Source organism: Pecten maximus, chromosome 3 (assembly GCF_902652985.1).
Source record: "Pecten maximus chromosome 3, xPecMax1.1, whole genome shotgun sequence".
NCBI classification, from domain to species: Eukaryota; Metazoa; Mollusca; class Bivalvia; order Pectinida; family Pectinidae; genus Pecten; species Pecten maximus.
The window spans coordinates 7,616,475-7,759,196 of NC_047017.1; the positions used below are offsets into that span (position 1 = coordinate 7,616,475).

General features: G+C 35.5%; 2 protein-coding genes and 2 long non-coding RNA genes across 6 annotated transcripts; 2 read left to right on the forward strand and 2 right to left on the reverse strand.

Annotated features, from left to right (window-relative positions):
* Window positions 1-2,085: 2,085 nt before the first annotated feature.
* LOC117323061 (hornerin-like) lies at window positions 2,086-36,662 on the reverse strand. Of its 2 annotated transcripts, none has more exons than XM_033878061.1 (20): window positions 36,186-36,662; window positions 34,315-34,594; window positions 29,726-29,827; window positions 26,778-29,205; window positions 26,130-26,166; window positions 24,171-25,196; window positions 23,098-23,339; window positions 22,557-22,744; window positions 21,646-21,726; window positions 20,685-20,706; window positions 20,151-20,358; window positions 18,377-18,496; window positions 17,646-17,822; window positions 16,910-16,993; window positions 15,886-15,969; window positions 15,194-15,289; window positions 8,854-8,902; window positions 8,026-8,147; window positions 7,576-7,746; window positions 2,086-2,703 (listed from the first exon to the last, which is right to left on the reverse strand). In XM_033878061.1, exons 1-19 carry the CDS (start codon window positions 36,552-36,554, stop codon window positions 7,600-7,602), a joined length of 5,862 nt encoding a protein of 1,953 aa, XP_033733952.1. In that variant the 5' UTR covers window positions 36,555-36,662; the 3' UTR covers window positions 2,086-2,703; window positions 7,576-7,599. The 2 variants fall into 2 exon arrangements, with proteins under 2 accessions (XP_033733952.1, XP_033733951.1); XM_033878060.1 differs by having other exon boundaries at window positions 23,098-23,342.
* A 2,802-nt stretch (window positions 36,663-39,464) lies between these two features.
* LOC117323063 lies at window positions 39,465-44,295 on the reverse strand. The gene is made up of 2 exons (XR_004531642.1): window positions 44,023-44,295; window positions 39,465-40,673 (listed from the first exon to the last, which is right to left on the reverse strand). It is a non-coding gene; the product is annotated as an uncharacterized LOC117323063 (long non-coding RNA).
* Window positions 41,899-85,788, forward strand: LOC117323062 (hypoxia-inducible factor 1-alpha-like). Of its 2 annotated transcripts, none has more exons than XM_033878062.1 (15): window positions 41,899-42,033; window positions 57,147-57,343; window positions 58,672-58,811; window positions 59,475-59,666; window positions 63,969-64,228; window positions 65,663-65,769; window positions 74,546-74,693; window positions 75,766-75,944; window positions 76,417-76,500; window positions 77,177-77,322; window positions 77,668-77,802; window positions 78,041-78,156; window positions 78,515-78,759; window positions 79,371-79,504; window positions 82,847-85,788. In XM_033878062.1, the coding sequence occupies exons 1-15, from the start codon at window positions 42,011-42,013 to the stop codon at window positions 83,015-83,017; spliced, it is 2,277 nt and encodes a 758-aa protein (XP_033733953.1). In that variant the 5' UTR covers window positions 41,899-42,010; the 3' UTR covers window positions 83,018-85,788. The 2 variants fall into 2 exon arrangements, with proteins under 2 accessions (XP_033733953.1, XP_033733955.1); XM_033878064.1 differs by lacking the exon at window positions 41,899-42,033 and adding an exon at window positions 54,805-54,926.
* A 24,324-nt stretch (window positions 85,789-110,112) lies between these two features.
* On the forward strand, window positions 110,113-119,668 carry LOC117323064. The gene is made up of 3 exons (XR_004531643.1): window positions 110,113-110,422; window positions 117,497-117,736; window positions 118,310-119,668. It is a non-coding gene; the product is annotated as an uncharacterized LOC117323064 (long non-coding RNA).
* Window positions 119,669-142,722: the final 23,054 nt, after the last annotated feature.

Genomic DNA, 142,722 nt, shown 5'->3' on the forward strand with positions numbered 1-142,722 from the left:
TTTTTACAGAAATATATCACATTTCTTCTCGTTTATTCTCGTGTATGTAAGAGCGTGCTGTAGTTTGACTAAATATCAGTTTATATAAAACAGGAGTCATGGCAGAACTTTAACAACTTTTACTGGATTTCTATGCGATATTCAACAGTTTTATAGTAAATGGTTAAATTGCATGGAAACTCCTTTTGGAAGACGTCTTCGGACTTTGCCTCTCCCCAGTTTGCATATACTTCTAATCGCAATCTTCCTTATTTCTGTAGGTTTTCTCAGGTTTTTCTCATTCCCTAAGGTTTTTCCATTGCTGTATCAAATTTTTTTTTTCCGCTAGATTTTCTGTTCTTCACCAAACCACATTTTTGCCATGGCGATCACCTCTATATTTTCATCATCTGTGTAACACTAGTTCTTCGGGCTTTCCGCCTCCATATCAAATCATCATTTAAAGAGATTTTCAGTCTTTTCATCAAATCTTCTCTGCGTTGGCAATTTGCATCAAATCATTCTGCGTTTACAACCTACATCAAATCATCTGATTTTCCATCTTTACATCAAATTGTCTCGATTTTCTATTATATCCTTATGTTCCATCTCCGCATCAAATCATCATTTCCTTATCTTCAAACTCTTCAGCAAATCATCGTTTCCAGATTTTCCATCTCTACATCAAATCATAATTTCCAGATTTTTTTCATCTCTACATCAAATCTTCATGTCCTGATTTTCCGTCTCAGCGTTAAATTATGTCCTGAATTTCCGTCTTAGCGTTATATCCTGTCCTGATTTTCCGTGTCTGCATCAAATCATCATTCCCCGATTGTTATTCTGCATCAAATCATCATTTCCTGATTGCAATTCTGCATCAAATCATCATTTTCTGATTTTCCATCTGTTTTCAAATCGTTATTTTTCGGAGTTGGCAATCTCGCATAAAACCACTTTTCCACATCTGTTGGTATCTCTGTATCAATAACAAGACTAATGATCACCTCAAATCATGTGGAACATAGCAATGAAATAGTTACCCATCTACAAATCAATATATACTCGAAGAAGTTTAGCATAATTCTATCTTGTCACTTTTAGGCGTTTAAAAACAGTAATCTAATGCTTATTTCCTGCTGTATGATGATGGTCCAACCTGTTTCGTCACTTGAATATATTTATGTGACTGGAGTCATTTACATGTAGTTCTATTGTATAAGTTACCTTAAAAGGAATGAGATGCATGACAAACGCAACAATAATTAATCTTGAACGCTTTTGTACCACTAAACTTAGTACTTCTGAAGCTTGTTTTGAGAGAAAATTAAATATTTCTTAATCTTATTTTGACAGAAAATTTAGTATTTTTGAACAATCTTGCCATGCCTTTTGCCATGCATCTATGTTATTATCAGCAAACCATATCTTTACATGTTGCTGCTTGGTATTTGATTTTATTTCGACGGGAATCACATTGTACGTCAAAATTTGACCTTTAAAGCCATTGCTATGACGAAAGCATCATCCAGGTTTCTTCAACTACTTACTTGCTTCTGTAATCCCCAGAAAGAAAACCGAACGATGCGATGTCGTTAGTTTCAAAAGAACTTGGATTGTCTATGTTTGCATTAACGAACTGAGAAGTGTACGCATGCTCACAGTAGAGTCGCTGATGTAATTTGATGTAAGAACTACATACTTACCATGCGAATATGACCGTCACAAACGATCTACAGCATAACAGACAATGATATATGATCAGGTATGAGGTAAATCACACGACCTCTTTTGTTTGTTCATTTTGAGGCGGGTCTCTTAGTAGTAGCTGGTCAATGTTACATGCAATTTAGAACATGTGGCCAAGGACACAACCACGACAGCACAAGGCCTTCCGTGATCTCCGCTTTCAATGAAACACAACCGCCAAGGGTTGGGGTTGAACCTCACAGCTCGGATCTTCACCCGAGGTCACATTAGTCAGCTATCGTTGTCTATATATGCATAGAAGTATAATGAGTGTTTCGTGTAAATTTCGCTTACAAAGACTACCATTAATACATGGCGTCGAAATAGTAATCGTGAGTAATTTAACAAACCAACGCATTTTTGTGACATGTTTTAATAAACATCAAATTAAACATATAAAATGAAAGGCTTTTTTGAAAAGGCCATGCATCACAAAAAGCACGAGACAAAACCACTACTGCAACAGAAAGTCTGTACTGGCTACGCAATAATACACAAACTAAAAACAATAGGGGAGGGTCGACGAAAACTGGACGATACAGCTCGACTTTATTTCATAACACTTACACAATGAATTTACAATATGAATATAACTACACATTTTAAAATGATAAAATTGATAATTACATGATCATTTATATTCGACATTTGTTGTCCTTCTTCCAACACTATGTATAATAAAACATGACGCCACTTACAATGAGAACACGATCAGAAGCATAATGATATAATTAAATGTCTTATGATAAAAAATGAAATCTACAACTGCATTGCAATTCTTTGAAATGTCTATTCCGTTAAGCACTGATCAGATTGTCTTATCCATCCACAATTTGATTAGTCCTTCAAGGTTGTTATAAATAAATATCCCAAACAAATCGGCTGGCAATATGCACATCACTGAAATCTTCGATATAGGGAGCAGGTCTTTCTCTACAGCATTCAGCGGAATAGACGTCAGATTTGGAACACAACCTGCCAACATAATGGACCGTATTTATCAAAATAATAATAACAAGCATACTGGATACCTTTGTCATTATCAAGGTGTCGCGTATCGAGTTAAGTGTGTGGCTTGTCCTCTCTAAAACAATATCTATAACATTTTCCCCATTGATATATGGTAACACCTTTAATCTATCAGTCATTATTTTAATATAGAATACCTTCATAACATCTGAAATTTATTACCACCTAATTGTATTTCACACCAATTTTATATATAGAAAGTAAGATAATAAATATGGATCTTTTTTATGGTCGCAGGTTACAGGAAATTCAGGAGAAACGATCGAGTCTGATACAGAGAATTAATCACAACGGTGAATGGCAGTGTGAGAAATCACAGGAACGTTTTTGTTTAATTTGATGGCAATCAATCATAAAACAGGCCTACTTCGGGACGCACTCCATAAACATAGTTACAGTAGGCAACGATAAGAATGGGATTTAACTTTAGTGTGAAACCGATATCCCAAAAGAGATTTCATCGGCTGGTAATAAAGTAATGGACTAGCCTGGTATATGGGGTGAGGAATGAGGGAAACTGTCAATGTGAAACAGTACAGACATTAACACGAGCTGGCAGTGTGGGGAGTGTGTTTACCTACGTCCAATAGAAGAGGAAATCAATTTCAGTTTCAAGACTCAACAATTGCTTAATTTGTGGTTATCAATTAATGTCCTATCTGTGTCTATAGGAACATCTGTTACAGCGCTTGATTAAAACGCCCGAGTGTTGAAGTGTGTGGGGTGTAGCACTACTGCAATGTTAGTTTGATATTGGGGTATAAAACTATTGCAATGGTAGCTTGATATTGGGGTATAAAACTATTGCCATGGTAGTTTGATATTGGGGTATAAAACTATTGCCATGGTAGTTTGATATTGGGGTATAAAACTATTGCAATGGTAGTTTGATATTGGGGTATAAAACTATTGCAATGGTTGTTTGATACTGGGGTATAAAACTATTGCAATGTAAGTTTGATATTGGGGTATAAAACTGTTGCCATGGTAGTTTGATATTGGGGTATAAAACTATTGCAATGTTAGTTTGATATTGGGGTATAAAACTATTGCAATGTTAGTTTGATATTGGGGTATAAAATTATTGCAATGTTAGTTTGATATTGAGGTATAAAAACTATTGCCATGGTAGTTTGATATTGGGGTATAAAACTATTGCAATGTTAGTTTGATATTGAGGTATAAAAACTATTGCCATGGTAGTTTGATATTGGGGTATAAAACTATTGCAATGTTAGTTTAATCATCATCGTCATATAATTATTTTGTATTCAACCCAAGAAATGGAAATCGTTGGTTCCTATATTAATTATCTAGATACCGGAATTGTGGAAATTTACGCGAGATGGAAATGTACATTAAATTCGTGAAGACCATTCGGCTGCAAAAATCTCCCACAAATATTATTTTGTGATATAAGTGATATTTATGGAGCAGGTAGAAAAGAAACAATCGTAGACATAACCCCTACGCGTATAGTTTACCTATCGAAATCGCGAAATTTTCAGTATCGTCAACATTGTCAATTATTACTGTGGTCATTGTTCGATATGGAGAAGAAAATTAACTTCCTTTTGTGATTCTTATATAATAATTTAATAGCCTACGTCATCTGTAGTTAACCTCCAGACGTTACAAAATGCAGTGTGTCATGCCACAAAATTCACATTCCTACGCGGAAGGTACGATGATCTTTTCAATAGGTACGGATATATCAACTTTGATAACTTTTCTCGTAGGTGACAGCAAAACCTAACTGATATCAATTAACGATAAGCGGGGATTAATTACCATAAGATGGTGTGCTATTTTACGTCAATTTTTGTTGCAATGTGCCCAAAGACAACGTACGCTGTTATTTTTTTTTTTGATATCAAGCTTTCATCAGCTGATATTTCTGCAAGGTCTCAACACAATCACCCGCAGACCTCCGTTCTCTTCCATAAAGTACCACAATCTAAATAATTATAGAGATCAGCCATTTGGATTTTTAAAATCAGATTGGATGAATTGTTTAACAATTCTAGATACACATGGGTGTTTCTATTAACTTAGAATTAGCCAATGTTTCGTTGTATATAAACACTGTGAGCGTAATGGGAGTTTTGTGGAACTGTAAGGGGCTCTGGCCTTTCTCGAACACGCCTACAGCAAGGCTGTGTTTGAAACGACAGTAATGGACGAGCCATATGGACCTATGTTTCAACACACAGCTGCAAACACGGAACACCCTATAAAGTGCCACTTCAGATACAATTACCGGTAATGGTATTACTCGAGTAGCAATCGTTTCCTTCTGTAACGAATTGCCTATTATCCCGCAATGAATCCATGTTGTACTCTAAGGGTAATCAGCTATTATGAATGAATACGCTTGAAAATTCAAATATACTTAAATGAGTGTTAAATTTAATTAAGCTATGTAACTCAGAGGATATATTTACTCAATAGTTAATGCATACATAATTAATCCGTAATGTAATCACTCAATGTACATAGCCAAGCTAGGCGTTATTTATGTATCTTAAATATTTCTCAACATTTATCAATTCATATCACTCAGAAATGATGCATAGCCATGTTATATTACTTTCTGATTTCTTGGACATACTCAAATACTTGGTACGCTGGTAAAATATAAGCTGCTTTCTACCAACTCGTGTAGTGAGAAGTAGCCATAGGTTCCGTATTCGATTCCTTAACATCGAAAAAATAATGACATGTTGACACGCATTCTTACTTAAACGGTATCAAACAGCAAATGTCATACGACTTGTCGCGAGAAGACTAGGACGCCCGAAGCCATTTTGAAATAATATACTAAAATGGCATAATCCGGCCGCGGACTGATTAGATTGGCAGCGTTCAATCAAGCTTAACTGACAATACCGCAATTGACAAAAGGGGCAACAGTAGCAATACGTTTCCAAAATGAAGTGAAAACATAATACCAACTTAGAGGATCATGAAAAAAATCCTCGCACTTCCAAATTGCTTCAACAAAATTAATTGTCTCATAAAATTGAAACCATTAAGCCAGTTATTCCCTATAAAAATGAAAGAAATCGAATGCTTATTCTCAAACTTTCACGTAAGAAATAAACAACTTTACGTCCAATTACTGCATGAAGTTATCTTCAACTTCAATACACATCCTGAATGTCAGGATTAAACGTTTGGATTCGGGAGAGAAGTGCATATACTTGTGATATACCCCCTCCTCCTCACAGTATCAACCCATGATTTTTATTTACATCAAAGCAAATTCTTATATCTGGGTGGTCGGTTGTGAGATCTAACTGTATAAAACCCGTTCACTTGGGAGAAAATCTTGTGTTAAGTATTTGTTTTTCTCTGTTTTGTATCATTCAGCAGAGAAGAGTGCACAGGTAATCGAGTTTGTGATTTGGCAGGCTGGCGACGATGCTACCGTGAGCTTCTGAGCCAGCCGAACAGACCTGAGGCCTGGCGGATAGCAAGTCACCCATCAACACACAAATGCATTAAATTCAAACCTGACACCTCATCAATGACAGCAATATTAACCCTGACAAGTAAGAGGCATGTATTTTGTTGAATATAACTGTCTCCACTAATTTGAATAACAGCCACGATTACATGGTTCAAAGCCTGCCTCAAGACTGCAAGCTCGCAGCCATCATAAAACATTAGCTATCACTATATATATTTCAAATCTTCTGCTGATAATCAAATAAATCAGGTATAAACAAGTGAAAATTCTCCAGATTAAGTGAAAGATAGCCATCAGTAACATGTGTTTTGTATCCAGGGGATTGAGAAAGGCGGCCAGTGTATCAGGAGCAGGGGGACACCCACTGTGCTCCCAATACTTACAACATTATCAGAGTTATATAACATATTTATAAACCTCTACTGCAATAAGGCTGCACACCAAATGATAAGTCAGCAATGTTTCCTTAAGCAGCATTTCATATTTACAAACAATGGAGATTATCTGTACTCACTGTTGAAAACATTTCAAACAAAATGATACCCCCGGTTAAAAGTCTTAAATTTTAGTTGAATTTGTCCCGGTGTGTCTGCCTACTATAACAAGAAGTCTCAAGTAGATACAGAGTTTTATCATAAATCTCAAAACCACATGCGTCATACATGTGAAGTTTACACTAATTGAGAGAAACCCGTTCTGTAGCCGTCACGAAACACTATCAAATGTAGCACTGTCGTAAGCTGTCAAGGACAGCTACAGGACTTATTTCAATTTAATGGCACATTATAAGACACAGGACAACGTTTATCTAATGAAACATATAGGATTTCAAAAATGAAAACTACATATATATTGGTTGAATTTTTAAATGAATTTTTCGGTCTTCAAATCCAATGTTAGAATTATCAAGCCTACAATACACTTCCTTAAACTTAATACCAGTCAAAGAATGGCTGTCAGAATCCATTCCACTGTCAATCAAATATTTCATAGTGATAAAATGCACTTAGCTTTCCACTCTTGGCAATACAAAAGATATTTGATATCTATGACGACTTCTAAACGGCTATGTTTAACCTTACCTCATACAGCAGGTGATCTCGTGTACAAAAAAACAAAAACCGTACGTAAACGATATCAAACTTATAAAGATACTATTTTCTGCTAAGCAGACTTTCAACACTTTAATTCGTGTTTCATACTTTATCTTAAAATTTAATCTCAAATTTCGTATATTCCCGTCCCGATATATGGTTTGTCGCAAATGATTTCACGCAATCCATCTAAACAAATCACAAGTCAAACACCTTTATTTTTATTTTAATACAATTGACAGTAATATCTACCTTTGTGTTAACAGATTTATGCCATTAGAAGTATTTCGTTCGATTAAGTTGGCGGTCAGCAAATGAATGGTCAGTTATTCTCTCCCAGTCCTGCTGTGTTTGACCAACAACGAAGCCAATGTCGCGTCGTCGAGACTGATTTTTACGCTCCTCAATATCGGCCCATTGAACCTGAAATGCAATTTATTCATCTTTTAACACAAGTTTCAATTGTAATGAAAAGGAGGTTTCCATGATGGACAAACCATACTGTGTGTACTTCAGAAACAATGTTTTCCCTTCCCTTCTGGATCTAATTTTTATCAATAAGTCTGGTTGCACTTCAAAACCTTAATGAAACGTAAATCTATCCACAGACAATACTTTCAAGTACAAGAAAGATTGCTGTGTACATGTCTAGACAATAAAACCCAGCTAAAAAGTACAGTATTAACGAAATAAATATCTCACCCTTTTCTTTCCTGGTATAGAAGGACGAGACATGATGTCGTCTGCCAACTGTAAGAAATCCTCCATTGATGTTGGGTCTGGTGACCGCTTTCGCTTTCCATGACGAAGACCATCTAACTTATCTATTAGGGAAAAACAAATATTTATCTTGTAATAATGTTAATTGTTGATTTATTATGTCCCCATTAAGTAGACGACAGAAGAACAGACATCATCATGAATAAAAAAAAAGTTTTTTTTTATATTAGTTGTACTCGTATGAATTAAACCGTTTTAAACATGGAATTGTAAATTTCTACTGGCTATAATTGGTTTGAGACATTATTTGTTATATTTATATATATATACATATACTTGATACCTTTCTAGAATGATACATTCCTACAATAAATATATAAAATACAGTAATACTTAATATCAGTGTAGTTTAAGGAATATTAACTTAACAACTTTGCTCCACTGAAATTAAATGATACATAAAAAGTTGTCACAAAACACGAACCAATGGGAACGGGTGTATTGAAGAATATATTCTTCACTTCATTGTGAAAATTACCAAGACTAAGGTTCACCATAAACATTAGGCGAACTTCGGTACATTATTACATGAGATCCTTCAACAAAATTTATTAAATTAATATCAAAGAAAAAAGCATTGTAGTGGACTGGAGGTGAACTACTGGTATAGTACAAAAGCTATTTTCAACAAGGCAGATAGTTGTTGCACTTCGCAAAGAATGCATTCTCTTGATCCGTGCTAACTTATCTGAGATGAGTAAAAATATGGATTTGTCATTTATCAAGTTATGAACTGGTATGGACACCTACCCAGATGTTCTTCTGACGTGTCCAACTCCCAGCGACTTTTCTTGTATGCCTGGCAATACAGCAACAGAAACACATTGACACATGAAATAGAACAGAAAAATAAATAGTGTGGAATTAATGAGACAGTAAGAAAGTATTAGGTGGCGATGGTCTGAGGAACAACACAACCAGTAACGGTAAGCATCAGCATAAAGTATGACTGGGATTCTATCGCCAAAACGTTTCTGAGAAAATCATTGTTAATTTCGTGTCTTTAACTTCTCAATGAAAATTGATTGTCGGTGTTAAAGCATAACAAAATATCAAATGAAACTAGCAGAAATCGAAGCATAATTGCAGTTAAACTATACTTATTACGCCATTTTTCAGGAAAAACCAAATGTACTGCTTGCCTTGTGGTAATTGGATATTACAAAGGAGTGACATATCCTCATACAGCCGTCACAATGGTTACCGTTTGCTTACATCTTTATACAGAAAGAAGGTATATAACACATTCGAATAATTCTGACTCATCTTACTTTCCCCTCAGGTAGGTTTAGCAGGACGGCAAAAAGCTTCATAACGTGTTTCGTGACGTGTTGCATACTACATCGTTCTCACATTAAAACAATTAAATATCGTTAAATAAGTCCTAGCACACAACACAATGTCCTGATAAAGCTTGAAGTGATATCAGAAATAAAATTATTTCTCAAACCACAAATGTACATTATTTCTGCAAATTCATTACGTACTGTAAATCAACATTTTTTCTCTTTTTCATAAGTCAATCCATGTACAGTATCAAGATATTACATGGATGATGATCACATGCATCAGAATCACACGTGATAACCAGTTCCCATAATATCGAGATACAATATTCTATATTACAATTATCTATGGAACTAAAATAATTATGTATAAACGTGCATCAGTTCCGAAAATATCGAGATTAAATATGGTTGACAAAAGGATGTCTCTTACAATAAAGATATCGCAGTATAAAAATAACAACGGTACAGGATGTTGTGGGATATTGGTATATATAATACAGTGTACATCACCTGTCCTCTCAAATCACTTGATAAAAGTAATATTCTTAAAAACATATATGACAGTTCAATAAACTCACATTCTTATCAGAATGATCCCAACATTAATATGTTGCGTTTGGCGTTTGTACATTAATCACCAGGTTTTGCAGAATGCACTACATTATAGACGGAAAGCCCCTCACACTTTTTCGCGGCTCTTTTCACTCGTTTGGTATGGGGGCTTTTGTCTCATCTTGGAAAGAATATTGGCAAGCTTAAGTTGGAAAAGACATTTTTGAGAGTTCACTGCAGATTTCGGGAATTTGGCTATAACATTAATAATCTCAATTGTAAATTGGGCCTAATATAGGCCCTGAAAAGCCTTAGAAAATGCCCTCCCATATCATTATTAACCCATCAATCCTGAATTGCACATCAGGACACAGGTCTCATGATTAATATCATAATAGTTGAGTCTTAATAAACGTCATAACATTATATTATAACGCTTGAATAATTTGTCTTAACTGGTTGTATAGGACTTGCACCAAATTATTTGTTGAAGTCAACAGATGCAGTCAATGCAAACACTCACAAGTTATGATAGAACATAGGTGGGATTGTGCCCTCTTTAAGAGTTAGGGTACACCGTTGGAAAGCGTCCCTTAAACTTATTTTTCCCCAAACAGATGTTCATTTAACAAATACTCCATTACAATTCACGTCACCTCGAGCGACTATATTATGTGTTAACAAAATATACCTAAATACTACTTTGATTCAATACAACACAAATTGACTCTACTCCATTTCACAAAACCTTATTTTCCTTTCCAAAATTGGGATGATTTGTAATGATTACATGTAATCTTATTAATTCAACATTTTGACAGTCTGGTTATAATGGCTAAGTTCTACACTAATCAGGAACATTGAGCCACACGTATTTTGTATTTCAATGGGCTGGTTGAGTTTACTCCCTGTTAATTGATATAAGCATTCCTAGGAGTATATCTCTTTTAATACAGGTACCAGTCCTCCTTCTTTTAGCTTGGATATAAATCAATATCAAAAGCATCTCACCAAGACACCGATATGTTCCAATCCTACTACCAATAGTGTTATTGTGGTTGGTGTTTATGCAGTTTTAAGAGTCAAGAGAGACAACTCCTAATGCATGGTATAAAATATGCTATCATGATCATTTATTAAAGTCTGTCTCTCTTGGCTTCAGACTCCAGATCTACCGTACGGCATTACAAAATAATATCGAGAGCTGCTTAACAACGATATCACGTAGGCGTAGTGCAATTTGCTGTTCAAAAGCTCTCTGTTATATATATATGTGCGTGTGTGTGTGCATATATAATGCATAATACTCTTCATTTGCCATGCTATATAATTGTAGCAGGATCTCATAAAATATGTTCATGATGGATTCTAAAGGGAGTGAAATATAATATAAATACTACCTTTCACAATCAATATATTCATATACATTTATGTACACCAAGCTGCATGTATATGTGATTCTCTACAAGTTTACTCTCACACATTGCAGCACTGACTTAGAAAGTTTCCTCGTGGAGGACAGTCGTGTTGTTTGAGAGCTCATTTTTTTCAGAATCTTAAGTTCTCCTTTTGACTTAAATAACAATTAGCATGTTCATGGTCTAAAACTATAAATTTAAATAATCAAATTTTTCATACTTAAATAGAATATACTAGTAACATCCAAACCATAAGTTAATTAAATCGTACAGCATGATGTTTCTGTAGAGGCTATACATTGTACATGGTTGCCTACATATGGTCATGTAAGTATACCCGTAATAATCTACCATCAGTTACATGTATGGTAAACTGACCACATCAAGGACATATATCTCCACACTGACCAATGTCCACGTCCTTGTAGACCATTGCCTGTAGGTAAAGGGAATACAAAGACCAAGAGATTTGGCGAGTGCTGGTAGTAAAATATTGATCTCCATCAGGTATCGATAACTTTTTTTTTTTCTGCATTCCATCAAATAGGATATACAATTGATGTTTAATTTGATTGCAAAGGTGTTATTTCTAATCAAAAATATCAGAAACTAGCGATTGGGAACAATATATATACATATTTGCGCCTCTATGAATTAGTCATTCGGTTACAGTAAGTTCCAAGTTTCCTGCTAGAGGAGGGGTGATGAGGAATGATATATATATATATATATACACATATTTGGGGTTCTATGACATTACGGTAGTCATTTAGACACGGTAAGTTCGAAGTTTCCTGCTAGAGGACGGGTGATTGGGAATGATATATATATATATATTTTTGCGCCTATATGACATTAGTCATTCAGTTATGGTAAGTTCCAAGTTTCCTGGTAGAGGAGGGGTGATTGAGAATAATATATATACACATTCACTTATGGTTAATTCCATGTTTCGTACAGGAGAAGGGGTGATTGAGAATGGTATATATACATATTCGGATCCTATATGACATTAGTCATTCAGTTACGGTAAATAGAGGGGGGCTTGGGAATATATACATATTTGTGCCTCTATGACACCAGTTATTCATTTTACCTTAAGTTCCAAGTGTCCCCCTTGAGGAGGGGTGTTTTTGTCTTTGTCTCTGATACAGGTTTGTTTTATGGAGGTCATGTATTCATGGCCTCCAGAAAACATTGATTAGTTGCTTCAAATGATATGAAAAGAGGAGGAATGTTTTGGAGTTATATATTCATTCTGTTTCTTCGACATTCAATTTTTTCTTGTCATATAAAGTGTCGTCCTCTGACAGGTGATACATCTGTTTTTCACTTCATATATGCCAAATCTGATTAATCGAGCTCAAAGATGAAAGCTTGATTCCCCAGATATACACATATTGTTCTCTCAAACAAATGTTTTGAAAAATAACATGAAAGGACCTGTAGTGTAACTACATACAAGGTAAATGATTATATATTTTTCTATAGATTTGTTTCAGAAAGGATTGTAGTTATTAGTTCTTAAATGTGATTACATATACTGTAAAGTCACTGGATTAAAAGACACATAATCACTATCCTGGTCTCAACATAAAACGACATTAAAAACATCAGGTTTGCCAGCAATCTATGTCATGGATGAGTAAATTCATAACATCTTAAAGCATATAATTACAATATATATGTCATGTAAGTACAGACCAACAAAGGGTAACAGGATTCCAATTGTTACCAAGGAGGCCGCTAAAAATTCATTGGAAGAATTACTTTGGAAGAAGATTCCAATGGTAACTCAGGGGCTGTTTGGGAATTCATGTATATTTTTCAAGGGGCTGTTTGGGAGTTCATGTATAATACTAAAAGGGCTGTTTGGGAGTTCATACATGTTCCTCAGATGGCTGTTTGGGTTTTCATGTATATTACTCAAAGGACTGTTTGGGAATTCATGAAAGTTCCTCAGGGGCTGTTTGGGAGTTCATGTATATTACAAAAAGGACTGTTTGGGAATTCATGTATATTACCCAAAGGACTGTTTGGGATTTCATGTATATTACTAAAAGGGCTGTTTGGGAATTCATGAATGTTCCTCAGAGGGCTGTTTGGGTTTTCATATATATTTCTCAAAGGACTGTTTGGGAGTTCATGTATATTACAAAAAGGGCTGTTTGGGAGTTCATATAAGTTACTCCAAGGACTGCTCTGGAATTCATTTGATCGTTCATATAATTATGTAGATACTTTGGAAGATTCCAATTGTTCCTAAGTTACCTTACAGAATGGATCTGTTGGAAATTCCTTGGTTCCATCCATTACCTGTTACAATATTGCTACTTATATATTAACTAAAAAAGGAAGATTAATTAAAAGTTCATATTGCATTCTTATATCTATATTTGTTGAGATTGAAATGTTTACACACAGAGGATGCCATTTTTGGAGAGCATCAGTAACTCTAGAAATGCCATTCTACATGATCACATTTCCCCACAAGGAACTAAATCGAACTGTAGGTTTCCCAAAGAAAATCTGGCAGCTCATCAATGATAAACAGTAGTGTGAAATCAGACTACATTCATTGGAAACGCTTTGGTATTTTCTGCGTTTTTTTTCTGTTTTTTTTTTTTTTTTTGTAATTGGTACTATACATGATATACATGTTATAATCTACTATCAGTTACTGGTACAGCAGACTGATAACAGAGTACAACACACAAAACACAAAAATTAAATTATTTTGTATGGTGGGTCAGTGTCTTATATAGACAGATAAAACATGGGCCAAGGGAAATAACTCTATAGTTACCAGTTATTTAAAACAAATCTGAAGTTTGTACAGTTGTAAAATTTGTTGAGTTGAAACTTATCTACACAAAAGAATGTGAAGTATATCACAGAGTATATAACTATTTATATATTTACCTTTGACAATATAGTCACAGAGTTCTTACTAGAGTTCTTTAATAAATATAATTTACAAATGTTTCTTAGAAATACTGCAAAACCAGGAAAGCAATCTAAACTTTCGTTCCTGGTACCAATTCAAAATTTCCTGTTTGTGGTACTGATGCTGTACAGGTTCCTAACTATTGTGTTTCATAAAATACTGTTAAAGAAAGCTGTTTCCTGATATTTCAGTCTGCATTTTGAGTTTTTCAGACAAACAATTTTCTGACTAAAACAGATCCACTGTATAGCAGATAGTTCAATAGTTTGGGGCAGATAGTTGGCAGGGAGTGAGAAATGATCACATTTCTCATTCAATTCAATATTTCCCCCATATCGACACCAAATGTTGCATCTATTGCTCAGGTCATATAGCATCATTATGAGAGTTGATTAACTGAATTAAGAAATTAAAAAAAATTAAGTTAATAATCTCTCTCTCAGCTAAATCAGTTGACAAAGTCGATTAGAAAGAAGGAAAACCAGGCAAGCCTATGTTTTTACCTTTCCATCATTACAACTAATCATTATAAACAGAAGTGTCTGTCGATAATCATCCTGAACAAGGCTAGTCAATACTGCTAACCATTATTAATGTAACTTTGTCAACTAATGTTGATAACAGGAATAAAAGTCTGTACCATAACAACATTTCGAGGAAAAAAAACTCCAAACATTTCTGTAGTGTTACTCTCAGTTGTTTGCAACAACAGGAGACTTTACGAGAACCGCCACCATGGCCAAGACTTACCTTACCAGCCAACTATGAGTCACTACTGTCCGTACCTGCCCCTTCCCTACTCTTATCTGGTACCTCTGTAAAGGAATACACGTTAGGACACGGTTACACAGTGGAAGGCTCTGGTAGATGTAGTGCGTACTCACCCCTCCGAATCTATTATCGACAGCCTCATCCTCCTCGTCTCCTGCCGTAGATTTCCTCTTCTCACCAGTCTCGCGCACTTCATCTTCCATTTCAACCTATCAACAACAATATAGTTAACATTTAAGGCCTGGTCTGAGAAATCTCTTAACATATAAGGGCCAGATCCCAGAAACCGTAACTTGTGAGATGATAGCCCAAAACCATGCACTTCATCTTCCATTTCCTCCTGACCAACAATATAGTTAACCCTTTCAACCCTAAGAAACTTCAGTGGACTCTGCCATTCTTTCATAATTTGAAGTCCAATATGGTCAGTAGGGGTGAAATGGTTAACATTTAAGGCCTGGTCCAAGAAATCTCTTAACATGTAAGGGTCAGATCCCAGAAACCGTAACTCGTGAGATGATAGTCACAGAAATCTCAACACATAAGAGTATAGTCAGAGTATGGTCAAAGAAACAGAGTATGGCTACTGAAATCATAAATCACGAGAGTATGGCCACAGAAATCTAAATTCATAAATGGCTAGTCCGAGAACTCCCAAAACACCTAATAATGGGATTATTACTAACATTTCTAGTCCCTATAATGCCTTAATTCAGTAGCGATTTCGAAAAATATAAACCTATACCCAATCATTACGTACACTTGACAAGCTGCTCATAAGATAATGAGTGGCCGGAGTATTTACCTCAGTAATGGACACCTCCTGTAAGAGCGTCCGAATATCCAGTCGTAGGTAATGACGTGGTGTATTTTCCCATTTCTTTTTAATCTGTAACAAAAAATAAGAAAATAACAAATTATACTTAACAGTGAAATATCAACTACACATTAATGGCAGACAAGAAATTAGAAGATTCTTTAACTCTCTACGTACTCATTCGAATTTCGCGGTCGTTACCAGAAGTGAATGCTGGGTAGGTCCTTTGGGTATTGGAGCATATGGCTATCACACCAGACGTTGATAAAACAATTTTTTACTGCTGTGTGATGCTCAATATTAAATAATGTTTATTGTATGGAACGAGTAGAAACTCTTTTACCAAATATTTTCTTGAAAATACGACAAAATCACCAGGTGAAATCTCGGAAATACACCTGTTGATCGGCATATGTGTCACACGTACTGATCATGCGGCCAAATCAGTGTGTTTTTTTGTAGTGTAAACATTTTACATATCTGTAATTTATTTTGATGATAAACGTTACTCAATTACATATATTTTATCGTTTTTAATATCTTTACTGTGTTTTACTCGTCAACAATCACGCAGAAAACGAAAGTAAATCTGAGGACGCCATTTTATTACTTATGCAAACAACTTGACATGAACCGCTGAATTCTTTAAAATAGACAATCTTAACAAATGAATAAACTTCTGGTACGTAAAATAATTTATAAATACAATATTTACCATGCTTATTTTTTCTTAAAAACATATCTTCCGTGTAAATTACTACATATGATTATGCTGAACAAGCATGTGATATCAACGTCTTCCATGATGTTTTCCGACAATTAGAGTTGTAACAAAGGATCTAAAGCATGTTTACTGCGACAATTGTAATCGTCGTGAAGGATACAGAAGCACTTTTTTGTGACATGTTAATTTAGCATTTTCATTTCATATCAAATTGCATGTGGACCATTCTATTAATAGGGATTGGAGCTGTTTACTTCACCTTGAAGATAACGATTCTGTGATACAAACCTTTTCTAATTCCTTTAAGGATCGCTTGTGTGTATTTCGTTTGGCACATGTTGCTGGGTCACCTTGGATTTCAGCAATGTAGACCTGAAACATAGATACAAGGGTACAAACTTCTCTCAAATATTCAACATGAAACAATCTTAACAAGTAGTGAGCTTCCAACATTTTTTCCACCCATTAGAACTGACGAAAAATTCATTTTAACAAACACACATACAAGATGTACAGGCTATTTGAGAAAACAAATCGTGGAGATATTTGAACAAAAATGAAAAAATTAATTCAAATTTGTACACAGAAATCAGAGTTCATTATAAATAAGCTAATTTGTAGAATCTATATCCCCGCTCACCCCTCTTTCTTGAGGAAGGTAATCTGATATTTGTTGCCATTATTGCAAGGAAGAGTCCAAAAATTACATTTTTCGTTAATTAAGGAGCCATAACTCAGCCATATTTGAGATAACAAAGAAAATTCACGATCGAATTTGGCCGAGCCATTTAGGCATTTAATGTTGTTATCAAATTTCAAGAAAATCTGATAATATTTGTTGCTGTTATTGCACAGAAACAAAGTGTGACAGATAGACAGACAGACAGACACAGATGAACTGACAGACAAACCCCAATCAATATCCCTTGTTTTGGTGGAAGCGGGGGATAAAAATTTACCAAACTGTTTCCAAATCTTCCTCTGCACAACTCATAATTTTCGAACACATATTATGAAGACTCACTTGGAAACCTTTGGACTTAGCATAACTCCAAAACTCCTCAAACTGTTTACATCGGTCATTGACCGCATCTAAGATGATGAAGGCAAAGAAACCATCATCTATTGTCTTCTTAAAACTCTTGAACATGTTTTGTCTGTAGCTTTCTTCCATCTCTGCCTCATACTCATACTCCAGGGTCTGAAACATTAACGAACATCATGCTGAAAATGTTTAATAACGTTAATAAACAAGGTGATTCAGCAGACATGATTCCTCATTCATTTCATGTTGCTGATATCACGATCATCAGGAACTTGATAGACAATGCCTACCACAACTTATAGATCAGTTTTTGTCTCTATATATGACAGAAGGAATAAGACTGATGAACAAAGCTGATAGCAGTGTTGTGTTGGTTTTCTCATGCCCCATGATTAAATATATATATATCTAGATGTGGAGATCTTCAACTATTCATGATTTTGGGAGGTGGGGCCAAATCTGGATAGCATAATTTTGTTTGCCTCCTCCTGCCTAACAATTACATACATCATAACATTGTATCATAATAGAGTGCGGATCATTCAAAGTTGTAACCTTCGGATCAGGTGTGAAAAGAAAAAAAAAAAATTCTTGAAATTCTGAAGACTTGGTTTATGCTGGATATGACTTTTTCACAGAAACCAGGGCCTCATTGACTTATAAAACTGGTAAACAACATTTCTTAGCCCTCATCAGTAGACATTACAGACCTTTTTCTTGATCCTACGACCAGTATCAGGATCCTTCTCGACCTTCTCCACCTCCACCATGAAGTAGTCATCCAGACACAGCATGCGTGGGGCCCCGCCCCCATGTTGTACCTCCTTATCCTAAGGAGACAGAGAGATTACATACTGTAGATGTTGATTCATATACAGAATATATATAGAGGTTACACAACGAGTGATTGTTGGATATGGAATTTATTTCACACGAGTAAGTTATTTTTCAAAAGTTAGAAAAGACACGAGCTTTAGCGAGTGTCTTTTGTAACTTTTAAAAAATAACTTACGAGTGTGAAATAAATTTCATATCCAACAATTACGAGTCGTGTGACCTGTTTCTACCACAATAATATCAGCTTGAATCAAAGGGAAATGTGGCCAAGTATAATTTCGCGTATGCAAATAAAGTGTACCGGTGAAGTCCGGGATCCGGTGATGTGACGTCATTCGATTATTGATGACGTGAATAACAATTGCAGCTTGGGTCAAGGTTCAAGTTCTTGACCAATCAAAAGACCCGAAGGTCATATACCACTATGGTTTTCTCCACGAAAACATTAAACTTCCATATCCTATTTATATATCCCAGCCCCTCCATATGGAATCTCCACAACCCAGTAATGCTTACAAAGAAATTTGTCTTCTGTATCATTACTCTAGAGACGATTCCTCTGACCCACTCCAGTAGAAATAAATATGGCCAGTTACATAAATCTATCAATGTTTATCACTGATTTACAAGGTTCTACCACTTTTTGATTTTGGTATCACACATACAAGCCTCAGACCACAATTATACTTCCAGGTCGTTGTTCACGAATGTATACGTAGTACATATGGAAATTTAGCATAGATTTATAGTGCAATATTTATTCTAGTGTAGAATTTTGTTTCAACACCATTTCCATGTTTGTTTGTGTGGCAGGACGCCGGGTGTTATAAGGCTTGAGTAGTAATATTTAGTGATTTTCCAGATTTTCCCACAATATAGTGGGGTGGTTACACTTAAATATAAATATCTTTCTTAAATGCCGGGCATAAGGAACTTTCCAGCTCACTGAAGGTTCAGCTTGAATAGTTCTACGTGATGTGAAAACCAGATTTTTTGCAAAATTCTGAAATATTTTGATTTTAACATTTTCTTTGGTAGAATAAAGAGGGAAATTAATTGTGGTCTGAGGCCTGCAAGTTGTTCATGTTTTCAGCCATGCAGTTATCTCCCCTGTACCATGATGCTGAGTAATATGACAGAAGCATGGTCAACCTCATTTAAATTGATTCTTTGACTGAAGAATTTTCTTGGAAACCTGTTACATTCCAGTCCCTGGGCCTGAACTAATTTAATGGCTTAAAACATTACATAAAGTTCACAACATCTATCAATCACTCCTTTGGCCCAGATGGAAGTGTAAGAGAGGTCGTGTTGTGGAGGATATTGGTAAGGTAACACAGAGAAAACCCGTGTGGTTAGGGAAGTGACCCCATATATTTTCACAGTCCATTGGGGAATAAAACCCTTGCCCCTAGGTGAAAGGCAACCGTGCTATCACTCTGTCATGCAACCACTCTGAAACATAATCCACAAGCATAGTTCATTTGCCCCCTCACCCAAGGATGCTTCAGACCAAATTTGGTCAAAATTCATTCTTGTCCTCCAGACACATTAAACATAAAGTTAACAGATTAGGAATGGAGGAATTGCCCTCGTAAAAATCATGCTTATTAACAACACTACATCATTTTCTGTCAATTTACATACCTTTATGAGTTTGCCGACGTATGATTTGCCAGCTCCAGGTAAACCCCGGAGGATGACGACAATCTGTGGGGGCCTGCTGTTCCGGCCAGGGGCTACCAGTAAATCGTCCACCTTCACCGTCTCGATCTTAGGTTCGTGGACGGACTGGCTTCCTCTCGGCAGTGATGGCGAATTCCTTTCCTGATCATACCTGTAATCTCTCATTACTCTGTAAATTTAATAAAGAAATTTTCCCTTGAAAGAAAATTCATACCCGAATCGATTGTTGTAAACATTGTACAACTGTCAAGTTTCAATGTGTTTCAGTTAAGGTGATATTAATATTTATAGAAATTTTTCTTTATTCTTCTAAACACAACTTAATGCAAATATAATATTTACAAAATGGATTTTAAGAAGATATCAAATTAAAGTGATGGAACTCTTAACAAGCAATGAATAGTGATAATATGAAGATGTCTAGCTACTAAGTACACAGTTGTTGAATAGTATTATTTGTGATGCCTCATTTAAGATGTATTTAATATAACATACCTTTCCTTATCTGGAGCTGGAACTAAAGAAAAATAATAATTACATATAATCGAAAATTTAAAACTTTCTCAACTAAAATCATTATATGACATAGTTCAAGTTATTCTAATTACATATAATCTAAAATTTATAACTTTCTTAACTAAAATCTTTATATAATATAATTAAAGCTATTCTGACGACTGGCCACTGTGTTAACTTTCGCTATTTTCATCCAACAAAAGAGGACAATTTTAACAATGTACCAAGGTTCCACTAATCACGTTGGGTAACCATGTCGCAAATAACATTTGCTTTTAAGTATGTAAGAAAAATAATCAAACATGGGTCTGTCCCGCGAACAAGGATATCTCAACCCTCGTGTAAGAGTTTGGCTGGCATGCACTCAGCAAGCCTCATGCTGACTGGCCTGACTTACACTCGGGTTGAGTTACCCTGTCCAGGGAACAAAACAATGTTAAATTCTATTATGCTCTGGTCCATTTGTCTTCCACTACTCCTCCCTTTCTTTTCTCTCCCTCTTTCACTTTTTCTGACTCCTTTTCTTTTCTCTCCCTCTTTCACTTCTTCTGACCCCTTTCTTCCTCTCTCTCCTTCTCTCACTGGCCCTTTTTTCTTTCTCTTCCCTTCCTTTCTCTCCCTCTTTCGCTTTTTCTGACTCCTTTCTTTCTCTCTCCTCAGTATTTCTGGGCCCTTTATCGTCCTCTTTTCGTTTCCTTTCTCACTCTCTTTCACTTCTTCTGACTCCTTTCTTACTCTCTCACTATTTCTGGCCCGTTTTTCGTCCTTTCCTTTCCTTTCTCTTCCTATTTTACTTTTTCTGACTCATTTTCTTTCTCTCCCCCTCTCACTATTTCTGGCCCATTTTTCGTCCTCTTTTCCTTTCCATTCTCTCCATATTTCAATTTTCTGACTTCTTTTCTCCCTCCTCTCTCTCTCACTCCTATTACTGGAGACTTACCTGTATCAGCCTCTACACTACCACTGCGGCCGTGACCATAGTCTATCACTGTTTGTGGGGGAATAAATGCAGTCTCTGTATCTGAAAGCACAATCAAATATTATACTAGATCTTTATACCTGAACAGAGCCAATGGCTAATTTACCTTAGGATTATTCCAGTATAGTTGACATATCCAAGTTAATGAAAGGATTCTAGAAATAAAGAAATTCTGTGAATGTTTTATTCTTATGATAGTGTTTGCCAATGAATTAATTAAAATCACTTAATATATATGAGTGGTTCCGAATCAAACCTGTCATTATACTGCCAAAATATTCCTGTTGAAAAGACATTTTAATGGTATAGCCCTAATCTCTGTTAGAGGGATTCAGAATTTCCTCTCAAATTTGTGTTTTTAAAGTATTGATAAATATAAAAGAAACGAATTAAATGCTATTCTTTACAAAAACAATATTTGGATTTACTTTGTACTGCATACTTCAGTCAGTGGAATAGAAACTTTCTGTGCTAAATGCTTTATAAGATACAATGGAGATTTTCAAAGCAGGCATTACTGCTGAAATACAATAATCTTTAATTCTATCTTGACCTATTTTAGTCTGGTCTCTAATGAATAATCTGAGATGAAGGAAATTCAATATCATCTCTGGAAGATTCTGATTAATAATTCCAGAGCTGAAAATTTCTTTATTTTTAGATTTTAGAATTAACTGATATTGCTATTTTTTCAAAGTTTTGAGAAACTCAACATGTTTTATTTTCTTTCTATTTCTTAAAGAATTAGATGTCAAAAGAAATTATTTCAGGCTTTCTTGCCTAGCCCTTCATGGGACATTGCAGATAAGTGAAACACTTTCTATTGTATAAACTTGCATGACAGTATCGAACAGAATATGTACAGTACATACCTTGTAGGTTTGTAGACTTGTGGGAGTGGTCAATGACTATTGGAGGAACATAGGGCCTGTCAGCTACATCACGAACAGGTAGATACCGGTCTATGTCACGGTCAAGGCCCCGTTCTCGGTCCAGCAGTGGATCTCGCTCGAGTGACCTCTCACGGCCAAGTGGTGAGTATGGTCTCGCTCGATCGTATCTATTTAAATAAATAGAGTAAGAATATATATGGTCCATCAGGAAATCAAACTTACAGGAGAAAATTGTAATGCTACTCTGTGCTTGCCCTTACTGGTATTTTTAAATGTAAGTTTAACCACCTGGTCAATATTTTCTGTTTTTAGATGTATAAGGAATTCTGGTTTAAAACAAACAAAGAACTTTAAATTTTACAGAAGTTGTCATAAGCACAGAAGAGTAAAATGCCTTATTGTAAAATGCCTAATTTAAAACAGAAAATACCCAATTAATTTACATAAAAATTAAATGAAATTTTTTTTTTTTTCGAAATTCTGCTGCTACAGTTTCCTTTGTTTCATAGGCTAAATTTACCTGTATGGATCAGCATAGTAAGGATGTCTATCATAAGGGTCTAGAGGGGGCCGATATGCTCTGTCATAGGGGTCACGATAGTAAGGGTCACGTCTAAGGTAGGGATCTGGATAACCTCTGTCGTAAGGGTCACGCGGGGGTAAACCCGGCCGATCCCTCCAACGATCCTCTAGTCGGCTGTCAGCTATTCTGTCAGGGTATCCATACTCGTCCCGTCGGTATGGATCATCCTGACCCAGACGCTGCTAAATAAAACAGGAGTTACTACCGTGAACATGTTCAATAAAACATTCTGGTATAAAGTATATCTACCTGACTGTTCATGAACCAATAATTACATTTCATAATGACAGAGAAACTCATGAGGTTAATGAAGGAATGGGGAATTAAGAAAGGCGAAATAAAGAAAAAGTCACAAAAATACCTACCTCCACAAACTAACATTCATGGAAATAGCATTAAATGTCGATGAAGAAGCTGGTATAGGCAATGTACAGTATTATAGTTTTTTGGGGTTTTTTTTCATGTCGTGTTAACAGTTCAACCATGACACACCAACAATGACTTGCGAGATTTAACGTCGATATGTTAGCTACATAAAGACAAACGGTATTTGGAGCAAAATAATCTCTCACTCCCTTTCAGGGATCATTTTGGAGGGGGCCATGGGGCCATTGGCTCACAATCTTCCTGAATGACCCACATGATTCTGAAAAATCTTTTAAATTTCTACAAATGGCCCATGAATTATATTACAGGTAGTTCTTTTTCTTGAAAATGACCCATGCATTTGGTAACCCAAAATAAACCCCGCCCTTTAGAGTAAGATAAGGGTAACCCTTGTGATCGAGGTAAGATTCTAACCTGTCATACACTTGGCAAGCCGTGTGTTTATCTACTTAAGAATCCCCTTTCTCACCCTCAAAGGTAACAATAATCTAATAACCACATTGGACTTTTTAGTATTTCATGAGAAGGAATTCAGTTCATAATTTAATCTAACTAAGCAGAGACTAACTGATAGTCCCCAATAACCCCTCTGTATGAATTAAGAGACATAAATGTTACTTTACCTGTTCTTCACCATAGAATGGAGGAGGTGGCTGTCCCCCTCTGTACCCTCCATACTCCTCCTCCTGGGCTGGAGCCTGCCAGTCCTGCTCGGTCCTGCCTCTACCTCTACCCCGACCTCTGCCCCTGCCTCTTCCCCGGGCTGGTCCTCTGGGCCACTGACCCTCTCCATCTCCTTGTCCTCCCCAACCCTGGTCCTCTTCCTCCTCACCATACCATCCCTGTTGATCTTCCCCTTCCTGCCCAGGTCTGCCTTTACCACGACCTGGAGGATGCCATCCCTGCTGGTCTTCTCCTTCCTGGCCGGTTTGCCATCCTTGCCAGTCTTCTTCCTCTTGTTCCTCCCCAGGTCTGCCTCTACCTCTGCCAGTAGAACCCTGCCAGCCATCACCTTGCTGACCTGGTTTACCCCGACCTCTTCCAGGTTGTCCCTGCCAGCCTTGTTGGTTTTCGTCCTGTTGACCTCTTCCACGACCTCTTCCAGGGGGTCCTTGCCAGCCTTGTTGGGTCTCGTCCTGTTGACCTCTACCCCGACCTCTTCCAGGGGGTCCTTGCCAGCCTTGTTGGTTTTCGTCCTGTTGACCTCTACCCCGGGGTGGTCCTTGCCAACCTTGTTGGTTCTCGTCCTGTTGACCTCTTCCACGACCCCTGCCAGGGGGTCCCTGCCAACCTTGTTGGTATTCATCCTGTTGACCTCTTCCGCGACCTCTTTCAGGGGGTCCCTGCCAACCTTGATTTTCATCTTCTTGACCGGGTCTGCCCCTACCTCTTCCAGGTGGTCCCTGCCAGCCACCTGCTTGCTGATCAAATCCTTGGCCACGCCCCCTCCCAAACGGCCCTGACTGGTTAGGCCCTCCGAACTGCTGCATTCGCGGGCCTTGTGCGCCAGGCCCCATACCAGGCTGTCCCTGTCTAGGGAATGGTGGGCGTGGACCCATGTTCTGTGAGTCAGTATTCTCTGGCATCTCAGGAGGAGTTTCCTGTAAAGCCTTTAGCAGGTCCCCAACACCTCGATTGGTCCTAGTAGCCTGCATAAAGAAATTCAAGACTGTTAAACTCTAGTAGAGTCTACCTTCAGACTTAATAGAGTATGAAGGAGTGAAAAGATTATTCAATGATTTCACGAAATGAGCTCCACCCCTATTTCACAAAATAAGCCCCACTCCTATTTCACGAATATATACAGAAAGTTTTGAGAAATTGAGTTTAACTATTTTGACGATACTTCTGGAAAAGCCCTCAGACAGACGCACGGTGCTCGATTCCAATTCAATATTTCCCACGAAGGCGTTTCGTGTCTCAAGATGGAATTGACCCTTGTCTCTAGCTTGCGTACTTTGTCGTCTCTTGACAACACATTAAGACAAGTTTAAATATTGATGCATTACAAAACAAATTTGATGATGCAAAACTAAGTCCTGTTGTCAAGCATTCCTAAATTTGATTGTTTTGGACCATAAAATGTAGATGATATTCTGCTATTCAAGGGTGTGTTGAGATATTCACTATGTGATCCAATAACTATAAGTTATATGCATACCAAAATAAATCAAAATTGGATTTTTACAAGTGAAATATGGCCATTGCTGCTGGAAATTTCAATCCTAGCCTCATTTTCACAACTTTTCCTTGCAGTGGAGACGACGATCGCTGTTGGATATCGTATACGTTTACATACTCATCATATACATGTATATAAAATGTTTGGGAAAAGGGACGGAAATCAATCATTCCCTAGTTGAGCGGTAGGACAGAGAATTTTTCACCAAGGATCCCCACGGAGTAGCTCCTGGACTGTCTAACCTAAGGGTACACCAGAAGTTAAATATTTCTTCCACAATAACAGTCTTTCTGTCCAGCCTGGACCTGATAGGAATAAATCCCCTGATCATACTTCCATTATAAATCTGAAATTTCTTAGCACCACTAGACTAAAATCGAGAAATGTGATATATACCAACCTTTGAAGGATCAACCTCATCATCATCATCACCCAAACTGAAATATAGACATAATTTATATATTAGCGTCACTCCATATAGGTAATTACTGGTATATATCTACATCTATTCTGCCAACAAATAAGTCTCTGTCTTCCATTAATCAAGTTTAACTGTACAATCATTTTACATGAAGAATTACTGTCGTTTTGAGAAAAAAAATACCCATACGTATCATTTCTAGACCAACTGTTGAAGTTACATACAGATAGTGTCATTCATTTTTTAAAACATTTTCCATCATGAGCCCATCACTGTTCTCACTGGTTGAAATGTTCCACTTTCTCAGAGTTTTAAGCTAACACTCTCACCAGAATCTCTGTATTTATTTACAAAATCTACCAATTTCCCATTTAAAAGCAACCAGCACTGGTACCATACGCATGTAATTCTTTTATGTCTTATTTCTCTAAATTACTAGAATTCTCAAAATTATACGATTTTTTCAACCAGTATAATCACACTTCTTGAGAAGTGAGAAAACTGTTTGATATATTACAGTAGATTTTTTTTAATGAAGCTCCAATCAAACTTTTCAAAAATATTATGTTATATACATGTATACATACTTTTGAGTTTGAAGTAAGATTGTTAAGGATCTGGACTTACCCTGGGATTTTCTTTTCTCTTTCGAATTCAGAGCTGTCTTCTGTTGCAGATTTGTCCCCCACTTTGTCAGTTTTGTCTCCAGGTTTAGAGGCTGCATCTGGTTTGTCACCTGACTTGGCTGGTGTGACTCCAGGTTTGTCACCTGGCTTGGCCGGTGAGGCTCCAGGTTTGTCACCTGATGTTTTGTCTGACTTGTCATCTGGCTTAGTTGCTGGTGTTGCGCCTGGTTTCTCTCCTGGTTTGACATCTACTTTGTCTCCGGGCTTTCCTCCAGCTTTAGTCGGAGATGTCTCACCTGTCGACTTAGCACCTGGTCCAGATGTTATATCAGGTTTCTTGTCACCAGGTTTAGCCTGGTTAGCAGATTCTTGCCCTGCAGGTTTCTGTCCAGGCCCTGTACTTTGTGGGGGTCCCTGCTTTTTTGAGGCTTGTGGTCCTGGGCCTAATAATGAGGTTTTACCTCCAAATGCTTCACTTGCATCCACCATCTTCCATTCATCATCCTCAGCCATCTCTTCTTCATCCATGTCTTCCTCCTGTAAGTTGTCCATTCCTGCCTTGAAGTTAAGGTCCATCAAGGGGACAGGGCCTCCACCTCTGCCCATAAATCCCCCACGCTGACCAGGCATCATACCACCCCTGCCTCCTCTGCCTGGCCCCATTCCTCGGTCCCCACCAAATGCCTGCCTTGGACCTTGTCCTCGCATAAAGCCTCGTCCTCCTGTAGACTCATTAATTTGACCTTGAGGGCCATCAAATCGTTGACCCCTTCCTCCAGGTCCCCATTGACCTTGAGACATCCCTCTTTGGTTTCCTCTGCCTCTTCCTTGATTATTATTTCCCTCACTCTGCTGATTATCTGTATTTTGGCCAAATGGTCTTGGACCCAGTAAACCTTGTCCTCGCATACCAACGTTACTTTGTCCACCCATTTGACCCCGACCTCCCATTTGACCTCGACCACCCATTTGACCCCTACCGCCCATTTGACCCCGACCTCCCATTTGACCCCTACTGCCCATTTGACCCTGACCACCCATTTGACCCCGACCACCCATTTGACCCCTACCTCCCATTTGACCCCTACCTCCCATTTGACCTCTACCACCCATTTGACCCCTACCTCCAAAATGACCTTGATTGCCAAGCATGTAAGATTCTGATTCATTGTCAATGTCTCCTTCAAAATTGTCCTGATTATCATCTTGTTCTGGAGTATCCAGATCCATGTCATCATCACCATCGTTAGACTGCATTCCTTGCATCATTGACCCTCGACCTTGACCTTGCATGCGATGACCTTGAGTATTCTGACCTCTAAACATTCCGGGCCTTGGTCCAGAGCCAGGTCCAGGAAACCTCTGACCTGTGTTTAAACCTCCAATCCTATCCATCACTCTTGAGGGACCAAACTTCATGTTCTGGTAGGATCCGAAATTTTTATTGGAATTGAAATTATCTCCAGAATCAAATTGTTCTTTGTCTTGTGAGCCAAAGTTGTCCTGCTCTTCACCCTGTCCACTACTGAAATCACCTCGGTTGTCTTTACCAAAATTGTCTCGGTTTTGTTGAAAATTTCCCTGTTGATTATTTGGCCCAAAGTTTCCAGATTGGTTATGACCAAATTTCCCTTGGCTACCAGATTCACTGGAATGAAAGCCTTCCTGTTGGTCATCATCATAATCCTGTTTGTCATTATTCTGATCAGCATTTTGCTGCTGGTTTGGTCCCTGACCAAATTTCCCTTGAGGACCAAAACCTTTACCAAAGTTCCTTTGTTGATTTTGACCAAAATTTCCTTGCATTTGTTCAAAATTGTCCTCCTGGTTTGACCCAAAGTTACCTTGCTGATTCTGACCAAACTGTCCTTGGTTTTGCCCAAAGCCTCCTCGCTGGTTTTGCCCAAAGCCTCCTCGCTGGTTTGGACCAAAGTTCCCACGCTGATTTGGACCTAAGTTTCCTCGCTGGTTTGGACCAAAATTCCCCCGTTGATTCAGACCAAAGCCCCCACGTTGGTTTGGACCAAAGTTCCCTCGCTGATTGGGACCAAAATTTCCTCTCTGGTTCGGACCAAAGCCCCCACGTTGGTTTGAGCCAAAGTTGCCCTGCTGATTAGCACCAAAATTTCCTTGCTGATTTGGACCAAAATTTCCCTGCTGATTAGCACCAAAATTTCCTTGCTGACTAGAACCAAAATTTTGTTGATTAGAACCAAAATTACTCGGCTGATTGTTATTTTCTGGTTGGTTTGGTGTACTGCTATCTGTAGTATTTGGCCCCTCCTGTTTTGGTAAATCTGTCTTGATTTCCTCCTGTTTTAAAACTTCTGCTTTCCTGGCGGCGATTTCTAAACGTTTCCCTTCCATCTGTTGTTCGTACTGTCGCCATGTTGCTTCGTACTGTAGGAACTGTTCCTTGTTCGGATGGTCTGAAATACAACATATGAAAATTCATAGATATATAAATTTTGCTTGTAATTCATGGCTCGGTTCAAATGTAGAAAAAACAGCAACGTCAGGCCATTAACAATGCATTGCTATTACCAAATATGACAACAAGTGCCCCTATATTGTCCGAAAGTAATATTATGCAAACTTAAATCTCTGTCCCAAAATAACTTCGATTTCACACATACTTAAATCTCGTTCCAAAAGTAACTTCACACAAACTCAATTCTCTGAGCAAAAGCAACTTCATACAAACTTATTGTTCTCTCCAAAAGTAACTTTATACAAACTTAATTCTCTGTCCCAAAGTAACTTCACACAAACTTATTTCTCTGTCCCAAAGTGACATCACACAAACTTAATTATATGCGCCAAAGAAACTAAATGTAAAATGCAATTCTCTGTCCCAAAATAACTGGATACAAATCTTATTTTCTCTGTCCCAAAGCAAACATTTATATTTAGATTTGATTCTGTATTGCAAAGAAAATTAAAACTCACTTTGATTCTGTGCCTTCCAGTCATCATACTGTTGTTTCCACTGTTTGTACTGTAAATCAAAGTCACGCTCCTCCTGCCTAATAGCTTCCATAGCTGGGCTGACTGTAAGAAACAAAACAAGCTAGCAGTGATGACTCGTTACAACATACTAGAAGATGATTTGACTGGCGTTTCTACAACTGAGCTTGATATATGTAGTGCATTGACTTAAGGTGGTCACCGCTAAAGCAAATAACAATTTTCATATCAAATTGAACAAAGTGGCTTTAAGATTGTCTATTTCTTCTCTAATTATATATATATAATTGAGTTCTTTGGTAAAGCTGCTGATGAAATAAAAATAATTTCACAGTCCAGATACTGGAATCTTGCCCGGAACAAATGTACAATTTTCATCCAAACTGATGATACCCTTGTTTTCAAGATTATCCTGTCACACTTTTCATAGCTTTTAGACAGGGTTATATATAGGGGAGTATTTTCCTATCAAGCTGGACATTAGCCTGTCCGATAAAGTCAATGAAATAAGGAATGGATATCTGGAAGCAAAATGTATTTACAAGTTGCTCCATATATAACAAGCAGAAGGCCTCCTGTATGTTGTTTATTGAGACAGACTCAATCTATAAGGATGACCTTTATAGCGTCCAACAGATCTCCTGTATGTTGTTTATTGAGGCAGACTCAATCTATAAGGATGACCTTTATAGCGTCCAGCAGGCCTCCTGTATGTTGTTCACTGAAGCGGCCTCAATCTACTATAAGGATGACCTTTATAGCGTCCAGCATCCCTCCTGTATGTTGTTTATTGAGGCAGCCTCAATCTATAAGGATGACCTTTATAGCGTGCAGCAGGCCTCATGTATGTTATTTATTGAGGCAGCCTCAATCTATAAGGATGACCCTTACAGCGTGCAGCACGCCTCCTGTATGTTATTTATTGAGGCAGCCTCAATCTACAACAAGGATGACTTTTATAGCATGCAGCATCCCTCCTGTATGTTGTTCACTGAAGCGGCCTCAATCTACTACAAGGATGACCTTTATTTCTTGAATTAAACTGCAAATTTTTGGAATTTGCCTTAAATATGAATTAATTTCAATTGGGAATGGAGCCCATTAACAGCCCCAAAATGCCCTCAGAAAAAGCCCTGTACGGACAATACCTACTCTGATAGTATAGCAGAAGATCTCCAAAATTCGGGGTCCACATAGAAATGTAACTCAGCAATTTATTTTTAAAGGGTACCAATGAAGGATAATTCTGACTTATTAATCAGCGATTTATTTTTAAAGGGTACCAATAAAGGATAATTCTGACTTAAACAGTGTGTCCCGAAAAATTCCTATACAATTTTAGGGTATCGTTGGCACAAAACATATAATCAAACAATTTATTGGTGCCTTCTGATACTATAGTGTATAATTTCTATACAGTAATCAGTCTTCAAAATTGCATTGTTTGGTTAGCCAAAAATTATGAATCACTATATACAGTGCATTCCGCTTAATTGGGTTGCCGATTTGCGGGGGCTTTATACCCGACTTATGCAATAAGCCGAAATGCACGTCGCCATCTTGGATTTGGTCCGTACGTAATGGTTGTCCGACTTGGGTCATTTTTGGATGAGAATATTTGCGTTTATTATTGTTAATAAACAGTGTTTTTGTTTTTGCTGATGTCAAATTGTCAGATTACTATTCCATATTGTATAAAAATATGTGTATTAGAATAATAAAACCCAGTACAAATCGGGGCCATACATCCATGTCTCATCCACGTGTTCCTAATTTGACATACGATCTAAGGACTCGCAGACAACTACAGCTAAAATCCCTTATGTTTATCATAGAGGCATTCTTTGTTCGCTATTACGTTTTTAATATTCCATTTTATTTCCAATTGCCAAAGCACAGAGATTGGAGAAACCGAGTTTATTTGGGTTGTTTCCTTAGGTATAAATACGATCTTGACACTGGCAGTCACTGATAAAACAACACGAAATCCAATTTGGTGTTTTTAATAAATCCTTACACGAGTAGGAATTATAAGCTAACGTCGGGCGTCTGTCCTTTTATCTGCTCACTACTGTTTTTTCGTATAACTCACCTGTGTACCGGTGTCGTAACATTTCCCCGTGGCGAACCCCTCACTTTTAATCCGCCACTGTTAACAGTTAGCGGTGTTATCAATCGGTCTGTAGCAAAGTCAGACCCAGGTCAAAACCTATTATTTAAGTTTCTGCTTTGTTGATTTTACATCCCAGATTTTACATCCCAGAAGTAAAAGTTTAATTGTCTAGTGGCTTAATTATGCTTTTAAACCCCCATTATGTTGGCATGCTGCAGACTCTAAAAATAACATTTACCCACAATGCTTAATCAATTTCTTGGTTTTTTTTACATTATAACTATCTAAATGACCCAATTTATTGATAGATGTCTAAAACTTTAAAAAAAAATTTGATGACTTTCATGAAAATTGGAGCATCTCTATTTCTTTGATCGGATTCATGTCATTGTCGAATAACCGAAAAATACGACTTTTCCAACCCAGTTAAACAATTTTTTTTAACATGATTCAAGAGAAATTGGTATTGGTTTTTGAATTTTTACCCCAATAAACGAAATACCCAACTAAGCGTTACCCGATTAAGTGGAATGCACTGTATAGCCATTTAAGATAATTTGGCTACTTATATCAGGTTTACCACCTACATGACTCCCCCTTATGCTAGGTTTCATATTAACAACAGTGATCACCACGGGCTGTTTTACTATGGAGCAGCGCCATAGTAAAATGTCTACCCGCCATAGTAAAATCGTGTAGCGCCATAGTAAAAAAAAAATCTGCCCCGCCGATCTTCGTATTCAAAACTCTGTTAACCCGTGGTGAGCCCCAGATACCGCCAACTGTGTAGTGTTTTACTGACTGCACAGGTAAGAGCTCGAGGCCAGTTAATTACCTGTTCACACGCCAGGGCGACTTTTGACACTTCATTCAATGACCTGGACGTCCAATACCCCGACGAATTAACCGATATAATTATATCAATCATACCAATATTAATTGATGGCTTAATTGATCATAAGGCCACGAACCGCGTGTTTGTGTTTTGACAGCGGTCGATCTGTGTCGAATAAAGGCTTAAATGGCTTCGACAATTAAAGTAAAATGCATATATGACCCCGATTACCTTATAACACACGTGACATGGATGTTGCGTTTGTGAAGAAATGAGGAGTTTGCAAAACGAAAGTAACATGAACTATAGAACAAAAAGACCGATGATTATAATTTCATTCTGTAATCATGAAGCTACAACTAAAGCAGCAGTCTATTGAATCATTTTTCGAGAATTCGCCGAAATGACAGAAGGCTTAGCCCGGTCTGTTCACCGACAAAGTCAAAACACAGATCGTCATTTTTACCGACTGAATGAAGAAATATTTATGGCTAAAGTACCACGAAGATGAAGGTAAGTTATTTAGGTGTCAAATGGTTACTAAAATGTATTCTGTATAATATAAATAACTTACATGTCATAATAAAAAATATAATTTTTAAATTATTTTTTTAAATGTTATTGGCTAGTTTGTATATTTAATGTAAACAAACTTAATAGTTGATATTTGATAAAAAATGTATTATTTCCAAATTTCACATTAGTGACTTATATATACTGACTTTGTTTAATCATAAAACCAAAAATTAAAATTAATTCTTTTTCAATATTTTCAGTGATTAGGTCCAAGTATTTACCTAGAGTGAAAGTTTCATGTTTAAACATTTCATTAATTTATTTTTATTAACTTTGAATGTTTCATTTGATTTGTAGGCATGTTTTAAAAACAGGACAGCAGACCTATATATGGACACAGATCAGAAAAAGAAATATCACCATCACCACATTGTTTGATCCTGAGGACAATGAAGTGTGAAGTTGGGCTGTAAGAAAATGGACAATTTGTGTGTGAAAATGACTGACAATTGTGACATTGGAAATCATATTATATTAGTGCTGTGACATTACATATTGTTATTGTGTTTAGTGTGATATCATAGTGCTTATTATTTTAAGAAACTTCAGCTTTGGAAGTGTATCAGTAACATTTAATTGGTAATCTTAAAGAGAGATAGAGAGATACCATGAGTTTGAGAAAGTCTGAGTTGGTAAAGAGAATGAAGAACGAGCAATGTATTTATTTAAGGGTGTACAAATATGGATGAGTCAGAGATTGGTAAATACTGTATTTATTTTTCTTACATATTGAATAAATAAATTCATATTACCAGGATTAAAATAGTTTATCATTATTTCTGAAAACAATTTCTAAGGGGATATAACTACTGTACAATAAATCATCTCCCTAAAAATGAAAAGGGACATAACTCATGTAAACAAATTATCTCCCTTTAATTAATTAATATTGGTCTTGGCGGCGCGCTGGGAAAATGTCCCCGCAGGTTCCTCCATAGTAAAATCTGAAGCCATGGTGATCCCTGAACAACTGTAATATAATAGTCTGTGTTCCGTCAGTATACCATTTGGATAATTTAACAGTTATTAACTGACATAAATACAAACCAGGGGCTGAGGGTGGTACCATGGGGGTGGTTTGTGCTGCAGCCTTATCTTGGAAATTGTCTCCCCACTGTTTCTGCTGTGACCACCCACTCTGTGCCTGGGACCAATGCTGCTGTGGTTGTTGTTGGTGTGTTTGTTGTTGTTGGTGTGGTTGTTGTTGTTGCTGCTGTTGTTGTTGCTGCTGCTGTTGTTGTTGTTGCTGCTGCTGCCAATTTGCTGCTTGTTGCTGTAGAGCAGTTAGTTTTTGTTCCTCTTCAGTTTTTCCGATGGCATCTTTAGCCTAGTAAAACAACAATAAAATATATACGAAAATCAAAAGGTATACAGTATGTATATACATATGCATGAACAATTAACTGTATATAGCTGTACGTTACAAAGATGTTTTAAAACTCTACAGCTGATCATACTGTAACAATCAGCAACATCTTACTCAAGGTCAAACAAAGAATGAGATGGATAAATAATAAAGGTATTGTAACACTGACACAATTAGAGGCTGAGAGCCTAACATCAGATAGGTGATGGTGTCCTAGGAAGATGTCTTGGTGGAGGAATCCTAGGTGGATACACCAGCAACAAGCAGAGTATCAATGCCAGATATAGCTATTTCACATACTCAGTTCAACAAAAGTTGTTTGTAAAGAACCAAAAATGTGCGGTTATTCATCAATCATATATTATACCAAAATCAAAAACTTTGATATTTGATGAATTTATATAGGGTGCACTAAATCGCAATATACAAATTAAAATATGCAAAGTTGCGGCCAACACTGTCATCATGACTTTCAATTCTGGAAGAGTATATACGTACATTTGTCATATCAGTTCAATCCGGAACAAAGGCAGAAATTTATATGACGGGTATTTTCAGAGATATGATTATGTCTCATGCACACCATTTTATACTTATAGCAAATCCTTGTATGATGATTGATGAAATTATTTATAGTGCCAGAACATAATTATTTCAGCATAATTTGGCAAAAATAGTTTCCACAACCAATTTAGGATGTTTGTTTGTTTGTTTTTGGTTAACGTCCTATTAACAGGGCTCCAGGGTCATTTAATATAAGGACATGCCAGGTTTTGGAGGTGGAGGAAAGCCGGAGTACTACGGCATACAGTCAGTACCTGGCAACTGCCCCACGTAGGTTTCAAACTCGCAACCCAGAGGTGGAGGGCTAGTGATAAAGTGTCGGGATACTGAGGCCCCCCCCCCCCAATTTAGGATCTATTATATTATAACAAATGTTAAATACATTGAGAAATGACCTTCATGTGACGTTATTCATACTTTATTATTTTCATTTCCTGAAATGATGGGTACCTTGCATGCATTACCATAAACCTTAATACTGATATAGGATGTACAACTTGGTGCAGTTTGAGACATGCGGTACTGTCAATCATACCATCAAGATGAATGTTTGTAATTAAGTATAAAGAAATTAAAATATAAGAGCATTAAAGGCTGATATATAGCGGTAGGGTGATTATCTGTGGCGTTGCTACACTAGAGCATATGGGGGCAATTCACAATTCATACCCATCCGACGATTTATTTATATTAAATAAATAACATTACTGTTCCAATTTTTGGGGAAATTTTCTAGCTTAAGGGGACCTTTACCCTTTTTTGTCTCTGTTAAGTTATTTATTATTCATTGGGGAAAATGACATTCACCATGTTACTTATCGAGGATGGATTCTAACTCTGTATTATGTTAATTACCAAGTTTATATGGGTATAACATGCACATGTCTATATAAGGGAATTAGTATAAGACTTTCTGAACTAAGATCATCATTAATCCATATCATACACTAAAGTGTATTGGGAAATCGTAGCATATGCACGTTAATACCTGTTTTGTTTTATTTCCATCTTCGGGTGGTGGCTCTGGGGGTAGGGGTGGCTTCTCATCCACTGGTGGGGCCGGGTTTACTGGCAGGGGAGGGGCATCTTTTGATTTAGTATCCGTTTTCTCTGGTTCCTTCTCCTCGGGTGTTGGAGGAGGAGGGTCTGTAGGCAATGGAGGGGCTGGTCCGGCAGGAGGCTGTGGCTGATTTGCTGGGACTCCCATCGGCATGGCCTGGCCGGGCCATTGTTGCTGCATCGCTTGCTGTTGATAGTACCATTGGTACATTTGTTGTTGTTGGTCAATGTTACCTTGGCCGTAGAATTGCATCTGTTGACCAGGCATTGCCCCGTGCATTTGCTGCCAACCGTACATGTTGTTCCCTTAGATTGTGTTGTCTATTCCCCTTCAAACATGGCGTCCTAAATAGTCTTTGTTTAGAGTTACCCCCCTTGTTCCACTAATTAGGGAGAATTCATTACTTGGCACCTTACCGAAAAAAAAGCTACCAAGTAAGAAACACATTCCGTGTACATCATTTTTCATGTGAACATAGACATAAATACAGACAACACACTACAGGTAATGGTTAGATGTGTTAGCATTGAATTGCAAGTTAAGTACTTTACACATGACCATGATGCAATGTATGAGGGGCCATTTGGGCTTATTGATTCTAATATAAAAATAAATAAATAAAAAAAAAATTAAGAAACTATTTTTGACATCTTAAAGCAGAGACGTGAAGCCTCTGCTTCAAGTTATGAAGCGCCTCTTTATTATTTCTGCATTTTTTTCATATCAAGAAATCGAATAAAAAATTCAAGTCTATTTTCGTATATCAAGATTATAAACAAAACAAAAACTTATATGAACAAAATATTTATTTATGAAAAACACGATTTTTATATTTAAAAAAAAAAGAAGTAGAAAAACTATAACTATAGAAAAATGTAGGCTAGATCCGTCATACATATATGTATATATATATATATATTAGAAGATAGGTAGTTAATAAGAGACTAGTAATAAATAATTAATGGTTCCTTATATCTATTAAATATTTGGTAAACTTTGAAATTAAATGAGCATGTACAGATATCATAATTAATTATATTATTCCTAATCCTAATATTACTTAACTCCTCTGCAAAATGCCTAATTCAATTGAGATAGTTTGTACCCAACGCCATTATGAATGTTCGTGAATTTTGTTTTTACTAATAATTTCATGCTACCATTGTAAATTACTATTTTAGGGTGAATGACGTCACATGAATGTCTTTGTAGAGAAAAACGTCCGTCCGACTAGAAATTCGCATTCCAGTATAGAAATTAATTTTAGAGTGAGTACTGTGATAAACAGTACCTTATCAACCCATCGAGTTCAATAACTACATATACATATATCACTCAGAGAAAGGCTAATAGCGTATCAAATTATTGAATTCGTTAAATAATTTCCGTATGACATAGGCTCTCCAATGAAAACATAATAATTTCAAATATGCCTTTCTGGAAATTTATACAGTAACATGCCAAAAGAATTTCACGGTTTTTTTTTTGGTTTTTTTTGTTGTTTTTTTTTTTTTCATTTTTCTATATATTCTTTGTATTTCCTACCTTATTCAAACATTTCTCACGACTTAATTGATAGATGGATTTTGACAATTTTTGGTTATATGGTACGAAATCATTCAAGGTTTCCTCTCATAATATTTATTGAATTTTCCGTTGTTTATTTCTGGAGTTATACAGAATTATCTTCACTGCTCACTTCTGTGCAACGCCATTTTTCTACATAGCGCTTCCAGATTGACGTCAAAATGGCGTCCCAAAAATTAGATGCTGTAAATAATTATGATTTCTCTAATCATGTACAACAGAAAACGGTGAAAATATTATGAGATAAAACTGGAAACAATTTTCTATACATACACAGAACTTCATTAAAAATTATCAATAAATAAAGCTGTAAAAATTCTTTGAAAAAAAATATGGAAATACAAATAAAATATTTCAAAATGATAAAAACGTGAAAGACTTTTGACAAGTCACTGTATATCCAAACTTTTAAAGCACAGAGGTTTGGAAGTTCCCAACCCACGGTCCGTAGATACCTCTACTATAATACATAAATATTTATGGACCGTGGGTTGGGAAATCGTGCCAAGTCCCTGTGATTGTAAGAACAGTTAATAATATTGCAACATTTAAACATCCATTACATTTTGAGAGTCGTCGGGTAATTGTAGTAATGCATAGTTAGATATAGTTTTCTTCAGATATGTAATCTGACTTATCACAAATGAATAGATAATCAAATTAGTCACCAACTGGCTGTCAAGCTTATCATTGCTATAATGCTGACAGAATAAAAGGAAGGGAAGTAACTATGATACGGGTAAAACAGAATGTGATGTCACTTTTTCATGCGATACCTGTCTACTATCAGATTTCAATATGGAGTTTAAAATTTGATGTTCTTAGTCTAGTTATTACTTCCATATCCTTCTTCTCAATCCATTAATATATTCTTCTTGTCGAATAAATATTTGAAGCTAAAAAACTAGGTTGTGAGTCTATAGGCGATATTGTGATGTCATAATCCCATTTTTAATACATTAATCATGTAACTTAGAATGTAGTTTCAGTAACGATTCGCTTACTGTGATACATTACACGTTTCTTGAACCATAAGAGATCGTTCCTAAGTTACCAAGTGTTTCTTGGAGTTTTCAACCATTTAAACTCAAGGACGCTGTAGTATTAATTTGTGTAGCTTACATTATTTTGTAAATTATACCAGATATCTATCATGAAAAGTGACTAGATTATATACCGAAATCAGTTTACAATTTCAATCTGAAAACGATATCTGCCTGTTTCTCCATACACCATATAAACACCAATATACTTCTTCCCAGAATTGCCAGTCCCTAGGTTTCAGTTTTCAGAAAATGTCAAGGACTGTGTCTTTATGGAAATAACCAGATAAGATTATTATCACGCAAGGACCTCAAGTATGATGTCAACCCGTCTAGATATTGCAATATATGATAAATTGGTGTCCGAAATGGATGAAATGTTAAGAGAAAATAGAGTTCCCGGGGAAAAAATGTCTTGCTCTGCCCAATGTGACCATGACTTAAAGATTATTAGATATGCTATATAGATATTATAGTGTATATATAGGGTAATATATGCTCGTCTGGGACACATCAAACCAGCTGTTTATTGTTGGTGGTGTGACGTCACGTTAAATCTAGATAAGTGATTTGAACGACTTTTTCAACAAATTTTATTGAACGAAATTTCTACAAAAGATGAGCTTAGCCTATGTCAGAGACCTACACGTATATTAATTTATTTAATTTAGTATATAGGTCTCTGGCCTATGTACATGTATGTCTTCTCCTATACACCGGTATATATGGCCGGATATAATACATCTCAGAGAACTTAAAATATGGTGCTAGTAGGTAGCTATGGTACATTTGTAACTTAAATATTTTAATTGTTTTCGGCAAAATATCACTTTGAAAATGATAATGTGCAAAACGTTCTAAGGAAATTAAATATGGCATATTCTACAAACAAATATTGACGTCTATATTTGACGTTGTCTTTTTAACCGATATCTGAAATATATGTCTCTGCATACATATAAAGTTATCAAAGATCGATATCATTAAAACCGCCAACTTTACGCAATTATCCGACAACGCCGCCATTACATTATAGACCACGCCCCGAAATGTACATTACCTGTCATTTAGAATAAAATGGCGTGATATTGTTCCATAACTCGACAACCAATCAGTTGTCACTTGAGGTTTCCATATGCGTTGTGCATGCGTGAAACGAGCGATTTCATTGCAAATTATTGTCGTCTGCACAAAAAAGGAAGCCATATTTGAAAGAGTGCAACGTTTGAACTAAGGCGGGCAAAAACTACTCATTACAGCGTTCTGACACATGATCATGGAAAATGGTGGTATATATTCCTAGAAATTATCCTCTTTATGAGTACTGAAAGCACATTTAATTGAAATTAACCTCGATAATGATTGCAGGTATATACCTTAATGTTAAAAAGTTGACATGAGTTGAAATGCAAATACGTTCTTCAAAATTTCAAACCGGACTCTTTATCAGAGTAACTTGAAACTTAAAATGGAGAGTATAAGGTCACACGACTAGCCCGGCTAGCGAGAATTTCCATTTAGCCCAGTGGCAGGGGTGTCCACTCGGAGAGGAAGTGGTCGCGAGCACGAGGCCCAGCGAGGCAGGATGTTTTTGCGATGGTTCATAGATATGGGCATTTCAGCTGCATAGTCCCGCTTTTTATGGTTGTGCGGTTGGATGTCGTTTGATGGGTGACCGCTCCATTGTACCCCGGTGCACGTTACTTTTGGTAGCAGCGAATGGGCCTTGTATCCTGTAGGGTGCCCTCGGACAGCAATATTTTTTTCATCACTCCTTCCTCTCCAACTGTAAACTAAAGGAAATTGAAACTACAGGATTTCTTGGAGCTAAAAGTGGAGAGTATAAGGTCACATTACCAGCTCATGTCAGGGAAAATTTCCCTTTGGCCCAATGGTTGGAGTTGTCTGCTCGGAGAGAGAGTGGTCGCTAATTGGAGACCAAGGACATTATTTCGTTACTCCTTCTTATTACAAATTGACGAAAGGCTCAATTATAAATGAATTAACTAACTGATATCAAATTCACAAGAAAATCCCAGCTTACATGTCGATGCACATTTTCATGATGTTATACCATAGGGAGGCATCACAACCTTGAGACTCCAAACTACACTTTGGTGTTATTACTTTTTCTGATCACTTCAATACGGACACTTATATGTTTCTTAATTTTTACTTTTAAAGTCCCAATTATAATTTCCCATTCACTGTTGAATGTCACAATAATCACATCGTTCCGAATTTTTTTTCTCGTGTAGTTTCAATGACCGGTTAGGGAAATGAGCTGGGTGGTGATAAAGGCAGCCAAATTGGATATAATTCCGATAAAATTATGTGAACACATGGACTCCCCAATGAATCAGCCTCTTTGATTGTAAGATATAAAATAAATGATGGGACATTCAACCATTGAAAACGTTCCTGTTTTTTTTTTAAATGGATGTTGTTTAATAACCCCCGCTACAAATACTAACAGATGCAGACGCCTATGCTGACAGATATAGACGCACTTGGTTCAGGTCAGTGTTTACTAAAACTAGTGACTAAAACTAGTGCTGATAGCGATATGTAACATACATGTATTGAACAATCGATATTAGCAGTTATTATTTCTGCTATTAATAATATTCCTTTAATAATAATAAATATAATATGTACAGTAGGCTACTATGTTAAATTTAGTGTATTGCAGCCTATTTATATGATTTATAATTATTTCTTTAGAAAAAAAAACAACTTTTGCTCTTGGTTATATCTCATACCAAATATTGAATTAAAAGCAATTTACTTTCTTTTCTTTATTTTTATTTATTTATTTATTTTTAGCCCTCGCAGTGTACTTTAGTATTTCTCAAATTCATTCATTGCAATACGTTATCTGAATGGTTGGTAAATTGCGAGATTCAAAATTTCGCGGTATTTTATCTTGTCTATCATCTAAGAAATCTACCAGAGTTACTTCCCTTGTCCAGGGAGTGTTCATTACTCGGAAACAAATGAACTTCCTATATATACCGGAATCGCATACGCATGAGATTGTGATCAGATGTGAAATACTTGCATTTTGAGAAAGAATAACACTTTCAATCGGATATTCTGACTGTTTATGTTCGTGTAAAAGCAATGACTGCTACAGGAAAACGGAGGTAAGTCAAAATTAATTGACAACATATCATATTTTATTCTAAAAATGTGTCTGATATGAAGGCCAAACTTGTTGACAACAATTGAGGTCACCGACGGTAATTATATATAAACAGCTGCAGTGTATGCATAGGAAAAACACATAGTTCTCTATTATGATGCAACAAATAATTAAATCGCAAGATTAGTTTAATTTGAATCGTATACTAATTTTGTATAATCGACGGAATTTAATAAAAGTTGGAATTACTCTGTTACAGCTGTTTCACCCAAATATTTTAGTGTCCGACCATGAGCCCTAAGGCCAAACTTTGAACTTTACAGAAACTTGTAGACTAGTTAACTGTCCTATTACTTGCAACGATGTCGTGCATGCTGAATTTGTAGGTATTTTCATATTAAATGCAAAACTTTCCCCTTTCCTTTGTGATTAGCTAGCTTGTCCTTTTCTTTGAACACTGGCTGATCGCTTATAAGCCTTTTACATATCACCTTCACCTAGACACATGTACAGGCACTTGTATATCTGAGAGTTAAAATCCAATATCAAAGACATATACTATAACTTAGGATGATGATTACCATATCTATACAAGTGCCAGTGTCTAGTTTAGAGATTAAATGTAGCCTCTTATTTATGTCTCTGGTGCTACAGATACATATGTACACAGAAGTTTGTTTCTATTGATCTATACTATATTGATATTTGTGTCCAGGATCTGGATAGCGAGTTTGTACATATTTAGACTGTGTATATTCTGTAAGCTCTATTGTTCCCAGTATTACTGAACTCAAATGATATTTTTACTCAATAGAAACAAGTTTCTAATAATGTTTGATTAGAGCTAATTAATTCACATAATATAATGATATATATAATGTGAAGATATTGTTTGCTTATCCAATACTTTGGTTTGACATCCAGGATTAGTGTGTCTCAACCTTAGCACTATATATATCCAGAATCTTTTCGAATGGTAGAACAAGTATGGCAGAACATTTGTTTATGAACTATATATAAACTTCATATATTTTACAACTATTGCAAATTTCGCCTAAAAAATAAAAGGTGGCTATATATTATTGGTCAAAGAAGTAATATTAAGAGTAATAATCCGAGTAACACTGGATCCTTGCAAAGGTATGTATGTCTGCAGGATACGAATTACTTGAAATGTTGATATGGGGCGCAAAGAAGTAGACATGAACAATGTCAATTTTTCGAGGCAATCTGCCCCTTTATCAAGACAGAGATAATACACGATAAAGGGGCAGATTGCCTCGAAAATTTGACATTGTTCGAATTTATGTCCACACTGTTAGAATTACTTCTTTGCCCCATGTATAGATATGTTATCACAGTGCCTGAGCCAACCATCATTTACGTTTGTTTTCTTCCCCTAAAGACTTAAGTCATGATCAGACTTAGAGATCAATTAAAATCTCTTGTGAAGTTAGACTGTGAGTTTATGAAAATGTTATATGATGTTGTCAATATAATTTTTGGCCATCTAGAGCACAGGTATACGTACTAGCCTTGTCTTTCAATATACACCCATTGTATACTATAATAGGTGTACATTTATTGACAGATGAGGCTAGTTCCTTTGGTCTGATCATGACTTAAGTCTTATAAATTATGCTGTGTAGAGAATTTATAATGATTGCTGAAATTATAAGTGAAATGTGGCATGAAAATAACATTCACACAGGATTTAGTTTAGAAATTGACTTCGGAACAGGGCATCCAGTAGGATTAAAATCTCAAGAGTCAGTGACCCTCAGCTTTGAAATCCTGAGAGTCAAATCAAAATCCTGAGAGTCAAAAATGTGAAATTCTCAGACTTAACGGTTTATCGTTTCCAAATGTAAACTGATAAAAATGTCTTTTTTTTTCCAAAAATTATATTCAAAAGAATTTAGTTCATCTAAATTTATTATGTAATATGTGTTTTTATTAAATAAATAAAAGTATGTTTAAAATACTTCACCTTTGGCCCAATTTGGCAAACGGCAGCGACAGTTGGATCAGTCACAGTTGAGTGGCTCTTTTAATTGACTCCTAGGAGTATTCTACTAATTAGTGTCACTGACCATAGCAAATATACCCTTTGTTGAGCCTGGGTATTGGACAACACATAGACTAATTACAGTGGTGGTCAAAATGTGAAGCGTCAGATTGACGCACGGCATGCAAAAGTCGTGCGTCAAATTAAATTTTGCTGCGTCATTGACCCGAGGTCTCGGGTTAATGGATGCCCTGCGGAATGGATGTCCATCAAATTAGTAATATCTATAAGAATAATCAAAAATATATATATTTAATTTGCTGCTACCTGCAGCTGCTTGAAGGAGATGCTGAAGGAAGCATAACTGGCCCACCACAAAAACTGTATAATAGACAAAGGAAAATGTACACGGAGGGATAGCTGGCTCTTTCTGATATCAGTATTTATAGATGGAGAAAAATGTATAGGGTATACCATATCTATATATATAACTGGCCTATTCTGGTGTCCCTGTCATATCTAGACAAAGAGAAATGTCATACCAAGGTGTTTGCAACATAATATTTCAGTAAAATTACACTTCATTGCAGCCAATGTAAAGTTTGCTTCATTCAAGTCTATGCACTGTCTGCAAGTGACGATGATATATATATATAGGAGTTAATTAATAATATAAACAATACCAAACCACTAGACACTTGACGTAGACAGGAAGACAATGCAAGTGTATCGTTGTGAGCCTCAACTGAGAATCAAATTTAAGTTAAATGCTTGACAGTTCAGCTGTCTGCCCTCTGCTATTAACCAAAAAAGAAAACTTCCTCTAACACAAAGCTATGGAAGGCGACCATATTCTTACCATCGAGTGTGTTCAAGTGTTTCAGTTTGTTTCCTCCCTCTTTTGTTTTGGCAATCTATATGTAAAGTCAATTATATACTGTGGTGACTTCACCTGGACTCCTCAACCTATCACTATACCTCATGCATGTCATGTGACGTTTTTTTGTCATAACTTTTGGTATTTGTTGTCAACAAAATGATACCAAGAAAAATCACTTGAAAGTAAAAGCCCGCCAGATTTTAAGCTTTAAAAAGACATAATTGAAAGACAAAAGGTAATACAGTATAAACTCACTGAAAAGAGAAAATCTGCCAAAAGATGCCAATTATATTGCAACAAGTAGATAAAAATAGGGCCATTTCTAGTATTTTTTCAATATTTCGGTGGATTTACGTATCATTTTCATCTTTCTGCTCTGCCAGGGTTTCTCATTTAGTTTTTGGTGGGCTTTTGGTCATGGTATCAGTCACTGTATCAGTAACTATTCCTTTTAAATTAAGAGTTGTCCAAATTACATCACATTTGAATTAGGATTGAAAAACCTTTGTTATAAGTTCAGTTGGCATACTGGTGATTTATTGGTGTTCTTTGTTATGACTTTTCCTTCGTTAAGCTGTACGGTGAGGAAACCATGCATGACGAATTAAATCAACAGACCATGGGTATTTTGATGGATGCTGTCTTGTTTACTGCACTTTTCTATCAATAATTATATGTAGATTAGTCCATTATAAATTACGAAATGTAAATTTTTATTTTTACAACCTGAGAAGTCTGATAATGAAAATTCCAGAACCAATTATCTTTACCGATCAAGTCCACTTCCTAGTATGGCTAACTATACAAAGTCAGTCTCAGTTATGGGTTCTAGTTAATACAATGTATTAATTAAGGTATTATATAACTCTCAAACTAATAAAACAGTCAAACTGAATTTCAAAGATAAACTTATTAAAATCTTTAAGAGTCAATATGGCAGTGGCAAAAAAAGTACCCAAGATGGGTCGTGATAACATCATAGTAAGCTTAGCATATGTTGACATTGTTAATTATATATACGTATATACCGGCACCACAAATTAAAGTTCATATTTGTATTTATACCATTCTGATTGTAGACACTTATTTTAAATACATTGTATCTACCTCTATTCTCACTAAATAATATGTCATTGTTTGAATACTTACACAATACTTCATCATTATCATATTCTTTCATTTGTACTGTTATTGAATTGATTAGATATTTCATTTTACATTGAAGTAGTAGAAAAAGGTGGGATTCATGAACTATAAAAGATAAAATGAAAAATATTATTTGAACTTTATAGTTTTGCTCCACTGCATGAGCTTAATATGATAAAAACATGTATGTTACAATCATACTGGCAATATTTTTCAAATGTTCAATCTTTTCTTGAAGCCTTATACATGTAATTACAACAAATATCTTGTACATCTCATGATCAGTACTCCTCATGAGTGCTAAATGTTTGTTACAATCTCTACAGAAAAAGATTAGGAAATCTTCTGAGAGTAAAGATAGGTCAGTGCATGCTCCTTGCCCCCACATACATCTCCACTATATATATATATATAATTACCTCCATAATAAGGTTACAAGCTAAGGTGTTCACATTGCTGACATTAATAAGATTCTGTGTTAGACTGTATACGAAGATGCCTGGGGCTAGTCTTCATCATTTCTAATTAGCAATGAGCTAAACACAGTTATATGTCACTTTTGAGTTTTGATGTTAATTACAGGTATATTACAGCAGGTATTCGGTACATAACTATAGTGTGTGACCGCGGTCTAAACCAGACACATAACTATAGTGTGTGACCGCGGTCTAAACCAGACACATAACTATAGTGTGTGACCGCGGTCTAAACCAGACACATAACTATAGTGTGTGACCGCGGTCTAAACCAGACACATAACTATAGTGTGTGACCGCGGTCTAAACCAGACACATAACTATAGTGTGTGACCGCGGTCTAAACCAGACACATAACTATAGTGTGTGACCGCGGTCTAAACCAGACACATAACTATAGTGTGTGACCGCGGTCTAAACCAGACACATAACTATAGTGTGTGACCGTCTAAACCAGACACATAACTATAGTGTGTGACCGCGGTCTAAACCAGACACATAACTATAGTGTGTGACCGCGGTCTAAACCAGACACATAACTATAGTGTGTGACCGCGGTCTAAACCAGACACATAACTATAGTGTGTGACCGCGGTCTAAACCAGACACATAACTATAGTGTGTGACCGCGGTCTAAACCAGACACATAACTATAGTGTGTGACCGCGGTCTAAACCAGACACATAACTATAGTGTGTGACCGCGGTCTAAACCAGACACATAACTATAGTGTGTGACCGCGGTCTAAACCAGACACATAACTATAGTGTGTGACCGCGGTCTAAACCAGACACATAACTATAGTGTGTGACCGTCTAAACCAGACACATAACTATAGTGTGTGACTCTAAACCAGACACATAACTATAGTGTGTGACCGCGGTCTAAACCAGACACATAACTATAGTGTGTGACCGCGGTCTAAACCAGACACATAACTATAGTGTGTGACCGCGGTCTAAACCAGACACATAACTATAGTGTGTGACCGCGGTCTAAACCAGACACATAACTATAGTGTGTGACCGCGGTCTAAACCAGACACATAACTATAGTGTGTGACCGCGGTCTAAACCAGGCACATAAATATAGTGTGTGACCGCGGTCTAAACCAGGCACATAACTATAGTGTGTGACCGCGGTCTAAACCAGACACATAACTATAGTGTGTGACCGCGGTCTAAACCAGACACATAACTATAGTGTGTGACCGCGGTCTAAACCAGACGTTCCAATCCAGATCTTTGTAAAACCTAATTTGATCTTGATAACTCCTGATATTAATTCAACTGCCTAATCTAGACAGAAATAGACTCTGTCTACAATGTACATGTTATATACAGTACATGGCTGGCACATCTTTATTTCAATGTCACATATACACTACAGTTTATCTACTCTGTAAATCAAACTAGAGAACTGACTCAGGGTATTTCATGCAACCAACTGGGTCCTCAATGGTCCAACCATCGGCCATGGCCAGTTTATCCTGATGAGGAGTCCGATATAAAATGGTCAATGTTAATGAAATTAAACTTGCATTAGCTTAAACTCATTGATTCAATTGAAATTTTCTTCGTTAGGATGTAATGGGGCAGTAGACAGAAGACTGATCAATAATCAGTGAATACTGTATGTAATTATCAATATTTGATGTTGACACAAGCCTATGTATAATGGCAATAAATTTGTATTTTAATGAATGAATATGACGAAGGAACAAAATATGCATATATCTTTTAAACCCAGGATGGTAAACAGGTCTGAGGCAGTTGTAACCCGTGATCTGATCCATGTGTTTTTGTCGATTATGACGTGATCTGCAGATATAGAGATAGCAGACACCAAAACATGTTGACGGTATTAACAATAGTCGCATTACTCGTACCATGATGTACCCGCTACTCAGATTTTAAACACCTTTGTAGACTAGGAAGCTATTATCGATACTGCTATAATATGAAACTGATGTCAGAATGGTACTATACTGTACAATGTTTTTGCCCAGATTGAATTGTAGATATTGGCATTAACCCAGACATTCTTATGAAATGGTTTTGTTTTGTGTAACGACTAATGTACCTGTATTTGCGACGTTCTATTTAGGGTGTTATATATGTCATCCAGGATGGTCATCCCAACAAAGACCAATTGTCTTGTAATAGAATGGTTTCTGATTAACTTCAGTTCCTTTTAAATTTGGCCATCAATTTATATAGATATCAAAATAGACCCTCCACCAGAGCTTCCTGGTTAAAAATTCTATTCTACTAAAATTATCAAATGCGCACAAACTTCAGTAACATACCTCGGTTTAGAATCTCAAAATATCAATATAAAAACTTGTTATTTTGTCATGTGACAATGATTTAAAGATAAGAAAAATGACCAAAAGCAGTCGTGATAGCTGACAACTGGAACAGACTACAAATGTACCTTTCAATGTTATCTCCTAAAGTCCTTTGTTTCTATTTCTATCTATATTTATTTGGTTACCAATTCAGTATGAAGTTTTAATATCAGATTTCTATCATATTTCAATCAATCATGGACTGTATTTAAGCTGATATCAGGATACAATAGGATACATAAAGAATGCAGGCATTTATATACCTCTATATACATTTATGTATATTCACATCAATAATCATAAATAAAAACAAAATTAATGTTCACATCTGGTTATAGATTTTAGCTAGCATGCGCAATCGTAAGATGGTTAAATTTTACCTCCGATCATTATATAGCTGTCCAAATTAATTTCAAAGTCTTCAATTGTGATTTTGCCTCTATGACTGAACCAGTTGGCTGTTCCATTCATTGACAATTCTGAATCCAAAAGGGCTGTATTTTTACAGATGTCCATTTCACAATGTACATCATTTTTTCTGCAATTTTTGTTGATTGCCTCGAGCTCTCATCCAAGATCCCATATATAGTCAAATATTCCAGTGGTAACTTTATTATCATGAAAATTGTTCATGATTTTGCAAATGTTTTTTAAATGTTATCTCCTCTAATTAAAGTGTATTATAAATGTGAGTGTTGGAATCCCCAGCTTCTTCAAACTGTCTCTGTATGGTATAAATCTTTAAGACAAGGAAATGGCTTTGTCGCCCATCTTTGTACTCTCTCTATTGATAGGTTTTACACACTTGCGACATATTCCAAATGTGGGCGAAATAACACCTTGGATAGTTGTATAAAGACTGTTTTATCTAGTACATGCATATGAAAGAGTACATGTATAAAGACTGTCTTATCTAGTACATGCATATGAAAGATCTTTGATTAAAATGATCAGTGAGGTAGCCACCAGCTACTACAAGGAGACTCCACATGAAAATAATACTTGCTATATAATTCATGGGGTGATTAAGCCAACAAACAAGTAAACAATTCTTTATCATCAAAAAATTCTGGGACTAAAACACGGATTTGATAATGGAAATGATTTAAAGTACTTTTATTTATAAAAGGCTGGAGATCTAAAAGGTTAATTTATTGAACCATTTAGTATTGAAACGGATATGATTGTTATCTAAACTACTCAAAAATGAAATAAATCGTGCAACAAATACAAACATACATGTGTTGTTCACAAATATTAACCCTACAGTACTGTTTGTAATTGTTTTGCACTTCATTCGTTCCACATAAATAATCCTATGGAATTTGGGTTGTATGTTTTTATTTATGATTATGCACTTTTAAATTTAAATTTCCAACTACCGGGTGTACTTAAATATATGTACACAAACAATAAATGTAGAAGGGATATTCTTCAGCTAATGTGGTATGAAAATTTCCAGTTTTGTGTATCCTGAATACAACGTCATGATCTCTAGATATTGTATAGTGCGACAGAGATATTGTGTATGCATCGCTGAGTTGTTTACTGACCTTGAGATTGTTATTGAAGGTAGACATTTCATTTTAAGTGGCCAAATCCTCAGTTAGAGTAACTCATGTATGTATTATATAACATATAAATTATAACTAGCCGTAAGTTACAAAACATACACATTTATTTTTGATGTTTTTTACTGCTGCCCTACAGCTAGAAGTGACCCTAAAATATTATGGCAATTAATTCAAGGAAATACTACTGTAAAGACCATTACATACAGCTTTAATATGTTAAACTATTCTCAAATGTTCTTTTCAAACATGTAACAGAAAATCAAAAATTGGACAGTCCAAACTGTTATAGGGTGGAGTATAGATAACATTAAAAAGATAAAAATATTGGAATTTCTGGAAACTTGAAATTTTTTTTTTAGACTGATTTAATTAACTGTTTATTGAAATATTTAAATTGTATTCATTTCATATATAATTCAGTAGGATCGCTCTAAAACAAATGGCCTAAACTAAAAATTCAGATTGTTTAGCAAGATGTATCAAGAGTTTAATATATAATACAATAAATAAAGTTTGAATACGACAAACTTGGTTGGTCAATTTTCACGTATTATGAAATAAAAACCAATCCCTGACTGCAGCACTATACAATATTTGTAATATAATCACTTGTACAACAAACTTTACCTAACATTTATGTAAATAACAAACTCATTATTGTGTCCCTGCAATACAGCTTTCTAATTATAAACATTCACAAAACGTATAGCCAATTAGCTGTAAACTTATAATTACCTGGACAAGGTTTGTTTGCACATAACATTGATCTTCATTTGATGTGTTCGGACTATACAAAATAGGGTCAGAGTTCAAACTTGGAGTAGCTAGAGAAACCAATTAATGCTATTCAATAAACATGTATAACGAAATTTGTATATCATTAGGGTACATCTAACATGACATTCTTTTTCTGAATTAATTTCTTTTCATTACTTAAGCAAAATTTGTGTCTTGTGAAAATTAAGCGTATGTCAAGCTCGCCCGGACAAAGGGTCAGCTAATTGATATATATACACTCTGTCTTTAGCTGCATATATACAGCAAGGTTAAAGTTTTGATAAAACAGTGTTGTGTCAATATTAATGAGGATACAAATTAAGTATTTCAAATGTGTGTGTATACCTTGTAACAGGACCTTTCCATTGGTACTACATTGGTGCCACTACTGACCTTGACCATTACTTTTGCCTAGTTGTGTATGTCCCTTAAACGAAGTGGAGGGACGTACATGATAAGGTTTTTGCTTTGTTTAACTGACAAAAGTGGCCACCATTTACTGGCCTCTGATTGGTCTAAATTCACATATTGTCCGATTTTGATGAAATTTGGTATGTAGGTATATACGTACTTCATGGAACACCAGTCACTCTGAAGTAATTAACTTTACTTTCATATTTTAACAAAATGGCTGCCATTTACTGGCATCTGATCATGATTGGTCCTAATTTAGATATTGTCCAATTTTGATGAATATAGGGACACTGGTCACTTACATAACCCCACTTTCGCATTTTATCAAATGGCCGCCATTTCCTGGTCTCTGATTGGTGGATCGATTTCAATGAAAATAGTTATATAGGGATTTTGTGGGATTCCAAACACACAATGGTTTGACTGCAGGGGCATTTGGGGGATTTCTGTAATAGTATCCCATTACAATTACTTGTAGTACTTGTTTTGAAATACCTTAACCTTGTCTGTAACTGTATGCATGAGTTAAGGCTTTCGCTTTTGACATGTGTGTTGCTTGTGACAGCTAGCATCTTTCCATTGATACTACATTTGTTGACCTGCTGACCTTTACTGTGACATTTGACCTACTTTTGAAAAAAATAACCTTGGCCTGATGTGCACAGTAGGTAATATGTTAATTGTATGAGATAGGACTTTTTGTTATATATGACATGTGAGTTGTTAAATTTGACAATTTGTGGACCTGCTGACCTTGGCTGCAGTATGTTGTATGAGATAGCGCTTTTTGTTATATTGGATATGTGACTTCCGTTATATTTGACATGTGATCATGATCTGAGTTCCTTGTGACAAAGTCTTTCCATTGGTACTACATATGTACATTTGCAGAACTGTTCACCTTGACCATAACTTTGACCTAATTTTAAAAACCTAATTCTGAATTTACCCTTTCGACGAGCTAATTTTGTCTTAATTGTGACAACTCTTGTTATCCAATTAGGAAAACATGCATACAAGCTGCCACTTTACATTTGAATAATGTGTAAGGGCTCATTCCATACACAGATGAGCTGATTTACTCGCCTACGGTACCAGGTAATGAAGAACTTATAACCATTCCTGATCTTAAATCGTATTGCTGAAAAAATGAGAAAGACTCATATTGGTTTCAAACTTATCCAGTTAAGTGTTAATTGGAGAAAGGCGGGTAACAAAGAATGCACAGGTGCCATTACTCAACGACTGTCATCAGTTTCACAGTTCTCCAGTTAAGGTGTTAATTGGAGAAATTCGGGTAACAAAGCATGTGCAGGTGTCTCATTCATTCCTTTCACGTCTCATAAGACAAAACTATTAGTATAACATACTGTATCAGTGTTTCACCCACTAAGAAATGGTCAAATAAATGTTTTCCAACTTAGAAGTGGTAGTATAGATATCTACCACTTAGAAATGGTAAATAAATATCTCCCTCTTAGAAAGTGGTAAAATAATATATCCCTCTTAGAAATGGTAAATAAATATCTCCCGCTTAGAAATGGTAAAATAAATATCTCCCTCTTAGAAGTGGTAAAATAAATATCTTCTGCTTAGAAGTGGTAAAGTAAATAATTATATAACCCCCACTCAGAAGTGGTAAAAAAGATATATCCTGCATAGAAGTGGTAAAATAAATATCTCCCTCTTAGAAAAGGTAATATATATAGATATCTCCCGCATAGAAGTGGTAAAATAGATATCTCTCCCATAAAAGTGCAAAAATAAATGGAGCCTTTAATTTGAGTTTACTGGTGTCTGATGACAATAGTAGTTAAAGAATAGGAATATATACTAAACAGTTCTCAGTTTACTCTCTGTACAGAGTCAGTTGTCCACAGAAAGGAGGTGTTTTTATAATTCTGCTGTTGGAGATGGCTGTAATATTATATCGGGTATATAGTACTGTATTTTAACATAGTAAGCTGTAGTTACACCTAAATTGGGCCACACTGAAAGAAGATCATTTGATTATATGTGGAGTACAATACCAATGACATTCAATGTTACTGTCTGGTGGTTTTGTAATTAACATTTCCACTATTTGTGACAACTACAGTTAGTTACTGAAGAAATTTCTCAGTTTTCGTTGGAAACGAGTCTAATTCATAAGTGCGTGTATATTTCACGCACACGGTGGTTTGACCTGTTAGATTGTGAGATAAATATCTATTCTTAACAATTTGCATTCAGTCGTCTTCAAAAGAGCGCTCGCGGATAATGAAGTAAACAGGACGATGTTGTGGATTCACTGAAGAAAGAACAAATTATCTTAATGGATTACAATTAACAAAGCATTTAGCTTCTGAACTCATCAGTTGTATATATATATATATATATACCTTAAAATTTGATCAAAACAGTTAATTTGGTGTGGATTTTTTTTTCTTTTATTTTGCAAAAATTTAATCTTTATGACGTATATGTATATACATTTGTCTTGCTGTTCCAGAATTTATAAGGATCAAGTTTCTGTGAAATACATGATTAGTGTGAATTGGAAATTACTTGCGGTTCAGTATTAGTAAATCAAGATCAATTAAATGTTTATACATGCATAACATATCACTGATATGGTAAAACATTAGCTGTGTTGGGATTGCTGCTGTTATGTAGGTATATATACTACAAGTGTAGTTCTACGACACCTCTATCTTTATGTGTTGCTGGAAGTTTCAGCTGGTTGAGTGCCTCATCAGAGGGCTAGAAAGTTTCAAATGTTTCGGTGGGATTAGATTTCAAACTTAGCATTTGAAATTAACTGACATTTCAGATAATTTTTGTGGATTATAAGGAGGATGGTTTGAAATCAGTGAGCAATCAAGTGAAAACTGTTTCAAGTTTCCTAAGGAGTATTTTTTTCAATTTTTGCTATAGATGATCATGACCTGGAAGTGAAACTGTGATATTGTGTCAGATTCCTGTATTTCAGAAGACATTTTCATCAAAATACTACAGACATTTATCAATTTAATAGACATTAATTTTTCATACGGTGTTATTGATTTTAATATTTATATTGGAGGTATTTTACACCCCAGAATTTCAATTTTACATCATATTTAGATTAGAGACACCTGTTTAATTTCGTTAAAGTTCTCCATAGATACATATATATTATATAGTGTCACTTTCTGGTAGAGTACCCAGTTTCAAACTTAACCTTGTACATGGGAATATTGGAGGCAATCTTGTGATCTCGACACACTTGAGAGAGTCATGCCTTACAAGTAAGTATCAACTCACCCTCGTTGGATAAGGTTTCTTTCCGTTTTAATAAAAGTGGCAATTTCCTGCAGAAGTCTTTTTTTGTAATCTATATTTATATGAAAGATATTTCTGTCGCTAGTACTATATTCAGCTACAAAACTCTGATATATTTGTTTCTTTTGAGAATAAATGCTATGTATAAGATCTCGGAGCCCCAATAACTGTTGGATCTATAGGAGAACTATTAATTTACATTAATTGCATGTATATAGCTATGTAGGCTGTAAAGAACCTTACTTGAATTGAACTGAGCGTCATGAGCAGTAGAAAATTAAGTAGCGAGCATTTCTGCTTGGATACGATATACTGTTAGTAGATTAGTTGTAGACTTAATATTAATTTTGCTTACATGAAACACTTTAAGTTGAGCAAAATGTCAAATTGTTATTGAACTTTGATAAATCCTTGTGTCAGAATTTGGTGTTTTTATATTATATAGCACATGTAAATAATACAGAAGTAGTTCATTGGGATTCCATAATTAAGGATGAGGATGGTATAGCTATAGCATGTTAGAGAGCTACAAGTTGTCTGTCTGTCTAACTATGATATACATACCTGTTTCTGATGCGTTTATATATATATATCTGTTAACAAGATATGATGTCTCACTTTCCAAAGAACTAATACTGTACGTCTGATATATGGAATTTCACACACTAGAACTATTAAAGTACAAATATCTGTTTGATAAGATGGAGTTTCTCAAACTAGAAGTATATGTTTACTTTTACCCAAATCATAAAAAAGTTATTGCTTTTCTGCAAGCTGTTCTGTTTGGTTTAAACCTCTTTAATGACGACATTTAATTTGATGCCCCCCTTACCATTTTCTCACACTAAAACCTGGGTTAATGAAAGCTCTAGGCCTAGAATAATAAAAAGCAAAATTGAATTTAAATTGATACTACCTTTGAATCTCTTGGAAAAAAATTATTAAAATATTGTCTAAGAGGCGAGTCATTCATCCAGTTTTAAAATGAGATTCTCCAAAATAAGATTTCAACTTTGATATGAGAAGTTAAGTCTTGCAAACTTTTCTTTTTTTAATTTGTATAAATTTGTGTAAATCTGCAACACTGGTAAAAAATATAAAAGTTTGTTTGAGGAAACTTGCAGAATTATTAACCCTGGTTTGATCAGTGTTTTCTAGGGTTACACATGCAATTAAAAGGATTATAGTGAAGGAAACTTTAACTGAGTTTTAGATAGGTTAAATACGTAATAGACATTTTTGGATTAGGGGATTGTAGTCAGAAAAAGGTGAAAAATATAAGAGCAGGTTGTCAATATCAGTAGATAGTGAAGGATTACAGAGTGCCAGGTGGTAGAATTAAATACTGATTTGGCTTTGTCTTGCAATTAAGTTTTAAAACCTTGATATTGAGTTTTACAAGTTATTCCATCACCACTGTTTCTTTAAACAGTGTTAATAAAGTTATGAAATGACCACTGCGCTTCAAATTCCATCATTCCCTATGATTTAATTTTCTGACTATGCATCAAACTGAATCAGAAATTTATAACTAATTAGAATACTTTTCCTGTTTGTTATATGTGTCATACTAAGGCTGACCTGTAACCATGTCGAGATATTCACTATTGACTTGTCCTAGATTATAATGGAAGGGCTTCGTATAACAACCGAATATCAAAACTACATTGTCATTATCTATCTTTATCAATAAAACTATATTTGACATTCATAAGTGCCGACCTACATTTTCCTGGGGTCACGTCCAATACTCAATGAACATTGAACAAACTTGTGTTATTTTCTATTAGACAAAGGATCATGATCATGACCATTGGCCAAAGTTGGAAAATCGTCTTGTGTGAAAAAAAAATCTGAATAAAGAAAAAAAAAAAAAAGCATGCAACATTTAAAAGTCCTTTCCAATGTTATGGACCCAGTTAATAGTCTAGAATTGCAACAAAGGTAACTCTGAACTTAAAAAACAATGTTGATAATTGATTTTGTAACATTTGAGAAATAAGTTATGTCAAGTGATACTTAATCAGTTTTGCTAGCCAGCTGGACACATTAGGGAGAAAACTGGTGTACCTGGAGAAAAACTTGTGGTTCTGAACAGAAGGTTACCTCCATAAGTGTATATGCATGTTATATATATCAATAATAATGCAATATTTGTAATCATTCTATGATTGTTTTTTCCTCAGGAATTCGGAGAAAAGAAAGGAGAAGTCCCGCGATGCTGCTCGATGTCGTCGTGGGAAGGAGACTGAGGTGTTTTCAGAGCTGGCTAAAGAACTGCCTCTGCCACCCTGTCTCAATCAGCTGGACAAAGCTTCAGTGATGAGAGTGGCCATTAGTCACCTCAAAATACGCCAGATTATGGACAAAATGGACATTCAAGGTCAGTATTTAATTTTCTCATATTTAGTTTAATAATGAATCATGTGTCTATTGACCTGGAGATCTTGTCAACTTGAACAATATATTTCTTTCTAATGTATACCATGAAATCTTCCAAGTTACAGTGACAGTTTTAAAGCTCCAGTTGATATTAATAGCTGTGGTTACAATGTCATCAGTTTTAAAGCTCCAGTTGATATTGATAGCTGTGGTTACAATGTCATCAGTTTTAAAGCTCCAGTTGATATTAATAGCTGTGGTTACAATGTCATCAGTTTTAAAGCTCCAGTTGATATTAATAGCTGTGGTTACAATGTCATCAGTTTTAAAGCTCCAGTTGATATTAATAGCTGTGGTTACAATGTCATATGATCATGACCTTTAAACAAGGTCTTCATAATGTTGTTTTTGTTATTTTGTTAAATCTTGGACCAATCTCCAATTAAAATGCCAGTTGTCATGATGCAATAATTTGCTAATATAACAGCTAGGTTTCTTTTAAAATGCAACAATGTTTGATATTTTTGATGAATTACTAGATAAGTGTCAGGACTTCATCAATGCATGCATCCTTAGAATGGCCCTGACTTGCTGTTTATATGATACATGTATAAATATGTATTTTTGTCTATAAACATGCATTGTGTATTATAGTGTATAGACAACATTCGCGGAAGATTTAATTTATTCGCATGTCATTAGATATAGCGCGGACAAATATATATTTTTATACAAATAAATTTACAGTGTTTACCGCAGAATGTTTAAAACGCATGGCTGTGTGACATTTTTTGCTAGGGAATTAGATCTGACTTGGACAACTGCAAAATATTAGCACCTTGAAATTTAATAGCTATATTCCAGTGCAAATATAGCTATTTTTTTCGGCATAGCCGTATAATATTCTTTTGGCCCCGGATATGACGCGGCGACAGGTGGTGTTATTGGTCAAGATATATGTGATTGGTCAATGTAGAGGTAAATGCAAAATGCAGATATGCAGTTAAAAACGAAACAAAGTAGAATGCAAACTGAATAAGTGGATGTATCTTTTCAAATGACACATTAATAAAATTATATTTCTGATTCAAATGCAGTTGTATTATCACCAAAGATGATTCAAACTGATATAATTTTGTTATCCGTGCTGAAACGCATTAGTTCGTTGATTTATTTCACCAGCAGTTTTACATTATAATCACCAGCATTAAAACTATGGCGTTTATCTTTTTTGAAGATGTTTCTTGCTTAAAGTAATGTGTTGAATGATATTGCAGGAATCTAACTAAGAGTGGATAGCTGTTGTCAATTTTGCTTTTTTTCCCCCAGATTTGGATTCCAATGAAATGTTGGAGGATGTTGACAACCTCTATGGAAAGGCTTTGGATGGCTTTGTGGCCATCATTTCGGATAACTGTGACATGGCCTATGTCTCTGAGAGTGTGGCTAAATATCTTGGCATACCTCAGGTACGGAATCAACTCAATGGGCGAATGTAAATTTAATTACAGAACTTGGAAGGAAAGGAAAATTTCGTTTTTCATTTTAACGAAGTCAGTCTGAAATGGGATATGCTAACTGGCATGATGTGGACATCTGTTAATTTCATACATTGATGTTTTGTGATGAAGGGGTTGAAAATTAATTTATGAAGATTCATGATCAGGGAACCTTTATTGTGTCATTTGCGAACTTGTTTCCGTGCGATGACTCAAGTTCCCTTGGGCTGATCAAACTCAAACTTCATGCAGTTTTTCCGTACTACAAGTGTTTGCATGAGATTGTTTTTTACTGGTCCAAAGGTCAAGGGTACTGTTACTTTAAATAGAAAAATTCAATAACATTTAATTGATAATTACAAATTCTTGAAATTCATATAATGTCTTAATAGCCAAATCATTGATATTTAGGATAATTGCCATATTGATCTAAAAGCAAAATTGTGATACAAACCATTTTGGGGAAAAAACGTGCAGTAACGTATATGCATTTCATTAAATAATGAAAAATGTTTAGAACAAAATGCTAATGTTGGTGATTAGTTTGGTCCATAATCACAATGCAACAGATAGATATAAGGAAAAACAATTTAGAAACTGAAGGTAAAATGTCAGGTTTATTCTTCTTTTTAGATCGATATGATTGGTCAGAGTCTGTATGACTTCACTCACCCTTGTGACCACGATGAGCTCACGGACATGATGTCCACCAAGTCTCACAAAGGCATGGAGCAGGCCGCCGAGGAACACAGTATTTTTGTGAGGATGAAATGTACGCTCACCAGCAAGGGGAGAAGTGTGAATCTCAAGTCAGCTTCATACAAGGTTAGTTATGTTAAGGTCATTTGTAAATCAAGAAATTACTGCAACACTTAAAGATCTGATGAGTTTGGTTCAACCAAAGGTGATTTGTGTTTCTTAGGAAGCTGTTGTGGTTGTATCCTTGCCTCTGGGAAGGCACATTATCACTGTTTTTCTGAATAGCATGTAACAGCCAATTCATGCAATGCCATGTTTTTCAATGTGGTAGCCACAAACTACTACAAGCAGGTTCTGCCTCAAAATGAAACTGGCTGTCCACGAGGCAATAAACCTATAGTGAGCATAAAAATAGATGACTGGAAGTGTAGTTTGTCACATACAGGATTAGTTATATGTCAAATTTGTTTATAACAATCACTCCAGCCAAAGGTTATTTTTTGTTTATTATTTATCGCATGCTCTACGCTTTATTTTAAGGGAAAAGTTTTGTAGCTTATTTGTAAAAAATCCTATTTCGTGATCTGTGTATATAATTGCTTCATATTCATGCAATGGTAAAATTTAAGTTATATTGTGAAAATATATATATCTGAATTCTCAATCATGATAATTAAAGCTGTATGTATGAAAAAGAGGACTTGTGCCGATGGTTCAGTCAGAGAAATAAATGATGATGATGATGATTAGCTGTAAAAGGTGTTTTCAGTAATATATATGCCAGAAACTGGTAGGAAAGGCTTTGGATATTGGAATGTCATAAAGGTAGCCCTCAGAACAGTGGCTAATGATGACATTTATCTAATACATCCTATCTATCATAAAATATACCACTTCCTGAATTTAAGGAAAACAGTAAAAAGAAAGCTGGATTTCTGTTTCCTCCTCACGAAAAGTGTCAATGAATTGTTGTTGGAAATCCATTTGTTACCATGGAAACATGACATTACACAATGTATCAATTCATTAATGACAGGGATATACCAAATCATGCTATTAAATAATGTACTCTTTCATACTACAGGGGTATGTTTACTACGGGGGTATGTTTAAAATGTGAATATAGTACTGATTATGTACTGTAAACTAACTTACCTACTTTCCTCTGAAATTAATTTTTATGTAGTTTGTGATAAAAATTTGAGAAAAAAGTTGCCACAAAAGAGTTACATTTACAGGTACAGTAATGGAGACTTCTGTGACTGTAGACTGTGAAATTAAATAGCTACGAAAAAATAAGTTGGTTTACAGTAATGTTCAAACTGGCTGCAACTGGTATTAGGTATGATTATTCAGGTAACTTAATATATGCTAATTTTACCTACAACTATGCTGGAATGAAGATGCAATATATATATATATATATATATGTATGTTGTATGGTTTTAGACAATCTGTCTACCAGTATTTGATTTTCTGGCGATGGGATTATGAAAATTTATTGTATGGCTTTAACAGTCTGTTTTAATATCTACCAGGTATTGGTTTTCTGGCGATGGGATTAGGTGTCGTTTTGTCCCGTCTACTCCGATTGCTTGATGTCATCTCAATTATCTATTACCTTTAAACTTTAATTTGATCACATTTTAATGAAGTACACTTTTTCCTTTGACGTTTAAAGTGAACTTAAAAACTGATAAACGCTGCTTAATCTGCCCTGCTGACGTAGCAGTAGCTGTAATCATACCCCTCTGGCCTTTACACAACCCTATAGGTTGATTCAAGTGTGATATTTCAATCTTTATAGTTTGAATTTAATGTTCAATTTAACTTTTTTTTTTCAAAGAAAAAAAATGAGAGTATTATGTGATATCTTCTTGTGGTTAAGTACGGGAAATCAATTTTTGATCATCAACAGATTTATTGTTCGAAATTAGTCAAATTTGAAAAATTTATATTCAGTAATACTATTTGTTGAGGTGTGATACTGCAGGATTCTGTTTACATGTATTTGTTCTGTAACATTAGTGTATTTTGTATAATTAGCTTATGCTGTGGCGTGTCGTCCGTCGTCCAACCATCCGGCCATCCGTCCGGTGTCAACTTTTCCATTTAAAAGACTTCTTCTCAATAACCAAGAGTCCCATGGCATGCAGAGACCTAATATTTGGCCTATAGCATGCTGGGGTGAAGGGCTATGACTTTTTCTCAATAACCAAGAGTCCCAGGGAGTTGATATTGGGTCTGTAGCATGCTGGGGTGAAGGGCTACCAAGTTGTTCAAATGAATGACCATGACCTTCATTCAAGGTCACATAATTAAAAAGGCTAAAATCTTTAAACGACTTCTTCTCAATCACCAAGAGTCCCCGGGAGTTAATATTGGGTGATTGGGTGTGTAGCCCTCTGGGTGAAGGGCTTCCAACTTTGTTCAAAAGAATGACCTTGACCTTCATTCAAGGTCAAAGGGGTCAAAAAGGCTGAAATATTTAAAAGACTTCTCTCCAATAACCAAGAGCCCAGGGATTTGATTTTGGGTCTGTAGCATGCTGAGGTGAAGGGCTACCAAGTTTGTTCAAATGAATGACTCTGACTCAACATTCAAGGTCACGTTGGTCAAGTATGCTTAAATCTTTAAATGACTTCTGAATACAAAGTGCTGAGAGACATTATATTGGCCCTGTAGCATGCTTTCAAATAACTGCAGGATCCATATATGAAAAGATCACTGCATTGCAGGTGAGCAATTCGGGCCCACTTGATGAAGTTGAATGTTTCTAATGCAGACAGACAGATAAAACAGATAGGTAAAATTTGATACCCAGGAATGTTTCTATAACATCACAGTGTGAAATGGGACCGCTTATAAAAGATACCTATTATACTGTTACACAGAAAAGGAACAACAAACTATTTATACAGAACTTGTCAGTTTTTAAAACAAAATTGATAGATTGCAGTATTGTGTTGTCTCCCCAGGGATCTAGTGCACCTGTGTCTAGAATATCAACCCTTTTTCTCTCATGTTAGTGAGGAATATTGCAAATTCTTGTATTACATCAAAGAAAATACCTCTCACAAAAGCACCTGTTCCATTAAAAATTCTGGTAGAATCACCTGCCTAATACAGAAATCTGAGAATTGTTTAATCAATATGTATTCAGTAAGATAGCTCTTCACAAAAAAGTTTTGTTACACTTTTTGTAAAGATAATTTTATATAATATAATTTTAAATTCAGTCAGCATATGTGTGGTACAAAACAACTGATGATGATATGCATTATATAAAGGGTATAGCAAGTTGTTGAAAATTATTGTATATATTTAAAGAACATTTTAACATTAATTATCAAAGCTGTGATAGACTGATGGTAGGTTTACGCGTCATTAGCAGTAAATGTCATCGGTGTTGTGATAAACAAGACCTTGTGTACGACTCTGAGTGTTGTAACTGTAACAAACTAAATCTCATGTCACCATGGCAATATTTCTTCTGTGTGTGAAAAATTATTCTGACCTGAATTAACTGGTAATTTACAGCTTGAAAAAGAGCATTCTGCTTAACTCAGGTATTGAACATCGCTGGGTTGTGGGTATACTTAAATCTTGTTAAAAACAGATCAATAGACATTTATATTTTTGCCCTAAATACCACTGAAAGTACAAAAAATAATTCTGTCAAACCTGCCTTAGTGACTGCCTGAATTATGCAACTCCCTCTTACATGTGACTGTATTTCTCCCTCCCAGTTTTATTTACTTTACTAGTTAACAAAACTGTGATTAAGAGACCACCTGTCATATGTGACCTTTTTATTGCCTCCCTTGGAGGGTCACATATAACAGGTTTACCGTGTGTGTAGGTGAAACTGAAAGCATAAAAAGTTTGTTACAGTTATCTTACTGTTGGAATTTTAGATCACTTGAGACAAAGTCTCAATTTACCTTTTCTAATTGCCTTTTGTCATGCGTCTTTCGTTTGTTAACAATTCACATTTTTGGCTTCTCAATAACCAAGATGCCTAGAGACCTGATATTGGGCATAAGGCATGTTGGGTTGAAGGGCTATCAAGATTGTTCAAATGAATGACCTTGACCTTCATTCAAGGTCACAGGGGTCAAATATTCTAAAATCTTTAAACATCTTCATCTCATTAACCAGGAGGCCAAGAGATCTGATATTAAAGCTATAGCTTGTTGGGTTGAAGGGCTATCAAGATTGTTCAAATGAATGCCAATGAATGTCCTTGACCTTGGACTGTAGCATGCTGGAGTGAACACATTGACCTCATTCAAGGTCACAGCAATCAAATCTACCAAAATATATCAAAATTCAGGTGACCGTTAAGGTCCATGGGCCTCTTGTTATAAATTTGTTCAGAAAATGAAAAAAGTGAAAAAATTGCTGTAATGTAATGATATGTTCCAGGTGATTAAGTTTACTGGAAAGCTGATTGAGATCAAGGAGGAGAGAGTGGTGCAGCAGGAAGAGGAAGATGATGATGACGACGAAAGGGACGATGACATAGAGCAGGAGATGAAGGTGGAGAAGGAGGCTCGACGTACTGGATATTTCCTCGGTGTCGGCGAGCCGATACCACACCCCTCTAACATAGAGGTGCCACTCGACTGTAAAACAGTCCTCAGCAGGCACAACATGGACTCCAAATTCACTTATTGTGACAGCAGGTACTCTTCTATCCATCTCTATATAAACATGGACTCCAAATTCACTTATTGTGACAGCAGGTACTCTTCTATCCATCTCTATATAAACATGGACTCCAAATTCACTTATTGTGACAGCAGGTACTCTTCTATCCATCTCTATATAAACATGGACTCCATATTCACTTATTGTGACAGCAGGTACTCTTCTGTTCATCTCTATATAAACATGGACTCCAAATTCACTTATTGTGACAGCAGGTACACTTCTGTCCATCTCTATATAAACATGGACTCCAAATTCACTTATTGTGACAGCAGGTACACTTCTGTCCATCTCTATATAAACATGAACTCCAAATTCACTTATTGTGACAGCAGGTACACTTCTGTCCATCTCTATCAACCACTGTGTGTTCTCTGAGAATTTTCCATTTCATAGTGATCTTAATCTCAGGTTACTCAGGACAAGTTATGGTGAATATACTATTATTCCTGTTTATAGATGAGAGCTGTAGAAATGGAAAAGTTCGAGGTCAACTCTTATCTATTTCATAGTAGGTTTTATACAGATTAAAAAGTTTTCTTTTCCTTTTTTTGTGTGTATTATTTTACAGTTACATTAATGGGTGGAGATCAACCTGACAGCTGTCAATCTTGGCTGTATTTTCCTTTTTGCCCCAAAATAATGTAAAAGAAAAGTAACCGATACCTTGACTGTTTACTCCAGTATGGTTTTTTTTATCACCTTCATCAAATTCAAGAAATCGTGACAAAACAAAACTAAGAACTTTTTGTCTGTACATAGGAGACCGTTCCGTAACTCTTATCGCATTGCTTGGCAAATGGTAGCGCATTCGGTAACATTATTTTTTTAGCTCAACTACCGGTAACCTCTCGCGTCACTTAACAGTTGACCTTGAGCTTAGTAACAAGCTCTGTCAACATCTTGTGTGACTTGGCATTGACCACGAGTTCGGTAACAACCGCTGTCCACCTCTTGTGTCACTTGGCATGGACCATGAGTTCGGTAACAACCGCTGTCCACCTCTTGTGTCACTTGGCATTGACCACGAGTTAGGTAATAAGCTCTGTCCATCTCTTATGTGACTTGGTATTGACCACACGTTCAGTAACAAGCTCTGTCCATCTCTTGTGTGACTGGGCATTGACCATACGTTTGGTAACAATAGCTCCGCCCACCTCTCACCTGATTGGTTCGGTAAAAGCACCTGAGTGCATGTGTTTAAGTTCTGTTGTGTGCTTTAGTTCCCAGACTAAAACACAGGACTAAAACACAGCTAATTAAGCCTAAGCTAATTGAGGGGGGTGGGGGGTCGGGTGGAATAATGAAATAGTATTAATTAAATAAAAGTATATTATAAAGAAATGCTCAAACAGGTTTGGTGAGGTCAAATTGCACAAATATTTATACTAATTTTGTTTGTATGACAGGATGAAGGAATTGGTTGGATACAGTAGTGAAGAGCTTATTGGTAAATCCATCTTCTCCTATCACCACGCCCAGGACAGTAACATCATCGACAAAGCATATAGGGACTGTAAGTACCAATTACTACTGTCGTAGTTTACCTTGTGTGTGTGGTGGCTATCTGTCAATCATCAACTTTGGCCTAAATCAGCTTTTCTGTGGAACCATAAGATGTAGAATTAAAGATACTGCTGTTACAAACTGGAGTACACTCTTATTCACACTGATAAAATTGATACAAAATCTTCTTCTTCAGAACAATAAGGCTTTGCACCATAATTTTCATGTAACATGCTTTGTAATAGTGCTGTCTGATTTCTGCAAATATATGACTTTAACCCAATTAGTTCAACTATATGTTATAATTAAAAAGCATGAACTGATATGAATCCTAAAGTCATGTTTGATATGTGGTGCACTTGTGTAAAGGACGGTTACATTTGTTCTATAGGGGCCGCGGTGGCTGAGTGGTTAAGGTGTCCCGACACTTTATCACTAGCTCTCCACCTCTGGGTTGCAAGTTCGAAACCTACGTGGGGCAGTTGCCAGGTACTGACCGTAGGCCGGTGGTTTTTCTCCAGGTACTCCGGCTTTCCTCCACCTTCAAATCCTGGCACGTCCTTAAATGACCCTGGCTGTTAATAGGACGTTAAACAAAAACAAACCAAACATTTGTTCTATAAATGATCTCGGATATCTGAGATTCTTTACTTCAGTCTTGAGAAATATTAGAAAAATATATTTCTGCAGTAAGGTATGAAATGTCAGATTTATTGTGACAATGAATAATTTTAGGGTAATTTTCTTGACTACATTTTGTTTTATGGCTGTAACTGAATTGCAATTATATGAATCTCAAATTACATTTACTTCTGAGAAACGGTAAGATGATTTATTATAGATTATGTCTTTCAATGAGAAAGTGAGCGGCCAGCGGCATCTACAAACAGTAAGAATTAGGCTGTTTAAATATAAGTGGTTTTATTTGTCAGCAATTCTACCGAAAAGCAGCTGACATTGGTGGGCCTATTTACCAGTCATGGGCTTATTTCTGGATGATTTTATTGCTTACTAAATGATGAACTTGGTGTATATAATGTATTATCACATACATATGAATTCAGTAATTGATAAAACCCTGAAGATGTAAGCTTATCATTTTGAAAATATGATGCTTACCATACATGTATGTTCTATCAAGAAGATACTGGGGCATTGCATTAAAGTCATTATATCTCACAAGTTATACTCTTATGTACCACAGCATACACCCTTGTTACAAATCTAAAAACTGCTATCTCCAGGGAGAATTTGACCCATGTTACATAAGGTTAAGGTCAGTGCTGCGAATGCTGATTGCTTATCATGGGAGGAACCATTTTCTGTAACCAGAAATTATATATGTGAGTTGTTTCCTATCTCCGAACAGCACTTCCTGTCATAGTTTCAACCCAAGTACCGAGTCTTGTTAGGCATGTCAGACCCATTTATAACATCCCACAAATATACCAAATTAAAACAATATGTCTCTGTAGTCTTTAAAACTTGTCCTTAATTGGCTTCAGCAGAACTTTTTTTTTGTCATCGTCAATCTGATTAAAATCAGCTGTTACATGGCTATTTTTACTACGTACTATGCCTGAATAATCAGATCAATCGGATTGTGTCATTGTACTTGTGAATTGATTACATAAATTTATTTATACCAACTTTCTATGGTGTTAAATCAATAGGAATTTAAAGTAAATTTTATTTCTAACCACTTCTATTATCTTGTAAATATCGAAAAAATATTGTCAAAGTTTACTTTACTTTTTTATTACTCTCAAATGTCCTGAAACAGCTAGAAATCACAAAATGTACATTTTTATATGGCATATGTTACAGCTAGCTGTGTTCTTTAAGGGAGAATTTCCATCATGAGTGATTTTCAAGTCTTGTCACGGTACCTTTAAGGCTTATTTAATGTCTTGGGCAAAAATTTCTTTTTAAATTAGAAAGTGTAAATATGCAATATATATGTAAGTCTTATATAGTTAGATATATGTATATACACTTTCATAAGCACGAATGATGCCACATAAAATATGTGTACATATAAGATTGTTGGCCAACACAACCGACACAGTGAATGGTGATGCCACATAAAATATGTGTACATATAAGATTGTTGGCCAACACAACCGACACAGTGAACGGTAGAAATCAAAACTTACCTGTATGTCTGCTTACACTTACGTATTGATCAATACCCTTTATTTTGGCCTGATTTTCCTCTTTGAGAACTAGACTTGCTAGTCTGCAATTATTTCCTATGACTGCAAGGGAACGAGAAGTTAATTACTTCATACCGAAAGAAAACTTTCTCTCGTGAAATCTGATATGCAAGTAAATCCAGGTGTTTCAGTTTGCTTTGTAATGCAGGGGCTGAAATTTATATCAAGCCAGTTCATTTTAGGAAAGTTTTGACTGTAACACACTAAGTTAAAATACTACCACTACTAGGGGGCTATAAGTGGTTCCTTGGACATCTACCAAAGTGGAGTGGGTCTTACTTACAAGCTGGGGCTTATTAGCAGTAGAATATGTAATGGTAATACAATTTTATGGTTACTACCTAATTAAAATAAATTTTAATTGGATGTGCTGAGAGCATCAGCTGGTATCATAAAATATAACTGCAACAATCTAACTTAAACCACCTTCACCACTAATAACTCATAATTATACATGTCTATGTTAAAAAAAAGAAGTTTAAATATGTTTGCTGAAATAAATCTATCAAATCCAATTTATTACTAAAAATGACTAGAGTGTATATGAGAGTGTGCCTGTGTTTGTAATATGGATACAGATGTTACAGCCAGGTTTGGAGGCTTCGTAAATACCATCACACCAAACAAAGGCTCCACTATACATACTGCACTTTGTGTTTAGTTGGCTCACTTTTAAATCTTGTACACTAATCTGCTCAGGACGTTATGGGAAAACTATTTTATTCATCTGGAAGAATCTGGTATATTTACGTGTGTCAGAATGTTGCACTGCTGCAGTGATTTAAAAGCTTTTTCATCTTAGATACAATTTTTCATTTCAAAGAAAATGAATGTTTTCGCTGTAATCTGCTTACATTTGGGTGGAGAAGATTCATGTATTTCAAACATTTTCCCCCCGCTATCAAATCATTTATGAAATCTGATATTACTAAACATTTTCTTGTTTTGGTGCACTCCAATTTTCGCACATCATTAAATTTTGAAAGATTAGTTTAATGGAATTGGCACATTCATATTTTTATTATAGAAATACACTTAAAGAAACTGTAAAAAGTGCAGTCATATTTTAGCACAATGCATCAACAGTGGAAATAAAATATATGTATTATTATAGTAATTAGTTCAAAATATGTCTTGTACAATGTGTGTCTGTATAGATCTCACTGTACTCCCAGGAGATGTTACAAAAGTCCATTATAGAAATTCTAACATGTTAAACTTTATGCATAAAGATTTGCAATCAGTGATACCACATTCTCATTTTGCCATTTGGATTAGATTCAACATGTGCAAAGAGTATACCAAATAGGCTAAAAGCAGATTTCGCAATGTTATGTGGAAAGAGTGAAGCAGATTCCAACTTGGTATGTGGAAAGAGTATACCAAATAGGCTAAAATCAGATTCCACAATGGTTGGTGAGAAAGAGTGTACCAAATAGGCTAAAATCAGATTCCACAATGGTTGGTGGAAAGAGTATACCAAATAGGCTAAAAGCAGATTCCACAATGGTTGGTGGAAAGAGTATACCAAATAGGCTAAAAGCAGATTCCACAATGTTATGTGGAAAGAGTGTACCAAATAGGCTAAAAGCAGATTCCAAAATGGTTTGTGGAAATAGTATACCAAATAGGCTTTTTTATACATTAATACTAAACTTTTACACTAAGGGAGGGGGCTTATTTGAGGATAAGTATGGTATGTATACTAAACTTTTACACTAGGGGAGGGGGCTTATTTGAGGATAAGTATGGTACGTATACTAAACTTTTACACTAGGGGAGGGGGCTTATTTGAGGATATTAAAGAATACAGTATTTTAGTATTCTGGAGACAGGGGCCAGTCTGTGGAGGATTTCTGAAGTAACTATCCTGCGACTCTCTCTGTCGCTGAAGTTTCATTACGTTTTTGCATATTAATACATACAATTTTATGTATATATATATGTATAAGGTTTTGTGAGCTTGCACATTAACTGGAAGTTAACCCTCTTCTATATACCCTTACCAGTATATATTTGACATGGCTATGGGGTTATCAAATTAACCTTTGGATTGCATGCAGTGGTAATTAGTTCAACTTTCTCAATAACTCTTTATGACCAATCTGGAGTTTCTAAGTTTAATTTTCCCCCTTACAGTACTCTTACACTAGTTATTTGTGACTAATTATATGTTCTTGTAAACAAGATGTTTACTCAAGGGTGAGCAGGTCCTTCCGCTGATTAAAGTCAGAGCTGTTAAGTCAAGGCAGTATGGAGGCTGAATGCGTAGTAAAGCTGTACTTACGTAACAAACAATAAAAGCCTTATTCCAGCAGCCACTTGATGGACTGGCAGTTTCCATGATTTGACGATATCAACCTCACTCGAATCCTGATAACGCTCGTTAGGTTTTACCCTGGAACTTGTCAATCAAGGTCTAGTTTACTTATCGGATGGACAGTATTTGCTAATATTTTTTGTGAATGAAACAAAAATGAAATGTAAAAAAAATAAATCAAATTCATTTTGAAAGACATCTCAAAGTTTGGATGACGATGGAGGCTTTAGGTTTTATATAATTATGTTGATTTCGTTCACTAAGCCAGAATACAAGTTTTTATCAATGAAACCCTGCAGTATAATCTGAAACCTGTTTAATAAGCCAGAATACAGGTTTTTATCAGTTAAACCTGTTTAATACTCCAGAATACAGTTTTATATCAATTAAAAACCTGTATAATCTGAAACCTGTTTAATAAGCTGGAGTACTTTATATCAATTAAAAACCTGTATAATCTGGAACCTGTTTGATTAGCCATCGATAGTACTTGATATCAATTAAACCCAGAATAATCTGAAGTATGTTTGATAAGCCAGAGTATTTTAAATCAATTAAAACCCTGTATAATCTGGAAACTGTTTAATAAGCTAATGTATATCAATTATAAGTCTGTATTATCTGGAACCTGGTTAACTAGACATTCAGTAAATAAAAGTGAGATTTTTGTTGGGGAGGGAGGCAAGGGGATAGAGATGACTGACAGGTGATTTATTACAACAGGTGGCTGAGGCTATCATTGGATTCTAAATGTAAAAAAAACGCTTATCATTAAAATGAAATTTCCCATTCTCATATGACACTGGTTGTTGGGAGGTATATGTGAAGGTATTAGAAATGTTAGATAATCAGTCGTAACAATTTGATGACTATTTGACTATTAAGGTATTAAAAGTTTGTTAGGAGGTATATGTGAAGACAATAGAATGTTAGATTAATTTGTCTTTACAATTTTTTATGATTATTAAGTTATTGAAAGTATGCATCTATAATGTACTAACTGAACTGTGTATGTGGTGATTATATACACAGAAAGGAAGTGGAGAATAGTTCTTATGTAATACATGATGTTACATCAGAACGTTTACCGCAGTGTTGTACATGAACGAGCCCACAGTTCCAGGAATGATTTCCCTTATTTGTCTGTATTACACAGTGGCTATGTACAAGTGTGGTTTGATGATTTACGTCATAACTTCACACATTACATCAAGTGTAATTTACTGTTAGGGACAATTATCGAACACTCCCTAATCCATGGGAATTACGATGTATATAGATTCAATTAGTCAATTTTTTTTTTCTCATGCATACCAACTCTTCAGTATGTAAAATAAGAATGAAAAGAATTTTAGATATCTTGCAGGCTTCTCTGATACTCCTTTAGAGCAGTAAAACTATTTCTATTGTAGATTGTGTGCGAGTGTATGTGGTTTTTAGCCACAATCTGAATTAGGTTAGCATGCCTAGACATTTTCAGGGACATGGGGTAAAAAATGAGAGAAACTTTAGAAAGGGCTTCTACATTATCACGGCATAATGGCCTGGGTCATAGTCATGCAGTAGTGTACATGGCTGTAGAGCTATCTTCTTTCTTCTTATGAATGACCTTCAGCAATATTCAGTCAAGGTTACCAGAGAAAAAATATTTGGTGTGCGATATAGGCCAGTAGGCTATACTAGGGGCCACAAGTTTTATCAGATCAATTCCAACTTAATTCTAAAGTCTTAGAGGGATACAGATACTCACCCTGGGCCAGCTTCCCCATCCATACCAGGTATAAGAAATGGAAGGGGGGGGGGGGGGGGCTCTATCACCAACTCCCCCCACCCCTACCAGGTAGAAATTGGGGGGGGGGGGGGGGAGCTCTATCACCTAAATAGTTCCTGCAGTGGTCTGTTCATTTTATCTGTCTAAAATTTTCCCTCATTTCAAAAATGTGATATTTTAATTTGATAAGTGTGAGTTTCTGCCTACTGATATCTGAAGAGATTAGTGGACTGAAGTGAAAGGTTTCTGAAGGAGTTTTCTTGACACTGCGATAAACACTTAAATCCATTAATAACACTGGTTTACTATTACAACTGACAGCCCCATCTAGGTCATCCCTGGTCACAGGGGTCAAGATGTAGGCCTATAAAAATAGCAGCTCTAATGATACAGTTATGTTGGGTTGTATTTCGTAAGGTAGGGATAAAAGCAACAGCTTGTTGGCTTCAGGCAGGAGATGTTTATTTATTTAACACTGTGTTTGTTTTAATATCAAAACTTTTCCTCGGAATTGGCTACTTGATCCACTTCTGTCACTGTGACAGTATTATATTTGATGTGGTATATATATATATGCTGGGGGGTCTGTTGTCTTGACAGGATCTTGTAGGTCTGCTATAAAGCTCTGTGTTATTACAAAGTTGCTCTGAGATCAGGACTGACATAACGATGGCCCCTGTTGTGGTGGTAATGTATTGTTATCTGTGGTTCCAGTCATGCTGAGAGTTTCATCTCCCTCAATTCTTTACTGAACAGAAATGGCTTAAACAATAATGGACCCTGTTAAGTGGTATTATTGTTATAATTATCCACTGCTATTTATATAACTACTAAGAGTCCTCTTCCTAACTCTTAAAACAAGAATTTACAAAACATATCTGATTAAGTTAAAGGACTGCTAATTGGTTAATGCTTATCTTCCTGGTACACAATGTTTATAAAAAAAAAAAACTAGGAAGTGTCATTAAAAATCATCAAAAGGCTGAAAACAGGGCTATGTCACCAGGGATCACTTTAGGGATTTTTACCACCGTTTATGGGTAGTTCCCCTTAGGATTTTGATCCTTTTTTCTCCTCCAACTTCTGTTAAATTCACTGAACTATTGTATTTTCCATCATTTATTTATGGCAATAATATCCTCAAATCCTCCAGATTTGCTTTCCTAATTTACCATTTGCTGTTTTGACTTGGAAAATGTGTTTTTTAGGTAAAAAGCTGAAACTGTACCTCTTTTCAGAATTGATTTCCCCCTTTTGACCTAAAGGGAAGTTTCCCCTAAATGCTAGATTAATCCCTAGTCACATATATTCCTATCACACTGTTCTGGTACATACATGAAGCCTTGAGTACTGCTTCCTTTTAAATTGAATAAAAATTAGGTATCAGATGACAATTAAATATTTCAAACCACGCAAAAGAACAGTCTTATTTGAAAAGTAGGTATAGAAATGCTATATTAGGATAGAGTAATAGAAAATATCCTGTCTCTTTTGAGGCTTGACAAATTAGTATTTAGTAACCCTTACTTTCTAATCGTTTGATCTGCTGAGCAAAAGATCATTCACTTTCACCATTCGAAGCTTGTGAGGGTCTACGTATATATATATACATTTCTAGAGATCTATTCCCACAAAGCTTCTGAATAATTAGCTTACACTTGAAGTGTTCAATATCACCAAATTAATGAACAGCCTGCCCACCATGGGTTCAAACTCCTTGAATGCTAGCCCTCTGCAAGTAAAGACAGTGCTATACCAATGATAATGAGCTAGAGGGAAATTCCCATATTGATAATGAGCTAGAGGGAAATTCCCATCAGTCAGAACTGGGGAGGTAGCCTGTAGTCTCAGGTTCTAAGCTATACCAATGATAATGAGCTAGAGGGAAATTCCCATCAGCCAGAACTTGTGAGGTAGCCTGTAGTCTCAGGTTCTAAGCTATACCAATGATACTGAGCTAGAGGGAAATTCCCATCAGTCAGAACTGGGGAGGTAGCCTGTAGACTCAGGTTCTAAGCTATACCAATGATAATGAGCTAGAGGGAAATTCCCACCAGCTAGAACTGGGGAGGTAGCCTGTAGACTCAGGTTCTAAGCTATACCAATGATAATGAGCCAGAGGGAAATTCCCACCAGCTAGAACTGGGGAGGTAGCCTGTAGTCTCAGGTTCTGAGCTATACCTATATAATGAGCTAGAGGGAAATTCCCATCAGTCAGAACTGGGGAGGTAGCCTGTAGACTCAGGTTCTAAGCTATACCAAATTGTATTTACTTCATTGTCATGTGGTAAAATAGATATAAACAATGTTTGTTTGTATATTATAATGGAAAAAGTACTAAAAAATGTTGGAAAAATCAACAAAAAATTATTTGAGGCCTGTGGTATTTTTGTTTGCCTTCATACATGTATATTCAATCATAGTGTATGTTATATTATAATGATAGCTCCATTATCAGTTTGATAATTTTCTGTTTCAGTGTTTGCTAAAGGCCAAATGATGACTGGTCAGTACAGGTTCCTGGTCAAGCAGGGTGGGTTTGTGTGGGTCATCACTCAGGCCACAGTCATCTATAACAGCCGGACACAGAAGCCCCAGTGTATAGTGTGTGTCCATTACGTCACAAGGTAACTAAAACACAGTACTTGGTTTGTAGGTTTTTCATCCTCCATATGTCACAGGTATATATATATAAGTCTGTGTTCAGACCCCACCTGTGAGTCCAATTATTCCCTATGTCACAGGTGTAGTCTGTGTTCAGACCCCACCTGTGAGTCCAATTATTCCCTATGTCACAGGTGTAGTCTGTGTTCAGGGGCTAGGAGTAAAATGGTCTTATCCACACTTCCAAGTCCAATGACCTATCCAACTGGTACATTGACAGTTTGAAATGGAAAAGACGTGTAAGTTGGTCCTTTTTGGTCCACTGACAAAGAAGTCTTAAGTGAATGTGTCCACTGTGAAAAATGATGAAGAATTTTCTTAAGATAGGTTCAACTGACAGGAGTAGTAGTCTTGAGAAAATTCTGAAATCTTAAATGTATTAATGATGAAGTCCAATAGAGTTTAGACAATTTTAATGATTACTGTGATAGATCAAATCAAGATATCTATCAAAAAATTAGAATTTTGCCATCATTTTCCTTGTCACCACCTCTACACTGTGTCCTGACAACCTTTTACAAAGTCACTCAAATTTGCCTTTTCATTACCTGATATCATCACTATTTGGTGAAAAACTGTCATTATTACTAATATAGCAGCTTTACAGAAATAGTCTGAAGGCTGAAGGCATTGTGACCCTAGCTCACTAGTTATTTCCTGTCATTAAATGTTGATATACAACTTTCTTAATTCTGTATCATTGATCTTTTAAGAACAGAATGTTCAAGTGACATGGACAATTGCTTTGAAACAAGTTCAGTTCTCCATCATCAAATTTAGAGCGGTATATAGTGTTAATATTATGACAATCCTAGAAGAGTATACAGTGTTAATTTAATGAAAATAGTTGAACAGCATATAATGTTGATTTAATGAAATTCGTAGAACAGCATATTATGTTAGTTTAATGAAAATCCTAGAGTGGTGTCATCAATTCTTTGGTCTGTCAATCCTTTACAGATTTTGATCAAACTTGATGTATATAGATAGTAGTTAGGGCATTTTCAAGTTTAATATCTATATATTGTGTTCCAGTGGGGTAGAACAGGACAATATGATTCTGTCGGATGTACAGGACGCTGAAGTCAAGACAGAGGTTAAGAAGGACGTGAAGGAGGTGATCCAGTGGAGTTTCGGACCGAGCACAAAGGACGTTTTTGTTACCAAGACCGAGGATGATAAGGAAGACTTCTACTTCAGTGAAGTTCCTAAAAGTAAGTCTTTACCGTTGTAGGGAAACTGAGACTCTATCTTGGACACAAAAGACAAAGTGGTCTCATGTATTTCCATTAATGGCTTTGTACAAGTTATCTCATCACAGGCCGTTCAAATTAATATTGTATCTCTATGATTTAGGAAGTTTTGGGAGAATATATACCAGGATATTTGGGTCAGCTATTGCTATATGTCATAAAGTGAAACTTCTACTCATTTACCACTTGCTCTAGTGCCACAAATTTTGCATTCATTTATTGGAATTGTGAAATGATTAAGAAATTTCAGTTTACCATTATCAATAACAATTGTCTCAAATAGAACAAGCATCTTATTCAGACAGAAACTGATGAGTAGTACATTGTTTTTCTACAGATAAGCAATGTATTGTTATTCTAATTGTATTTTCTAAAATTTGTAGAAAATGTTTAAGCAAAGGGAGACAATTCATTTTCTCAATTTATTTTACAGCTCGCTGTAAGCAAATGGATCTTCAGCATCTGGCACCAATTGCTGGAGATGCCTGTGTTCCTCTGGACACAACTTTTTTCAAAGGTATTTGAGAGAAAATTTACATGAGAGAGGTCAAGTCCACAGTAGAAATATGTATTACATGTATTTGTAATATTAAAAAAAAATCAGCCCAGCATACAGGTGTTATTCACTCAGTTAGGAATTTTCCCTTTTTGTCCAAAGATAACAAGGAGAACATTGCCATAGCAATCATGCAAGGCTTCTGCATGATTGGTCAAAATTTAGATATTCTTTGATTTCGATAAAAAATTGGCAAATATGGGTAATAGGGGACTGCGAACACAACCACATGAGTTTTGTTGCCATAGCTATAGCAACCACATGGAGGCGTCTGATTGGTCTAAATTCACACATTGATTGATTTTGATGAAAATTGGTATATTCATATGTGTAATATATCATTAAAAACACTTTTGCAATATCAACTTCCATACATGTCAACCTCTGAAACCTCCAATGAGGGAGATCTCCCTCATTCCACATTCAAATATATGTTAGTTCATAGCGGCTGTAAGGGTAGTTTTCGGGACATTGGAACTGGGACGGTCCCCATTACAATAAGCACTTGTTCAGTTAAAGCTTTTAAATCTTAATTGTGATCTACAGGTTATTTTGAATGTTTAATATCAAAAGTTTTGAATTTCCATGGTTCTTAATGTAGAAGTTAAATGTGTTGAATATTGATGTTTGATGATAGGACAACCTAAGCAGGATCAAGGGAATGACTTGCCAGTAATCATTCTGAAGGAGGAGCCAAGAATGACGCTGTGTAGCGGAAACGATCCCAAAATGATCAGTCCGGCCAGTACAGCTTGCTCGACCCCACTTACAGCATCTCCCATGGTTAGTATGATATTTCACGAAGATGGCAGATTCAATTTAATATTTGATATATTCTGATGTAGGACATTTGATGCTTTGTGAGGTAAAATCATAAATTATTCAATATTTAGATTCAATTTTCTTTCCCTTTTCCCTTACCGTCCCGTCCCGTCGCGTCCCGTCCCGTCCTCCTGTAATGTAACTAGCTAATCTCAGGAATTGCTGATGCGATCCTAACGAAGCTGTGCTTCAGGGTGTCAAGTGGAAGTGGGGGCATTTAAGTCTTACAGATATTTCAAGTTTTAGGTAAAATGCATCTACAAAAGTTAAGATAAATGTCTTCACTGTAAGCTTTGGATTTTACAGCACAGCCCAACTCCGCCAGTTTCGGAAGACTTCTTGATAACGATAAACCCGGCGGATATTGTCGCCATGGACCAGTTCTTCACCACTATGGATATGACACAAATGCAGATGTCTGATGGCTGCCTTTCAGGGGAGGTAAGTTTCAACAGCACAAACTTACTGCCTACTTACAACATCTTTAACTCAGTTTTCTTAAAAGTCACAAATCTGGTCTCGTTAATCGAACCACTTTTAAAGCTTCTCTAACCAGAGTCATTCAGTATTGCTGGAAATAGTGGTGGCTTGTTTATCAACAGGGACAAATGTGATTTGTACAGCTAATTAAATAATTGCCTTCTCCCTCAGTAATTGTAACATTGATATTTGTGTACAGGAAATCGACATGGACACCAGAGCCCCCTACATCCCGATGGACTCTAGCGATGACTTCAGCCTGCTTCCACCAGCACCTGATGAGCTCTTTAACCTTAACGCAGACTTCAACCCCGGGTAAGTGCTCTAAGCACACATGTTACCAGGCACAATAATTTTGTTGTGCTTATTAATTCTGGTATTTACCAAGTTAGAAGTATACTGTATTCTCTATAAATAACGATATTAATAAGCATATTTAAATATAGAATCGTCTTGTGAAATTATAGCAATGTTTCTGTATTTCGGTGCATCAAATTTTGTGCCATTGATTATGCTGCAATTAAATCATTGAAATTGCCGGGGCTGTAATGAAAATTCAACTTTGCACTGCAAAGAGTAAGTGAATGATTAAAGCATTAGAGGATAGAGTGATAGTAGGGGGAAAATAAAGAGGAATCACATTGTGTATAATATAATCTTATGTTGTTTATAGTCTGTTCGGCCGCACTGAATCGGTTTTCACTTCAAAAGACAAGCTGTTCCCTGAGGAACCACCACAGAAGCGCCAGAGTCTGTGGGATATGTTGGAAGGGAGTACCACTGTTGCCACTATCAAGCGGCCTGTTGACATGGGTATTATGCAAATGAAGCGGCCACTGGATCAGACCAATCAGGAAAAAGGACCTCCTATCGCAAAACGAAGTTGTCCTGATGTAGGAAATAAGTCACTGAGTAGAGGTAAGCTCCTGTAGGTTATGAGGTCACCCGAGACAAAGTCTTAAGTAACATCTAGTCCGTAGTCGTGCGTCATCTGTTCGTAAACAATTTACATTTTTGACTTCTTCTCAATAACTAAGAAACCTGATAATGGACCCATAGCATGCTTGGGTGAAGGGTTATCATGATTGTTTAAATGTATGACCTTCACCTTCATTCAAGGTCACAGAGGTCAAATATTCAAAATCTTTGAATGATTTCTCACTAAGCAAAAGTTCAATAGACCTGATATAGGGCCTTTAGCAAGCTGGGGTGAACATCATTGACCTAAAATTCAAGGTCATTGGAAACAAATCTGCCAAAATATATATCAAAACTCAGGGGACCATTTAGGCCCATGGGCCTTTTGGCTTCTGTAGTAATGGTGTTTGGTGAAGTCACAGAGTTAACTGTAAAAAACTCAAAATGGTAATGTTCTGTTAAGGATTAAGAGTTTTTCAAGGTTTTTTTATCAACAGCTGAGTCAATGTACATTCATTATGTACATATATTTTGTCCTCATTATATTAAAGTCTTTATACTGTTAAATATGGATTTCATTAAAAAAGTTTTTTTTTTTTTTTTATCAACAGGTCAATTAGGCAGTGACAGTGTTCTCATGAACTTACTTTTAACGGGCGAAGATCGCTCCTACGGATATAGTGTATTTACAGCACAGAATGAAAAAACAGCAAAATCAACAAAAATAGAACAGGTACACAAACAGGTAAGTTGTACAGGAAAATATTTACTATTTATGTGATAATCAACTGATAATGTAATGTGACTGCTGTGGTCAGGGACGTTTTCTTCTGATTTGTGAAAATTGATATATTAAGCTACCTGTTTATAACCTATTAATTTGTTTTGTATTCATGTTAAGTGTATATAATATGCTACTTTAAACATAATACCTATGAGTTGTGTTAGAGTTAAGGGTATATGCTACCTTACACATTATACTTGTGACCTAAGTTAGAGTTAAGGGTATATGCTACCTTACACATTATACTTGTGACCTAAGTTAGAGTTAAGGGTATATGCTACCTTACACATTATACCTGTGATTTGTGTTAGAGTTAAGGGTATATGCTACCTTACACATTATACCTGTGATTTGTGTTAGAGTTAAGGGTATATGCTACCTTATATTATACATGTGATTTGTGTTAGAGTTAAAGTTATTTGCTACCTTGCACATTATACCTGTGATTTGTGTTAGAGTTAAGGTCATATGCTATCTTACTCATTTTACCTGTAATTTGTGTTATATGCTACCTAACACATTATACGTGTGATTTATGTTAAGGTTAATTATATACTACCTTACCGGTACATATTGTACCATTAATTTGATATGTATCAGATTTAAAGATATATGCTAGTCTGCACAGTGTCTCGTGGCTACAACCTAGATTTACATGATCTAATCATCCTCAGAACTACTCAAGAATATTGATTTATAATTTTTTGTTTACTTTATTGCTTATCAGTTAATAAGGTCAGCATTTTTCTGGCCTTGATTGTGTCACAATGAAGCACTCTCAGCAAAAATTATAAGTAAAGCCCTTAGTGTATTTAAACAATACTTCACATAAAATCAATGACCCATGCCAGTGACCCTTCAGTTCCAGATTCCTCGGTGCTTTAATATATTTAGGCATGTGGCAATCTAATTTTGTATTGGCTGGGGTATTCCTACCAATTTCACTTGTCCAAACTGACCACAAGAAGGAAATTTTGATGCTGACAATAGTTTTAAAAGTTCTTAGAAAATACAGAACAGGCAGAAATTTTTGAACTTGTTCAGAATATTCCTCTAACTCATTTACCCCTGAACTTCCCTAATGAACTGTTCCTACCTATGAATTGGAACAGGTTAAATGTGTCTTTAGGTAGCAGTGTACAGTAGAAATGCCCAATTCTGAAAAAAAATATGGCACATGTTTTAGATATGTAAACATTGCCAGTTAACCCTACATATTACCTCTAATAAAGTATATATAATGCTCAAAAATTGCAAAATATTATGATATTTCACCCAAAATGACACAATTCTCTACACAATTTTTTTTCTGAAACCTATTTGAAATTAAATATCTCCCAAAGACAGAATTAATCTTGTTTTGACATATGTTGTAAATTAAGTTTTCCTGCTATCTTACCTTTTCGGTGAGCTTCCATTTTTCGCTGTAGGCAAAACTAAATTTCCTGTGTAAACACACTTTCGGAAAATCTGGAAATTTAAAATCCGGAACCAATTTATTAATTTTTGTTTTAACAAATGTGAAGCCTGTATGTACTACTTCATACTGAATATACCAATTATAGTGTACATTTATTTTTTTCATTTTTAGCTCACCTGCCCGAAGGGCAAGTGAGCTTATGCCATGGTGCGGCGTCCGTCGTCCGTCCGTCCGGCCGTCCGTCCGTCCGACGTCAACTTTTTCATTTAAACAACTTCTTCTCAATAACCAGGAGGCTCCGGAACTTCATATTGGGCCTGTAACATGCTGGGGTGAAGGGTACCAAGTTTGTTCAAAGAAATGACCTTGACCTTCATTCAAGGTCACAGAGGTGAAATAGGCTATAATCTTCAAACGACTTCTTCTCAATAACCAAGAGGCCCAGGGATTTGATATTAGGCCTGTAGCATGCTGGGATCAAGGGCTACCAAGTTTGTTCAAAGAAATGACCTTGACCTTCATTCAAGGTCACATGGGGCAAATAGGCTGTAATCTTCAAACAACTTCTTCTCAATAACCAAGAGGCCCAGGGACTTGATATTGGGCCTGTAGCATGCTGGGGTGAAGGGCTACCAAGTTTGTTCAAATAAATGACCTTGACCTTCATTCAAGGTCACATGGGTGAAATAGGCTATAATCTTCAAACGACTTCTTCTCAATAACCAAGAGGCCCAGGGACTTGATATTGGGCCTGTAGCATGCTGGGGTGAAGGGCTACCAAGTTTGTTCAAAGAAATGACCTTGACCTTCATTCAAGGTCACATGGGGGAAATAGGCTATAATCTTCAAACAACTTCTTCACAATAACCAAGAGGCCCAGGGACTTGATATTGGGCCTGTAGCATGCTGGGGTGAAGGGCTACCAAGTTTGTTCAAATAAATGACCTTGACCTTCATTCAAGGTCACATAGATGAAATAGGCTATAATCTTCAAACGACTTCTTCTCAATAACCAAGAGGCCCAGGGACTTGATATTAGGCTGTAGCATGCTGGGATCAAGGGCTACCAAGTTTGTTCAAATAAATGACCTTGACCTTCATTCAAGGTCACATTGGGCAAATAGTCTGTAATCTTCAAACAACTTCTTCTCAATAACCAAGAGGCCCAGGGACTTGATATTGGGCCTGTAGCATGCTGGGGTGAAGGGCTACCAAGTTTGTTCAAATAAATGACCTTGACCTTCATTCAAGGTCACATTGGTGAAATAGGCTATAATCTTCAAACAACTTCTTCGCAATAACCAAGAGGCCCAGGGACTTGATATTAGGCTTTAAGCATGCTGGGGTGAAGGGCTACCAAGTTTGTTCAAATGAATGACCTTGACCTACATTCAAGGTCACAGGGGTGAAATCGGCTTAAATCTGGAAATAATAATTTTGCGATAGCCAAGAGCCTTTGAGACCTGATATTAGGCCAATAGAATGCTGGAATAAAGGACTAGAAAATTTATTTATATGAATAAACCTAGCCTACTCTGATATTTGAATAAAGAAGTAATCAGCATAGTATCTGTAGAAATGACCTCAACCAACTTCAAAGTTGCTGTAGAGCCAGGTGAGCGATACAGGCCCATTGGGCCTCTTGTTTATGCATATCATAATACAGGAGTTATTTGCTTAAAAAAAAATCGCCTATGGCCAGCCTGTCCTACTCTAGTGTGCTACCTTAGGGGTGAATGAGTTAGTATGTTAAACTTCATCTTTACCTTTTCACAAAAGTTTTGCATATTGTAACATTAAAAACAAATGTCTCGATTATTTTATGTTCACATGGTTGAAAAGTAACATTATGGTGAACATTCTATGCCTTCTCTCTGTTTCAGATACCCTCAAGGGCTTCAAATTGGAACCCTACAAAATGTGCGTTCCTCCCTAAGATTACACAGCATGATTGCGAAGTCAACGCACCATCCCAGCCTAATGACGGTCTGCTTCAAGGTGAGGCTATAATGCAAGCTTTGGATATAGATGCTTTTCCTCCGCAAATCATTTGATATTGACCAATTCACAAGATTCGGCACCAATTTTTTAGCAGTGCTCCTTGAAAGCAAAACAGATTTTGAAGTTGTTTTTTTTTTTTATTTTTCTAAAGACTTTTAAAGGTTCTTTGTGATGCAGATTTACTTGGCAAGCTTTAACATGAAACCGATTTATTTTTTTCAAGATTTCCAAATTTTTCAAATTCAAATTTGACTGATGGAACCAATTTCCTGAATAGTCTGGACTGATTTGTGATGATAGTTTTAATGAGAAAAGGAGCTTGTTTTAACAGGAAGCGTTTATATTTGACCAGCATTTTTTCTGATATTGACATTTTTTGTGTTTTTGATTTGTTTATTGATATTGTTTTTATTGGACTCTATATTCTATGTTTCTCTAAGTATTTGTTGTGTTAGTGGTACATTGTAACAGTATTTCTGAATTCCCTCTTTGATGGATTTTGTCATCCTACTGGTAGTAATCATATTTTCAGACAGTGCCTTTGGATATAAAGTTTGAAATTTATTGTCATTTTTAGGGTTTGGTTTTACCTAGCAACATTATATTGTAACATTTTGTATAAACATTTTCACTCACATTTAAAATTATATTGATAATTAGTCGTTATCTTCACTGCATCCTAGTATTAAATAAGTAGAGAAAAATTATTTAAAAAAAAATAGAAATAAAAAAAATTAAAAAAAAAATAAAAACTTAAAAACAACAAAAAAACACAAATAAAAACAACACCGTTTTCATGTAGGATAAAGCCATGCTTATGTTGACATTCATTTTTCCAGAACAGGCTTAAATAGAGATTTTTCTTTAAGTTTATCTTTTGAAAGGAAATCAAAATTTGAATAACACTGTTTAAGGTTATGAATATGTGTTCATCTGATTACAGAGATTGCACTAAGGCTAGATTTGAGATTATTAATGTGTCTTTTTTGGTAAAACATGATGTATACATGTATTGTAGTTATCTTACCCCTGATTATATACCGACTATTATATGATGAAGAAGCATTATTTTCGTTTTGTGTTGTACAGAGTTATGTTATTATTGGTACTTTTTTGAGTGCTGTATATTTTTCGTCTATGTTATATAAAAAATCATTCTTAATTTTTATAGAAATCCGACCTGAAAACAAAAATATATTTGTTTCTTCATTTCCACATTACAGATAATTTTAAATCATCATGGTTTGGAAAAACAATCTTAATTCATTCATGTTAAGTGCTTATTCATTGTGATTGAAGATGTGGAAAAATTATCTAAAATTTGTTAAAAATGGAGCACTATTGTGTGCAATGATTTAACTTTCAAAGTTTGAAAAGACAGTGTAAATTACAATTGTTCGTAGTAGCTTTTATTGATAAAACATGATAGTTTTTGTTTGTCAGGACTGGGTATCTTTGTTGACTAGTTGTCAATTAGTCAAATTTTTTAAATTGTCATTGAAAATTTGAAAATGAGATGTATCTCTTTTTGAATGGTCACAAATTTTCAAATTGACTTTCTGAAAAAGAAAATTTTCATGTAATTTTTTTAAGAGGAAAGTGTATGCAGATACCTTTGTACATTGTTTTATGCTTTGAAACTTACATTTGCAAATATTACTTTCAAGTAGAGAAAACATGAAAGAAATGAACATATGCAAAAATTAAATTGGAATCTTACTTAAACCAAATTTGTATATGTTCAATTTCAACATAGAGATTTATATTTAATTTTCTTCAATTTCGTAATATATCTAGCATATGTAAAAAAATCCTATTTTTCTACTTGTGCAATTTTAAGTTAAAGAAGAATTTTTTTTATTTTCTTATGTTGAAATGTTTAAGGAAGAGAAAATAGAAAGTTTTGGTTTTCTCTAATTTTGAATTACTTAGTTATTGTCACCTTTATTTTGTGTATTACATATTATGAATATATTGTAATTGTATATGGATGGCCTGTCACATATAAAACAGATGTATATCATATTTAGGAAATCCAAGGTCACCAAACCAAAGTTTAAAGATATGTTTTTACTTAAATTTTGTAAACGAATATTGAGTTATAATCAGCTTGTTTAGAGTTTAGCTTGTGAAATTGAGCACTGAAAATGGACATTATGTAATAGTTAGATTCATGGTGATATGAATAATGGTTATACGGCACATACATGTATTTGAATGTATATCTAAGTATATATCACCTTCCGTAGATCATACCAAACCCGGTTCATATATTTAGGAGTTGTATTTACAAGTGTGCCCTTGATCAAGGAAGCTTTTAAGAATAAGATATAAAATTAACTGGCACACTTATATAGTTACACAATATGCACTCTTTATACCCCACCCAACCCACCACTTGTACTTTAAAGAATATATCATTTTCATTTTTTCTTTTTTTTTTCATTTTTATTGAAAGTTATCTTCAAGTTTTGTATGCTTCCTATAGTCCATAGTTCATCATGATGTGCTTTATCATCAGTTTTAATATCACTCTATTTACTTTATATGCTGACCACATACACATTTTGATCATAAGAAAAAACATTATTGTATATATTCCTGGTACCCAAATTTAGATTCATATGTCCAGATTTTTATGGTATTTTTATGTATCATTTCAAGACAGTCATGTTTCTCATTTGATGACTTGAGCAGAATATGCATGGAATGATTTTACCACACTGGACATTTTATAAGGTGATGAATCAGCGAGTTGACCTCCTGATAGACAGACATGCTTGTTGTCCTTTTTAGTGTAGTGACAATAAAACTAAAACTGCAATGTTGTCTTCTGTTTTGTTTTGGACCACAGAAACCTGATGATAAATTTTTAGCCTGAGGTCATAAGATGGTCAGCCTTTCATGTCTCCTTTAATCCACAAAGGTGGGGTTTCAAAATGGCCTAACAAGCCTCCGTAGTCCTACGTTAACAAATAGGCATTTTAGTCCAAACATGTACTTGGGCAAGAATATAGCGACCTTTTCTGAAGGTCATAAGTACAACTTCCTATACCCAATCTAATTAAAATTAGACTTGTAATTTCAATTCCTCTATGATACACTGCAGTACATAGAACTTGTATTGCAGTGTATCGTAGAGGAGCGGAGATTACAAGTCTAATTTTAATTAGATTGACCTAATACCTGGAAGATGACGGTTGGTAGTGAAATCTAAAAGGAATGATTGATATGTTGTAAGTCTCGTATTGTAGGAGGTACTCGAGGATGTTCTTTTTAAGTCCTAATATTATCTTGACTATAAAGCGCCGTGCACCCAAGGACTGGTCTCATTTGGTTGGTTTATATCGACGAGGTAGCGCTCTAAAGTAAACCAGACAAGCAGCTTTTGCATAATGGACAAAATCGGTGAAAGAGCAGAGATCAAATATCTGGAAAAAAACACCGATATACATAATGATATGGTAGCAACACCAGGGAAAGATGTCCTTCATATGCTACAGTAAAAACGTGGGTGGCGGAATTTAAGCGCGGCCGACAGAGCCTTGAGGATGGCCCCCGTCCTGTAAAGCCAGTCAATGTTACAATCCCAGAAATGGTCAATAAAATTCATGATATTGTTATGACTGACAGACGAGTCACAGAAAGATATATAGCCAGTAGAGTTGGCATTCACAGGAAAGAGTACATTCCATTCTGACCGAGGATCTTGCAATGAGAAAGCTTTCGGCCCGATGGGTACCAAGCCTTGTGACAGTTGATCAGAAGCACACCGTTATCGCGTGCTAATCTTAACCTATTTGAGGAAGATCCTGCCAACTTTCTTTAAAGATTTGTCACTATGGGTCCATCATTTTACTCCAGAGGCCAAACAACAATCGAAACAATGGAAGCAATCTGGCTCCCCCGCCAAAGAAGGCAAAGACTGTTCCATCAGCTGGGAAGGTTATGGCATCGGTTTTCTTGGATGCTGATGGTATTCTGCTGATAGATTATCTCCACTTCTGAGGCAGTTACCGGGGAATATTAAACTTAAGCGCCGCGGAAAGCTCACTAAAGATGTGTTATTGCCATAACTGCCATTCACGATTGTGGCTTTAAATTAATTGAGCATCTGTCTTATTCACCTGATCTCGCTCCACCAGCTTTCATCTATTTCAAAAAGTGAAAAGTTATTTCAGACACCCACTTTCAGTCTGATGATGACATAATACACGCAGTGGAAGACTTTCTGAACAGTCAGGAAAAGGAATTCTATAAAAGTGGCATTGAGGCCCTTAAACGCCGCTGGCAAAAATATATAGATACTGAAGGGGATTATGTTGAAAAATATATCCGGCAACATTCAAATCCTTCAATACGAGGCTCACACATACCAATCCGCCCTCGTACATTATTTGAGGTTTGTCTTAAAATTTAGACTTTTGGATGCAAAGGCTTGCTGGTTTCCAAATGCATGTAGTATCCTAAATAGTATAGAATACTGACTATGTGGGCACATATCCCTCGTGGTTCACTGTCCAGTAAGACACTGGCAATATATGGGATCAATGGTGTCGGAGCTGTCATGCTGGATCCAAACAGTGTACTTTACACTGTTCATATGCTTTGAGTGAATATGACATCGTACAATATCCTCTGAGTGCCGATAGATCCAGATTTCGTAGTCAACATAATCACTGAGATGCTCACTGATGTAGCCAGCTGCCACTGTCCGAAGGTATTCCATTTCTAACTTTGGAAAGTCACTATTATCCGCAGTCGCAATTAGTTTGACAAATAGGGACTTGGTCCTTCTAGTAAGATCCGGCTCATCTTTCACCCGCTGAGCTGAGGTCTCGTGAACACCAAGGAGCTTTCATTTGTTAGCCAGCTCCCTATCCATTATGTTTCACTATGGTGTTCTAACATATATGGATCATCGGATTCCGTCGCATGACATCAATGAAATAGTTGGAGGCAAGTTGTGTTTTGAAGTTTTGAAAACCAGCCATTACTCGAGATATGGATCCAACAAGGTTTGCTTGTCGGTCGTCATGTCTAGTCTGCCAAGGTTTTAGATAAGACGGCTTCTTTGTTGTCATATCACGCGATTCCAAATCTGGCCAAATATCCCTAAATCCTCGATCAACAATGGCATTGTCGTCTTTCTCCAGCCAGGAAAGACTACCCATAATGGCTTTTGTAATCTTCGCATCATTATCGCTTCCAGGAAAAGGTCTGTCTCCAGAATGTAACCATTAGACCGAGCTATGCTCAGGAACTTCAAACAGTTCTGCTTCTTCTGAAAACAATAGGAGAATCTTTGGAGATTGTATCAGAACTCAGGAATAAAGATATATGTACTGACAAGTATATCAGTCGCCGCTTGTCAAAAAGAAAAAAAAAAGTTTCGGAGGACACTGTGTTGTGCACCAGAATGTTTACGTCCAAGGAACAATGGAACAATAGTTATGTCTAATGCTTTTAGTATAGACATCTGTTTTCGATAAACTTGAAACTAACATGTCAAAAAGAGTTAACTACCATTTTCAAGATATGTCCGTTTTCACTTTAACCCAGAATAACAGCAGTGTATTCTTGTGATTTGGAGTGTAAACACCAGTGTCTATAGAGGACGAACACTGTGAAATGATTTCTAGAAACTGTGTTCAGCCTGTTCGGGCTTTACCATTTGCATCACCCAGAGTTGGAAAACGTAGAGTAAAGAAAGACTCCTGGTAGCCGAGAAGTCAACATTTCATTTTCATCAGTGCTAATTTCAACGTTACGGTTAAGATCCATATGAGTTGATGTGAACAAATACGTTTGTACCAAGGACACCACAATTCGTGACGAAAGAGGAGTTTTTGGTGTTTCGCGCTTGGGCATATTAGTCGAGTTTTGATTGAAACTATTCATACATAGTATGCATTTGGCGTGGGAAGACTGGTCATAACATATATCTTCTATGGATAATAATGGAATGTTCCGCGAAGTATCATCATCAACACCAACGTTTTGATCTTCAGGTTTCTTTGTGAACTCGTGGTTGTTGTATATGGTATTTCTTTCACTCTTGTTTGTTATTTTTCAAAAGTTACAAAAAACACTCACACACGCTCGTGTTTTTATAACTTTTGAAAAATAACTTACTGGAGTGAAAGAAATACCATAAACAACAACCACTCGTTGTCTGTATACACAATCTCTATTACCTTTAAGAGAGAGAAGGAGACTGAACATTTTGTATCAGCTTGTTAGGGTTGCCTCCCATGCATCAGTCATCTCTGTATACAGGTGAACTTTAGTATCTCCTGCACTTCGTAGTGCACAAGTATAGTGAAGATGAAATGATACTAGAGACAACCTCAAGTCAAAAAAAAGATAGTCAATAAAAAAAATCGTATTACTGTATAACATGAAATATTTGTGTGTACTTTCTTTCGTGGTTTGGATCTTTGAAATTATTTTGTAGTTACATATTTTCGTGGTTAGCCAATGCATGATCAACAATAAGACAATAATCCTACCGGTTGGTTATGGTATAAATAGAGGTTACACAACGAGTGGTTGTTGGATATGGAATTTATTTCACACGAGTAAGTTATTTTTTAAAAGTTACAAAAGACACGAGCTTTAGCGAGTGTATTTTGCAACTTTTAAAAAATAACTTACGAGTGTGAAATAAATTCCATATCCAACAATTTCGAGTCGTGTGACCTGTTTCTTCGCGTACATGCAAATAAAGTGTACCGGTGACTTCCGGGACCCGGTGATGTGACGTCATTAGATTATTGATGACGTCAATAACAATTGCAGCTTGGGTCAAAGTTCACCGTGTTAGCCAATCAAAATGCGTACAGAGTTTATACCACGTGTGGTATAAACAGATTGTTAATCAACGGCTGTAATGATTAACTGATGGTCTGCGAGTTGAATAACACAGGGTATTGTGGTAGAAACTGTTTTCTATCACATTAGATGGGTGTTATTCAACTATCAAGGCATGAACTAATCATTAAAACAGTTGAATAACATTCAGTTTATATCACAATAATAAAATCTTAATGCGTTTTGATTGGTTGACAGGTGACCTTTGACCGGGACTATTTTTTCAATCCTGTGATTCACTTCAATTTGATTGGCTAACATTTGAAGGCTGCTTTACGAACTTCGCATTTGGTTTTTTGTTATTTTCCTTAAAGGTGTATATATACTTCTATCAAATATTGCAAGGAAAAGAATAATTTACTTATTATTTGTAATGATTTGTAATATATAAGTAGGTTTCTCTTGGTCCCTAGGTATGCCCATTTACTTTTGATTCGGATCAGGAAAACGAAATGGTCGACAGGTGGCCATCTTTTATTTTGACAGTTGATCTTCGTTATCGCTATTTCTTAGAGTTGATGTTTCACAGATTTTGTATGTAGATTCCACTTGGTCCATGGTTTGCTCGTACAATTTTGAGTCTGTCCAGGAAAGCATTATGGCCAACAGGCAGTCATCTTGGACTTGATATGTCTGTTTCCCTCGGTATAGTTTGTTATCACAATTTCTAAGAAAGTTATTTATGTACTTTTTTTCTGATTAATGTTTCCTTTGGTCTTTACCTGTACATACTAAGTTTTGAAAGTGATCGGGAAAACTGAGTAACAAGCATCCATTGCTATCTCTCAGGAATTTCATGTATGTATCATGCATCCTGGTATTAATGAAGTAGAGAAAAATTATTTTAAAAAAAACTAGAAATAAAAAAAAATAAAAAAATAAAAAAAAACTTAAAAACAACAAAAAAACACAAATAAAAACAACACCGTTTTCATGTAGGATAAAGCCATGCTTATGTTGACATTCATTTTTCCAGAACAGGCTTAAATAGAGATTTTTTTTTAAGTTTATCTTTTGAAAGGAAATCAAAATTTAAATAACACTGTTTAAGGTTATGAATATGTGTTCATCTGATTACAGAGATTGCACTAAGGCTAGATTTGAGATTATAAATGTGTCTTTTTTGGTAAAACATGATGTATACATGTATTGTAGTTATCTTACCCCTGATTATATACCGACTATTATATGATGAAGAAGCATTATTTTCGTTTTGTGTTGTACAGAGTTATGTTATTATTCATTGGTACTTTTTTGAGTGCTGTATATTTTTCGTCTATGTTATATAAAAAATCATTCTTAATTTTTATAGAAATCCGACCTGAAAACGAAAATAAAATTGTTTCATCATTTCCACATTACAGATAATTTTAAATCATCATGGTTTGGAAAAACAATCTTAATTCATTCATGTTAAGTGCTTATTCATTGTGATTGAAGATGTGGAAAAATTATCTAAAACTTGTTAAAAATGGAGCACTATTGTGTGCAATGATTTAACTTTCAAAGTTTGAAAAGACAGTGTAAATTACAATTGTTCGTAAGTAGCTTTTATTGATAAAACGTGATAGTTTTTGTTTGTCAGGACTGGGTATCTTTGTTGACTAGTTGTCAATTATTCAAATTTTTAAAATTGTCATTGAAAGTTTGAAAATGAGATCTATCTTTTTTGGATGGTCAAAAATTTTCAAATTGACTTTCTGAAAAAGAAAATTTTCATGTAATTTTTTTAAGAGGAAATTGTATGCAGATACCTTTGTACATTGTTTTATGCTTTGAAACTTACATTTGCAAATATTACTTTCAAGTAGAGAAACATCAAAGAAATGAACATATGCAAAAATTAAATTGGAATTTTACTTAAACCAAATTTGTATATGTTCAATTTCAACATAGAGATTTATATTTAATTTTCTTCAATTTCGTAATATATCTAGCATATGTAAAAAAAAATCCTATTTTTCTACTTGTGCAATTTAAAGTTAAAGAAGAATTTTTTTTATTTTCTTATGTTGAAATGTTTAAGGAAGAGAAAATAAAAAGTTTTGGTTTTCTCTAATTTTGAATTACTTAGTTATTGTCACCTTTATTTTGTGTATTACATATTATAAATATATTGTAATTGTATATGGATGGCCTGTCACATATAAAACAGATGTATATCATATTTAGGAAATCCAAGGTCACCAAACCAAAGTTTAAAGATATGTTTTTACTTAAATTTTGTAAACGAATATTGAGTTATAATCAGCTTGTTTAGAGTTTAGCTTGTGAAATTGAGCACTGAATATGGACATTATGTAATAGTTAGATTCATGGTGATATGAATAATGGTTATACGGCACATACATGTATTTGAATGTATATCTAAGTATATATCACCTTCCGTAGATCATACCAAACCCGGTTCATATATTTAGGAGTTGTATTTACAAGTGTGCCCTTGATCAAGGAAGCTTTTAAGAATAAGATATAAAATTAACTGGCACACTTATATAGTTACACAATATGCACTCTTTATACCCCACCCAACCCACCCAGAATATATCATTTTTCATTTTTTTTTTTTTTTTTCATTTTTATTGAAAGTTATCTTCAAGTTTTGTATGCTTCCTATAGTCCATAGTTTCATCATGATGTGCTTTATCATCAGTTTTAATATCAATCTATTTACTTTATATGCTGACCACATACACATTTTGATCATAAGAAAAAACATTATTGTATATATTCCTGGTACCCAAATTTAGATTCATATGTCCAGATTTTTATGGTATTTTTATGTATTATTTCAAGACAGTCATGTTTCTCATTTGATGACTTGAGCAGAATATGCATGGAATGATTTTACCACACTGGACATTTTATAAGGTGATGAATCAGCGAGTTGACCTCCTGATAGACAGACATGCTTGTCCTTTTTAGTGTAGTGACAATAAAACTAAAACTGCAATGTTGTCTTCTGTTTTGTTTTGGACCACAGAAACCTGATGATAAATTTTTAGCCTGTCATAAGATGGTCAGCCTTTCAAGTCTCCTTTAATCCACAAAGGTGGGGTTTCAAAATGGCCTAACAAGCCTCCGTAGTCCTACGTTAACAAATAGGCATTTTAGTCCAAACATGTACTTGGGCAAGAATATAGCGACCTTTTCTGAAGGTCATAAGTACAACTTCCTATACCCAATCTAATTAAAATTAGACTTGTAATTTCCATTCCTCTACGATACACTGTAGTACATAGAACTTGTATTGCAGTGTATCGTAGAGGAGCGGAGATTACAAGTCTAATTTTAATTAGATTGACCTAATACATGGAAGATGACGGTTGGTAGTGAAATCTAAAAGGAATGATTGATATGTTGTAAGTCTCGTATTGTAGGAGGTACTCGAGGATGTTCTTTTTAAGTCCTAATATTATCTGACTATAAAGCGCCGTGCACCCAAAGACTGGTCTCATTTGGTTGGTTTATATCGACGAGGTAGCGCTCTAAAGTAAACCAGACAAGCAGCTTTTGCATAATGGACAAAATCGGTGAAAGAGCAGAGATCAAATATCTGGAAAAAAAAAACACCGATATACATAATGATATGCTAGCAACACTAGGGAAAGATGTCCCTTCATATGCTACAGTAAAAACGTGGGTGGCGGAATTTAAGCGCGGCCGATAGAGCCTTGAGGATGGCCCCCGTCCTGGAAAGCCAGTCAATGTTACAATCCCAGAAATGGTCAATAAAATTCATGATATTGTTATGACTGACAGACGAGTCACAGAAAGATATATAGCCAGTAGAGTTGGCATTCACAGGAAAGAGTACATTCCATTCTGACCGAGGATCTTGCAATGAGAAAGCTTTCGGCCCGATGGGTACCAAGCCTTGTGACAGTTTATCAGAAGCACACCGTTATCGCGTGCCAATCTTAACCTATTTGAGGAAGATCCTGCCAACTTTCTTCAAAGATTTGTCACTATGGGTCCATCATTTTACTCCAGAGGCCAAACAACAATCGAAACAATGGAAGCAATCTGGCTCCCACCGCCAAAGAAGGCAAAGACTGTTCCATCAGCTGGGAAGGTTATGGCATCGGTTTTCTTGGATGCAGATGGTATTCTGCTGATAGATTATCTCCACTTCTGAGGCAGTTACCGGGGAATATTAAACTTAAGCGCCGCGGAAAGCTCACTAAAGGTGTGTTATTGCCATAACTGCCATTCACGATTGTGGCTTTAAATTGATTGAGCATCTGCCTTATTCACCTGATCTCGCTCCATCAGACTTTCATCTATTTCAAAAACTGAAAAGTTATTTCAGGCACCCACTTTCAGTCTGATGATGACGTAATACACGCAGTGGATGACTTTCTGAACAGTCAAGAAAAGGAATTCTATAAAAGTGGCACTGAGGCCCTTAAACGCCGCTGGCAAAAATATATAGATACTGAAGGGGATTATGTTGAAAAATATATCCGGCAAAATTCAAATCCTTCAATACGAGGCCCACACATATCAATCAGCCCTCGTACATTATTTGAGGTTTGTCTTGAAATTTAGACTTTTGGATGCAAAGGCTTGCTGGTTTCCAAATGCATGTAGTATCCTAAATAGTATAGAAAACTGGCTATGTGGGCACATATCCCTCGTGGTTCTCCGTCCAGTAAGACACTGGCAATATATGGGATCAATGGTGTCGGAGCTGTCATACTGGATCCAAACATTGTACTTCACACTGCTCATATGCTTTGAGTGAATATGACATCGTACAATATCCTCTGAGTGCCGATAGATCCAGATCTCGTAGTCAACATAATCACTGAGATGCTCACTGATGTAGCCAGAGCTCAGCCACTGATATTTAGAATGTACCACAGAATATTGTCCGAAGGTATTCCATGTCTAACTTTGGAAAGTCACTATTATCCGCAGTCGCAATTAGTTTGACAAATAGAGACTTGGTCCTTCTAGTAAGATCCGGCTCATCTTTCACCCGCTGAGCTGAGGTCTCGTGAACACCAAGGAGCTTTCATTTGTCAGCCAGCTCCCTATCCATTATGTTTCACTATGGTGTTCTAACATATATGGATCATCGGATTCTGTCGCATGACATCAATGAAATAGTTGGAGGCAAGTTGTGTTTTGAAGTTTTGAAAACCAGCCATTACTCGAATCGTGAGATATGGATCCAACAAGGTTTGCTTGTAGGTAGTCATGTTGAGTCTGCCAAGGTTTTAGATAAGACGGCATATTTGTTGTCATATCACGCGATTCCAAATCTGGCCAAATATCCCTAAACCCTCGATCAACAATGACATTATCATCTTTCTCCAGCCAGGAGAGACTATCCATGGTGGCTTTTGTAATCTTCGCATCATTATCGCTTCCAGGAAAAGGTCCTACTGTCTCCAGAATGTAACCATTAGACCGAGCTATGCTCAGGAACTTCAAACAGTCCTGCTTCTTCTGAAAACAATAGCAGATTCTTTGGAGATTGTATCAGAACTCAGGAATAAAGATATATGTACTGACAAGTATAACAGCCGCCGCTTGTCGAAAAGAAAAAAAAGTTTCGGAGAACACTGTGTTGTGCACCAGAATGTTTACGTCCAAGGAACAATGGAACAATAGTTATGTCTAATGCTTTTAGTATAGACATCTGTTTTCGATATACTTGAAACTAACATGTCAAAACGAGTTAACTACCATTTTCAAGATATGTCCGTTTTCACTTTAACCCAGAATAACAGCAGTGTATTCTTGTGGTTTGGAGTGTAAACACCAGTGTCTATAGAGGACGAACACTGTGAAAGGATTTCTAGAAACTGTGTTCAGCCTGTTCGGGCTTTACCATTTGCATCATCCAGAGTTGGAAAACGTAGAGTAAAGAAAGACTCCTGGTAGCCGAGAAGTCAACATTTCATTTTCATCAGTGCTAATTTCAACGTTACGGTTAAGATCCATATGAGTTGATGTGAACAAATACGTTTGTACCAAGGACACCATAATTCGTGACGAAAGAGGAGTTTTTGGTGTTTCGCGCTTGGGCATATTAGTCGAGTTTTGACTGAAACTATCCATACATAGTATGCATTTGGCGTGGGAAGACTGGTCATAACATATACCTTCTATGGATAATAATGGGAAGACTGGTCAAAACATATATCTTCTATGGATAATAATGGAATGTTCCGCGAAGTATCATCATCAACACCAACGTTTTGATCTTCAGGTTTCTTTGTGAACTCGTGGTTGTTGTATATGGTATTTCTTTCACCCCTTGTTTGTTATTTTTCAAAAGTTACAAAAACACTCACACACGCTCGTGTTTTTATAACTTTTGAAAAATAACTTACTCGAGTGAAAGAAATACCATAAACAACAACCACTCGTTGTCTATATACACAATCTCTATTACCTTTAAGAGAGAGAAAGAGACTGAACAGTTTGTATCAGCTTGTTAGGGTTGCCTCCCATGCATCAGTCATCTCTGCATACGGGTGAACTTTAATATCTCCTGCACTTTGTAGTGCACAAGTATATTGAAGATGAAATGATACTAGAGACAACCTCAAGTCAAAAAAAAAAAAAATCGTATTACTGTATAACATGAAATATTTGTGTGTTCTTTATTTCGTGGTTTGGATCTTTGAAATTATTTTGTAGTTACATATTTTCGTGGTTAGCCAATGCAACAATAATAAACAATACACACAACACCATTCCTTGTATTTATATTAGTGGAATGATCATTAATAAACAATAAGACAATAATCCTACCGGTTGGGTATGGTATAAACTGTTTTCTATCACATTAGATGGGTGTTATTCAACTATCAAGGCATGAACTAATCATTAAAACAGTTGAATAACATTCAGTTTATATCACAATCATAAAATCTTAATGCGTTTTGATCGGTTGACAGGTGACCTTTGACCGAGACTATTTTTCAATCCTGTGATTCATTTCAATTTGATTGGCTAACATTTGAAGGCTCCTTTACGAACTTCGCATTTGGTTTTTGTTATTTTCCTTAAAAGTGTATATATACTTCTATCAATTATTGCAAGGAAAATAATAATTTACCTATTATTTGTAATGATTTGTAATATATATGTAGGTTTCTCTTGGTCCCTAGGTATGCCCATTTACTTTTGATTCGGATCAGGAAAACGAAATGGTCGACAGGTGGCCATCTTTTATTTTGACAGTTGATCTTCGTTATCGCTATTTCTTAGAATTGATGTTTCTCAGATTTTGTATGTAGGTTCCACTTGGTGCATGATTTGCTCGTGCAATTTTGAGTCTGTCCAGGAAAGCATTATGGCCAACAGGCAGTCATCTTGGACTTGATATGTCTGTTTCCCTTGGTATAGTTTGTTATCACAATTTCTAAGAAAGTTATTTATGTACTTTTTTCTGATTTAATGTTTCCTTTGGTCTTTACCTGTACAAACTAAGTTTTGAAAGTGATCGGGAAAACTGAGTAACATGCATCTATTGCTATCTCTCAGGAATTTCATGTATGTATCATGTCTGTGACTATTACTTAAGCTACCAACTTTAGTTTTTACCCAACTGTAGCTTCCATAAACTGCAGTAGATATTCCTTTCACTACCAACTTAAGATTGTACCCAACTGTAGCTTCCGTAAATCTTTTGGAGCTGTTCTAATTGGAGTTGATTTTCCGCGAACACCTGATGAGGGTACTGTTTGTGTATTAAAAATTGATATTGTATACACCCCGCCAACGCGTGTAGGAGGACAGGAGATTAACGACCGCGTGCCTCAAATCTCTCTCTTGTCGCCGCTGGAAAATCAACTGCAAACCGTAATAAATCAAAAGATATATCTTCTTTGAATTGATATGTCGCTGGTCGCCGACAAAACGGTTTTAGCGACATTTCTTAAGAGTGCTTTCATAGTGTTGGGCTTGCAACATTGAGCACTGAAAATAAAATTTTAATTGGATTTGAATTTTTCCCGGAAACCTGTTTTTGACACGTAATTACAGGTATTCGTGCTGTCGACAGGGCTTTGTTGTACTTGTCTGATTTCCAAAGGCATTTTATTGATCAGAAAGAATTGAACAACATTTAAACGTTAATGTGAAAACAGAAAATGCTTGTGAATGGTGTTGTTGCTGCTAGAAACCTTCACTGGCTGTGAGATGCACCGTCAGAGAGAGCACATTGTTTGTGTGTGTTTTGTTGACATATGTGCTTAAAGAAATTCATAATTGGAGTTTGAAACTGATTTTCCTTGCGCTGCAGGTAGACAGGACCTATTGCATGTTTCGTAAGAGGGGACTAGCTTTGGAATATTATCACTCCTTTCTGAACATTTATTCTTCCCTTTTGTCTACTGTATCTCTCTTAACAGTGCATCCTTTATGTCCTTTAAGTGTTCGTCTCTGTGAGGAGGCTATGTGTTCTGTCCCAAGGTCGAGACGAATCAGTGCATACAATTAGTACTTGAAAGGTAGCGGTATTCTTTAGAACGATTGGGTCGGGTTTGGGAATCATGCGATGACATTTCAGTATGATGACGCTATTAAATATCACTGGTGGGAGCTGACTTAATAAGACCCATGGACGTAGACACATTAACAAATACACTCGTATATTTCAATGTCTATGTGTTAATCAATATGTGTCCCTTAAGGCTTAATCCTATTATACGATATACCTGGCTTGGAAGGGTCATATTTATTGTTTGTTGGATATTTGATATTTTTATTATTAGTAGAACCCCCAATAATAAGCGTTAAATACCACAAAAGGAATTTTTGAAGGTACATGTATATGTATTATAAGACTTCTCAAAGGCCAATATCATTGCTTAAATTCCTCGAATCCCCCAGAAATGTATGTGTCTAATGAGTGACGTTATTTGGAGGCTTGCTGCGTCTTCTCAGAGCCCGCATGCCTGGTTAATCCAATGGGGAGTGAATATAAATTGCATGGCGGCCAGTATTAACTGAGATAATAATCTCGACAAGAAAATCACGGATCACGGATTTGTACGAAACACCCTTGAAACGTAATGTAGCAAAACTTACGTTGTCCAACTGAAAGCTAAAATTCCGTTCAGAGAAAAAACGAAATAATTCTGGAGGCGAGATGGACGGTTCGCTCTGTATTTACGTTGCGACGTTCCGTATGGACGTTCACTTCTTAGGAAGGCAACTACATTTGAGGCACGGATACCAAACTGTTAGTCGACATTACACTGTCCTTGACCTTGCAAACGTAAAACAACCAGAGGCCGTCCTCTCTCAACGTTAGACATTTGCAACATTTTGATGTTTACTGGCTTTGAACTAAATTGCTATGTGCCATACCGGGACATTACAGATCATTTGTGTGCGATGACTAAATTTCACAAAAGACTCGGGCTACAATAAACTTGACTGAAGGGATCACAGCTGCAATAAACATGGATCAAAGTTTTTTCTGGAAACTGTTCGAAGAGTTGTCCGGACAAGATCAAATACACAGCAAGACAAACTGGCGGACGAACGGATCACGTGATTACAATATTCAGAAACCATTCTATTCTTACGTTGTATCAGAAGAAATTGGTCAAAACCATTATTTTGTCTTCAATACTTATCAATCTAATAACTATGCCTTGTGCTAAAATGGACAATTTCACCCTCTCATAGAGAACGCTGTCTGTATACGATATGAATCTGCCATTTTTTTTTATTAAACTTACAGACACCTCAAGGTCCCGACATTATTGTCTCTATGTGATGTTTGTGATCCGAGCAATGACCCCAAGGTGTTTTTATCAACGTGTCACAGGAAGTAAATATTCTGTACTATTTAATCGCTTCTATTGTGAGTTTACTGTCCATGTGGCGTGAGGGAGTAAACATGTCATTGTCGTTAAGTCTAACAAGGTTTCGAGACCTTTCATCATTACACCACGTGCTTGTCGTTTCCGAATTCCGTAAAATGTTTCATTTAAGCTCGAAAACCTTGTAACGATTGTGTTTGTCTGGTGTATTAAGCATAACAAACCGCTTTAATCGAACGCATCTAACGATCCAATACAATTACGTTATTTCATTTTGAATTAACACGATTAAAAGTTCTCTCTAAAATGTTTCAAGGTAATACATTTAAGGGCATACGCAAACACTCATTAATTTCCACAATATGTAAACAACCTTGGCTTGGCAAAACAAGGATACTACATTCGAGAAATGAAATTCATATTAAGCAGATTGAAATCACAAGCTCATCACGGAGTTTATTGTTAAGCAGTCCCTGATGGTTGTGTTGTAAAAGGAAGAATCTCTAGTGTCCTTGGTTTCAATAGGTATAACTATGGACATGGTCATTACATTTCCTGTTATATGGAAGTAAAGATCATTAACGCTGATGGTTAGATTGGCGATCTTGGTAATGTTTTTTTACCTGTGCTGATAAGCTATTCTGTACATTAAGCGTCATATGAACCCAAAAAACCAGATCGGTCAACATTGAACAATGTTCCCATGGGTATGTCAAGAATCTGCTGGAAGATCTTGCCATCCAAGATACCTGTATGATTTCAATCCAGAAATTATATCACTTTAGTGGTTTCATCATTACTTTGTTTAATTACAACCTTCAATTAAGTAAATATCAAGAATCTTTTGGAAGATCTTCCCAACAAATTCATCCAAAACATATTTCAACCCAGAAATGCAATCACTTCAATGGTTTTCATCATCACTTTGTTTCATTGCAATTTCTAATCAAGTGGATACTTATAAGAAGCTTCACCAGAAACAACGGAGATGCTATCAATGACATCGACCACTATGAACCATGGAGCATTGTCGACATTGCGTTCTAAAATTACTACAGGACCATATTTGTGTACCACTATCCACTTTTCTTATAGGAGAAAGCTATCAAAACAAAATTATTAATACGTCTACACTTTGGAATTGGAAATGGTAGTGTACAGAATAGAAATATGCTATGTTCTAATAATAGAAATGATCTTTTTCAGGAATGGATGTTCAAGAATGATCATAAAGGTCCTTGGAGTTCTCCAAAATCCATATTCTATTAATTTCATGTTTGGATTCTACAATTTCACAATATATCTGATTTAATCGTGTAAGAACGACTGTAAGAAGTATTGATACAATATTGGTCGAGCAATTATTGAAGCTAACAATAAATCGAAGGGAAAATCCTTAGTTTAGGAATCAAATATCAAAAGAGACAAGACTGGTTATCCGAAAGAATACATATGGAACAATGTTTTTTAAAACAAAATATTTGGAAAGTCTGATATGTGGATACTAGATAGGGTTGCTATCAGGCAAATCTATCTTTCTGCAAACAGTATATGCAATATTGTTTGCAAAGAAGGATTCTTTCCTGGATAAACCGTATATAACATATATCCCATGTATGGAATCTCTGAAGGTAAATTTGGTATCTGACTGGAGTATTTTCATAACAAATAAACCCATTAATGTATATAACAAAGAGTATTAACTAAGCTGTTTTAATTTTTTCCTCTGATATTGTCCAAAGGTCCCCATGATATAAAAGACCAATCGAATAAAAAAAACAATTTGTCCATCAATATATTCTAGTGAAGGTTCGACTGATTTTGTCTGCCCACTCTAAAGTAATCAGTTTTTAGGGGGAGTGGTGGTTGTTTTTTGCTCTGGTGTCACACATTTTTGTGACTTGTGCCGATTTGTGGGTGTATTTGACCGCACAATGAATTGATCTTTCGATAAGACAATTATTGCCTATACTTTTGTGTATTGTTGATGAAAATGGGTCCCACAAGGGGCTCGCATGGGTTTCCGCTGTACGATCGGTCAAATGAAACGTATTTTTTTCTACAGCGGCTTGATCTAGAGAACTAAAGTGATTATTGTACACACAACTATGATAATAATGAAGAGCTGTCTCTGACACTCCGACCTCCTGATTTGGTTAGTATTCTATTGCCGGCCAATCTTAAGTAAATTAGATACACCATTCTACATGCAACGTCATATGGAGGGAGAAGTCATGAGCTACTGTCGGTCCCTATTTCCGTATACGACTTGATGGTAATTAGCCGGAAAGAGTATTACTGACTAGTTCTCAATACGATAAATTCTAATAGCGACAATGTAGGCCGCCGTCGAGGCTACTTAATTGTTGTCTTCACGCGAGGATGTTCCGTACAAGGATGTACAGATGGTTACAGAAACCCTAGAAACTTATAATTGAGTTTTATATGTTATCCTCAATTTCAGATTACATATACGATCACAACTAGTCCCAATCAATAAACAACGATAGATCTTTATATAGATCATCATCATCATCATCATCATCATCATCACCACCACCATCATCATCATCATCATCATCATCACCACCACCACCACCACCACCATCATCAGCAGCAGCAGCAGCAGCAGCACCACCACCCCCAGTACCAGCACCAGCACCAGCAGCACCACCAGCAGCAACAACAACAACAACAACAACAACAACAACATAGCAGACTATCAAGCTTGATTTGTTGCTCCCGAATTATACCTGACACATTGTTGCATAGAATATTATTTTGAAGATGACTTTTATGTTTTTAAATTATGTTTAATAAGAAATGTTTTTAATAACCTTGGTCATATTAAATACTGAAGAAATTTTACCACCATGATTTTACCCCTACACTTCGTAGTACATTGTACCCTAAGCAGTGGGTCTGATATCAGACTTCTTGGCACTGTAGTACCACATAATATACAGTGGCCGTATAAACTCTGTCGGCGATTTGTGATGTCCGGGATGCAGTAAACCAAAGGTAATTGCTTTGTTATCTCCTCAAAGGCGACGTAACCGTATTCGTGTTATCTCATGAAAGGCGACGTAGCCGTAGTCATGACACTGACATTAAGTAAGGCCCAATCTGGTTAAATCTAAAGGCTACAGACCGTTTGGTGTTTGCAGAAATCGTTAGGTGTTCACCATGCATAAACAATCTTAATAACTTCATCTGTATAAGTTTAATACATTACAAGATGATTCGGCTAAAATTTCGACCTTTAGAAACTAGTTTGATGACGTGTCAAAAATAAGACCATATAAGCCTTGGGATAACGGCAATGCTTCATCAACGTGTCACTTTATAAAAGCCGAGTTTCATGATAAAACCAAAGTATGAACGAAGCTATAACACTAAACGAAAAATAATTTGATAAGTGTAAAATATAGAAGAAATATATATTTTAACGGTGCACCTTAGAAGGAGAGTAAATCAGGCGTTTCAGATGAGTGACAGTCTTTTTTTAAGTCAACGATATCAATCATGCAATTCTTGTTTACACCCATGTTTGCAAAATGAGATCAAGGGTTCCTATCATATGAGTAATATCCGACAACATAGACAGAAGCTAAAATAGAATTGTTTATATATTTATTTATCGTTCTGTTATGAGTATCTTAAGCCAAAATGTTTCCAACCTCCTTTAACGTGATCCAGTTCTTTTGCCGTTTCCATATAGCCATGGTCAAGCAGGATATGTGGGAACTAGCGATTTACAGACGACCATAAAAGGGTTGTACTACATGAGAGATCAACAAGTATTTTCCTTTCCTGATTTTTCCACTCTGGTCCCTACCATATCGCCCATAAGGCTTACGTCCCTCTCTTCATTTTCTTATAATGAGAGTTTCATATGGTGATGAAAATATATGGTTATGAACTATACTAATATACATTTCGTGACACAAACAACTGCAGCCCGAGATAAAACGTACCAAGAATAAAATCAGGAGATCTAATTGATTGCTTGTTGAAATATCTTTGTTGAGTTTAGTAACACCACTTTTCAGTGCAATCCATCAATTTAACCTACAGATTGACCTATGATGGTATTTTGCCTACATGACGGACTGTCTTAATCATGTCGCTCGGGTTACAAAGCCGATATAGACGCAATTTCTCTGAAATCTCGCTAGACCTTCAATTTCCTGATAGTAACACCCCTGCTTTCCCAATGTTGAAATAATTCTGTGGTTTCAATATTCAAGGGTTCTTCCAAGTATAACTATTTCTTTTTAGAGATGCTGATTGTGGTCTGAATAACTCGGAAGACAGGGTTTGGGAAGATGTAAGTTAAATAATATTATGGTAAAACATTCTATCGATTTTGAGTCAGAATTTGTTATGTTTTGTTGCTTTCATTTAGTAAGATATTACTAAGTACAAACTACGATGTACATTACTTTGATATTGCATGTCGTTGACAATTTTCAATTCCCTTGGTTACCGTAACTTTCAAGTCACTGTTTAGCTCACGTTCATTTGGAATCCAATATTGAAAAAAAAATGACATTTATTGAATTATGGGCCATTTTCACTTCACCACCAAGACCTTGACATTTGTTTCGACATTTGTTTCTTTTAAGTTTTCGATTTCCTCCTAGGTATCAGAAATCTGAGCCCTTAACGTCATTTACAAATCTCATAAGAACAAAACAGCTGTATAATGTGGTTAAATTTAATTGGAATCCAATATTGAAAAAAATTGACATTTATTGAATTATGGGTCATTTTCACTTCACCACCAAGACCTTGACATTTGTTTCGACATTTGTTTCTTTTAAGTTTTCGGTTTCCTCCTAGGTATCAGAAATCTAAGCCCTTAACGTCATTTACGAATCTCATAAGAACAAAAGATCTGTATAATGTGGTTAAATTTATTTTCGCTCTGCTGTATATATCTTTTCAATTTGTTTTGAAAGGTGCTAATATCTTGTGTAGTTTTTATACAATGCCGTCAACACATACTTCATAACAAGCATAAAATGCCGAAGAAATGACGTCATTGCAGCTTATTCTGTATTGTATTTACGGTTAGCCTATTTGCACATGCAGGGTTCTTAGCTGAACATATATGAGCTGCCAGGTAGTGTATCTCATTTGCTATTGCAAAAAATACTTTAGTTTTACATATCTTATTATTCATGCATATACTTTTCATTTGTGCCAATGGTAGTTGTACATCTTAATGAAAGATTATGACAGTTACAACAGCTCTTCCTGAATTTGTTAGTTTGTTCATCCTAATGTCTCCCTCAATACTGCCTCACGTTTGGTCTTTGAGCATTCGCCCTTAATTGTGGGAAAAGCTTTGAGCTCTATCCCCTGGCCGAGACATGCCAGACTCTTTAGAATAGTAGTTGCTACCCTTGGTTATTGTTCTGTATATTTTGGAGTTGGACGACTGGTTCGCCCGTTGCCAGTATAATGTGACAAGGTGAGGTATCTTGCTGAACGCCTTTGGCAGTAGGCGACAGAGATGCACTACAAAGTCAGCATCATTTCCGCGCTGTCACAAGGAGACAAACACTAACATACTTCAACATCCCCAAGCAAACAAACCGCATGTATCTCACACACTGGGGACGCCGTCCTTAAATGAACTTAACACATAAAACTATATATAATCATACCATAAGCTCTTACATCGAATCTCGCACAGTGGATTCATATTAAGCTTCGGTATTAGGGAATGCCTGAAATCATATATAATGTGATTAAATTGTTTCAGCTAGATTATTATCAACATGCGTAATTATAACGACAGCCGCGGCATCCGGTTGATTTCGGCCTTTTTTTAAATCACCAGTTATCGATAATTCATTAACAGATATTTTTTCCATATTAGATAGGATTTGTACATGTATGATATTGTTTACAATCATCACTAATGATACAACAGAACCATTTTGTTGAGAATAATTAATGGGATCAATTCTAAATTATTTACTGTGACTCATGTATGTCAAAGATAAAGCACGGAAAAACCAAATAACTTTGTATTGTTCTATTCACAATTACCATTACTAGAACATACAAAAATGCACTTTACTCTAATCATATGACTGATTTGTGCGATAAATTAATCTATAGCTCCGGTATCAGAAAGCGATTATTACGAGTTTCGTGTTGATGTATCATATTTCCGGTCAAATTTTCAAATTTGTTTCTTTTGAAAAATGTTTGTGCAGAAATAAAAGGATTTACTGTGAACGCTATCAGATCGTGATTAATCTGAAAACGAGGCTTTGTAAATTTGTTTATTTTACCGTACTATATGATCAGCAGACAATGGCTTTATACAACCGAGACTAGACATCTGTAATGCCTACAGATAATATAGGATACTTTATCTGAATGGAATTTCCAGAAACAGATATTCGGTTACGTGTGATTAAGGTGGAGAAATAACAAATCAAATCATGGCTCTATGACTTTGGTTTTTAATCCTTTTGATACAAGATCATAGATACCTCCAATCTGTACATTGCTTAACAGACCATTGCTTCACTTGGGACATAGCATAGTAACTTAAGTGGTTTTACTCGTGTTCGGTTGTTTTAAGTAATTGATGAGTAATATATTGCTTTATAGACATAATAACACATCAAATCTGTGATTTTATCAAGATTCCTTTCCTTCGGAATGGAAAAGGTTTAAGCACTGAATATGATAAATTTTCAATGCAATTAAAAATCTGGTTTTAAATGATCTATTAAATCGAATATACATTTATTTTCATCATTTTACGTTTCTGAAAACAACAGTGGATTTGCAGCGTAACGTTAATTTATTGACTTCGACACAGAGGCTGGACATTCTCGGTGTGTTGAGACCAGAGGCATAGATCGCGTTCAGATAGACACATTGAGATTGTAATGTTCCGTGTTCACACTTTACGGGGTAAATTAACGATGAAAGTAAACATTGCCAATGATTTACTGTCAATTTTGCTGACATAGAGGTTTGAGATAGGCTCAGTTAGAGGTGGGCTGTTCAAACTTATGGACTTTCAGTATCATCACGATTCTGGGATTCCCAAAAGGCGTCGCTGACGTCGGTGGCCATGAAGGCGTTAGCCGTAGGAAATTACAAGTTTGAACTATCATATTGAATTGAAGAGCTGAATGAGAAATAAAAGATATAATATTGATTATGAAACAAAAATCCTCCTCTACACATAACTATTACGTCTTTAGTACTTTAGTTTAAACAATATTTTATTCGAATACCGTCATATCTATCAGTAAGTTTTGAAAACAAGTTTAAGCTTCTAACACTTTCGTCACATCTGGGGATTCTTCAGTCTGAAGGATCGCCAAGATACAAAGTAATTACTAAAAACGTTTTGTCAAGTTTTAGACTTTCTTCGTTCTTAAAGACTGATATAAGAAACTGTGTGTCTATTTGAAAATAACTAAAGTAAACCTGAAGTGCAGTAATTCATTCGTATTTCACTTCTTCCTTGTTTATTTAAATCCAAAGAATCAATGGAGAATTTCGATATGTCCACCAATGTTGGAAGGATGATGTAGCTAATATACATTTAAGGTCATGCCAAATTTTATGTCTGACAAATAAAATGTAGAAATCTACCGGTTCATCAAATAAGTGAAAGATGAAATAAAGAACATTGCGACATCATATAATCGTCTTAAGCGTTCAGTGTCATGACAATATTCCTGGTATCTGTTTTAACAAAAACCCGTCAAATCCAGGAAAATAAATATCTAAATATCAGTGAAAAAGTGAATATGATTTTTGTCTTGGTAGATACTGAAATTCTGCAGGACAAAATGAGACCAGGACATAACGGCCTGACCATTTCTGCAGAGCTAATATAAGTTGTTTTGGTAGGAAACTATGGCTAGATAGTGGACAAGTCAACATTGCATACCTATACACAAACTAATAATACTATACTTACATGTACTGTAAAGACGAAAACGCTGATGCTGTTTATAAATTGCTGCGTCATTCTTTAAATTTGAAGCCTTAGACATCTTACTACTGTCTTGATACCGGTTTGTCACTTTTTAATAATCCTATCAGCTAGCTGTAACAAATTTCGATACGTATAAGCTAAGTAAAGACGCATTTGATGGTATCTATTCTCAAATATGTATTTCCGTTTTACGAAGGTGTACCTTGGAAACAATGTAAAAAATGTGATATATTTTTATTAGAAAAGAATGATATTGAAAACGTTTTTGACTAACAGAACAACAATAACAGGAATACCCCTAAATTGCCTATATTGAAGAGATCTAGAAAAATGTAAAGGGGGCCATTTATTTTGATTAAGCATCTCGACATAAGTGTATTATGGTGTAAAGTTCTAACCGGAATTCTTTAATGATTCGTCAATGGAAATGGGTGTTCCTCCCGCTTGTGAGTTACACAGAAATCGGCTTACATTGATATATAGCAATCTTCGTCGGCTGAGATTGTGTCCCTACCGTAGAGAGACGTTATAGCCAGGCGACAGTTTATTTATTATGGCTTCTGGGGCTAACCATTACCAGGGATTATGATGGCGAGTTTTACTACAGAAAGACAATGTCTCTAACGTATTACAGATATTTGTATTCCAACCACATCTGTCCAGTTGTTTTCAGGTTTAGTCTTGTCCGGAATTTCGACCGTTATTGTTTCCTGTTGACAGATGCTGACAGTAGGCTAATGGGGACTTTCATTTGATTTGTTGACAACCAATGATGAATGCAGGTCATTTCCCTTTTAGTGTGAATATTCTACCTTATATTGTAACAGTAAATATCTTTAATGCCACAAATGGATATAGATCAGTCATAATACTAAGATAGATTTATAGATTGTTAGTGAGAAACCAAAGACTTTAAGACACGCCTCTCAATTGATTTTGCTTGTGAAGAATTAATTGAAGAGTCGTGTAACATTTAATCTTAAAGTGTCACAAGGGAAATTATTCTCATTATGAACACTCCAAAACAAAATGAGATCAGACATACCATGGATTCCTTTTAATACAAATCAAGTAATACATATGTTCAAGCAAAACCGTTGAAACAGGAATAAAATATGAACAAAGGACACGGCTACCAAGGCATATACAACAATAAAGTGTTCTGGATTGGTCCGTTAATCGACTACTTGTGTCAGCATTTGAAATTACATCTCTACATTGTATTTCATTCAATTGCATATTTTGTTCTCCCCATTGTAAATACAAATGAAAATAAATTTAGTCTGTCCATCTTTATTATGGATATGGTGGTAGATGGAGAAGACGCTTCCTCTTCCGAATCCCTTTGTCTTTTTCCTTGTACATATTTCGAAAAGAATAAACTGGTCGATTCTATAATCTTATCCTCAAGTCGCCATTTGATATGTTGCATAACGCGTTCGTATTAGGAAAAGAAAATTTCGAAGTATTTCACGAGCGTAAATACTCTATCAAAATTGCCATGTGCTTATAACGTAATATGAAAAATAACATATTGCATAAATGTCTCACTTTTATCATTTGTCATATTTCACGACCAGTTATTTATTAAATAATGAGGTTAGGGTATCTTTTCTTATATGATTTAAAATTTGTATAGGTTCATCTTCATTGACCTTGTTCATTTTTGGATTGCAACACACTTTAGGATTCTAGCATCACTGACGAGACCCGAAAGTACAAAACAGCTTCATAATACATTTTATATTCATTATTCAGCAAAGATAATATCTATTATTGCATTTCTTAAAGTGCTATACAATTGTGAGTCTCTGATACGAAAGGTTATCACATTAAGGCTTAGCCAAACCAGTTTAATTAAAGAATCATCAAAGGTGTGACCAAATCCACAGACATAAACATTGTATCCGGATGTTTGGCAATGTTTGGGTTTTGTCCTCAGGTAAATGCGTTTCATGTTACAGATACAAATATGACGTAGCGGCACGTTCACAGCCTCATGGAAACCAAAGTATTGTCATCTTAACGCCGAAAGTGTTCATACAGGTAACCATTTTTACACCGTTATTTAATGCGCTCAATTAGCAGAATCATATTATCGTTGGGTAGTTTTGACTATAATTTGTCGATATGTGTATATCCGAAATAGAATGAAAATAAAAACAAAAATCTGCCAATTTGTCGTTAAGCTGACAAATACCTTTGGGCCGTTATCAATTTACGTGTTGGAGTTGGTGACGTCGGGTAGTGAGAGATCCTGGCAATGTTGGAACGTCCAGTCAATTCAGTAACGCCTTGTTAGCACACTATCGTTGAAAATATATTCATTATAACAGAAAGATATGTTCAAACTTTATTCTTAACCATTTCTTCATGTTTTATTTTCAGTAGGAATGTGCCCTGACTATCAGGTGACTTGATCATAGTCATTAAAGAAGAAAGCGAGAGTTAAGCTGTCGTAACTTGAACTATGCCTGTTAAAATCTACAGTATTTCTGTGGTCAGTGGTCAGTATCGGCCCTTTCTCGCCTCCCCCCTCCCACTCCTGTGTGTACTGGAATGGTAGCGTTGCTGGGTGGCATCACAGTCACACGTTACACTGAGTACGTGTATTATTGATTGAGACCAATTTGTCACCACTAGTTCTGCGTGGGATTGTAAACCAACGCTTGGAGAATGTGACGACAACAACGACAAAAAAGTAGAGGAATTCATTCCTTGTGTTTAAAAACCGAAATATATTACATCAGATTTCACCTCACCAAAGGAGCTTGTCCTGTACCGTCATTCTGCAGCCGAAGGTAAGGTTTTTACATTTGATTTTGTGAGCTGTTCGCCTACCTGTATGCAAACCTATAAAAACGATGCGATATGATTTACTATGTATTGTAAAATTGTATGTGATTATCAAGTGAATGATGTGATCTTGCATAAAGATATTTTTTTTTAAATATTAAGTTCCAAAGCAGTTTGTCTGACACCTGAGAATGAAACTGCCCCCCCCCCCCCTCCTCCCCCTTACCCTCCATTGATAGAATGTACCCTATGTATGACTGCATGTTTTCCTCATTAGCATAGTTTGTACTTAAATATACGTCTAGTCTTACAGACAGTCAAAATCGCATGAAGGAATTGAATTCATCTCCAGGTAGATATCTCCTGTTTACACGGCGTGGTCTCTGTGATAGCAGTATCTCCGCTATACTTCCATTAGACTCGGTTCATGCTGATATGCCTAACGTAAAGATATGTTCTCAGACTGAACGAACAGTGCAACCTTATCCCGTGTTAACAGCTGAAACATGATGGTAATCAACATACCAAATAAATATCTAAGATGTAATATAACAAAATATATACCATTGATATTACGTGAATACGTGATTTCCCATGCAATTACTATGGTATTTATGCTATTAATCTCCATCAAGATCAGCAAGACACGACTTTAGCTATGTTTGTAGGATATATGTATATTTCAAGAACAACAAAGAATGAAATATGTCCATTTGATGTCATTTTATTAAAATGACGTATTACACTGGTATATAGTAGGTATTCACAGAGATAAAATGCAAAAATGCCACAAAAACATTATTGACGGAAGAGAAACGTGTAACATGATAGTGTTATATGTTTAAATTAGCATCTGCATGTGAGAGACTTTTATTTCGATTTTTATTTAAAACTGCAATTTGGTATGTATGAGGAGGGTGCGAGCGAGGAAAAATCGATAGGTCAATGGCCACTGGGCTTTGTTTGCATGTGGCTATTGTCATGTACCTTGTCCAAAACAAAAATCACAGTTAAGTCTAATCTATCAAAGTAATGTGAGCGTACATAACAGTCTGCTAGTGCATTGGATGGCAATACTCCTTGATTATAAAGTAGCACAAGGGAAATTATTCATAATATATATTTTTCTCCTTGTTATGTAAATATTGAATAATGAAAATCAGTAATCTAAGAACTAACTTATGATCGTATGCACATTCGGAATGTATTACCTTAGATAGTAATCAAAATGTTAATTATGTGTCCAAAGTACATATCACATATTCTTCATATATATTTTCTTCTTGTTATGTATATATGAAAAACGGAATATTCGTGGAATATATAATTTAAGAACTAGATAATGATCTTATGGACATTCTGAATGTGTTACCTTAGATACTAATACAAATGTTTATTAAGCGTCCAAAGTACATATCACATATCCATGGTTATGTAATCAAGACAGAAAACCCATCTTTAAATGTCAGACACAGGTCAAAGGTCATCAGTGTTACCTAACATAAAACAGAACTAAACTCCACCAAATGTCTGAGCTGTGATTGGTTGTTGTTTGAAATTACACCCATAAAGTCCTCACAACTTCGTCACTTCACTTATTCAAATGAGATTAAGACGTCACAGAAAATGTCAAAGGAGCAAATTATTTAAAAGCACAAGGTCGTTGTTAAGATATTGTTACTTATATGATAAACAGAATCTTATATTTGTTTACAGAGGCAGGGTAGTACATAATACGAGACGAGAGTTTTCAGTAATCATCATCTCTTACAACACAAAAATTATAACGAATGATTACCATACACTACAACGTATATAAATATAATTACACTGCTTAATTATCGAAAACAAATTAAGAAAAAAAATAATAATAACCAAAGAAAAAAAAACAAATAAAAAAATTGAATACTAGACCATCTACTTAGTTCTCAACATGTTTTTTTTCACTGATGCCTATTTATGCCCCGAAAAAAAACTTAACATCTGATTAATTTTTAACCTTTTTGTCTCGTTTTGTATGGATTTATCTATTGCAATTGACTTTAATTTATCTGTCAAATAAAAAAAAACTGTGATCGATATCATAAATTAGCAATTTTTAAATCCCAGCCGCAGCATCAAAGGGGTCGTCAGTGCAGCATGCATATCGGTATTTACCAATGCGCCAGTATATGATGGCAAAGAGCGGCATTACCATTCAGCGCCACATGCTAATCAAACTAGTATGGGAGCAATTGGTATTAACGTGCATGGTGATAACGTTCCAAGTTCCCGCGACTTGAATAGGTAATGGTGTGATTTGAAGCAATCCGACGGAAGTAGTTATAGTACCGCGGTGAATTAAGAAAATGGCGGTCACATTATAGATAGTAGTGTTAAATAGGGGTGGTCTCCCGAGATGAACGGTAACTATTATTAACAGACTGTGTTCTACGTATGCATTGGAACGTCATATCTAGGACCAGATATGGCATAAACACTCCTACACACTTCCGGTTCACCGCCCATTACATACCCCAGGAAAATATTTTAATAACCCGTACACTTCTGGTCCGTAACATACTTCATGAAAACATTTTAATAACTCGTGCACTTCCATTTCAACTCCCATTAAATATACTACAGAAAATAAAAATAAAATAAAGAGGACACATGTTACAGCCTTTGTACATTCCCGGAAGTAAATACTACTTATATTTTTCAAAAGCAATTATATTTACACAAATCGAAGTGTCATCAGTATCACCTACTAAAAACGGAAGTGGAATTCTTATCAATTCAGAAACAACCTTGTGGGGAATAGTTTTTCGAATTAAATAAACATGCCCACTTTTTTTACCACACCTAATGTATAATATGGACATTGTTTATTGATTTGCTGAAAAGTGAAAAAAAAAATCTCGATTGTAATGGATTGTTTTACCTGGTGTATATGATGGAGCTATTTATCTATCTTACCGCACTCAGAAACACGACTGGGTATTGACACTTTAAGCTAATTGATTCATTTGACCGTCTACATACTTGTTGTTTTAATATCGATAATGCTTGGAGACCAATTGAAATTTGTCACTAATAGAAATGAGATATATAACATGTTTGCTGAAATAAATTAATCCTATTAGACAAAAAGCCAATTTTGTTTAGTATTTTCACGTGCATTAATGACACAAAGATAAATATAATAAATAAATGTACCATTTTTCAAAAAAGCTATCAAGCAAATTTGTGTAACTTTCATAAATCTCTCCGTACTATGTGCAAAGATGTCTTGGTGTGATAGAAAACCTTGAGTATCTGCCAAAACCTACGTGGTCGAGCAGGTCACTACGTGCACAAACCATTTTAGAACCGATCGGGCAAGGCAAGCGAGCTTTTTATTGCGTCGTCAACCAACACATTGTAATGATATTTATTGTTTTATGACATAGTGGCATTCCCAGTTGTTTTAGATACATTCTTTAAAGGTCAATGATTTCTTAGACTATTGACTTCAGTTTTTTATTTTTAGAATATCCGGTTTATATTTTAATATGAAGCCTTACAAATATGACATTTAAAGATGAGAAAGTACGAAACCTACAATTTGAAAAAAAAGCAACTAACGGGAAAAACAAAGGGTAAGCTTTTGCATTTGAAATCTGAAAGGATTAAGACCAAAGAGAAATTATCCTATTTTTTTCTGCCGTGGCAAAAATAAATTAAATTAATTGTGTGACACATTGTAATGACATTTATTGTCTATATTTTACTATGAAGCCTTACAAATATGACATTTAAAAATGAGAAAGTACGAAACCTACAATTTGAAAAAAGCAAAACAAAAAAACAAAAAACAAAACAAAAACAAACAAAAAAACAAAAACAAAACAAAACAAACCAACAATTAAAGGTGAAGCTTTTTGCATTTGAAATTTATACCTAAAAAGAAATGATCCTATTTATTCTGCTGTGACAAAAACACATTCAATTAATTGTGTGAATTCAAAACATTTCTCTCCTCGAGTGACGAAGTCATGGCAATTACGTATACCGTCGACCTCAAGTCTGACATGGGTTCGTATGGTGCATAATTAACAAACCAAGAATCACAAACATACCTTGTGTCCAGGTTTAATCATAAACTAATCATTACATGGTAATCACGCAGGATGCCTTAACAGGCAATACACTTACTTACACACTATAGATATAGCAGGTTTTATATTAGTCTAATTATAGACTTATGTTGGGGTCAATGAGTGATTTCATGAACATCACAAAAAAGTAATAACCGTTAATGAACCGTTATATATTCCGATAACAATTCTCATCCTGGTATATATCGTGCAAATTTTATGATGTGATACATTCTCTTAGTATATATATATAATATCATATAAATGATTAAGTTAATCTTAATTAAAACGTTTCAATTGACTGATGATCACATAGCATAACAATGACCTTTAGTGTCGCTTTTGATTTAACAGTTATCTCTTTACCAATTTTCGATTTTTATTGAGAGAACCATCCAGTAAACAGAGCAATCAAATTCTATATAATTCTTAAATAACTGCTAGACACATCTGTAATACAGTGGTCTCTGTTATATATATACTGTAATACAGTAACCTCTATTATCTATATACTGTGATACAGTGACACAGTGACCTCTATTATTTATATACTGTAATACAGTAACCTCTATTATCTACATATTGTGATGCAGTGACACAGTGACCTCTATTATTTATATACTGTGATGCAGTGACCTGTATTATCTATATACTGTGATACAGTGACCTCTATTATCTATATTATTTACTGTAATACAGTGACCTCTATTATCTATATACTGTAATACAATGACCTCTATTATCTATATACTTTAAAACAGTGATCTCTATTATCTATATACTGTGATACAGTGACCTCTCTTATCTATATACTGTGATACAATGACCTCTATTATCTATATACTGTGATACAATGACCTCTATTATCTATATACATTAATACAGTGACCTCTATTATCTATATACTGTGATACAGTGACCTCTATTATCTATATACTGTGATACAGTGACCTCTATTATCTATATACTGTAATACAATGACCTCTATAATCTAAATACTTTAATACGGTGATCCCTATTATCTATATACTTTAATACAGTGACCTCTATTATCTATATACTTTAATACAGTGATCTCTATTATCTATATACTGTGATACAGTGACCTCTATTATCTATATACTGTGATACAATGACCTCTATTATCTATATACTGTGATACAATGACCTCTATTATCTATATACTGTAATACAGTGACCTCTATTTTCTATTTACTGTAATACAGTGACCTCTATTATCTATACTGTAATACAGTAACCCCTATTACCTTTATACTGTAATACAATGATCCCTATTACCTATATACTGTAATATAGTCATCCCTGTTATTCAATGCGAAAGTGATGTCTCTCTCAAGTGCTTACTGTTGCTTTCTGTGAATGTAATTAACCCATTCCCTTCACAAGGTAACTTATCATTGGATGCAAGACAGATATTCACCTTTCTGACATAATCTGACTCAACCAATTTTCTTAATGCAATAATTGTAATGATTGAAATCAGATGTCGCCGTCAGGAAAGGTAATAGGTTTAGTGATAAGACTGTAGTCTGCTGTCATGTCTGTGCTGTCGACCATGTTCGTGTCACAGATAAATGTGGTCTTTGTCCTGTCCGATAATTGTCTAGATACCATTGTTTGACCTGTTGTAAATATGCGGCGAATGTAACAAGCAGACGACAGGAATCGTGGACTATAAAAGCATTGTCTACAACTTGGTCTTTTCAAATGTCAGCTAATGGTTAGGCGGAAACATTCAAAAAGACCGTTAGATAAAGAGTTTTTATATTTCCTGTTACTTTTGCATCTAAAAATTTTAAAAAATACAGACAGTCGTGTATAATTCGTACAATCCTACTGCAGGATGTTAAGAATCACTAGCCATCGTAGTTTTGGAATTGTTCTATATACCCACCAGAAGATGTGAAAAATAGGAGCGCATTCTACCTCTAGATTCCATTTTACCTCTAGATTCCAATTTACCTCTAGATTCCAATTTACTTCTAGATTCCATTTTACCTCTAGATTCCATTTTACCTCTGGATTCCATTTTACCTCTAGATTCCATTTTACCTCTAGATTCCATTTTACCTCTAGATTCCATTTTACCTCTGGATTCTTTTTTACCTCTAGATTCCATTTTACCTCTAGATTCCATTTTACCTCTGGATTCCATTTTACCTCTAGATTCCATTTTACTTCTAGATTCCATTTTACCTCCAGATTCCATTTTACCTCTTTACCTATCACCGCTCTTTGTTGTCAGACAAATGTTAGTGATATGTCACGCGACTCTCTACAGTGTAAGGTCACATCAGATCCGATTATGCAATCAACAAATCGTCGAACTACATTGGTAGAGTATGACGATTTTCATCAAGATTAACGTACGAAATATTAATTATTGCTATATATAAAACTCATTAGTATATGCAATCACAACTTGATATGTTAATTATGTGTCCAAAATAAATTTTCTTTAGAAACATATTGAAGTCATAAAATGAAGATACTTTAGCACGTACTTCATTCTTTACGTCGATTTCTCATCAAATAAACCGGAGTATGTTAATTCTGACAAGTGTTATCCCGGGAAATAAATGTCGGAAACAAAGCACCGGTAAGTGCATCCTTTTTAGACAGACCCCATCATTACATCGGATAGGGTGATCGATTGATTTGTCTGCTACTCCGCCAGCAAAATGTTCTAATTTGTTAATCATTAGACTGTGTGATTTGTCCACTTTTGGCTCGGTCTGCTGCTATCTTGAGGTTAATGTGTATACTCTCCTCAAGAAGACGATGATAGCGTTAATTACATAATGAAGGCCATTCGCCAGGTCTAAGTGGGCCTCTTGTTTATTATATTAGTCTGTATTCGAGTCTGGAACACAGATAAATGTAATATAATCTTCTTTAGACATAGAGGTCTTTTATGTTCCATGCTTTCTTCTATTTTAGTTTGGCGACAATAAAAACATGGCGTCCCTTTGGGGCTGTTTTCCCATAATGCTACTGGTGTCCTTCCTGGCTTTGTGTACTGGAAATGGAGGGGAAAGCGGTGGAGCCGTTTCTAGATGTTATGAGAGAGTTTTCAAAATGTTTGCTTCAAAACCATTCAGAACATCTAGTGGAATCGAACTTCCTTGTAAAGATATGATTCCTGTGAGGTCATGCTGGGGTCGCTGTGACTCTAGCGAGGTAAACGTTTTTCATACCTTTCAAACTTTGTATATACAGTAATAAAATTTTATGTCATTTCTTAATTTGTTATTCAATCATTCAAATGTCATGCAGTTAGGATATCCATAGTCAAAACTAATGTCATTTGCAGAAAAAAAATTCATATTGCGCTTAAGTGCAATATTTCATTATTTCTATCAAAACTTTGTCATTCATAACGACTATAATACCATGGTAAGGCAGCGCAATGCTTATACTTGCGTTTGATAACCTTTTGATATGCCATGATCCTTAACATGAAACAGCCATTTTGTCACAATGACAACAACTATAATTTCATAAAGGGCACGCGCTTAATGACATTTACAATCGTTTCCATCCCACTTGTAGTCTTTTAGTTTATACCATAATATTACCATACTAATTTAAGTATTAAATAAATATAAAAATATAAATCAAATTTGGATCACATTCTCTTTTCGTTGTGGCGTAATATGCCAGTAATAAAAAACACATACATTGTTTTCACCATAATAATTTTATGTTGAAATGCAAGCTAACTTTAATTTGTGTGTTGCTTTCTTATTTCAGATTCCAGACTACCGGATTCCTTACAAGATCAGTAACCATTCTGTATGTACGTACGGGGGTCTGAGGGAACGGACTTTGACCCTCACACACTGTCATCCTCTACATCCAGACCCTACCTACACCGTTTATGACGCCACTCATTGTGTTTGTGGATCATGTGACTCAGAATTCACCAGTTGTGAAAACTTAAATGGTTGAATTATAAAAAAAAAGGTTTTAATACCGTTTTTATTACTGTTCGCGAATGACCGTGTGTTAGAATTTGGTACAATGTCACTGCTGAGGAACTGAAAACAATGCTTGGAGACTGTTATTTGTCTTGTGAAATATGAGATTTCGTGTGTGCGTGCAATATCTGAATATGAATATTTTCCACTTATATAGATAGTTACATTGTTTAATTTCTCATAGCAGTTGACGTCTGTGAGTCGAATCAGCATTCTTTGAATGTATGAATGTTAATTTTCGTCATTGCCAAATCAGAACATATTCAATTTCAATCCTATTCTGAGGTTTTATTATCAGCGAGCGGTATAAGTCCTTGCCACTAAATCCGCCGTCACAATACAACACATGCCGTGTTTAAGTAATGCAGAGTTATCTGGTCATGTAAGCAGATATTGCTACGTCATTTGTTTGTGATGTTAACGTCATCACTTTGTGAGAAAACGACGTAATTTTCTCGTGCACACTAATAACGCAACCATCAAATAGCTGGACGTAAGAGCAGATAACACTGTATTACGAAAGGTGAGAATACCTTTTTTGAAATGTGGCATTTAATATGACGTTTAAACTGTTACAAAAATGCCATGTTCACTCTTCTTCTGTTACACTTTTGAATAAGAGATCACATTCGTCTGTAATGAAATGAAATAGCAGATCTGGAAATTGTACCAGGCCGAATTTAACACTACGTGTATTTGCTCTATTGCATTGCAAAGGAAACAGACTCTTTCGAAAGCTCGCAGCCAGTGTCTTCAATCTTTAAAATTATGTTCATTTAAAACTGATGAATCAGTTCCTGAATGTTTAAAGACAAGACGGAGAGAATTAACAAATGAGTGATTATCAGGATAAGTAGAAGATTCTGATTCCAGGTGTATCGAATAATGCAAAGAAACTTTCTCCAAACGCTTCACAGTCTTGTTAATAATATCTAACTGTTTAACTTACAAATGTTATAAACATTTGTTTTCTAACATATTTTGTTGAAAAAATAGTACAGTAGATATAGATACCCAGACTATTGGGTAAAACATACTTTCCAAATACAAGTCCATTATTCAAATATGTTTTTGTATTTGTTTGAAACCAATTAATTACAAATATTAAAGATATTAAACGAAGGAGAAAAGATATATTGATTTTCTTGTCTTGGGATTAAGATTTCAGGATTCGTTTTCTTAAGCTTAATATCATCTGATGTTGTTAGAATTCATAAACCTTTACTGCGATGGACTTTAACTTTCCATTACTTGGTAGCAACACTTTAGCTCTCAGAGCTTATTTACTATTGTACTATTTTATATAATTAGTATAAACACAGACGTTTTATATTATTGGGAGTGTCTGATGGACCTGTAAACTAGTTAGCCTGAATTTTCTACCAGCGATACCAAACCTTTTTTGAGGTCGTGGCACAACCGGTATAATTTATCACGAATGCAATTCTTTTAAGAAAGGAAGCTAGGCAATTGTGCTTGTTTTCTCATGGCTAAACAATGAACTCAAACGTTGTTTTTTTTGTCTTATTCGAGTCAAAGATGTAATGTTATTCTATAACACGGATTTACATTGCTCACGAACAAAATACAATTCTGCAGGATATTATTTCAGGGAAAGCAATGCTTGTCACAGACCCATAAAACAATAATTACTTCTTTTTTTCATTTAGACGAGTTAATATAGATTATCCTATTCATGCTTAGCATACATTCATGATCAAAGGATGTTATAATATTTTACGCATTACCATTCGAGAATGTAAAACAACTGTTAGTTTTTTTTCTAACTCATAGTGTGATGCATTGGTTGATTTTATATCACAGAAAAAGAACAGCAAAAGAAAAAGAAAAAAAAGTCGAGATAATCATATCATGCCTACAATACCGTGATGAACGTTAATGATTTGTTCATGACATGTCCCTGCTGTTTTTAATCCTCCCACACTTTCTCTATCTTTTAGTGACGTATATTTTTCATGCTTATTTTGATAATATCCATCAACCTCAGGCTCTCAAGGTAATCGTGTAAAAGGAACTAGACTGCGTGATGAAAGCGATTTTATTCACCTGTAATGACGTACAACATTGATCTGGTATACTGTTCTTTAAATAGCCCATAACAAGACATAAAAACACCACATCAAACAAACAGGGAGGTGATCTAACGATCGAATTAAACAAAAGGCGTACAAGTTAAACATAAATAAAATCTGATCAAAGTTTAATTTTCATAAAAGAAACAAGGCATTTGCGATATTGGACCATGAAATGATAAAATCTGTTCTAAAGATTTAACAATATATTACCAAATCATTTTTTAGGAAACAAAACACGACTTTTTGATAATACACTAAATCACCAGGGAGACCATTACAAACACACCAGTCCGAGTTTGATGTCATGACCATTGCATAATAAAATGGTGCCGTGTCCAGTAAGTTAAATCGTCTGTCTTTATTTGTTTTCTATATACATAATGTATACCACAGTTATCGTTATCAGATGACATTCCTTGGTTCCTTTTCTATCTATGTACTTTATTCCACACACGGACATACATCCTGCTAGTTAAATAAGTTAATGTATTAAATGTAATATCTCAAAAATGTCGCGCTGCAATAAATTATATACTTTTATCTGTATCTTATGGCGTATTGATTTTCTGGACACAACATAGAGACCTTGATAATGTGTACATGTTGTTGAGTATAAGCTGACTTAGTCTCAATAATCTACGGAATTATCTAAGTATTTAAAATGGTAGACATTACAAAAAGGGCTGCATTATGTCAGGAATATTGTAATTTCAAAAAACGGCATCGTTGTCAAACGAGACCCTATTATCGACTCACCCATGCACCTACTGTCTCTGCTTGTCGACTTGTGCGATCTGATCCTACATGTGTCAGACGTCACTGATGCCATCGCCGTACGCCGGATACGTCATTCGCGGAACATTTTCGGAGACAGAGTCAGGTCTCACTCTAAGTGATGTGAAGGGAAACTCCTCTAACAATTATTTTGATGTCCATGCCAATCGGAGTAATCACGTGCAAGGGAAGATGTTGGCTACCGGAAACCCCGCGAAAGGATGGGTGACTATAACAGCGTTTTTTAAAGCCTTTGGTTTCCGGATTTCCCCCTTTCCTAATGGATGTAACAAAGGCTTGCTGCATTCCATGCGAAACTGCTAATGCAGATGCTTATTCGAAAATGGATTTTCGATATCAAAATGAGGAGTTGATTCACTTTTACATTCAACAGATACTGAAAATGTGTGATTTGAAAATATTTGTGAAAGAATTTTATCATAGTACAGCCTATTGGGTGAAGACAGACGGATAAAGTTATTTTCTCATTTTGGTTCATATGCATCATTTGATCAATATTCATCACAGATAATACATTATCAAAGTTGATATTAACATTGTACTGTCAGTATTCAATACAAAATCAATATATTCAATAAAATGCATAAGCATCGGCCAATATTCATTACAAAACATAAAGTTGATATTCCATAACCATCATGTCAATATTCAATAAAACAGCCAACATTCCACGAATAACTTGATGTCAATATTCAAAACAAAATAATCACTAAAATACCCAACATTCCAAAAACATCGTAATGTTAATATTCAATACAATACCAACATCAAACAATAATCTACATAACAGTCAACATTCAATACAAATTATACACATTTTATGTTGGAAATAATCATAAAAAATAATGATGCCACTGTTCAATACAATTCAATGTCCATTACAATTCATAGATAACCGCAAACATTCATTGCAAAATATATAGTTAATATTCCATTAACACCATTGTCAATATTCATAGAATACATAGGTAGCAGTCAATATTCAATACAAACCATACAGCAAAGATTCAAACTCAACCCAAAGACAGGCTGTTTTTGAGATTTTGATGTTGAAATAAAATAGACAAAAACAGAGTTATGTAAAACATAAATATTATTTGTTACTTAAAATTGAGTTATTTACAGGTAGAGCGATTTGAAATTGATTTACTTATAGCCGAACGAATGGTCGTCTATCTGGTCCTTATTAGCTTATCATAATGGTTAGCAAAAGACAGTGTTATAACAAGATCAAAAACAAGGACTGACTGGAACATCCTAATGAAACATGCTCTTATCGTTTTATCTATGTACTGTAGACTTTGAAATGTCACTAAAATGTCATGTTACATAAAAATGGCAAAGGGATTTTAATCAGTGCATATTGCGCAAATAGATATACATAGGCGATGTGACGTCACAAATGTCAAAAACGCGCGGAGTGATAGGACTTATTTTATCCGGTAGAGACACGTACATTTATGTCTAAATATAGTAAATCTTATTAACAATTTCTTTGAAAGTGCATCTGATATTGAGGTGGTTTTCCAAACACCGGGGCTCAATTGCTAGTTAAGGATATACTGAAAGAAATGTCACTGACCACTCGTCAACGATGACGTAGTTGCAGTCATGTACTTCGACAAAATAACAGTACATTCGGGTATTATATAAAGTGTGAAGAGGTGATGGGTCCTCTACGTTGCTTTAATACTTTTCTTGACATACTGCTAACGTAATTATTCTTGGCACATCCAAATTTTAGCGATACGTCAAATTAACAGATCAGAGAGATGATGCATCAGCACACCTCAATATTGATACAGAAGTATTATGTTGAGATTGCAATTAGAGGAAGTATAGTTTAGCGGAAAAAAAGGTGCGAAGATACGATTACCTCTAAAATTTGTGCATTTGCAGTATATACGACTTCTATGACAACAACTATACAGCTTGACCTTAGTTTGTTTTCATTTGTTTTACGTCCTACCAACAGCTAGTATCATTTAAGGACGACCTACCCTGCTTGCGAGGTGTATGTGTGGTGAGTGAGTGTGTTTGGGGAGGCTGTGGTAGTTCTTGTTGTCAAATGATAGCGCGAAACTGGTGTCAACTTTATAGCGTAACCTCACTGAAGCGTACTACCGAAGACAGCCATTAGGACACATCATCCGGCTACAACGAGTGAACCAGTTAGCTTACTTCAAAATGCTGACCGTAAAGTAGGATCAGGAACTACCATTTTTATAGATTCTGGTATGTCTCGGCCAGAGGAATTAACCCAAAGCCTTTTCACAGGGACGAACGATCAACTAAAGGCCAAAAGTGAGGTGGTGCCATCGGTGGAAGAAAGTTAATTCGAAAGAAGTGAATAAAGAAGATCCAAATCAACATCACAAGAAACAATATATGTCTAAACAGTCGACAAACGCCAGGGAAAGCGTAGTATCGGGAATAGTTCATTTAGTATTCATTTAAATTCAAATGATAAATATTGTCACTGGGAAAACAACTGTTAGGATGTTGCATTAGAGAAAGAGAAAATTCACAGTCGGGAAATTGAACTCTTCACACTTATAACACAGCTTAGTGGTAGCTGTCCCTGTCGATCAAGCTAGAAGCAGAGAAACAAAGGCTGATATAGAAGAGCCTGAAGTGGTGCCTTTGATTTATTTGTCAGGGGATTTAATGGATCAACACTGTCACTAGGTTGTTAATATACTTCACCATCAAAATCAACAACACCTTTTCCAACCAGGCATTAAATCTTTCTCACGATGTCATCCTAATGCATAATTGATGAAGAGCTCTTCAGTTTCTATGAATTACGAGGACATTGTTTATCTGCATACTCTTGATATATTGGTTAGAACAACACATTAAACATAAGACATTGTTCAATACAGAACGGATTCTCTATGCATTGACATTGTTGAATATACTGTATGATAATTTGTCTAACTTACAGGTTTGCTCTGATTGTTAGACAATTACATTGTATTGTCTGAAGAAAACATACTATGTAAGTAAACACCTTACCGTCTTATAACAATATCCTTCCCCATAATTTCGCAAATTATGAAGATTGTACTTCAATTCACATTGCAAATGTGAATTGATGCGAAAGACGCCTATCTTTCATAATAAGGAAAACCCAGTTTTAAAGAATATTTTCCAGGATGCATGCAAACATATTTTGCACTTGTTCATTATATTCAAACTAAAAACAGTCAGTGAGACTTAAAAATATAAAGTACAAATCACTTGGAATGTATCATTCATCATATCGGTACCAGTTCAAGATCAAATTAAAGTTAGTGCAAAAAGAAAAATATCAAAATCGACAAATAATTTACTACGCAAGCTTGTCGAAGGTAAATAATTTAAATATGATCGCTTATCGTCATTACCCTAATTCTAGTTTTTAAAAATGCTACCTTTTTGGGGTTCTATATAGATCATCAGAAAAAAGCATTAGGGATTTATTTCAACTAAGGTATTATCACGTTGTTCGCGTATTTGATTATACATTTTTGCCAACATGTTTGACATTATATCGGCAGAGAGCATGATTGAAGAAAAATTGCATGATCAAGTTGTCGGTACAACTATCCTTCCAGGCATTTCTCAGCATCCATTGATTGTACACAGCAAACACAATACATTGACACGGAATGGCAATACCGGAAGTAGTTATGTGTTCTCACACGCATCCACCTACTCGAATAAACACGTGACGAAGAACAGGTACTTTCCCGTAACCATGGGTTCCGTTGATTCTTATTGGACGTAAAACACTACTTTTGATTTATCATTAAATTAACCAGTTGATTTAATGTGTATGCTTTGCTGACGAATTAATCTTTTTTTTTTCAATCAATGTTTACCTCTTTAATTCCGCTTAAAAATCTCAAATATGAGTATCAAGAAGATTGGGAAACAATCTCATTATCGTGAAACAAATTGTTTTCAAAGATAGTATGTTTGCGTCCATTTCTGAAAGGGTTTTATGTAAAATAGTTAGCAATGTTTACGAAAACTCACATTTTTTATTTAGAAAAATACGTATATCAAAAATATAAAGGTTCATTAAAAAGAATTATGAACGGTCGAAGGGCGATGAATTTTAGACCAAGTTACGATGTTGGTGTGTTTAATCAATTATTTATTTTGTTATAACACCATAACAGAAAATACATTCATTCAAGTTAATCCTCTTTAGTCAATCAACTGTACACAATCTATGTGAAAATCTACTTTTATTGATCAGCACATTTCTCCGAGGGATTTTTGTTATCCTATCTACAGCGAAAAAATCATTTTTTAGCTTATGGGCTGATGGCATAATCTTTAAACCAATGAAAATGTTTGTTACAAACAAGATTTTATACACACGAGTATCGTGCTGCCTAACTTAGATCAGTAAAACAAATCGTAATTTGCAAGGTTCTGCCGCTTGACATTTCATAGTGCCCTTTATTGTACAATTGGGTATGAATCTTATTAGTTCAGTCCGTCTTCACCGAGGAATTTGATGTCAAATTAAGTCTGAATAATTAATGAGAAAATACGATTAGACAAAATGTCAAAGATAGAATAAACTATTATTGTTCTAATCTTCAAGTCAATATTTATCAGGCATTGTTTTTATCTAGAGAAAATATTAACTTAATTTAGGGGACGTTCGTGACGCCATTGTATTGATAGCATGTTAGATTATACTCTAACCTCCAGTTTAAAATGTCGTACAAATCTATTATCGCTGCCATTCGACTCCATTGTATCCCAAATAAAGTAAGAGATCATACAACAGACACACACTAAAAATGAAAGCACACCATTCAGTGTAACTCTGCGTCATTTCAGAATACCACATGAACTATATACAGCGGGAAGTGACATTATAGCGTCAACAGACATAACAATTTAACACAAGAAGAGGTATCTATTTCAATTCCTCCTTCAGGAATTGAACCTGTGGCATTGACGCACTAGTCTTACGCTAAATTGATCGAACTGAAGGGAAGTTCTCCCTAGCCGAGTGGCATGATCTGGCAAGTATTTGCCAGTGTTCTTTTCATGCGTATAACGTAAAAACACATCTTAACTTTCGCAACCAAAGTAAATCCGGGAAGGATGGTAGTTGATATGCCTGTATAGCGTTTAACATTACTTAAGTGGAACGACCAGTACACCCGTTGTCAGTATAAATATGTGACCGGGTGGGGTGTCCTGCAGGATGTCTTCAGAAGTATGTTTCAGTGAGGTAGAATTACTCATATATAAATTATCAGTGCAGCGCTATCACAAGGAGACAAACATGAGCATATATCACAGCCTCTCAAATCTCACCCTCTCAACACACATGCAGCTCGCACACATTTGAGACCATCTTTGAATGACCTTAACTGTTGATAGAATGTTAAACAATACAAATTCAAACCAAGCCACAGCGTGTGTGGAAATGATCTAACAAATATATCATATCATAACCGAACTTCCCCCATCTTCCCCCATCTTCCCCGTAAACAGTGTATAAATCACTAATACTTTCTGTGTTAACGCTTGATGGCGTTAGAATCAGCATGATTGTGTAGGCGTTAGTAAGATACATGGCGTCAACAATAACACGTCATTTGGTTCAGAACGATGCGTCAGGTTTGTGACTTATTTATATAAACACGTAAAGGAAACGTTAAAATCATAGAAAAATCATTTGGACCGATACAGACCAATGGTCGCCATTAATCTTTAAAATGTCAAATATAACCCTAATGAAAAACATGTATGCTGATTAATGGCGCGAGGCGTTGTTGTTAATTCAATGGATATTTAGTACCAAACATCCAGCTAATCACCCATGCCTTTGTCACTAATTAAAAATAAAATAAAATGAATAAATAAAAATAAAAAAAACAAGTAGAAATGATAAATGATAATAATTTAATAAAGAGTAGGAAAACTCATATTCTCATCATAGTATCATATGTCTCGAACAATTCCAAACACAATTCTATTCAACAACTATAGTGGAAAATACCGATCTAGCATACAGCTTCTAAGGTCATTTTTAACTAAATTTTATTTGAGCTCTATCTAATGCCGAAAGGCTAAAGGACATTTTTAACTGCCTCTGAGGGAAATTTACGATTTTTAGTTCATCAGCCTATCAATGGAGGAGATTGCATATGTCCTACTGCTGTTCGGTACATTTGGTCTCCGAGTAGAGATGTTTGAAAATAACTATTGGCTCTTTCTAGTACGTAACACGGCGTCGCGTTTCTCTAATAGAGTCCAGAAGAAACTTGCAACCTTTCATTATTTACTTATAAATCAAACTAAAGTGTGTATTAGTGTTTCTCTACGACGATTGATGAGAAGACGAGCTGGCAGCAATTTAATCACAGTAGAAAACCTGAAATCGAAAATCGACCGCAAAAATACTGAAATGATATATTCATGAATATTTATAAGACTTTATTTTCATTGTATCCCGACCACGTTTCATTCAGCTATCATGTCAAGAAGGAAGATCAGTATGATATGTTTGTTTTTGTTTTTACGGGGTTTAACGTCCCCGCAAAAGCCAGAGTCATACGAGGACGGTGGTATAATTGGAATGGACTGTGATACCGAATTTTATCATTGGTCAGGGTTTAACTTATACAATAGTATGTTCACTTTTAGACCATGTAGTATATAAAACACTTATCATAGAATACATTTCAATAATGTTAGTAAATAAAGAAGCTAATACCGAGGGTACCTGTTTTCATGTTAAATCGAATCTATTGATCAAGTTCGATAACTTCAATACCAAAAGAATATGCTTATTATATTGATGATTCGAGAAACATGCTTATAAATACATATTCAGTACTATGTAATGAAGATCATTAAATGCCGTCATGTATATTTCCGTGACATCCTTTGAATATGACATAACAATGATGTTCCCATAGCGACACAGTGTTATTTCATAGTAATTGAACATGTGCCATATCGTTATAGCTATACTGCTATATCATACAGCAAATACATATATATTTGAAAATTATCATTTGTCTAAATCCAGAGGAGAAAGTCCGTATGCTACATTTTTGTTTGACACTGTATTGTAAAACAAAGAGATATAAATGATATTAGGACAACCAGATAGTGTCGCATTAATAAATAGGACTTGCTTCATTAACATGTGGTTGCATTTCGTCCTTTGAAGTGACCAATTGTAGCGATAAAGTCCTGTTTGGCTGACAAACCAGTTCCAACCATTCCTCGCCTACAAATGGGAATTTAAATATGTAAACGTACATATAATTAACTTGACTAAGATAAAATGCAAGACGATGTGTCTGGCTACTTCACAAAGTAGAGTGTCTTTTTTTCGTAATTCAAATAACTTTGATGCTTACTTTAAACAAAGGTCAGCGATTAATTTGCAGCAGCAGTGTTAAGAGGAAACCGGACATAACTGTAAAGAAATAGAACATGTATCGCTTCATTGATGTCTAAGAACGTACTTCAGTCTATGAACTAGAGATTACCCAAAATAAATGTTCATAATAAAACAACCAAAACGCATTACCTTGTTGTTTCCTGTGCCTCGTGTTGAACCACAGATTTTCCCTTTTAGTTTGGTGTTAGGAAGTCAAAGCACATCTTCGGAGGAGTTTTATTGACTTGCAAGATAGAATCATGCAGAACTGAGTTGGATCAGGAAATGTGCACTTTAATACGATTGTGATCTGCTCTCTGAAAAGTGCAAGCTTGTGACACCTTAATCTTTTCCACACTTCCTTATCGCGAACTCTGATAACTCGAAAAAAAAAGATTTATAAAACTCCATTGACTACGATAAGAGTTCGACTGAATTTTTGAAAACAGTTTTATAATACCTTTCTTGTCAACTAAAAAATGAGAATTTTTTCTAGATTAGATAAATAATTGTTTTTATGCATGACTTCCAATAAATTAATTTAATAATTAAGGAAAAACAACTTTTGTTGATTGAAACAGGAAATAAATAATTAGCATAAGCAATCAAAACATAGTATATATCAAAACAACAATACAGTAGATAAAGCAGTAACAACGGATTTTGAACTGATAAAATATTCTGGGGGAAAATGTTACACGTCCTGATGGTGACTTTCAACAAATACAGAAAAAATGATAGAGAATACTGATATGATTACGAAATAATATTCTAACTCAAAATACATAAAACGAGGGGGAAATACGAACAAAATTATAGATCTGTATGGAAAACTACTAAGATAATAAGACCATATGTTCCGGTACAGTAAGCGTATTCTTATTAATCAACACCGTCATACAAATCGAGCTCAAATTCGGGTTACAACAATTCTAAGAATTTGTACTAGTGTGTTGGCAATGAAACGGAAGACTACAACAATGACCGACCATGTCTGCTTAAGAACATTTCCCGAAACCTTGCGTCGTTAATTTGTAAACTGAGGCGATGATGTGTAAAATGAATAGGAAATTAAAACGGAATACTGTGATTCAGTTACCTCCTTATCCGGGTTTGTCTCTTTTCCTGTCATGCCATTCAACAATCAGATGCTGGTATTGTTTGCTGTTATTGTGCGACTACGTGTCATGTTTATAATTCTTCAATTAAGATATTGTTTTCGATGATTTGTGTTTTCTTTTAAATTGCTGTTTCATAATTGAAGCGAGGTTTAATAAAGATGGGTTGAGAATAGATTTCATCATTGAGCATGAGGATTGTTTTATGAATGCAGGCCCTGGAATTCTTCTTCTTTTGAAATGATATTCTATTTAAAATGTTGATCTCGTTCTATTGACTTTTAGCTAAGATAACGGGTTCTTGAAAACGGTAGCGTTCTCGCTTGGGTTAAAAAGAGTAGTCGTCAAGCAGTTGAATTGTGATCTACGTCATTGTTTTATTGGTCAAAGAAGACAATAACTTGACAACTGGTGGATCACGTGACCATGCATAAAGTAATTAATAAGGCAAAGCAAAGGATTTGAGATAAAAGGTTAATCGGATCTGTCAAGACTACAAATACTTGTAAAGAATACTCTCAGACAGTGGGCGAAATCAATAATCTAAAATCATCTCAAGTTGAGTATAAAAAAAGGGATCGTTATTAACCCATAAGAAAAAACTTTAATGCCAGAGAAGATTTGATCCGACTTGATAAGATTTGGATGCATAGAGGCCGTTTTGACATTAAAAATCGACAGTGTAATATTTATATCAAAAGCACATTGGTAAAACAGCTTTCTTTGACATTTAAGCTGATAACAATACGACGCCAATAATAACGTTAAGATAGCCACATTAGATCTTATCTTTGACATTTTCTAAATATGATTACAAATTGAGTAATTATTCTGTGTATCATCAAATCTGTCAAATATCCTACGTTAAACATAAAGCACTATCTACTGAAGCAATCTTGTTTCGTGATGGGAGTGTGCAGATGATTATAAACATTTCTCTCATTATTTGTCTCAAATTGCGTAGCCTTATGAATGTTCAATTATTTCATAGCAATTAGCAATCAAAGATAAACAGAAGATGGTACTGACATTATAAACCATCATAAGGGTAATTAGTTTAGCGGACTAATTTGACGAATAATATATGATGTGTGTTTAAAATTCATTCTATGTTATAGATCATGTTATTCGGCTTGGAAATCAAAGTTGTGTTTAAGTAACGGTGAGCTCTCTTAAGTATATTGATAGATTTTCCTATGAGAGCAAACCCTGCGTCAGTCGATTTAGACGAAACTGGTTGGTTCTATTCTCTCGGTTAAGGACGAGTAGATAGATTAAGTCATAGTTGAAAAACCGGAAACAATTTTGTTGATAAATAAAATCATTATTATAGATACGAAAGCCGGTTGGGACCATTTTCGTAGAAGAAAATAAATTTTTTTTGCGTTATTACGCGAAACTAACGCGTTATATCGCGAAACTTTCGCGTATCCCAACCGGCTTTCGTATAGAATGTTATTTTGGTTTTATAAAGATAAATATCATTGTTACCACATTGACACGATTGATCAGTTTTAAAAAAACTATTCTATAACTAATCTGGGGCAATTACCATTGGTTATGGGTACACTATATCTGGCGCTGTTTTGTCATTCTTCATAATACGTCATTCGACAGATTGCAATGTTTTTTGTTATTAGTACCAGCTCTTATGGAACAAAAACAATAGCAAAATCATAAATACAATAGAAATACAGAAAAGGCATGCGCAAATGATAAAAGAGCATGAAAAAGGGATTGGATTTGTTATCTTACAAATAGCTCGATCCATGTGTTTCATTCAAGTATGTCATAATTTATTGTATACATAAAGGACATCATAAATGCTTGTTTCCTTTTTTTTTTAAATATCATTAACTCATGAGTACACCTGATGAGCTTGTGTGTCTTCTGTACAATCTTCTGAAATTACAGGTGTAAATTTTTCGGTCGAGGTTTATCGTACGTGCCTGTCATGTTTTAATTCATTCAGAAAGCTACAAGGTTCAGGGATATTCACATGTTCTTAACGTTGTTTTGAAATCAAATATTATATTGAAAATTAAGGAATTTATCTACTCCTTGGTCTTTTTGCACCTCCACACGAAGATTTCGACATTTCTATTTTGATCGCCTCCTACTATAAATTCTTAAGGCCCTTCGTATCACAGAAGAGTTCTACAAGGACGAAGCTGCTGTATGATGCGGATGAAATCATTTTGGCTCTAACTGTATATAACCATCAAAATGTTTTCAAAGGTGATAAAAGGTTTTTGTTAAAACCTCTGAAATGTTTAATGAATTCATATGCCGTTCAAAGAGTCATTTAGAAGTCAAAGGAAGTCCGGCGATAAAAAAAAATGTTTACGTTTCCAAATTTGGAAATTATTTCGAAAAAAAGCTGGATAACGTCAATAAGATATCCTAAAAAATATTATTTCATTAAACCTCTATCGAAACTAAACCCTTTTACGGGGAATGATTAATGACCACACTCCCTTAAAACCACACGGGATTTGATCACCTCTAACGAGTTTTGATGGCATGAAAAACTAATGTCTGAAGCCCCTCTTCCTACCGTTCACTGTGCCCATGGGATGCCCTGAGGACACTTTCTGCCAAAGCGAACCAAGCGAAGTCACGATACGTTACTTTATGACTGATAAGAGTGTTTTTAGTCTGGTTTAATTTGTTTTATTGGAAATTCATTCTCGTTAATGATCCCGCAATTCATCAAATTAATTGGAATTGCTGCAAATGACACACGTGACAATTATTTCCCTTTGAGATGTAGAAACAATCCCAATGCGATTTGCGTTCACACAAACTAAGTCCACAACGAGTCATAGTTCAGATTGATGATGTTACGTGTTATAGCGGCCAGAGCGTCGCACTTCGATGCTGTCGAATGATATCTACTCCTGAATTTTCAAGGGAGTTGATGTTTGTGCAATTAAAATAAAGGCCACTTTAAAGAAATATTTTCGAAGTCTGTGAAGGTACACAAGCTGTTTTAACAGAGGTTAGATAATCTGTGTTCTCGACTTAGCAATCTGTGTCTTAGGTTAAGTAACTTGAGGTCTCGGTTAGGTAATCTGTGTCCTCGGCTTAGCAATATGTGTCTTAGGTTAAGTAACTTGAGGTCTCGGTTAGGTAATCTGTGTCCTCGGCTTAGCAATATGTGTCTTAGGTTAAGTAACTTGAGGTCTCGGTTAGGTAGTCTGTGTCCTCGGCTTAGCAATATGTGTCTTAGGTTAAGTAACTTGAGGTCTCGGTTAGGTAATATGTGTCCTCGGCTTAGCAATCTGTGTCTTAGGTTAAGTAAACCGAGGCCTCGGTTAAATAGTCCGTGGTCTCGGTTTAGTGATCCGTGACATTGGTTAAGTAGTCGGACCGTGTCCTCAGTTAAGTAACCTTTGGTCTGTTATTGTATTTAGCGGTTTTAGCATTTATTATTAAGTAATTCAAAGAAACAGAAAACAAAAAAAACACGCTTAAATATGTAAGTAAAACCAGTTCTCATAAGCTAATCCGGACCACTACAATACATTGTGTGTGTTTATGGTCTAAACTAATTATGTTTATGTTTTATTTTTTTCAAGATTTTTGTTCTTATCCAGAGAGGCGAATAACCGATACTATAGAATGTATATAATGTATGTCAATCTTTTTTATTATTACTTTTAAATTATATAGTTTTCCTGTTGTGACTAAATATCTACGAGGAAGCCTCACGTACTTCCTTGGGAACAGAGAATGTCAGATTATCAGCCATGGAGAGGATTCTAGTCCATGGGAAGGCGATAGACCTGCGATTGATAAAAGTTTTATTTCTGGCAAATGTACTCTTAATATTAGGATTCACTCGCAGTTGGGAATTGTTAGAAAAATAATGCTGTCAGGTTTTGATTGAAGAATTAAGAAGTCTAGGAGATTTGAGATAGTTTACTGGCAGTAAATTGGACAACAACCTGGTGCTGTTTTGTTTTATTAGATTAATGCAGGTTTCGTATTTTACTTCAACTCCTTTAACGTTCTGATAACGCTTTTCTTCTTTTGCTATTGATTCGTGTTCTGGCAAAATCTGTCAGAGGAAACCCTTTGTAGATGGCATTAACCACATGAAATAATATGCTTTGGTATGAGTTTTTGTTTGTTTATTTGTTTGTTGTTGTTGTTTTTTTTTTCTTAAATATTTCTTTATTTTACTATGCATTGATGGGTATAATTATATGAAACAGGGAAAAAAGCAAATCTGCAATTTCCATAAATAAAGACAGAAGTACAATTTCATTTTCAGGAAGGGTGAATGAGATTGTAACAACTTGTAATATGAACAGGTCTAACAGGAATTTTAATTGCAACTTCAGAAAAGAATTTTTTTTAAATCTTGGTTAACTAGCTTCACTTAAAGTCCAAAATCAAGTCATTATTTCACTCCCGTCAAATTTTTGCATTCTGCGACAACACTCTATTCATGATGTGACGCCTTTTAGTCAAAAGGGCTTACCGATTGAAAGTGATCGTTAATTCAGTGTTAATATTGTTTTCACCTTAAACTTCAAAAACCTGTAAATAAATGTTACCGCTACCAAATATCGGGATTTTAATTAAGATAGAAATTTGTTATCAAATTTCATTTGAACACTTGCGTTTGTTACCAGTCAGAGGAGCAAAATGTTCTGTTTATCAGGGTAGGAGGCGGAATGCTTAATGTTGCAGGTTACGGTAGGGCATATTGTTCCGACCGCTCCTATTGTAGTCATTAGAGGAGACCAAATTTGGAATCTTTTCTCCATTTTCTAAACAACTTTCAACTTCTAATGTATCCCTTTATACTGTCTCACGTTTGGGTTTCGTTGAACATTCACACTTGTCGGGAAAGTTTTGGGTTCCGTTCACTGGCCTAAACATACCAGAATCTAATAGCAACCACTCATGCTTAACGCCCTGCACTTTGGGAGATGGACGACTTTTTCGCCGGGTGTCAGTATAATGTGACCTGGTGGGGTATCCTGCTGGGTGTCTTTGGCAGTATGCTTCAGTGAGGAAGAACTATAAAACCGGTTTCAGTTCTACGCTATCACAAGGAGACAAACATGAACATACTAAATCCTCCCAAACACACACACACACCTTTCATATCACACACAGCATAGTCTGTCCATGAATGACCATTAAAGTTGATAGGATGTTAAATAAGGCAAAAGGAAACGTTTCTGGGTAAGACGTATGGTATCCCTTACGTAAATAACTCCAGTCAGTTACTTTAATGCTGATTTCAAACTTAATATTGATTTAAGAGAACAGTGACGTTGATTCAAACCAAAATAGAGAGCTTTGAATGACATGCATTAGTTATTTCAAATTTACGGCGTGTGAATTAAATTTTCTTCATAAATCAGCTGATTTCGCAGGATTTGAAAAAGAAAATTGTGTTCAACGCTAAAAATAATTATCTGGAAATACAATGAATAATGTAACTCTATATAAGGAGTATGAAATATAAAAAAAAAACTATCAAAATGGTCTGAATTATTAAGGTAATTATTGATTTGAACGTGTTTTTATTGTTTAAACAAAATTAGATTGGGCACAATATTTTAACTTAAAACCCTTCTCCACAAATATATATTACAAAGATTGTGATAGCGACACAGTATACTTATAATGATTATAAAGAACGAAAAGCAAAGAAGAATGACAGAAAGAAAGGTAGATCTGGAGATTTAAGAGTAAGATGAAAGTTGATTATTAATGTCTCGTGATTTAGAGAAGTCATTTTGCATTATGTTTTTAAACATCGCTAGCAAAATTTGGCGAAACTATCATCGGGAAGGCTCAATACATAATTTCACCAGTGTCAGCGTGTTCTGGCGGATTGAAGGTTCAAAATGGAACGGAATGGACCGTATAGCCGATTTCTTTATTTGGGAATAGTATTTTCGCTAATAAGATTTAAATTCGACAAGTTAAATTGTAATTCATGTACAATGAAATGATCAAAACGTCGCAATTGAGGATACAATTTTGGGGGGAAAAAAGGGGGGGGGGGGGACGAAATGATTTGTCGCTTAGTCACGTGATCAGTTTCATTTAATCGCAATCATCGCTTTGATCATGTTATACCAATGTTGAGCAGAATATTTTACAATTTGCTATTTTTTTTAGTTGAGGAATAAAACAAATTTCCGAATTCGAATTTAAGAAATGATTTTCCTCTTGAAAACTCCATTTTCATGTACTGCATTGCTTGATTTAATAAATTATGTTTTTTATTTCTGGATAACAGGAATAGCAGAAAGGTCCCACGCTTTGGTGAAAAATTTTTAAGCCGCGCCCTTGATTCGTCCTAAAACAATATGACGACAAAATCGTGTTCCCGAATATATTGAGTCTGTATTTAGCCATCACTGAACGCGAGCTTCGGTGTTAGTTTTAAGCTTCCATACAGATCGATATTCAATAAATCACATGTTTACCGATAGGCGCTACTATCAATGCTTTTTCATGAATGGGTTAGCTCATTAACGCTATTTCAAGGTAAATTAATTTTAGCCAAATTAGCACACAGAAATATCTTTTAATATTAAAAGGGTGATCGCCTGTTTGTAATTAGAACGCGATGCGTGTAAAGGCAAAACTTCCTACACTTTGTCACTGTGGCACTGGGAAAAGGATTGGCTCCATCCCAAGGGATTCTCCCACTCTACCGGAAATAACGATCGGTTTTTCCCATCATGCTTTGTTCTCCCAAGTGTATGTGTATTTCTGACATCCTAATTTAGGTTAATGGCGCCTGTCGTCTTGTTTCATATGTTTACAATGAAGAAAAAGCAAAATAGCGAAACATTCAACGATATATTGCCAATTTGACCTCCGGCGCATTCAGTAATGAAATAGTTGATAAAGTAGACGGCATTATCCGTCTTTCCTTCTAGGTATATGTATAAGGTGTTAAAGTTTTATTTTGCAATTACGCTAGATCATCAAGTTCAATTGCCCGTATACAAACGCCCACGCAATAACGCAGGCCTGCTATTATCTATCGTTAATACAGACATCTCTCTTAAATATGTCAACGGCGAATTCATTGTTTTATAAATACATTTTTTGTAGATTGAGTTTACATGTTGCTGCTGTGGTGTTACAACTTTAAATATTAATATCAAAATGGGTTATAATGATTTCTACCATGTTTGCTATAAAAAAACCCAGTTTTGATTGATTTAAAACCATGTATTATTTTCCAATAACCCACTCTCGTGCCAATAATGCACGGTCGGGAGTCACGGCTGTAACAATTTTATAAATCTAATATTCACCCGTTTTGCAAAAGGTTACTATAGCCGAGTGGGCTAATGGGTTAGTCTTTCAATAATTTTTTATCACGACGCGAGTTCGAATCCTACGGAGGACCCCCTTTTTTTTCTTTTTTTTTTATCCCTTTTTGTTTTTATTTTCAAAATCAATGCCATATAATAGATGCTCTTGATCGTAGTACTGTATTGCCTGTATATTTCATCAACAAATAATGCAATACTCAAGAAATAAATTACAAGGTTTACTCGGGGTTTCTTTGCTGTTTTTCTATTAGAAAGAGGTCGATCTCAGAACTAAACAGTACATGGTAGAATAGAAATAATCAACTTTGACTCGTGTATTGTTGCAGGATATACAACTCGGACTCGGATATTTTGCAATTTTAATTAATAACTTAGGCCTGCGGCCTTCGTTATTAATTCAATTGCAAAATATCCTCGTCCTCGTTGTATATCCTGCAATAATACACGAATCATCGTTAATTATTTCTTAAATATCATTATGTTATAAAGCCTTTAGAATTTCCAACCTCAAAAGCAATCCTTCATTGAGAGTTTTTTTTTATTCTTGTATTCGTTTATTTGCAGCCACTTTCTGAATATAAAGTAAAAATACTACTGGCAAATGAATATGTACAAAGCTGGATAATTTGCGTATTCGTAAACAATATTTTAGACCAATTTTAAATTGTTTTGTCGCCTCCGAAGTTTCAACAATGTAGGCCCTTAGCAGCACTGACGAGTCATAGAAGGACGAAACAGCCATATGATGTAGCTAATTTTGTTTTGTTTCTACGGTAGCACACCCTCAATTTAGTTTGAAATGTGCTGACATCTTGTTTGTCTATATAACAATCCCTTGTGACAAACATTATATTTTAATTACCTGTCAGTTATTGCACATTTTACTGGTTTACGAACACGATCGTCTGTATGAAAAAAAATGCATTCTGCAGATTGGTGAGCTTGTGATAGTTGTTCAACTTAACAACAACGGAATTCAGACGATAACAAAAACAAAATACATTCCGTTTTGTAAAATCGTACATTTACGCTGATATGCTGTGAAATAGAAGATATGACCAGGTGTTCCGGAATAGTAAACGCTTTCTGCTTATCAACGACACCTGCCATGTATATCTAGGTTAAATCCAAGATATGTTGTATTCTCGTTAGTTACAATGTAATAGTCAGTAGTGTGGCCTATTTCGAGCCTCTACTATATTGACTATGGTCTAACTGTAGTAGAAGCGAGCTCACCTTGGCTACATGTAATGCGCTTGTGTAGGGAAACAAAAACCATGTCTAGTCAATTCAGTCCGACTACAGCAACCAACTAGACTTCGTTTGCGCATGCGTCACCATTTGGAAGCATGTCAGTGATTGGTTGTTGTTTATACGCATATGTAACCACGTTTGACGAAACAGCCTGGCTATAGTAAATAGTTGACGCTCGAAGTAAGCCGAAAGAAAGCGAGAAGGAACGATGTTTAAATCAGGCGTAAACTGTCTACCAATGGTATAGAGGTAACCATGGAGAAATTAAGTAAAAAAGTAAAAAAACGTTTTGCACCATCCCTTGCAAATGAAATATGTTTGAGTGATTGCGATAATAAACATGGCAATTGCATGCATCAAACTGCACCCTATTACCCGGTTGTAAGATTTCATCCAGCAGCCGGCGTCTAATTCGTAAGATGTGGTATTAGGAACAAGACCTTGACTAACGAATCAAGTGAAACGTGAATTCTGTACATAAATACGTATGACTGTCTATAACAAAATTAGTTTTCCATGTAGTATTTCTGATTTAACACCCCCATGGTCCTAAATTAGTGTTCATTTCTTTACCTACTAGGAAGCTTTATATAACACGTCGTTATTGCCATTGAGAATATCGGAACATCGGCAGACAGGGGATTGTAGAGTAACCGTGACACAAATGAAATAAATTATACAAAAAAGAAACTTGTTACTCAAAGCACACAATTTTTACATTAGGGAATGTCCTCCGGGATTGAACGTATACAATAAAGTAGATTTTACAGATTCTATCTTGTATGCTACAGTGAAGTAGAAACCCCTCAGCATGGGAATTATGTTGACAGATGCAGACATTTGATCAACTGACACGGCAAAGATGTTCAAGGACAAATAAATGTGTGTGTTTGTGTGTGTGTGATGTCCAGCTCCATTGCTTCTAGTACAAAATACTCGTCTGTGCTGCTCTGTCGGAAAGGCAAGTAATGGTGATTGATCGGTCTTTTTGGTCAAATGGGGCATGAATAATTGGGAACAATAAATAAAATAACATCCTCAAGGTCTTTTGAAGATAACATACTGAAAGGAAAGAAATATAACCGGTAACTATCTAATAAAATGTGCCTCTCGAGTGAGGGAATATTACAGCCCGTATTGTATCTCTCCAGTATTGTATTCTTCAGCTCGGCGTATCTGTTTGTGTGTTCTACCAGCCGTGTGCAGACGATGCCGAAAAAGAAGTCAAATTAGGGTCACGATCGGGACTGCATGGTTTCCCATCAAAGACTATGACTTTCTTGTTTTAGATCTAAATCAGTACATTTTATGCCAATCACGAATTAGGAGGAAGACATGGGAATATGCTACCTGATGGACCTGGGGATAGGTCACCTGATTGACCTGGGGATAGGTTACCTGATGGACCTAGGAATAGGCTACCTGATAGACCTGTGTATAGGCTACCTGATGGACCTGTGAATAGGCTACCTGATGGACCTGTGTATAGGCTATCTGATGGACCTGTGAATATGCTACCTGATGGACCTGTGAATAGGCTACCTGATGGACTTGTGAATAGGCTACATGATGGACTTGTGTATAGGCTACCTGATGGACCTGTGTATAGGCTACCTGATGGACCTGTGTATAGGCTACCTGATGGACATGGGAATAGGCTACCTGATGGACCTGTGTATAGGCTACATGATGGACCTGTGAATAGGCTACCTGATGGACCTGTGAATAGGCTACCTGATGGACCTGTGAATAGGCTACCTGATGGACCTGTGTATAGGCTACCTGATGGACCTGTGAATAGGCTACCTGATGGACCTGTGTATAGGCTACCTGATGGACCTGTGAATAGGCTACCTGATGGACCTGTGTATAGGCTACCTGATGGACCTGTGTATAGGCTACCTGATGGACCTGGGGATAGGCTACCTGATGGACCTGTGAATAGGCTACCTGATGGACCTTGGAATAGGCTACCTGATGGACCTGGGAATATGCTACCTAATGGACCTGGAAATAGGCTACCTGATTCTGATATCTAGTGCTTGTAATATTGTACAGAAATGGCAAGTTTGGTGGTTTTAATACCATAGAAAAAAATACCTTCAAAACCAAAACAGACCCTCCTCCAATCATTGCACACTGTTCGTGATTTCGGTAGACCCGTTGGCAACCATTGGACCTGAATCGCATCAACAGACTCGACATAACAAACGGAACATGCCGCCAATCAGACACACACTACGCTGACGTTGCCTTTGTTAAGTTTAATCACCGCGGAGTTTACGTATTTCTTTCGTTTCAGGGCATAGTCAGTGTTGATTACTGGCTGTGAACATTGGCCTGTTCGTTTATGCGGACAAACTGGTTCGTCAGTTTTTAAATGTAATATTTCAAACATATATCTTGACGGACCTACAAATGTTAATACAGGCATTGGAAGTCTTTGTCAAGGCTCGTCTACGAAAACAATTTAATAAACGAACAACACCGGTCCATTTGGTTCGTCCGGTTGGACGGTAAAAACGAAAACGGACCATGTTGACCGTTTCTGTCGCCTCTTGATATCTCCCTGTCCATTCCTGGGGCTGTGTGTAAATCCTTCTTTGTTTCTAAAGTACAATTGATGTATGGATACTGCTGGAGGATGCAACAATGTGATTGAACCTGAAGGGAGTAATAGAGCATTATCTCTTCATCGAAAATATTCTCGGTTTTTGTTTTATTGATTTTTCGCTGATTTGTTGTGCACTGTATCAGAAATTCGTTTAAGAAGGGATAGGTTGATATGTCCCGTATGCTCAAATTCTGTAAATTTTGTTAATGCGTACGATAAGGCTCTTTATCAGACTAAACAATACACCCTTATAACAGTACCAGGACCAATTACAAAATACCACGACATTTTATCCATATGATCAAGTTACAGAGGCTACACTAGAGCAGACGATAGGTTATAAAAAGATCTTTCGTCTGAGTGTCGCCTGTACCAACAAGGGATTCTAAAAATACTTATTGGTTTAAGTCCATATAAATAAACTGTGTATTTGATAATCGAGCTTCAATGATACTTCCGGTTCAAAATTGATTAAGTGATTATGATTACATATTTTACACAATTTGTTACATTATATAAAACTTTTTGAAGCGCCTTTTCCGTAAAACAAACGTTTGTCCGTTATTTTCTTATATTCGAAGAAAGTTGAGCTTTTCAATCAACGAAATTTTGATATCTTTACCGTAAACCTATTGAGAAGGTCCGGCTGATACAAAGCAATTATGATAAGGGAAACGTAAAAACAGGAGGTTTCATGGAAATGCAAAGTAATAAAAGTTTCAAATATTAAATTTTTGGTCCGATCTTGTTTTGATTTTAAAACTAACATTATATAGCTGTTCAGTTTCAGATAGACTTGGGTTACATGTTTCATTGATGACGTCTTTAGCTGTTCAGTTTCAGATAGACTTGGGTTACATGTTTCATTGATGACGTCTTTAGCTGTTCAGTTTCAGATAGACTTGGGTTACATGTTTCATTGATGGCGTCTTTAGCTGTTCAGTTTCAGATAGACTTGGGTTACATGTTTCATTGATGACGTCTTTAGCTGTTCAGTTTGAGATAGACTCGGGCTACATGCTTCATTGATGACGTCTTTAGCTGTTCAGTTTCAGATAGACTTGGGTTACATGTTTCATTGATGACGTCTTTAGCTGTTCAGTTTCAGATAGACTTTGGTTACATGTTTCATTGGTAACGTATATTGCAGTTCAGTTTCAAATAGACACGGTTACATGTTTCATTGATGACGTCTTTAGCTGTTCAGTTTCAGATAGACTTGGGTTACATGTTTCATTGATGACGTCTTTAGCTGTTCAGTTTCAGATAGACTTGGGTTACATGTTTCATTGATGACGTCTTTAGCTGTTCAGTTTCAGATAGACTTGGGTTACATGTTTCATTGGTAACGTATATTGCTGTTCAGTTTCAGATAGACACGGTTACATGTTTCATTGATGACGTCTTTAGCTGTTCAGTTTCAGATAGACTCGGGCTACATGTTTCATTGATGACGTCTTTAGCTGTTCAGTTTCAGATAGACTTTGGTTACATGTTTCATTGGTAACGTATATTGCAGTTCAGTTTCAAATAGACACGGTTACATGTTTCATTGATGACGTCTTTAGCT

Coding starts and splice junctions, on each gene's coding strand:
- LOC117323061 (XM_033878060.1), bottom strand. CDS start 36,554: ATGTACGGTTGGCAGCAAATGCACGGGGCAATGCCTGGTCAACAGATG. Junction 22,745..23,097: donor TACTATGCTGATCCATACAG/GTAAATTTAGCC, acceptor TTATTTAAATAG/ATACGATCGAGCGAGACCAT. Junction 15,970..16,909: donor CCTTAAAGGAATTAGAAAAG/GTTTGTATCACA, acceptor TTTTTGTTACAG/ATTAAAAAGAAATGGGAAAA.
- LOC117323062 (XM_033878062.1), top strand. CDS start 42,011: ATGACTGCTACAGGAAAACGGAG. Junction 75,945..76,416: donor CTTCAGTGAAGTTCCTAAAA/GTAAGTCTTTAC, acceptor TTTATTTTACAG/CTCGCTGTAAGCAAATGGAT. Junction 76,501..77,176: donor GGACACAACTTTTTTCAAAG/GTATTTGAGAGA, acceptor GTTTGATGATAG/GACAACCTAAGCAGGATCAA.